The sequence below is a fragment of the Trachurus japonicus genome, chromosome 19 (assembly GCF_045865225.1).
Source record: "Trachurus japonicus isolate A0001 chromosome 19, Traja_1.0".
Lineage (NCBI taxonomy): Eukaryota > Metazoa > Chordata > Actinopteri > Carangiformes > Carangidae > Trachurus > Trachurus japonicus.
The window spans coordinates 1,713,674-1,823,048 of record NC_140925.1 but is presented as its reverse complement, the minus strand read 5'-3'; the positions used below and the strand labels follow the sequence as shown (position 1 = coordinate 1,823,048).

Genomic DNA, 109,375 nt, shown 5'->3' with positions numbered 1-109,375 from the left:
ACACACACACACACACACACACACCCTAAGGCAGTACAGAACAGGGCGGGTCTGTTTCAGGTGTCTGGTCGTTGCAGGTCAAGTGGGCGGAGCCACTGCAGCGGCTCTTTAAAGGGATAGTTCAACATTTTGTCAAACTGGCCCATTGCCATAATCCCTATAGTCATAGCAGTAGGTTCGTTACCTTTAATTGTCGGTGCAAGCTGTTTTTAGAACGGCGGAGCAGAGCCGTGAGCTGCTCAGAGCTACACTACGGAGGCTCATTATGGGATTTCTTAATTGGTTTCCCTCATCAAACTCATCAAATACACAATCCAACAACTCCACAACGCTCTGGTGGACAAGTTGTGAGCTGCACATTCACCACGCTATGAGATAATAACACAACGTTACCACACAGAGTTGTTTTAGAGGGAAATTCATGCAAAACCACTGATGCACGTTGCCTTCAGGGACAGTTTTTCATCAACAGTCTCTGTATTTCCCTCTAAAACAACTCTGTGTGGTAACGTTGTGTTACTATCTCATAGCGTGGTGAATGTGCAGCTCACAACTTGTCCACCAGAGCGTTGTGGAGTTGTTGGATTGTGTATTTGATGAGTTTGATGAGGGAAACCAACAAAGAAATCCCATAATGAGCCTCCGTAGCGTAGCTCTGAGCAGCTCACGGCTCTGCTCTGCCGTTCTAAAAACAGCTTGCACCGACAATTAAAGGTAACGAACCTACTGCTATGACTATAGGGATTATGGCAATGGGCTAATGTGCCAAAATGTTGAACTATCCCTATTAACAGCGTTCAATTCATTATTTACAGAAATTTAAAAACAGCCAATGAGACGCCTCCGTTTCCCAGAACTCGCCATCTCAAAAGAAGAAGAAGCTGAACTAAAAAGCAGCTGAGTCCCGGCGGTTTGTTTGTCCCTCCAGGCCACCGTAGCATCATGAGCTCCGACTCCTGAACAACTTGTGATGTGAGAACAGAACAGAACATCATGAGAGGAGAGCGTTGTTAATAATAACCATCATCTGCTCGTCCTGGAGGACACACACACACACACACACACACACACACAGATACACACACACACACACAGAGACAGAAACAAGCTTATTCAACAGTTTCCCATCATGCACTGCTTTTTAAAAAAAAAGGGGAACATAATAAACTAATCAAGTGTTTCCCATAGAAGACGCTGAGTCACCACTTCCCCTTCTGCTGAGTCACAGTCACAGGCTGAGAGACACCACAACAGTGTATTTGATGAGTTTGATGAGGGAAACCAAGAAATCCCATAATGAGCCTCTGTAGCTCACGGCTCTGCTCCTCCGTTCTAAAAATAGCTTGCACCGACAATTAAAGGTAACAAACCTACTGCTATGGCTATAGGGATTATGGCAATGGGCCAATTTGCCAAAAATGTTGAACTATCCCTTTAAATAACAATAAAAACTACAAAAAGTAGAAATATGAATATATTTAAAAAGATGTTTTAAAAAAGTATTTCTCAATAGGTGAATGGAAGATGAGGAATAAAAACGTATGTGATAGTATACATTATGGATATGGATATTTATGTAGTAGATAAATATATATATAAAAACCATGATGAATATAAAGAGGTGGGATTTTTAAAAAGTGCATACTTCTTCCTACTCCTTTTTTGAACCTGTGGATATTATGATTTGATTATACTTATATATATTTTTTTAATTTTAGACACGTTCTTTAAAAACAGAATTCATTCATCTTATACCAGTCAAAATCCAGTCACGATGCTGCAGCCACGTTTTCTAACTGTGTTATTTCTTTAGTAACAGTAATCAAAAAAGTTACTTGTCCCCCGTTATAACTCTGTTACCATTACGGACAATAAAAAGCTCCATTATTTAACTCAAGAAGTCCCGTCACTTACATTAATAATAATACACCTGTTAAAGTGGAGTTTGTTATCAACACATTTGACTCAGTCCATCAACTGGTCAGAAACAAGCCGTAGAGCCGTGTAGAGTCCAAGTAATTGACATATTTGAGCATTTTGTAACGCAATAGTTACTTTTCCTGCTAATTAGTTACTTTTATAATGTAGTAGGCTAATTCAGTTACTTTCTGGGGAAGGTAACTAGTAACTATAACTAATTGTTTTTTAACAGTAACGTGCCCAAACACTGCTGCTGTGACACCGTGGACACGGGAGGATTCAACACTGATGAACCCACTCTGACTCGGTTTTCTCCCCCTGAAGTCAACAACAACAACTACACACACACACACACACACACACACAGACAGACACACACACACACACACACACTCACACACACTCAGCTGCAGCAGCTGTGTCTCTAACATCTGGATTTCACACGTTCAGTTCCTCGCTCTGATTTCACGCTGCTGTTTTCCTCTGAACACGAGGTGAAAGGTTGCGTTCAGGGGAAACTGGGAAAACGTAGCGTCTGGTTCCTATTGAACATGTAGGTTGGAGTCAACAACGCACAACAGTTACATCACACCTGCACTTCAACTCACTACTACACACACACACACAGACACACACACACACACTGAACACTTTCAGTCGGTAGATAAAACATCTCATGACGTCGACCGTTCGATTCCAGACGTTTAAAGACTCAATAATCTAATCAGACTTTACTGCTATTGGCTGAGGCACAACTGCATCATCATCATCATCATCATCATCATCATCATGTCAGGTGTGTGTGTGTGTGTGTGTGTGTGTGTGTTTCAGATAAGAGAAACACACTCTGATGAGTCAGCTGACCCTGGACGACCACGTGTCACTTCCTGTTTCACCACAAAGCGTTTGGCTGCGAGTCAGAGAATCCATTTAAATGTTCATGAGCAGAGAAAAGGAAACGACCTTCATTTGTTTAATGGATGTTAAACTGCTTGAGGAAGAGGGTGTGTGTGTGTGTGTGTGTGTGTGTGTGTGTGTGTGTGTGTTTGATATATACGACGGAGTATTAGGGCCACATTGACGAATAAAAACATCACAAACTTCGAGAATAAAGTCGTAAATTCACAACTTTATTCTTGTGATGTTATGACTTTTTTCTCCTAGGAAATGTACGACTTTATTCTCGGAAATGTACGACTATTCTCGAAGTCTGTGTTTTGTTTTGTTATTTCTTATTTCTTTCTATTTCTTAATGTGACCCTAATACTCCATCGTAATTAGGGCCACATTGACAAATAAAAAAATAGAAGAGAATAAAGTCGTAAATTTACGACTTTATTCTTGTAATGTTATGACTTTTTTCTCGTAGGAAATGTACGACTTAGATGTAAATGTAAATGTAAATGTAAATGTACGACTATTGGTAATTTTACGAGAATAAAGTCATAAATTTACAACTTTACGAATTTATGAATTTATTTTCGAAGTTTTTTCTCAATGTGGCCCAGATATAAACGTAAAAAACTGAAAAACGTTAAAGATCTTTGCAGAAAACCAAAGATCCTCTGTGCAGGGACAGAGGTCTCACTCTGTAACATCCCTGTACAACCAAGTCTGTTGATTTTTCTTTTCCTCGACTTCCTTCTTCTCCATTTGACCTCCATCTTCCTCCTCCTCCTCCTCCTCCTCCTCCTCTCTTCATTAGCCCACTTTCATCCCTCTCTCTCCCTCTTCCTCCCCCCTCCCCCTCCCCCCTCTGTGCTGTACATCTCTCAGTCTGACTCGGCCTCGTCGATGTGCTCATGCTCCAGTTCTCTGATCACTGAGCTGAGAGGAATCGGGATCTGGCGGCGGCAGCTACAAACACACAGAAGGTCAAACACACACGTCGCCACGACTCAGTCTTTACATTTCATCTTAATCTGTTCATCTGTCGTTTCAACAAAAACAACAAAAAACATCAAATATATTTAAATCACAACGACACAGGAGGAGCGAGCAGCTGATTCTCATGGTGTTTGACGATTGATTCATTGTTGAATTGGTTTCATCACTGTTTCAGGTCAAGAGGATGACCACACAGATGAGACCATGATGCTTTGCTGCAGTATAGTCCTTCTTCTCTGTGTGATGATGACGTGACAGCGAGCGACAGACGCTGCAGCCTCCATGTTGGAGCTCAGGTGAGTGTGAGGTCAGAGACTCCAGAACTGCAGAACAACAGATGGACCGAGAGCCGGAGAGGAAAACTGGACACCAGCAGCCGGTCTCTGGTGTCTCTCACACACACACACACACACACTCTCTCTGAAGTGTGTGTGTGTGTGTTAATGGTGTAAGACGATCTGTGTGCAGCTGAGGATAAAATCGCTCACAGGCCAAAGTTCTGCTGCAGCAGGATCATCTTCCATTATGGCTCAATGATGAACGGATCAATAGAAACATGATCAGCTGATCACGTGATCAGGCGACCGGCCGCTCGCGCTGACTCTCACAGACACAAACCAGAGGAGACGAAAAAACTAAAAACCCCTCAAACATGTCGGTCTAATAAACCACACGTTGATATAACTGATATTTCTCATAGAGGATGAATGGGAGGAGGGCGAAAAACAAACAAATCATTGGACTTTCCGTACTGCCTACTGCTGTCCACTGCTCAGGCATACTTTAACCTGGAGACTCCATTTAAACTTTAAACAGTAGACACAAGTCTTATGTATTAATGTTTTAATCCACGTTTTGATATGTATTATAGTTTTGGATCAGTCCCTGATCAATGACCATGATCATTTTTGGAGAAATTATGAGATTATAATGGTTGTGTATTCCGACATCATCGGTCAGAGTGGGAGAGAGCCCAAAAAAAATCCAGATTTTTTCTCTTTCCACACTCCTCCCGGACACAATTTACACTCTACACACATGATTTTTTCCAAATTTGTAGACAAACTTGTTCTGTCTCTCACAATGTGCTCAAAATATCAGAGAGACTTACAGAATTTGAATTGTCAGCCTCTAAGTGCGGCCACGTCTGTCTCTGCTCCTCATTGACTCCAATACAGATTTTCTGAGAGAAGCAGAACGGACCCCTATTTTAAAATCGCAAGTGTCTCCAAAATATTTACTGTAGAAACACCAGAATCACACCAAATCGTTCAGGAAGTCCTTACAGCAATGATGGTCTGTGTTTTGTTCTGATAGGAGTTACCGTTTTGTCAGAATAAGCCCAAATGTGAGACCAGTGCAGAGGCAGAAAATCGCTCTTTTTCTCCACGTTTCTGTCTGCCTCAGCCTGGGGGACCCCTATCGTCATTGGCAACCACCTCAAGTTGCCGTGGTAACCTCTGAGCCTCAGGCCAGAGCTCGTTAACTTCATAAACAATCCACCTGGAGCTCGTTAACATGTTTATAAACAATCCACAGCTTCAGCCTGGAGCTCAGATTGTGCCAGATCAGGTCAGACTTTATTCCTCCTGTTGCTCCTTGTTGTACTTAATTGACTTCTCTCTCAAAGCTCTGTGCTTATTATGGGCAGCTTTTTTAACCTGTATAACATTGCTTCAGGCGCCTTCATCAGGTTTAGTTCAAGTCTCTGTCAAACACAGGGGCGCCGAGTGGCGCAGTGGGTTAAGCAGGCGCCCCATATATTGAGGCTATAGTCCTCATGCAGACCACCCCGGTTCGAATCCTGCATCGGACGGCCCTTTCCTGCGTGTCATTCCCCCTTTCTCTGCCTCCCCATTTTCCTGTCCCTCTCAACTGTACTGTCAAATAAAGGCACGAAAAAGCCAAAAAAATATACTTAAAAAAAAAACGTTTCTGTCAAACACAACCACACACACCAACACACAGGTAACCTAATGTGGTCACAGCTCCTCAATATCAGTGCTCAGTGAAAGATGATCATGTGTCTGATCAGCTCTGTCTTGACCTTAAGATCGTGGGTTTGATTCCCAAACCCGGCCGTAGCTCCCGTGGCCCTATCAAAAATTTCCCCAGAGGAGATTTTCTAGTTCTTGTACTCTTATGACTCAAAGTCTATGTAAAATGTTTTTTCTGTGGTCCTAATGCTCCGTCGTAGTTTCCTCGTCAATAAACAGATAAACATGAACTCAGCTCCACTTCCTGTATCTCTCTCTCTCTCTCCTCAGTCTGACTCTTATGTTACGTAACATGTGACCTGTTCGTTTCCCCCGGCAACGACACGTGAACCACACGTCGTTCCAGAACGGGTGAAGTCTGAGAGGTCAAAGGTCAGACCAGCTGATGTAACACATGACGTGGAGATAAAGTCGACCGGCGCTGAACTCTGTTTCTTTTTTATTATTCATAGACAGGAGGAGGACTGGGACTGGGACTGGACTGCAAAGGATTGTGGGTAGAGAGAAGTGACAGAGGAGGTGACGGCGGTGATGCCTTCAGGTGCTGTCGTCCATCCTCCTCCTCCTCCTCCATCACTGTGTCCTTGTTGAGTCACTGAGGACAGATATTCTTAGCAGACAGAAACACGAGCCCGTCATCACCAACCAGAGCAAACACAGCTGCATCGTTACAGTCCTTCATCTACAGTCGGATTTCCTCCTGATTATAATAAAAACATTCAACTCATTTTGACCTTTTGACATTTTAATTTTCCTCTGTTTGGTTTGTTTTAACTCCAGTCCAACAGTTTCTGTTCTGTAAAAAATGACACATTGACGTTTCTGCTTGCTGTTCCTGACCAGGAACATGAATATCGGCTGATTCATGACTTTTACCATGCAACTACTGTAAACTTCAAATAATAAAAGCCTCAAAGCCTCAATAGTCTACTTGCCAGCCCATAGGGCCCCATTGTGAACCCGGAAATGTTGAGTACCCCAAAGTTTTATGTTAGAAATATATAGTATGGGTCCCCAGTATTCAGAAACTGCCGGATGCTAATTTATATATATTGGGCAATTAGCACAATTGCCATAATTAGCATAAATTAGCATAATTTCCTATATGGGCAATATTTCAACAAAATTGACTTGGCTGATCTGGGCAATATTGGAGTGGTTTTAGGGGTTATTGATGATGCTGAATCCATTTCTGACATTTTCAAAATTCAAAATGGCTGTCTAAACCGGTAGTGACCAGATTTAAACCGCCAGTGGGCCGATTTTGATGGATTTCATCTGGTCCCTTCCGGTTTAGACAGCCATTTTGAATTTTGAAAATGTCAGAAATGGATTCAGCATCATCAATAACCCCTAAAACCACTCCAATATTGTCCAGATCAGCCAAGTAAATTTTGCTGAAATATTGCCCATATAGGCAACTATGCTAATTTATGCTAATTATGTCAATTGTGCTAATTGCCCAATATATATAAGTTAGCATCCGGCAGTTTCTGAATACTGGAGACCCATATTATATATTTCTAACATAAAACTTTGGGGTACTCAACATTTCCGGGTACTCATTGTTGGCAAGTAGACTACAACCAGACTCTCTCTCCTGTTCTGGACCGGGTCTGGATCCAGGTTAGGCTTGGGCGGTATCCAAATTTTGATACCGTCAAACTTCCTCCACATTTTACCACGGTATACGGTATTACCGTGACTAATTAAAAATGATGACGTAAGTGGCATTACCAAACATTGGCTTGTGTCTTCACCATTCAGAAAACCGACTAGGGCTAAACATTAGCAGACCAAAATCTCATTGGTCGATTGGTCGCAGGAAAAAAACAAAAAACATTTGGAGCCCTGTCTTGTCAAAATTAAGTCAAAATCAATATGACCGAACTGTATGTGAGGGTATAGGGCTTTTATTTTGAAGGGCCAGATACAGGAAGTCATGACACGCACTCGCTGTCAGTTTTGTTTTGTTTTTTTACAAGACACGGCAGGTCCGGTCCCTATTTTTTTTTTTTTTTTTTCTTGTCAAGCGACTTTTTCCGATGTTGTTCCAGACATTTCTGGTTTGGAGACGTATCACTGCGGGCAGGCAGGTAAAAGTAGGCTAAAACATATTAAACTAACTGAAAATTCAACCACACATAAGTGCTACTGGACATATAATCAATTTTAGACATTAAATTACTTTTATTTAATATTTAATCCTTATCTCCTATATAAATGCATTGCATTTTTTCATGACGGTATTGAAATTGATACCGTTGCTATTTTTAAACACCTGCAGTATAAGGTATTACCGTAATACCGCCCAAGCCTAATCCAGGTCTCGGTGCCTTCATGTGCTATGGTAATTATGGTAAATACCAAAAGGTGACGTGAAAAGTGCACACGAACACCCTCTCATGTGGTATTTTCCACTGGGCAACTCGTAGAATTTTTTGATGCCCGAGCTGCCAAGATGAGAATAACCTTTGACCTTTTCAACATGGCAGCGAGCAACACAAGATTTGTGAATGGTAATGTAGGCTACACTACTAAACGTGTTTTGCTACTGTTAGTGGATAGTTTTTGTAGCCTATAAAGTGTTGTTCCATTGACAATTGTAATATGATGCGTTAACACTCGGTGTCAGTTTTTAAAATACCGTTATGGTTTGGTTTTGTGTCCACGATCTTTATTTTCTCTGTACAGCAACAAAAGCACATGAACACAACGCGCTGGTAAATACCAGGTCACAAGTGGAAAATACCACCTGTACCAGAGCACATGAAGGCACCATCGGTAAATAAATAAAAGCCTCCAGGTCTCAGTTAGAAGTCGGGTCTGTTTCTATTTTCTACAAGTTCTTGTATAATGAACAAAACCTCTCAAAGCCCACGATCGCCTGTTTGAGCCCTTTCTAAGCTGCTTCATCCCTGCTACAGTTCTCAACGGGCCTGAACATTAAAACCCGACCTGGTCCGACCTGATGCAGCCGGACTCAACAGGGTTAATCTCTGGGGAAGGAAAGGGGCGGAGCCTATAAACAGTCTGTGGGCGGAGCTACATTTATTAATCAGAAGTTGAATGTGAGCTGATTAAACTAGTAAATGATGCTGCTCTGGATCGACTCTTTCCTTCTGACTCTGTTCAACAGGAACAACAGAACCAGAGGAGAGGAGCTTCATCTTTGGGAGCTGATTAAACTACGTAGTAAATTAATGTTTTTTTCTTTTTTGAGAAAAAAAAAAAATCATTTTTAATTTTTTTTTTTAGAAAATGTACCATTTTTATTTAGAATTTTATTTTTGGAGAATTTTTTTTCTTTTTTTAAGAAATTTATCACTTTTATATAGATTTTTTTTTTTTGTTTTTTTGAGAATATTTTTATTTTACAACTTTTATCCAGAATTTTCTTTCTTTTGCGAAATTTATCACTTTTATCTAGGATTTTTTTTTTTTTTGAGAATTTTTACCACTTTTTTCCGATAAATGCTTAAGCGTTTTTGGAGAAATTGTACCACTATTTCCAGATAATTCTTTACAATATTTCCAAAATTTCACGCCATTGGCCCTAATGTGAACATTTAAAAAAATAACGTTCTTCAGTCTCAGAACAAATGTGTGTATTTCTAGTGTATCCCGATGTAAAAGAGTTTGAGAACCACTGGTTTAAACAGGAACAACTGAACCAGTGGAGAGGAGTTTCATCTTTGTTGTAAATTAAATAAAAGTCTGTCCCATGTAGACGCCTGTCTCTGATAGAAGGCGGCTCAGTTCAGCAGCTGAAGCCTGTTTACTCCTGTGCTGCTGTAGTTATGTATTCTATCTTTATCTGTTCATCTTTTCTATATTTACAGTCATTATATTTATATTTTATCAAATTCTACCTGGCCTGGATTTTAAATTTCATCTGCTTTAAAGCAGAAGTAAGGTGAATGTTTGTGTTAATCTAAGTCTTAAATAGTTGTATCTTCCGACAGCAATCACTTGTATAGAGTGTTTGGTCTGAAACACGGGTCTGTCAGTCACTCTGCTCTGCTCTGAGCCCAGGAGAAAACTTTCCTTGTATCCTACAACCTTTATCCAATGAGGAGAGAGAACGGCATAAAGGGGCAGTCCTCTCTGTGTGTGCAGCCAAGGGATGCGCCTGAATGTGGTGACGTAGGGACGAGGGCGGGGACTGCTAACTCCATCCGCTGACAGGAAGTTAACCACAACCACCGGATCGCTTACTTCTGTTTTAATAATAATAACATCACTATTCTACTATAATTCACACATCAGGAGGACAGAAAAAGAAACGACTTCTCAGAGACGAAGCCGAGTCAGAACAAGAAGCTGTGACCTGGTTCTCACAGGAAACAGACTCAACTTCATCAACTTCACTCAGTTACTGGGTTTCATTTAATATTTCATCATGTGAAACTTCTCATCCAGCTGTTTCTACATATTTAATATTCTGCCTCAGGTTTTTTGATCAAACAGGTTTTTAATTCTCTGCTGTGACCCTTCTTTCTTTCTTTCTTTCTTTCTTTCTTTCTTTCTTTCTTTCTTTCTTTCTTTCTTTCTTTCTTTCTTTCTTTCTTTCTTTCTATTTGTTCCAGCCAAGGTCATTTCAAAACCTTTAACAAGAAACAAATAGCAAATGACACAACACTTTCTTATTCCCTGGTTGGAAAGGAGCAGGGAGAAGATACAATTTACTGTATATCTATTTGTGTTGAAATTTACAAATAACAGAGAAATGAATCATGAATAATGTTGTTTGAATTATTCAATCACTAATATAAAGTTAGTTTTAGTCATAATAATATAAAACACAAACTATAGATAACTATAGAGAGATATATGTATTAATATTTATGTATTTACATGTTTATATGTTTATATTATTTCACTAGTTTTACGTTGATTCTGTTTCTGTTGTTTCGTCTCTGACTCCACAGCTTCTGTCAAGATTAATAAAGTTTTGCTTTTTATCTTATCGCCTCCGTCAAAACACAACAGGAAGTGTCAAAGTACAACAGCACACACACACACACACACACACACACACACACAGAGGTGTTGATCTGCAGCCGTTACAAAACATCTTGTCCTCATGAGCTCAGTTAATAAGTCTGGATTCAGAGCTGCAGCAGCAACACACACACACACACACACACGCTTCAGGCCAGATATGACACACATAACATGAATGCTCTGCCTTGTTGGGCATTAAACCAACACACACCCTCCTCTCACACACACACACACACACACACACACACTCAGCTCTCTCTCTCTCTCTGCTTGTGTTTCTTCTCTCCATGAATCAGTCTTTGGTTTGGATCGATACATAAAGATGTCGCTGCTGCTGCTGCACGTCTTTTAACGCGCACACGTAAACACGACCACATTTCCCCCGTTTTAGTCTCATTCTAGGATTCATTTTAAAATTCTTTTATTTGCTGTTGCAGCTCCAAAACTATGGAACAATCTCCCTCCAAACACTAGACCGGCCTCTTCTCTGCTGGTTTTTAAATCTCAACCCACCGCTTCTATTTGGCCTTTGTTCCCTAGTAAGACTTTGGCTTGATTTGATTAGATTTTTATCTTATTTTATTGCACGGCTATTATTTTAACCATGTTATATGCCTTTTAGATGATTTAATCTGTTTTTATAATGTAATTTTATGTCTTATGTCTTTATTTCTGATATATTTTATTTATTACCCTGTAGCTACAGCACTTTGGTCGTCTCTCTGACTGTGGATGTGAAGTGCTCAACATATAAAGTTGGATTGGATTGATCGATCGATCGATCGATCGGCAGATTAACGGTCGGTTCATTAATCTGTAAACTCAAAGTCACATGATGTTGGATTCATGTCAATTCATCTTCACCCCTACACCCCCTCCCCCCTCCTCCTCCTCCTCTGGGTGTCATAGCAACCTGGCAGGAACAACCTCCCCGTTGTGCAGCAGCTCCACCATCATTAATCTGCCACAAAGCAGCTCTTTCTCCTCCTCTTTCTCCTCCTCTTTCTCCTCCTCTTTCTCTTTCTCCTCCTCCTCCTTCTCTTTCTCTTTCTCCTCCTCCTCCTCCTCTTTCTCCTCCTCCTCCTCTTTCTCCTCTTTCTCCTCCTCCTCTTCCTCCTCCTCCCAGACCTGGACTCTGCTCCTGGTCCTGGTCTTGGCAGTCCGACCCGTTGACCTGCTGACGTGGCCTCAATCCTCAGTGTGAACACACACACACACACACACTCACTCACGGCTGCAGCTCAGGATCAATAAACAATAATCTACTGATTTTCAACAGGAAGTGAACTTTAAGACTTTATGAACCAGAGAGAGAAACACTCAACACTTTAAAGTGGATCTCAACCCCAGTTAGTCACAGGATGTAACGAGCTCTCTGATTGGTCCGTGAGAACAACCAGTCATTATTATAATTATTGATGGATTAATCGTTTGTGTAATTAGCCTAATTTTCATTCATTAATTCTTTATAACTCCCTCGTCCTCCTGATGTGAACCTTTATTTTATATACTTTATTAAAGCAGAAGTATTTGGCTAATGCTGCGTTCCAGGCAGGCTTTTGAAACCGTAAGTTACAGCTTCAAGTCACGACTTACGACTTTGTAGCGTTCCAGACAACCCACTCGTGTTTCTCCGACCTGTTTTACCTGTGAAAGTCACTATAACGGCCACTCGTAACTTCTGACCCGTGAACTCGTACCAGATCGAACTGGTACCACTTCACAGGTCGGAAAAACACCAGTTACGAGTTGCCTTGAACGCACCATAACAGTCCTCGTCCCTACGTCACCACATTCAGGCGCATCCCTTGGCTGCACACACAGAGAGGACTGCCCCTTTATGCCGTTCTCTCTCCTCATTGGATAAAGGTTGTAGGATACAAGGAAAGTTTTCTCCTGGGCTCAGAGCAGAGCAGAGTGACTGACAGACCCGTGTTTCAGACCAAACACTCTATAGAAGTGATTGCTGTCGGAAGATACAACTATTTAAGACTTAGATTAACACAAATATATCACTTACTTCTGCTTTAAATCAGTTTTGCTGCTTTTTACCATCATCGTCATCATCATCATCATTATTATTAGTATTATTATTATTATAAAGACAGTTAAAACAGCAGCTGAACTGTGTGTTTCTTGGTTAAAGGTCGTTCCCAGTGTTTACAGAGCGATGTGATGAGAGGAAACTGACTCCGCCCTCAGAGACCAGATGGAGAGATGGACACACGTTTCCTGTCAGAGGAGAGGAGGGGGGGGGGGGACTTCCTGTTTGTTTGTTTTGGATTTTGTTTTTGTTTCATTAACTGGATCAAATGAGAAATGATCCTTTTTCTTTTTTTTCCCCTCATCACAGTTTGACCTCATTAACATCAACGAGTCTCATAACGACCGCTGGTTATCCACCTTTTTCCGAACGTCAATGAAAATGTGTAAAGCGCATGGATCATCACAGCAGCTTTTAACAGTGGATATCACACAGACTGACATCCGTGTTAAAAACCAGCGTTAATAGATCCGTGCGTTTACCGCAACTATGACAACGACTGAAAACCATGGAAACATAAAGGTACAATTCCACCAAACCGGCAAAACCAGCTTCCGGTTTTGACCATAGATGACGTTCAGAAACTTGTGGATAGAAGCAAAAACCATCAATAAAATAAAAATGTTGATCACAGACAGTTTAGTTTTATGTAGTTGAACCAGAGCTAAGCAGGTCACTGACTGATTGATTAACTGATTAACTGATTAATCGATTGATTGCAGACTCGTCTCATCAGGTTCCTCACGTCTCCCAATGGGATTTTCAAAATAAAATCAAGTCTGAGTTTGTGCAGAGTTCACACACACACACACACAACATAACTTAACATAACAACACACTGTCGTTCAATTCTGAGTTTCGACAACAACAAATAACTGAAATTCCACATTTAACTAGAGAGAGAGAGGTAGAGCCTCTGTCTCGTCTTAAAGGTGCAATATGTAAGAATGTGGCCAAAAACAGTTACTGCAGTCAAATTCAAAACACAGTGATCTGGTTTTTCCTCCCAGTCGTAGCGGCAGCTCAGTGGAAGCGACCGGAGGCTGAAATGCCACTGACGCCGCCGTGACTGGTAGAGAGGGCTAGGTGGCAACATGGAAACACGTAAATTCAAAACAAAAACATGATTTATGAAAGATTTTTAATGCAAATACTCTGGCTGTACTATTGTTGTTGGTGAGTTCATCATGTTATATGAACATTATTCCTGAGTCTCTGTGACATATTAGGAGGATTTTACGGCCAGTTGCTTTAGATTTCTTACATACTGTACCTTTAACAGGACTGATTAATTGATTAATTGATTAATTGATTATTGATCTTTAGCTCAGTGTCATTAAACTGAGCTCGTTAAGTCGGAGCTCAGAGCTTCTCAACAATTAACCACAGACCTGACGGAGCCGAGGTCACGGTTTAAAACACAAAGGAAACAACAGGAAAGATGAAGATGCATCATCATCATCATCATCATCCTCTTCCTCCTCCTCTTCCTCCTCTTCCTCTTCCTCCTCCTCCTCTTCGTCATCTATTATTCATCGTTCAGTTTTCCTCTCTGACTCTGGAAACATTAAAGTTTGATCAGCTGAGTCCGACTCTGCACCGTCACCGTGCGTCTGCAGGAAGTAGCTGAGCCGCCGGGGGCAGGCTACGTCCTGGAGGCAACAACACAACACACACAACACACACACAGACACACACAACCCACAGAGACACACACACAGAGACACACACACACACACTGCTGCTGGCTCACACTCAGCTGTTCTCAGTGAAATGAGTCTCAACAACGAGGGAGGAGGAGGGGGGGGGTTGGACAGATGGAGAGGGACTGGACCCCCAACACACACGAGCACACACACACACACACACACACACACACACACACACACACACACACACACACACACACACACACACACACACACACACACACACACACACACACACACACACACACACACACACACACACACACACACACTCTCTGGACTGACTCCAGATGAGCAGCAGCTTCATCTGCTCCACTGTGAATGGAAACACTGCACTGCAACAACTACACAACAACAACTACACAACAACTACACAACAGTAACTACCAACCAAAACACACAATTTGAAACAATATTAAAAGGGATAGTTCAACATTTTTGGCAAATTGTTCCCATCACCATAACCCCTATAGTCATAGCAGTAGGTTCGTTACCTTTAATTGTCGGTGCAAGCTATTTTTTTTAGAACGGCGGAGCAGAGCCGTGAGCTGCTCAGAGCTACGCTACGTATGGAGGCTCATTATGGGATTTCTTAATTGGTTTCCCTCATCAAACTCATCAAATACACAATCCAACAACTCCACAAACTACACAACAACAGGACCAGAACACCTGAGGAACTGAAGAGTGGAAACTACGAGGTCAAAGACACACAACTGTACAACTTCTGTGTCAAACTAATCACTGATCAATACTCAATATACCAAAGATAAACGAAAACAGAAGCATTGTGTTGCACCTGCTGCACAATCTGTCTATAAATATTGATCAGAAAGCAACAACTCAGGTTGATTCATCTGCTCTGTTGACCTACAAACCTTAGAAACCATTCATTGATTATTGATTAGGAAACTTGTTGGAGATAAGTTCACTAGGCTACCAGTCTATTAGGAGATTAATCAATGAGTTGTTGTTACAGCTCAGATATTATTGGAAACATTAGAACCTGATCAGAAGGTGATGATATTATTGATCACACTTCATCATGATGGTGTTTCCTCTGGATCGATTGTGTTGTTGTTTAAACCAGGTTTGTGTTGAACTACACACACACACACACACACACACACACACACACACACACACACACACACACACACACACACACACACACACACACACACACACACACACACACACACACACACACAGTCCTGCAGCAGCAGTTCGCCCTTCATCCAGTCATCCAGCAGTCAGGAGGTGTGTGTGTGTGTGTGTACAGTGTCCTCCTGTTACATAAGTGGAGGTGAATGTGTGTGATGATGATGATCCGTGTGTGTGTAGATTAACCAGTGTGTGTGTGTGTGTGTGTGTGTGTGTGTGTGTGTGTGTGTGTGTGTGTGTGTGTGTGTGTGTGTGTGCGTGTCTCTCACCTGCCGGGGACTCCGAGCATCAGATCGGGCGTCAGTCAAACAGAAAAAATGCGGAAATGTCGCCTCGCAGCAGCTGTTTGAATGGAGCAGCGGCGTGACGTCAGCGGGGCTCAGTTCAGGTTCAATCCGACTCAGGAGCCTCGGACGGCGGCCACCGCGCAGCCCGAGTCCCGGTCATCGACGCTACAATCCACCAGGGGGGGTCTGAGCGTCTCTCTGCGGCGCTGCGCTGCTCCTCTCCGGCCTGTTCAACCAGCTCACCGCCTCCCCCTCTACCGACCGACAGACCGACACTACGGGGTCTCCGCTCGGTGCTTTAACACCTGAACGGGTTTACCTTCAAAAAAATAATTTAAACAAAAAAAATCGCGAACACTGTCAAAATAAAAGCCGTGTGTGTGTGTGTGTGTCCGCCACATCCGCCGGAGCTGCAACATGTGCAGAGGACGAGACAGAGTGACTGGCTGCTGCTGAATCATCCACACACACACACACACACACACACACACAGCTGACACTGACGTCACCACCTCACTGTAAACATAACCCTTTCGTGACCAGACTGATGGTGAATCTAAAATGTAGCTACAAAATTTAACATGAAGAAAAGAAAATAAAGACAAATAAATACAACTAAAAATAAATCTGTTTTTTTTTTCATTTGTAAAAATATTGACAGAAAAAAAATCAATATATAGGCAAGTAGGCCTATAATAAAACGTAGAAATAATATAGGCTAACATATGGAAAGCAGACTACATAGGCTACTGTAGGTGTATAATCACTGTGTACAGATTAAATTACTGTAAAATTGACTTTTTTTACCCACCTAAAAAAATATATTTATATATAAACATGAATGATATTTTCAGATAAAGAGAAAAAAAGTAAAGGATCTTAGAATCAACAACTGACTGAAGTTAGGCTAAATTGTATCAATTATGTAGCCATGTTCAAAAGGTAAATTTAAATTTAAACAAACTTTAAAAGTTGAAAAAACACAGAAACATCATGTATCAACTTTTTTTTTTTTTTTTTACCTTCTGGAGGTGTATATTTATCTATTTATCTTTCACTGTTTGTGAGTTCTCTGTCCTCATGTCGATACAGCTGTTTTTGTATGCTTGTATTGTTTAAGTGGATGTATGTGTTTTTTACTGGTGGCAAAGCAGTTTCCCCTTGGGGATCAATAAAGTTTTCTATCTATCTATCTATTTTCACTTGAAATAAGTAGAAAAATCTGCCAGTGAAAGCAAGTGCTTGTAATAAGAATGAAAATCTTGCTCCACTATCAGATTTTTCTACTTATTCCAAGTGAAAATCTGCTTGAAATAAGTAAAACGTGTCTTTAAAAAAAAACAAGCTACTTTTCAGTGTAATGAGTCTTATTTTAAGTAGGCTATAATTAAAATAATGTAATTAAAATAGTAAAAAAACTAATTTCCCAGCTTGGGATTAATAAAGTCTATCTATCTATCTATCTATCTATCTATCTATCTATCTATCTATCTATCTATCTATCTATCTATCTATCTATCTAACTTAAGTCCTCAACACACATAACAAATATGCATGATGTTTTTTTTGTCCAAAGACTATTATGATAAAATGAAGGGGGGGAAGTGTAAAAGATGAAACAGAGCAGCTTCATGTCTCTTTAAACATTTATGGAAACAACACACACACTGTTTAACTGTGTGTTGTAATGAGTCCAGTGTGTTATTGATTATCTGATGTAACCTGAGCAGCAGGTTGTGACGATCACACATGAAAATATAAAATAAAAAACTGTCACAATCCAGTCTGTAAGTGTATGTGTTGTGTATGTGTTGTGTTGTTGTGCTGTGGGTCTTTGTCCACTAGAGGGCAGAGTTCACCTTCTGCTCTGAGGCTGTTGATGCTGCTCTGCTGTCAAACATCTGTCAACTCATCAATCAATACAGATCCAATATTGGCTCAATAATCAAACCTGTTGGACATCCATTTCTCCTACGGTTTTGAATGCAACACAGAGCGTAACAATAACATAACCTCATCATATGGTGAGAAAACAATTAAAGGATCTAATGAGAAAGGTGAAAATCCTCAGGTTTCGTTACGTTGTGTGGATTTTATTGATTATTGATTTCTCCCGTTTTTCATTGAACTCACTTTGTTGAATCGTTCATGATTGATTGCTCTGCAAAAACTCAAAATCTTTCCAAGAATATTTGTCTCATTTCTTATCAAAATGTCTCATTTCTAGTCAAAACTAATCTCTTTCCACTTAAAATAAGACTCATCACCTAGAAATTAACTTGTTTTTAGATCATTTTCATTTGTTTCAAACTAATTTTCACTTGAAATAAGTAGAAAAATCTGCCAGTGAAAGCAAGTTTTTCGTGCTTGTAATAAGAATGAAAATCTTGCTCCTCCTAAGAGTTCGGGCTGTAAAGTTCCCTTCAAGTTCCCTTCTTTAATCAGTTAATCAATCAATCACACTCCAAAAACTCATTTGTCTTTTTTCTACTCAAAATGTCATTTCTCTTCAAATCAAATCTAATTAGATAGATAGATAGATAGATAGATAGATAGATAGATAGATAGATAGATAGATAGATAGATAGATAGATAGATAGATAGATAGATAGATAGATAGATAGACTTTATTGATCCCAAGCTGGGAAATTACTTTTTTACTATTTTAATTAAATTATTTTAATTATCAGGTGAAAATCCTCACGTCTCTGATTGTGTGGATTTTATTGATTAGGCTATTGATCTCTCCTGTTTTTCATCAAATTCATTAAACCACAAAAAAATTAAACTGAAGTTTTTCCTGAGTTTGTAAAAATTTGATATTTTGTATTCGTCAGACTTTTTTCTTTTTCTTTCTGTTTGTTGAATCGTTCACACTCACTGATTGCTCTGCAAAAACTCAAAATCTTTCCAAGAATATTAGTCTCATTTCTAGTCAAAACTAATATCTTTCCACTTAAAATAAGACTCATCACCTAAAAATTAATTTGTTTTTAGATCATTTTCACTTGTTTCAAACAAATTTTCACTTAAATCTGCCAGTGAAAGCATGTTTTTCGTGCGTGTAATAAGAATGAAAATCCTCCAAATTATTTTAATTATAGCCTACTTAAAATAAGACTCATTGCACTGAAAAGTAGCTTGTTTTTGTTTGTTTTGTTTTTGAAGACACGTTTTATTTATTTCAAGCAGATTTTCACTTGAAATAAGTAGGAAAATCTCTATGTCGCGGTGTGATGTGGTGGTGTGGTGAGTGTGACGGTGCCGCCTCTCTCTCTCAGTCCGGCGGCTGAAGCTGGTCTGAGGATGGGACAGGACAGACGTGACTGCGTCCGGACGCAGAGCTCCATGGAGACCGTTCACAACGAGACCTGGACCCTGCAGCAGCATCAGGACCGGGACCAGGACCACCAGGACCGCTGGGACCGGATCCAGGACCGGGTCCAGGTCGGTACCGGTGGAGGAGGAGGAGGAGGAATCAGCCTGCGCGCGCTCACCGGCTGCGTCCTGTGCGCGCTCATCGTGTCCACGCTGCTGGGCAACACGCTGGTGTGCGCCGCCGTGGTCAAGTTCCGCCACCTGCGCTCCAAAGTCACCAACTCGTTCGTGATCTCGCTGGCCGTGTCCGACCTGTTCGTGGCCGTGCTCGTGATGCCGTGGAGAGCCATCACCGAGGTAACGGGCACGTGGCTGTTCGGACGCTTCTTCTGCGACACCTGGGTCGCCTTCGACATCATGTGCTCCACCGCCTCCATCCTCAACCTGTGCATCATCAGCATGGACCGCTACTGGGCCATCTCCAGCCCCTTCAGGTGGGTCACCGCTCTCTAGATACACGGTGAAGAACAAACATGCAGTCCATGCTGCATTGTCCATGCAGCACAACAGGAGGGTTAAATAGCCAATTTGGATTTAATTTTATTCATATATTAAGCCCAGTGTTTGCCCATTATTGACCACTTTTTTTTTTTTTTACGTAATCATCCACATTAAACCAAAATTATGTAATTTTATACCATTTTAAATGATGATGATAATTTCAGTTTATATGTTTGCAGTTTTATTTTATTTTTTTCAGTTTTAATTTCCTTTGTATCTTAAAAAAAACAAAAAAAAACACTTGGACAATGTAAAAATATTTAGGGCCACAGGCCATCGCACCGGGCACTGGTCCTTGCAGCTATTTGGGACCAGTGCCCGGGCAAAGCTTCAAATCTTCTGCTTCTTTCAGCCTCTATAGCTTCAGCATACTTTCCGCTACAGACTTCATTCAACTTTTAAGCTGTTCACAAACCTTTAAACTATTCAGCTATATCTTAGTTTATTGATATCTTCAACGGTTTCAGATATTTGGCAGTTTTAAAATCATTAAAATTTCTGACAAAATTCAAGTTTAACATGGGAGTCAATGGCACGGAATGTTCAGGGTTAGAGTGGGTGACATCATCAGCTAGAGTGACAGAGGGTCTAAAAATCCTCTCACACTTTTCTCTCTAACCTGTCAGCACGGCCACAAATTACACTCTGCACACATAATTTTCGCCATGTTTTGTAGACAAGCTCATCCTCGCTCTCACAATGTGCTCAAAAAACCAGAGAGACTAACAGAATTTAAATTCGGAGCCTCTGAGTGCGGCCAGTTCCCTCCCTTCCTCTCATTCAAAAGTAGGCGCTGATTTTTTGAGAAAAGCAGAAATGACCTCCTTATCTAACTTGCGACTGTGAGAAAAGTTTTTGCCCTACAAACATTTAATGCACATCACCACGCTCAAGATGGGATTTTGAACCAGTCAATCTCTACTACATTCTGATAAGAGGTACGGTTCTCTTTTTATGGGCTGTTGTTCTGGAGCTGCTCCGAGCTCAAATCTCACTGCTCCTGCTCTGTGTGTTGCTTATCTATTTTACTTTCTAAGTCCAATGCACATGTACACACACACAGAGACACACACACACACACACACACACACACACACATAGGTTTTCAGCTCACATTCATCAGCCTCTCAATGATTTTATACTTTTGATGTAACAATTCAAAGACATCTCCAACAATGTTTCTTTTTCTCATGAATTTCAGTTTGTTCTCCTAATGGAGATGTCAGGATTTGGAGCTTCTTCATAACCTGACATTTAGCCTTTCCACCTCTATAAATAGTACAGGTGGAGCCTAGGACATAGGACGCAGCTTTTAACATGTGTCAAGTCTATCTATCTATCTATCTATCTATCTATCTATCTATCTATCTATCTATCTATCTATCTATCTATCTATCTATCTATCTATCTATCTATCTATCTATCTTTTTGTTGTGTCATTGGTGTTACTTTGATTTGGAAAAACAGTTTAATGAGTATAATTTGTAGATTTTAAAGGGACAACAGGGAGTTTTGGAAAAGCGAAGTGTTTTCACACTACATTTATGAGCCTCCGCGCGCACCGTGAAATTCTTTGACCGGCGCAAGACAGACTCATGTTTGGGCCCATTAACAAGTGGTAACGTAGATTCATCCACATTAACGTGAGACTTTTTTATTGTCGCGGAATTTTTCGTTCTGCCGACGGAGAAACTCCTCGTTGTCCCTTTAAGATGCTGACTCATGCTGGCATTGAGCTAGCTTGGATACCATTTTGTGTAATTAGCCTCTTATAGAAAAATAAGGCAAAATTCTAGTTGTCCATTATAGTTGGTAACATGGTCAACATGCTAATAAATACTTCCCATTAAAGGGACAACGAGGAGTTTCTATTTGGTTCTCACATTAATGTGGATGAATCTATGTTACCACTTGTTAATGGTCCATTTTAGATAAATCTATGGTTTTGTCTCTATGGTTATTTTGTTATTATTAGTGGTGGTGGAAATGCTGGGCGAGCCGACCAGCGTTTCTTTACTTTCGGTTTCGTGGCGAGTCATGAGAATAACGCCGCCGAATCTCCGTTTATGGTGGGAACTACGACGGTATGTGATCGTCTTCAAACCTCTGACTTTAATTCTTGATGAATGAAAACATGAGTCTGTCTTGCACCGGTCGAAGAATTTCACGGTGCGCGGAGGCTCATAAATGTAGTGTGGAAACACTTCGCTTTTCCAAAACTCCTCGTTGTCCCTTTAAATTAAATTAAATTTGTGAAAACTGAATTAAAATTTTTTACTTTTTTGACTCTGAAAACCACCATATTTTGATAATGACCCACGCAGGTACGAGCGCAAGATGACGCGCCGGTTTGCCTTCCTGATGATCGGCGTGGCGTGGACGCTCTCCATCCTCATCTCCTTCATCCCCGTGCAGCTCAACTGGCACCGCGCCGACGCCGACAACCTGACCGCCGCTGCTGCCGCCGCCGCCACCGCGCACAACCCGGACGACTGCAACGCCAGCCTGAACCGGACCTACGCCATCTCCTCGTCGCTCATCAGCTTCTACATCCCCGTGCTCATCATGGTCGGCACGTACACGCGCATCTTCCGCATCGCGCAGACCCAGATCCGCCGCATCTCGTCCCTGGAGCGCGCGGCGGCGGCGAAGGGCGGCAGGCAGGCAGAGGTGGGTAGTAACGCGCTACATTTACTCCGTTACATTTACTTGAGTAACTTTTTGGATAAATTGTACTTCTAAGAGTAGTTTCAATGCAGCATACTTGTTACATTTACTCAGGGCCGGTCCCTGGCATAAACACTCTATGCGGTTGTTAAGGGCCATAGCCGTTAGGTGGGGGGCCACATGATCAGAAAGGTACCGGGGTTCATCAAGTCATTTAAACATCCTGAGGTCTGCACGTGCAGCTATGAGCTTTATATGTAATGTGAAGTCAATATTCAGCTTCTTTTATCTCACATTTGAGACATTTGGTGAAAATAGAACGGCAGAATGACAACATTTGTGCTCAAAAAGCTATTTTACAAAATGTCATTTTAGACTTGTTTTCTACACTTATCTATTACTGTATTCATATCCTATTTCAAGCACCAAAACAGTTCATTCTCATGACTGAAGGAGTGTTTTCACAAGGGATTTGACATTTTTCAAAAAGCAGACCTCAAATTTCCAGCATTTGTCCTAAATTATTTCTTTCTACAGTGTTCTAGGACAAACTGGCCTCAGTGTGCTTACAGCGGAGGTTCTAATATTTAGACATAAAACACTTGAGTATTGTTACATCTGCAAGTATCTTAAAAAGATACATTTAAGAAAATATGTAAAAGTTGAGAAAATGGCTTCAAACCTCAGAGGGCATAAACACGTCTGTATTCAGTTTTAACCAGTGATTTGGTGTTTGCGCTTAGAGTGCAGGGCCACAAACAAAAACCTTGTTTAGGGGGCCACCAACATCCTAGGGCCGGCCCTGCTTTTACTTGAGTATATTTCTTCAGAAGAAGCGGTACTTTTACTGCGTTACGTTGAGCTTCATTCCGGTCGCTACTCGCTACTTTTTCTTATAGATCTAATGTGAAAATTGTTTTGTTTTAATGAGATACTGCCAAGCCTCTGTCACATGACTGCGTTTCACCAATCAGGTGTAGCCACTCGCGACGTTTGCCTCCGTTTAACCAATCAGACAGAGCCAGGGAGTCACATGACCGCACACAAAATCTCCGCGGTAAACAGGACGGCCACTCCGCCTCAAATTTGAGAAACTGCGGCTAGTAAATGATTAGGATGACGTCAGCCCTGGTATGTCGTGGATAATGTCTGTCAAGGCAAAGATATTAAATATAAACCATCTTTGGTGAAGGTTCTCAGTCATACAGGTTATCTTATTCTTCTTCCTCCCCAGGAAGTTTAAACCCCATACACACCTGGAGACACATGACCACCCCTCCAGTTTCGGGGTGTGGTCATGTGACTTTGGTTTCACTAGAAACCAATCATAGGACCACCCACTCTGGGTTTAAATACCTGGTTCTGGCATTAGTCTCAGACAGTTCATATATCATAGATAGGCCTATGTAAGTTATTGTGGCTGAATTTGTCTTAATTTATGTTACTTTGTACAAAAAAAAGTCATTTAGGCTATTGTCTTCTTAGTTGTTAAATGTTGTTCTTTGGCAATATTTGAATTTTTTCATTGCTATTATATTTCTGTGTATTTGATTAGGCCTACATTTACGTGCTGATCATTAAGCGAACAAATCAGAGGTTACTGAGCAGTTACTAAGTACTTGAGTAGCTTTTTCACCAAGTACTTTCTACTCTTACTCAAGTAAATATTTGAATGGCTACTTTTTACTTTTACTTGAGTGATATTATTCTAAAGTAACTATACTCTTACTTGAGTACAATTTTTGGCTACTCTACCCACCACTGCGGGCAGGGGCACCGTGCGCAGAAAAACCACCGCCGCCACCGCACGTCGTCGTCGACAACGGCGCACGACGAAAGCTCGCTCAAGACGTCTTTCAAGCGGGAGACCAAAGTGCTGAAGACGCTGTCCATCATCATGGGCGTGTTCGTGTTCTGCTGGCTGCCCTTCTTCGTCCTCAACTGCGTGGTGCCGTTCTGCCAGCTGGACCGCGCCGGCGAGCCGCCGTGCGTCAGCGACACCACCTTCAGCATCTTCGTGTGGTTCGGCTGGGCCAACTCCTCGCTCAACCCCGTCATCTACGCCTTCAACGCCGACTTCCGCAAGGCCTTCTCCACCATCCTGGGCTGCAACAAGTACTGCTCCAGCTCCGCCGTGGAGACCGTGGACTTCAGCAACGAGCTCGTCTCCTACCACCACGACACCACGCTGCAGAAGGAGGCGTGTCCCGGCCCGGGCGTCGGCGCCCAGCGGACCGCCGCCGGCATGGTGGTGGCGATGATGCCCCCCCACACCGGGGCAGGAGGAGGAGCAGGAGGAGGAGGAGACATGGAGCAAGTGTCTGGTAGGGCTGGTGATGATGTGCTTTTCTCCCGATTAGATTCTTCTACGATTTTTTGGATGCCGATTCGATTTAAATTGCAATTCTACGATATTGCAGATAGTTCAACATTTTGGCAAATTGTCCCATTGCCATAATCCCTATAGTCATAGCAGTAGGTTCGTTAACCTTTAATTGTCGGTGCAAGCTATTTTTAGAACGGTGGAGCAGAGCCGTGAGCTGCTCAGAGCTACGCTACGGAGGCTCATTATGGGATTTCTTAATTGGTTTCCCTCATCAAACTCATGAAATACACAATCCAACAACTCCACAACGCTCTGGTGGACAAGTTGTGAGCTGCACATTCACCACGCTATGAGATAATAACACAACGTTACCACACAGAGTTGTTTTAGAGGGAAATTCATGCAAAACCGCTGATGCGCGTTGCCTTCAGGGACAGTTTTTCATCAAATAGTCTCTGTATTTCCCTCTAAAACAACTCTGTGTGGTAACGTTGTGTTATTATCTCATAGCGTGGTGAATGTGCAGCTCACAACTTGTCCACCAGAGCGTTGTGGAGTTGTTGGATTGCGTATTTGATGAGTTTGATGAGGGAAACCAAGAAATCCCATGAGCCTTCCATAGCGTAGCTCTGAGCAGCTCACGGCTCTGCTCCGCCGTTCTAAAAACAGCTTGCACCGACAATTAAAGGTAACGAACCTACTGCTATGACTATAGGGATTATGGCAATGGGCCAATTTGCCAAAATGTTGAACTATCCCTTTAACACCAGTGAAACAGTTGAATGATTATGATTGTCTACAGACTATTCCAGGAACCATATTTCCCCCAAAAACACACATCACATGTAAGTCAGTTTTTAAGATTTATTCAGCAGCAGTATATATGTTTACTCTCTTTTCAAAAGCCTGGACTGCATAAAAGAGGCAAAAATAAAAGAGTATAGAAAAAACAGGCTTCTGAAACCTTTCTGACAAAATGAGGTATATAGACTGAGGTAAACTGCTACATTTTAACATTTATCTGCACACAAACACTGTAGGAGCCTATAAATTACTCCAAACATACTCCATTATAAAGTGAACTTAAACCCTTTTCGAAACCTGGACCTTCTGTATGTAAAAAAGCCAACAAATGCACATTGCACAAAAAAAAAAAAAAAGATTTAAAAATCGAATATGTAAGAGAACTCCAAGAGCCATTTAAGACAATACATTGTGAGTGTCTCTTTCATGAGTAAAAGTAAGATATTTTCAATTAAAATGTCATTTTTCAACGTGGTTCTTTTTGTTGTGTCATTGGTGTTACTTTGATTTTTGAAAAAAAACAGTTTAACGAGTAAAATTTATAGATTAGATATAGATAAGCTATAGCTTGGACACCATTTTGTGTCATTAGCCTCTTATAGAAAAAAAAGACAAAATTCTAGTTGTCCATTATAGTTGGTAACATGGTCAACATGCTAATAAATAGTTCCCATTAAATTAAATTTGTGAAAACTGAATCAAAATTTTTTAACTTTTTTGACTCTGAAAATCACTGTTTTTATTTTTATTTTTTTATTTTTTTGAAAAAGAAAAAAAAGATTTAAAAATCGTCAAAAAAATATTGCGATACTTATGTGAATCGATCTTTTCTCCCGCCCCTAGTGTCGGGGGTGTCGGGGGAGTCGCGGAGCCACCGGAACCTGCTGCTGCCGGCGCTGCTGCAGTACCAGTGTGAGGCCGACATCTCTCTGGACCTGATGCCCTTCAGCTCGTCTGGACCCGCGGATCACTGCTACGTCATCCCGGGTCAGATCCAAGACCTGTGAGGAGGAGAGGGAGGGGCCGTGACCTTTGACCCTCTGTTTGACCTGAACCCCGAGCTTACTGAACTTTTTTACAGGAGTTTAAATTAAAAAAACAAAACAAGACAAAACAAAAAACACTTTGATTGTTCAATGTAAAGGATTTTCAGAAAAACCGATCTGGGTAAAAATGTTTTGTAATTTATTTCTCTTCCTCCTCTTCGTCCTTTTCCTTCTCTCCTGCCCCCTTCTCTTCCTTCTCCTCCCTCTCCTTCCTCCTCCTTCTTCTCTCCCTCCTCTTCCTCCTCATCCTCTTCTTCCTCCTTCTCTCCCTCCTCTTCCTCCTCATCCTCTTCTTCCTCCTTCTCTCCCTCCTCCTCTTCCTCCTTATCCTCTTCCTCCACTTTCTCTCCTCTTCCTCCTTATCCTCTTCCTCCTCTTTCTCTCCTCTTCCTCCTTATCCTCTTCCTCCTCTTTCTCTCCTCTTCCTCCTTATCCTCTTCCTCCTCTTCTTCTTCCTCCTTCCTCCTCCTTAATTATCTCCTCCTCTTCGTCCTTCTCCTCTTTCTCCTTCTTCTCTTCCTCCTCTTTCTCTTCTCTTCCACCTGCTCTTCCTTATCCTCTTCCTTCTTCTCCTCCTTCTCCTCCTTCTCTACCTTCTCCTTTTCCTCCTTATCCTCTTCACCCTGCTCCTCTCTGTTTGACTGTGGAGTGTTTTGGTTGTAATGTTCAACTGATGAACTGTGGATTTAACTGTTAATCACAACAGATGTGAACAAACCAGATGTTACATTTAGACTGAAACAGTCTGAGTGGATTTCAATTGCTAAAACACTAAACCCTGTTGTTTGAACCAAATTCTCAGTTGCCTGAACCCACTGATTGAATCAGTCACTCTTTAAACCATCAGCACTTTTCACCTGTTTAGACACAACTCACCACCACATTTTCATTGTGATGCACCTGTGTTGCATAATGCTGAGCACAGGTGGCAAAAGTCAAACACAAGTAAAGCACAAGTTTCACCGGTTGAACACAACAACTCAAAATTGATCACACTTGTGTCCAATGATGTGAGGGCACATATACTGTAGCTAGTTCAGGATGAAGTCCTGTGGCCTGATCCAGTACAGAGAAATGATGCTGTGGCTGAGTTGTGCACTTCTCATTTCTATATTTTTGTACTTTATTTTTATGTAGGCTTACTGTATACAAGTGCTAAATGCACAAGATTTCTGGTTTTTGTGCTTTTTTTTTTTTTTTTTACAGTACTATGTACAAGTGCAAAATGCACAGGTGTTTTGTTTTGCAAGAGGAGAAGATGAGAGACGACAGGGTGAAGGAAGAGAGGATGAGGGAGGGAGGGATGAACTGGGAAGAAAAAAGAAGAAGGAAGGAAAAGGGGATGAAATGGATGTGGAGAGGGAGGGAGGAGGGTGAAAGAAAGGGAAGGAGAGAAGTGCTACAGTGTAAATGCACAGGTTTTTAGTTTTGCAACATGCATTTAGCTACAGTGAACGATAAACATTTATTTCTACAGCTTCATTGTGTTTTCTATTTTTCTATGTAGTGTTTAGTGACTGGCTCAGTAGTGTTTTTAATTTTGATTTGACAACATAGTTCAGTTTTGGGCACAGATTGAACTGTTTTGAGGTGAAAGTTTGGTTTTGCAAGAAGAATCTGAGGTTTTGTGAATGTAGCTTGAAAATTGGGGTTTGTGTTCACAGTTTAGAGAAAATGAGAGCAGCTTTCGAGAAATGTGTCTTAGCAATCGAGAAAAACTGTAATAAACTGTAAACAGTGTCAGTTAAATAAAACAACCTGTGATTGACCTATTGAAGACGAGATTATTGATCTGATTGAGGACAGCTTCACCAGATCAATGTGACGTTGTCCTGTCAGACAGAAACAACTTCATCCTCCTGTATCAAAGACAAACAGAATAAACATGGGAGTAGAAGCACAGCCCGTGCTTTTCCTTTGATTAGACACATTTCTTATGGTTTTATATATTCCTCTTTATATTTCCACGCTTGTAATAAAACTGATGGAGACAATTCATTCCGCACGTGTTTCGAATAAAGTCTGATTCTCCCCACCGGACGAAGCTCTTTCCTCTCTTTGTTTGCATTTATTTACATTTTTTGGCACAATGAAGAGGAGCTGAGACAGTTAAAACATCAGAGCATCACCGAGACACTGAGGGAAACCAACAACAAGAAGGTACTGATGGAGTTCTGTATCGAAGAGGAGCCACAGGGGAGATGTCTGGTCAAAGGTGAGATGTTTGGTCACAGGTGAGACTTTAAAGGGATAGTTCACCCAAAATTGAAATTTCACTCATTATCTACTCACCCTCATGTTGACTAAGGGCTGGGAGAAGTTTCAGAGTCCTCCGTGGCTTCTCTGAGTTACAGGGGGTCTCGGCGTAGCAGTTCGTCCAAATTTGACGAACCGGGAAGAGGAGCTTCGAGGAGCTTCCGCTACAAACAAGCTTAAAAAATAGACTTATTTAATTTTTTTCGGGACAATTTTGCATTTTGGGGTTTCAATACAAGACGGACATTACATATGAGCAGCATGGAGTTGTTTGTCTTTTTGTTATGAAGACAGTTGGTATCCATTTGCAACCGTCATATGGACATGCACTGCTACGCCGAGACCCCCTGTAACTCAGAGAAGCCACGGAGGACTCTGAAACTTCTCCCAGCCCTTAGTCCACATGAGGGGAGGAGATAATGAGTGACATTTCAATTTTGGGTGAACTATCCCTTTAAGTCAAAGGTGAGAAGTCTGGTCACAGGTGAGACGTTTGGTCAAAAGTGAGAGCTGCACAGTTTGTAGTTTGTAGCAGCAGTGACATTTTGATGCGCAGCCTTTTGATGTGTTCAGGTTCACTCGGTCATTGTGCTGCAGCCTCACACTCCAGCTGCCTTTGATATGTTAAAGACGACCAATCGGACGAGGATGGTAATTAATAACAATTACATCATTAGTTCCAGTGTCTAATTGGCCCTTCAGCTAATTGCGGGCTGCTTCTATCCGAGTGGCTCGGAGCCAGATTAACCATGAAAACAGACCCGGTGCCGCTCCGCGTTTTTTGAGTCCGGTCGTGTAGTGAAGGTCCAGAGGTGACATCGTTACTCTGTGGTCCGGTTCTCTCCTGGATTCTTCAGCAGCATTGGTTTCCTTCTGCTACGATCAACGACCGACACCGAACCGGACCGGCGGTTACGCCTCCATCTCTTGTTGCTAGGAGACTGTAGAGGACAGGCAGGCGGCCATGTTGGAAGTCATGAGAACAAAAGCAAACATTAAAATGATCAGAGCTGAGAGCATGTGAGTGCTCAGAGACAGAACATCTCAACAACAATGACCGGGCCGACAGATCCAGATGTTGATCCAGATGTTCATGTTCTCCAGAGGAGGAATGACTGAGTGTGGGACAAAGTAATCAATTAAGATCAAACAGTGAGTGCTTAACTAATCTTCATTTTAACATATTCTGATACTTTTCAAAGCAAAAACATTGAACCATGATCATATGTAACTACAGCTCTGGAAAAAATGAGAGACCACTTTCACAAATGTTTCTTTAAAAGCATCATGTACAGCACTTATTCCATTCCCGTTTTTTCTTAAAAAAATAAAAAATACCAACACAAACACAACTCATTCTACCCAATGAGACACTGGTGAGGTCATCACCTGAATCACATAGGAAGATTATAAAAACCACTGCTGGGATTAAACATTGACATTGTTCCACAAAAACCTTATTTCTAGATTCTTCTTAAGTAAAAATGTGTGTTGTGTTGTTTAGGAATTAATATAAACATGTTTTATTTGCATTATTATTATTCAAGGTCTGAAGACTTGAAATTTATTGATATTTTGAGAAGTTGCCATTTTCTGCCAGTGAATGCTGTAAATTATAATATTTTTATTTTTATTTTGGGAGAAATGTTGTCAGTAGTTTACAAAATAAAACAAACATGTTAATTTTACTCAAACACATAGCTATAAATAGTAAAACCTGAGAAACTCATCATTTTGAAGTGGTCTCTACTTTTTTTCCGTGGCTGTATATACTATGTAACTTTATATCCAATGCTGAAGGGGAGTTGGTCCAGATGTGGAAGTACAGCATCTGTCCACTCTGCTGTCCAGTGTAAACTGATCCAGCAGGTGAAACACACAACATGTGGCTTGGTGTATTTACCTCAACACGTCTCTCCGTGTCAGTGCAGTGAGTTTCTGCTGAGGAGAGGAGCAGGAGAACGCCAGAGGAGGAGAGGACAAACAATCGTCTCTCTGCTGCCTGCAGCACAATCGGCCTTTACTTCTTCTCCCTGACATCAAAGTGTGAGAGTGTCAGACACAGCTCTCCTGTTTGTTGTCTGTTCTGCTCTCTGACGTTTGACCTCGCTGCAGCAGCCACGCTCCCACACGTGGAACAAAAGCTTCAAACGCTGTGAAGCTGCGAGTCGACGGGAGAAAAAACACCACACATGTGATTTAATGCAGATTTCATGTGACGCACAAGTGGACAACTGTTACACCCCCCCCCCCCTTCAGAGGATCAGTCAGTGCTGAGATACAGGATCTAATGACACGACTACAAGTGCCATGGGAAGGTCAGGTCTAAGTGTTGTATAGCTCCAGTCTCTTATATATGTTTAGAGATGCTTGTTTTAAACATCAGCTTCATCACACTCCACTAACATTACCTATTTTACACTTTAAATGCTGTCAGACCAAAGAGCAGGAAAAGGAATTTTATATTTAGTTTAATATAGTATCAACATTGACAGGTTGTATTAACAATGGATTCAATCCAATGGTAAACACAGACCAGTGATTTTAAAATCATATCAATTTAGCAAGTATCTTAAAAGAATATGTATTTGAAGGATTTTTATTTTTTAACAACAAAACAAAGACTTTTCCAACTTCGACAACACTTTAGACGTACCTGTCCTAAGATAAAGACTTTAACATAAGGGAGGAGGGGGTTCTGAATGAAGATAACATCAGGTTCCCTTCTCATTTTGCTATAAAAAAACTTGGTCCTTTCTACACTGTGGACAAATACAAACACACATGTAAACATAAAGACGGACAATATTTGTGCATTGCAGATATGTAGAAGTAAAAAATAAATACTAATAGAGGCAAGTTAAAACATGAATTGGGTGAATCAGGTTAGAAAGAAATATCGATGCCGAACATGAACGCACCCTCATGCTCCGCCAACAGACTGGGCCTGATTGGGCCCCAGGTGCTGCTAATGAGTGTAATTAGAGCAGAGGCCACGAGAAGCAGCAGTATAAAACCAAAGAAGCTCCACTCAGCAAACAGACCAGACTGTCAGTCTCCACTATTCACTGGCTGCTGAAGACAAACTGCTGAAACTCCACTGCAATGTCAGAGTCAAACATGGCACCTGGACTGGCTTTGAGGTAAGAGGAACTGTTTTTGTGTTTTCAGTTCAGTTCCAGCTCAATTTTACATTTAGGAGCAAAAATAAACATCTCTCACTATTTCAGGGTTTCTTGGATCTGTCTGCTGTTGAGCTGTGCTGCTGCTTTTCCTGCAACAAAAGGAGGTATACTAATTTCTTCACTTTAAAAATTGTTGTGCTTTTAGGACTTTAAACAATGCAAATGCATAAGTAACTTGAATTTCATAGTCAATACATCTTCAGATGTATTTTGGTAAATTTCTGCAGCTCCTAAATCACTTAACATGCCACCAACTCTAGAGTTGCAAACTGAGAAACAATCAAAATGCTGTTGGATGATGTTTTGATGCTCTCCATGACAACCGAAGCTTATTCTTGACTCTCCCATCCTGTCCAGACTATAAATATCCCTACATGGGTACCTGGAGCAACAGTGGCAGTTCTGGCTCATCACACTCTCCTTCTGGAGGTTCTCATCCTCTCATGATGCCCCTGTCCCAGGCCCCTGTCCAGGCCCCTGTCCAGGCCCCAGCCCAGGCCCCAGCCCAGGCCCCAGCCCAGGCCCCAGCCCAGGCCCCAGCCCAGGCCCCAGCCCAGGCCCCAGCCCAGGCCCCAGCCCAGAAGGCTCCCAGCTTCCCTCCTGTGCAGCCTCAGCCTGTTGGTGCTTGGGCTTCAACCTCCAGGTTTGCACCTTCTCATGGCAATGCTCCAGTCCTCCATATGGGTGATGGCCCCATGCCTTACAGAGGTGGCTCCAGTGCAGGCTACCCAGCTGTCCATATGGGTGATGGTCCCATGCCTTACAGAGGTGGATCCAGTGCAGGCTCCCCAGCCCTCCATATGGGTGATGGTCCCATGCCTTACAGAGGTGGCTCCAGTGCAGGCTCCCCAGTCCTCCATATGGGTGATGGTCCCATGCTTTACAGAGGTGGCTCCAGTGCAGGCTACCCAGCCCCCAGGAATGTCGATGGTCCCATGCCTTATGGCGGTCCTACACCAGATGCATCTTTGAGGCCTGCACAGCCTGCAGGAGAAGCCTACGTCTCAGCCCCTGGCTTTTTACCCCTTCCACCTCGTCCTTTCCCTGAATTCAGGTGGGAAGCAGTACCTGAGACCCCAAGTGAGACCCTAAGTGAGACCCCGAGTGAGACTTCTCCTCTGGTGCTGCCCTCAACCTACATCATTCAGACCAGAAATGGCTTCCAGCGTGCACGAGACTTCTACTCCCACATGCAGTATTCTCCAGAGTACCTTCCTCCACCCATTGACCCACCCACTGTGAACAATGCTCCAAGCAAGATGCCAAGCAACACTCCAAGCAACACTCCAAGCAAGCTTCCACTATCTGGGGCCAAAGGGACAAAGTTTTACAGAGGTAATGTCAAATTCAAGTCTGAGCTGCTTTTCTTTTTTCTCAACAGTGAATCTTGAGCACGATTAACATTATCCCTTCTCATTGTCTTGCAGGGTAAATCTGGGACTGATCTTCAGTCTGGTCAAACTAGTTCCACATGTGATGTGTAAAAGTGTTCAATAAAAACTAAAAATCAATATTTGTTGGCTCTTTGAACTTTGTTTGACTGCACTTCAACTTTTCAGCACACTTGTGCTCTGGTTCCAACTGCCTCAGTGTTCACAGGGCTGTACCTTCTGTCAAATGTCTAGAAACTTGAGATGAAGTCAAAGACCGTGATCTGCAGTGCTAATTCTGGGTCTCAAAACACTTTTCAGTGTTCAATTTCTCTCTTGACAAAATTTTTAGCTCATCATTCCCGGGACTTTCCTCAGTCAATGTGAGGGTAAGGGCAGAGGAAACCAATGGGCTATACAACTGAAACTGCCTTGAGCTTGTTAACAAATGCATACCGCTGCCCTGAGTGTGGCTGAGCCAAAGAAATCTGATGGTGTTAGTAATTCATAACAGACTGCAGTGGCTCCAATTTACCACTATGGCTTTTAGTGTTAAATGACACTGGAATAAGCATGAGTTCATTTGCCCTCCATGTTTTTTTTGTTTTTACAGCCATTACTGTGAAAATTCTGATCATTCACGACCACAGACACCTTCGTACAGTCACTTCACTTTAAAAACACAACCTCTGCAGGGTGGATGATCAGAAACCTCATCAGGTGACACGATGAGACAGGCCAAAGAGAGTCTCTGTTCTTCCTCTGTGAGACGCTGGACAACCTCCAGTTAAATTTACCTATGACATCATGGGTTCCCTTCTCATTTTGCCATACAGACCATAATCCATTTTACACTGTGGCCAAATACCGTAAGCCTGGGCTTTTATGTGCTTTCACTGCCAAACTGATATACTATATTGTAAAAATTATATTTGAGACAGGCGTCTATATGGGACTGGCTTTTATTTAATTTTCAACAAATCTTATGCTCAGATAAGATGGGGAAATACTGTCAAATCATTCTTCTTACTGTTTAAAAAAGAAATACTCGGATTCAGAGCAGCATTCATTTAGAAATGAAACCTCTACATAAATGCGTGCTCTGGCCAAACAGTATAGGCTCTTTCCTCGGGTCAGTCGGCGTCCTCAACTGACTAGACCGGCCCGAACAACACGATGGGACGCGCCGGGTTAGGGTCGAAAACATGTAGCCCACTCAAGTCAGGTCGGACCATGGGGTTCCTTTTTTTTTGGTTACGCTTGAGCCAAGAATTAGTGATCGTGAGTACGGCCACATTAGGTCCGGGGTTTAGCACCTGCGGATCGGACCGGGTCAAGGTCTGAGGTCTCAGGTCTGTTGAGAACTCTTGCATGAATGAAGCAGCTTAGAAACTGCTCAAACTGGCAGTTGTGGGTTCTGAGAGGTTTAGTTCATTCATAAGAACTTGCAGAAATTATAAATTCCAATTGAGACCAGCTTTTATTTGCTCAAACTTGTAGCCAGACCCAGCCACTATAAGAGGCCAGCGTCTATTTGAGACGTGGCTTCTATTTGAGAATTTTCGGTACAAACACACATGTTAACACTCATAAATATTAGACAGACAATATTTGTGCAATACAGATATGTAGAAATAAAAATAAATACTAATAGATGCAGTAAGCCGGTGCATATTCTCATTTTTCCAGGTCATAGTATTTCAAATAGAGATGGGATTTATGGCTCTTTGAGGGGAGCCGGATCTTGGTGAGCCGTTCCTTTCAAAGAGCCGTTCAAAAAACTGGCTCATTTGACTGATTTTTAAAAATATTTATTAAGTTTTAAGAAGCCAGCCTGGGGGTAACTCATTTTATCTTGGAAATAATGGGGTGAGATTTTAAGACAAAATTAGATATCCCACTAATATCTGAGTTTGCACGCCACTTACGTAGCCAATGGAGCAGCTTCAATTAACTGTTATGAACACACCGAGATGTAAAAAAAAAAGAAAGAAAAAAAGAACGGTTCCCAGCTGTGACTCGGTTCCCATCGTTCATGTTAACGAGCCGTTCAATAGAATCGGTTCGTTCGTGAACGTCACAACACTAATTTCAAAGGAATAATAGTATTTCCTTTGAAATAATAGATGCAGGTTAAAACATACATTTAGTGAATCAGGTTTAAAAATATAGGTGTTGAACCTGAACGCACCCTTACACTCCCCCTCCCTCTCTGGACAAAGAATGGGCCCCATCAGGGCCTGATTGGGCCCCAGGTGCTGCTAATGAGTGTAATTAGAGCAGAGGCCACGAGGAGCAGCAGTATAAAACCAAATAAGCTCCACTCAGCAAACAGACCAGACTGTCAGTCTCCACTATTCACTGGCTGCTGAAGACAAACTGCTGAAACTCCACTGTGATGTCAGAGTTAAACATGGCACCTGGACTGGCTTTGAGGTAAGAGGAACTGTTTTTGTGTTTTTAAATTTCTCCTTAAAGTCACTCAGTTCCAGCTAAATTTTACATTTAGGAGCAAAAATGAACATCTCTCACTGTTTCAGTGTTTCTTGGATCTGTCTGCTGTTGAGCTGTGCTGCTGCTTTTCCTGCAACAAAAGGAGGTAAAGTAATTTCTTCACTTGACAAACTGGTCAGCTTTTAGGACTCTAAACAAAGCAAATGCATAAGTAACTTGCGTTTCATAGTCGATACATCTTCAAATGTATTTTGGTAATCTTCTGCAGCTCCCAAATCACTTAATTTGCCACCAACCTTTCAAAATGCTGTTGGATGACATCTGGATGCTCTCCATGACAATTTGTGCACAAACTGAAGCTTATTGTTGACTCTTCCATCCTGTCCAGACTATAAATATCCCTACATGGGTACCTGGAGCAACAGTGGCAGTCCTGGCTCATCACACTCTCCTTCTGGAGGTTCTCATCCTCTCATGATGCCCCTGTCACAGCCCCAGGCCCCAGCCCAGGCCCCAGTGAAGAAGGCTCCCAGCTTCCCTGTGCAGCAGGCCCCAGCGAAGAAGGCTCCCAGCTTCCCTGTGCAGCAGGCCCCAGCGAAGAAGGCTCCCAGCTTCCCTGTGCAGCTTCAGCCTGTTGGTGCTTGGGCTTCAACCTCCAGGTTTGCACCTTCTCTTGGCAATGCTCCAGCCCTCCATATGGGTGATGGCCCCATGCCTTACAGAGGTGGCTCCAGTGCAGGCTCCCCAGTCCTCCATATGGGTGATGGTCCCATGCCTTACAGAGGTGGCTCCAGTGCAGGCTCCCCAGTCCTCCATATGGGTGATGGTCCCATGCCTTACAGAGGTGGCTCCAGTGCAGGCTACCCAGCCGTCCATATGGGTGATGGTCCCATGCCTTACAGAGGTGGCTCCAGTGCAGGCTACCCAGCCCCCAGGAATGTCGATGGTCCCATGCCTTATGGCGGTCCTACACCAGATGCATCTTTAAGGCCTGCACAGCCTGCAGGAGAAGCCTACGTCTCAGCCCCTGGCTTTTTACCCCTTCCACCTCGTCCTTTCCCTGAATTCAGGTGGGAAGCAGTACCTGAGACCCCAAGTGAGACCCCGAGTGAGACTTCTCCTCTGGTGCTGCCCTCAACCGACATCTTTCAGACCAGAAATGGCTTCCAGCGTGCACGAGACTTCTACTCCCACATGCAGTATTCTCCAGAGTACCTTCTTCCACCCATCGACCCACCCACTGTGAACAATGCTCCAAGCAAGATGCCAAGCCACACTCCAAGCAACACTCCAAGCAAGCTTCCACCATCTGGGGCCAAAGGGACAAAGTTTTACAGAGGTACAAATTCAAGTCTGAGCTGCTTTTCTTTTTTCTCAACAGTGACTCTTGAGCATGATTAACATTATCCCTTCTCATTGTCTTGCAGGGTAAATCTGGGAGGGACTGATCTTCAGTCTGGTCAAACTAGTTCCACATGTGGAGTGTAAAAGTGTTCAATAAAAACTAAAAATCAATGTTTGTTGGCTCTTTGAACTTTGTTTGACTGCACTTCAACTTTTCAGCACACTTGTGCTCTGGTTCCAACTGCCTCAGTGTTTACAGGGCTGTACCTTCTGTCAGATGTTTAGAATTGAGATGATGCCTAAGACTGATCTGGAGTGCTAATTGTGGGTCTCAAACACTTTTCAGTGTTCAATTTCTCTATGGGAGTATGTGAGGGTAAGGGCAGATGATGCTGTGTAAAACAATGGGCTATACAACTGAAACTGCCTTTGAGCTTGTTAGCAAATGCATACCACTGTCGGAGTGTGGCTCCCTTGTAACTATCTTGGGTACTGTCCTTTTGGATGGAAATTTTAAACATGTTGACCAAGACTGCAGTGGCTCCAATTTACACACTGGAAGAAGTGAGTTCATTTGCCCTCCATTGTTTACAACCATCACTGTGAAAATTCTGATCATTCATGACCTTTATACAGTCACTTCACTTTAAAAACACAACCTCTGCAGGGTGGATGATCAGAAACCTCACAATCAGGTGACATGGTGAGACAGGCCAAAGAGAGTCTCTGTTCTTCCTCTGTCAGATGCTAAACAACCTCCAGTTAAATTTATCTATGTGTGGCAAGGTGAAGAGTGTCCGGGCGGGGATTGAACCCACACCTCCCGGGTAATAGTCATGCGCGCTTGCCAGTCACCCAAAGGGACATCCCCTTGGCCAAGTAGCCAGGGCACATGATCAATTGGAGGCATAGTAACAGGAACCTCAACTGTCACATATGACATCATGGGTTCCCTTCTCATTTTGCCGTACAGACCTTAGTCCATTCTACACTGTCGCTAAATACCGTAAGACTGGGCTTTTATGTGCTTCCACTGCCCAACTGATATACTATATATTGTAAAAATTATATTTGAGACAGGCGTCTATATGGGACTGGCTTTTATTTAATTTTCAACAAATCTCATGCTCAGCTAAGATGGGGAAATACTGTTAAATCATTCTTCTTACTGTTTAAAAAAGATTCGGATTCAGAGCAGCATTCATTTAGAAATGTAACCTCTACTGTACATAAATGCGTGCTCCGGCCAAACAGTATAGGCTCTTTCCTCGGGTCAGTCGGCGTCCTCAACTGACTAGACCGGCCCGAACAACATGATGGGACGCACCGGGTTAGGGTCGAAAACATGTAGCCCACTCAAGTCAGGTCGGACCATGGGCTTCCTTTTTCTTTGGTCACGCTCGAGCCAAGAATTAGTGCTCGTGAGTACGGCCACATTAGGTCCGGGGTTTAGCACCTGCGGATCGGACTGGGTCAAGGTCTGAGGTCTCAGGTCTGTTGAGAACTCTTGCATGAATGAAGCAGCTTAGAAACTGCTCAAACTGGCAGTTGTGGGTTCTGAGAGGTTTTGTTCATTAATAAGAACTTGCAGAAATTATAAATTCCAATTGAGACCGGCTTTTATTTGCTCAAACTTGTAGCCAGACCCAGCCTCTATAAGAGGCCAGCGTCTATTTGAGACTTGGCTTCTATTTGAGAATTTTCAGTACAAACACACATGTTAACACTCATAAATATTAGACAGACAATATTTGTGCAATACAGATATGTAGAAATGAAAATAAATACTAATAGAGGCAGGTTAAAACGTATACATTTAGTGAATCAGGTTTAAAAATATAGGTGTTGAACCTGAACGCACCCTTACACTCCCCCTCCCTCTCTGGACACAGACTGGGCCCCATCAGGGCCTGATTGGGCCCCAGGTGCTGCTAATGAGTGTAATTAGAGCAGAGGCCATGAGGAGCAGCAGTATAAAACCAAAGAAGCTCCACTCAGCAAACAGACCAGACTGTCAGTCTCCACTATTCACTGGCTGCTGAAGACAAACTGCTGAAACTCCACTGCGATGTCAGAGTTAAACATGGCACCTGGACTGGCTTTGAGGTAAGAGGAACTGTTTTTGTGTTTTTAAACTTCTCCTTAAAGTCACTCAGTTCCAGCTAAATTTTACATTTAGGAGCAAAAATGAACATCTCTCACTGTTTCAGGGTTTCTTGGATCTGTCTGCTGTTGAGCTGTGCTGCTGCTTTTCCTGCAACAAAAGGAGGTAAAGTAATTTCTTCACTTGACAAACTGGTCAGCTTTTAGGACTCTAAACAAAGCAAATGCATAAGTACCTTGCGTTTCATAGTCGATACATCTTCAAATGTATTCTGCAGCTCCCAAATAACTTTGTCACCAACCTTTCAAAATGCTGTTGGATGACATCTGGATGCTCTCCATGACAAGTATGTGCACAAACTGAAGCTTATTCTTGACTCTCCCATCCTGTCCAGACTATAAATACCCCTACATGGGTACCTGGAGCAACAGTGGCAGTTCTGGCTCATCACACTCTCCTTCTGGAGGTTCTCATCCCCTCATGATGCCCCTGTCACAGCCCCAGGCCCCAGCCCAGGCCCCAGCCCAGCAGGCTCCCAGCTTCCCTGTGCAGCAGGCCCCAGCGAAGCAGGCTCCCAGCTTCCCTGTGCAGCAGGCCCCAGCGAAGCAGGCTCCCAGCTTCCCTGTGCAGCAGGCCCCAGCGAAGCAGGCTCCCAGCTTCCCTGTGCAGCAGGCCCCAGCGAAGCAGGCTCCCAGCTTCCCTGTGCAGCAGGCCCCAGCGAAGCAGGCTCCCAGCTTCCCTGTGCAGCAGGCCCCAGCGAAGAAGGCTCCCAGCTTCCCTCCTGTGCAGCCTCAGCCTGTCGGTGCTTGGGCTTCAACCTCCAGGTTTGCACCTTCTCTTGGCAATGCTCCAGCCCTCCATATGGGTGATGGTCCCATGCCTTACAGAGGTGGCTCCAGTGCAGGCTCCCCAGCCCTCCATATGGGTGATGGTCCCATGCCTTACAGAGGTGGCTCCAGTGCAGGCTCCCCAGCCCTCCACATGGGTGATGGCCCCATGCCTTACAGAGGTGGCTCCAGTGCAGGCTCCCCAGCCCTCCACATGGGTGATGGTCCCATGCCTTACAGAGGTGGCTCCAGTGCAGGCTCCCCAGCCCTCCACATGGGTGATGGCCCCATGCCTTACAGAGGTGGCTCCAGTGCAGGCTCCCCAGCCCTCCACATGGGTGATGGCCCCATGCCTTACAGAGGTGGCTACAGTGCAGGCTCCCCAGCCCTCCACATGGGTGATGGTCCCATGCCTTACAGAGGTGGCTCCAGTGCAGGTTCCCCAGCCCTCCACATGGGTGATGGTCCCATGCCTTATGGCGGTCCTACACCAGATGCATCTTTGAGGCCTGCACAGCCTGCAGGAGAAGCCTACGTCTCAGCCCCTGGCTTTTTACCCCTTCCACCTCGTCCTTTCCCTGACTTCAGGTGGGAAGCAGTAGCAGTACCTGAGACCCCAAGTGAGACCCCGAGTGAGACTTCTCCTCTGGTGCTGCCCTCAACCTACATCATTCAGACCAGAGATGGCTTCCAGCGTGCACGAGACTTCTACTCCCACATGCAGTATTCTCCAGAGTACCTTCCTCCACCCATCAACCCACCCACTGTGAACGATGCTCCAAGCAAGATGCCAAGCAACACTCCAAGCAAGCTTCCACCATCTGGGGCCAAAGGGGTAAAAAGAGGTAATGTCAAATTTAAGTCTGAGCTGCTTTTCTCAACAGTGAATCTTGAGCATATTAACATTATCCCTTCTCATTGTCTTTCAGGGTAAAACTGGGATTGATCTTCAGTCTGGTCAAACTAGTTCAACATTTGGAGTGTAAAATTGTTAAATAAAAACTAAAAATCAATATTTGTTGGCTCCTTGAACTTTGTTGACTGCACTTCAACTTCTCAGCACACTTATGCTCCGTTTTGTTCACGGGGCTGTACCTTCTGTCAGATCTAGAAACCGAGCTGAAGTCAAAGACAGTGGTCTGCAGTGCCAATTCTGGGTCTCTTCAGTGTTCAATTAAAATTTTTAGCTCAATCATTCCTGGGAGTATTTCCTCAGTCAATGTGAGGGACTAAGGGCAGTTATGTGTGTGAAGCTGTTGGTGAGTGTGGGTTAATTCCAAATTGGCGCCAAATAACTCTGATAGGGCTTTAACCAGTGTTCAAACTAGTCCCATGTAATTTATCTTGGGGTCTTTAGACTGTCATTTTGGATGGAAATGCTAACATTGTTACTGTTAATTTGAAAATTTAACATGGTGACCAAGACTGAGGTGGCTCTAATTCATCACTATGGCTTTAATGTGTTAAAATCATAGACTGTAAAAAGAATGGACATAGTGATGTCACCCATTGATTTTGGGGAGTCGTTTTTGTGACTCCAATATGGCGGCCTGAATGGCATCTTGTTGGATTGGCTAGCCGAGAACCCGCCCACTGGCCTCGAAGCAGCTGTCCACGGAGCTGCTCGGACCTGTCACTCAACGTTTCCGCACCCTAATTGGCCAGAGTTTTAACCTAATAAGTCAAACGGTAGAGTTAAACCCCTCAGAGTGTGTGTGTGTGGGGGTAGAAACTATCGATTGAGACAAAAAACGTTCTGACACCAGCCTTTTAACATGTTTATTGAGGATGTAAAATCGGCGATTTTAACATGGGGGTCTATGGAGAATGGTCCCTTCTGACACCAGCCCCCAGAGGAAGCCGAGGGGATTGCAGTTTTTTGAACGCGGAAGTGAGCTTCACTTCTCAGACCGACAACTGCCCCCTTGGTTAAAATGTGACACTGGAGGAAGCATGAACCAGCAGAGTTTGACGGAAAAGGCATTAGGCTCTGAAAACATGCAGGTTTTCAAACACAAATTTCATCTAATGAGAATCACTTATTTCACCATCTTCTTACTTGCACTGCAGTTTCCTGCTCTTTTCTCATGCCTTTGTTTTATATTTTTGCAGGAAACGTTGTGAATAATTGATTCTCTATTCCAACAGAAATCCTGAGCAGATTTCTGCTGACGCACGGTGTCTGTGGATGAAAGACCCAGACGTCCCGAAGCAGAAACGGCGTTCAGCTGCTCATCAACACACAGATCGGACAGGAGTGTAATTGGTTTTCTGATTGGAAAAAATCCTGCGTTCAGCTTGTTTGTAGCAGAAGCTCCCAGTGTCTCAGTTCATTGCTTTGCCGCTGCTTTGACACTGGGAGCTTCCACTACAAACAAGTTTAAAATATAGACTTATTTAATTTTCTCCAGAACAATTTCTCATGTTGGGGCTTCAATACAAGAGGGGCTCCACAGACGAGCACTATGGAGGTATTTGGATGATTTTTGGTGTGTCTTTTTGGATGAAGAAAAGTGAGCTCCGTTCTCAACCGTCATATGGACATGCAGTGCTGCACGGAGCCCCGCTGTAACTCAGAGAAACCACGGAGGACTCCGAAACTTCTCCCAGCCCTTAGTCCACATGAGAGTGAATAGATAATGAGTGGAATTTCAATTTTGAGTGAACTATCCCTTTAAGACGTAATAAACATCATTGAACAGTTTGTTTGTTATCTTTTCTAGTTCTCGCTGTCACTGACGTGTTGGAACGACTCGTTGTCTCTGCAGGAACTGGACCCTGAAAACCACTGGACCGAACAGAGTGAGAAACGGACGAAATCAAAAACAGTCACATCACGTCACATCATGAGACGAGCCATTGTTCATAAAGTGCATAAAAAAAACAAACAGGCATCTGATAAAAACCTACATGTTTTTTATACATTGTATAAATAAAGTTTTTTTGTTTTTTTTCATTGTGCATGCAGATAATGAGATGATCTCCACGTTCTCCACCTTCATCCGTCTGCAGGAGAGTCCGGCTTCATGATCTGGTAGGTGATGAGGTACTCGGGGTAGGCCTGTGGGCAGCAGAGAGGCGTTCACCGACACTCCGTAATACACCGTGGTGAAACTATGACATTGGAATTTAGACAATCAATCAATAAAATACATTCTCTATAACATTAAAGTAAAACGGAGGGGAGCCTGTGACGATAGAACAAGATCTTCATTTATCCAATTGCAACCAGTTGATCAACTGATCCAGTTAATAAAGCTTTTCCAGATTGCTAGATTTCATCTGTATTAAAATAAACCAGTAATAAATCAATAAACTCACTGATGGGAATGCATGTGGTTCTTCATTTGTTGATCTTGAGTTAATCTCTGCTCTGAAATATTCATCTGAAGACATCCTACACTTAAATTATATATTTAGATAAGACAGATAAATAGATTTTTATTTGTCATTCAGAAAAACATACACTGCAGTGGATGTATGAACGAAATTTCGTTTCTGTGGCTATGACACTGATAAAAAGAGAGAATATTAAATTAGAATAGAGCTATATAAAAAAAGATATACACATAAATACATAAAAGTAATTCATGCTCTTATGTTCTGTTTTTATTATTATTTTATCTGGCTATTTTTCATTGAGCTTCTCTTATCAAAGAAATGCTAATTCTGATTGTTTGTAAAATAAAAAATTAAAATAAAATAAAGAAAAAAGGCAATAAACAACACAGAACATGATTGCTGCATAAGTCGAAAGGAGAGGTTTTTTTTCCTCCCAGAATGCACTGCTTCTTGTTTGAGGGGGGAAGCGGATCAGATCTAATGTGAGAGAAGGGACAAACATAAAGGATGTGATAATATGACAGCAACTACTCTTCCTCCTCCTCATCATCATCATCACCATCATGGCTGCTCTTCAGCCTCGTCTCCGTCCTCTAACAGCAGCTCTGATTGTCTGAGTGGACGTCTGTTCGTGGCCGATGCTCAAGAGCCTCTTGTGAAGAGCCGGGGACATTACACGTCCAATCGGCCGCCACCGCCACTTCAACCACAACTCTGCTCCTTCACGCCACCGCCCATCAACATAAATTACACCAGCGGCTCGGCTCCACATTTAAGGTGGAATTAGGAGATGTGTTTTTAATCTCTAGAGACCTTTGCGTTGAAAAATCAAAACTCACGCTGTCCAGCTGCTTTTTTTTCTACCTGACTGCTCCTCAGGGATGGGTTAAATGCAGAGAAAGAATTTCACTGTACTAGCTGTATATGTGACCAATAAAGTACCTTTACCTTTACCACACTTTCTGTGGATTTTTTCACATTAAAAGCCCTGACATCTTAAAGGGATACGTCAAAAAAAAAAAATTCCGTGTCTTGCCTCACTCCCCAGTCCATGACAAGCAGATAGACACCATCCTTTCCACTGTGCGTGCAGTAACAAGGGAGATAGAGCCGTATCGCCCGTAATTAGCTTAGCTCAAACACTGGAAGTGTATGGGTAGTGTTAGCCTGCCTCCTACCCGAGCTGAAATCAACAGTCAGAAGCTGATTTCATTTTAGCTCTAAACTCTGTAAATATATCACTTTATCCACAGTTCAAACATGTTTAGGTGAGAAAGTAGCCGTTTAGATCAGCAGTGTGTCGTTAATTTGTCTAAATACCAGCTGTTTACAATTTTGTTCGGACGAATTCGGCGCTACTCAAGCTTGCCGTTGTGACCAACGCACTTCCGGTTACTTTCACAAAATAAAACACCCGTTGCCCTTTACATACAGAACACCATGACGATAGAATTTGTGCTTTTACTTTGAAATAGGAAGCTAACCTACCCTCGATGTAGCTAGGTTGAACCCTCCGTTTTGCCCGATCTCGTCCCGTTACCGGCATTTGACCGCTCAAGATGCCTTACCGGAGAGTTTTGTCAGCTCTGAGACGAAGATCGGCCCGCCGGTTTCCGTTTAGAGTTGCTAAGCTAATTAGCGACTTTAGGTGGATACACTTCCAGAGTTTGAGCTAAGCTAATTAGCGACTTTAGGTGGAGGCAGGCTAACACTACCCATACACTTCCAGTGTTTGAGCTAAGCTAATTAGCGACTTTAGGTGGAGGCAGGCTAACACTACCCATACACTTCCAGTGTTTGAGCTAAGCTAATTACGGGCGATACGGCTCTATCTCCCTTGTTACTGCACGTACAGTCGAAAGGATGGTGTCTATCTGCTGGTCATGGACTCGGGAATGAGGCAAGACACATACAAAAAAAAGTTGGCGTATCCCTTTAAACACCTGTGCACTGACTACACGTTGAGTCATGTTGTGTCTCTGCAGGTGCCATGTGTCTGTTGTTGCATCACGGCGCCGACGCAAACGCCAGAGACAACTGGAACTACACGCCGCTGCACGAGGCCGCCATCAAGGGCAAGATCGACGTGTTTATAGGCAGAAAAACACACCTGCAAGAACACAAACTCAGACACACACCTTGATATGTAGATATGATTGTGTGTGTCTGTTTGTGTGTGTGTGTGTGTGTGTAGTGTTGCTGCAGCACGGAGCCGAGCCGACCATCAGGAACACAGACGGTCGAACTGCTCTGGATCTGGCAGAACTCTCCGCCAAAGCTGTACTGACAGGTGAGATACACCTGTACTGATGTCATCAGCATCACATGTTAAAGCTCCTTCAAAATAAAGGTAGATGTTTGTATTAAAGCTCCTTCAAAATAAAGGTAGATGTTTGTATTAAAGCTCCTTCAAAATAAAGGTAGATGTTTGTATTAAAGCTCCATGCAGTATAAAGGTAGATGTTTGTGTTAAAGCTCCATGCAGTATAAAGGTAGATGTTTGTATTAAAGCTCCATGCAGTATAAAGGTAGATGTTTGTATTAAAGCTCCTTCAAAATAAAGGTAGATGTTTGTATTAAAGCTACTTCAAAATAAAGGTAGATGTTTGTATTAAAGCTCCATGCAGTATAAAGGTAGATGTTTGTATTAAAGCTCCTTCAAAATAAAGGTAGATGTTTGTATTAAAGCTCCATACAGTATAAAGGTAGATGTTTGTGTTAAAGCTCCATACAGTATAAAGGTAGATGTTTGTATTAAAGCTCCTTCAAAATAAAGGTAGATGTTTGTGTTAAAGCTCCATACAGTATAAAGGTAGATGTTTGTGTTAAAGCTCCATACAGTATAAAGGTAGATGTTTGTATTAAAGCTACTTCAAAATAAAGGTAGATGTTTGTGTTAAAGCTCCTTCAAAATAAAAGTAGACGTTTGTATTAAAGCTCCTTCAAAATAAAGGTAGACGTTTGTGTTAAAGCTCCTTCAAAATAAAGGTAGATGTTTGTATTAAACTTCTGGGTGCATGTTTGAGTCTCCATCTGACGCTGTCTGTGGCTTTGAGGGATGGAAACAGCCTAAGCAGCAGAACTTCAATCCGCTCCCATTCATTGCTGCCGTGGCGACGCGGGGACAGACACAACTACCGCAAAACAGGAGACATTAAACTGGAAACCTTCAGATTCCTTCTTTTAGACCTAAAATGTTAGGAACATACAACCCCCAGTTGAATTTGCCCGGAATTGTCCTTTAAATGTCCAAGAGAAGCAGCTTCAGCATCACAACATGTTTGGGGAGGAGACTTTAGATCTGTGTGTGTGTGTGTGTGTAGATCACTCTGGACGTGCTGGTGGAGACGGGTCACGGCGAGCTGAAGGAGATCGGCATCAACGCCTACGGACACAGACACAAGATCATCAAAGGAGTGGAGAGGCTCATCAGCGGGCCGCAGAGTGAACACACACACACACACACACACACACACACACACACACACACTCCTACTTATTAATCATGTCTTCCTGCCGCTATTTCACTTTTCTTTTTTTTTTTTGTGAAATGACATGGTGCGTAATGATTGTGTGTGTGTGTGTGTGTGTGTCAGGTCTGAACAACACATTCCTGACCTCCTCAGTATCTACACCGCGCTTGTCCTCTTCCCGTATCCAAATTGAAAACTGTCGAGGACGCACGCACATTCAGTGTCCGTAGGACAGCGTGGGAAATTCAGACCACGGGGACAGTTTTTCATCAAGCAGTCTCTCTCAGTCTGTCCTTACTAAATGAAGTTAGTGAAGTGGCTGCGTGGAGCGGAGCTGCTGTGAGATACAGTGACGGTGACAGTCGTTCTCGTAGTGAGGACGGGACAAAGCCTCTTGGACACATTTGTGTACATTTGTTTTTCCTCTCTTGATTTCTTATCGGCTCGGTTCAGTTTTTGCCGGTAGGAAAACGTGAAATCTGGTGTTTATCTTGTGCGCTCTCTTTTTTCACATTCCCTCGCTTGCCCTCGTATCGATCCGCATAGAAATGAATGTTACTGTAGTGGCTATATGAAAACAAGAACTAGTGAGGGGGAAAAACAGACGGACACCACAAAAATGAAACACTGTAACGCCTGTGACAGTGACTACAGCTGGCCACAGCTGGCCACGGTAGTCCAGGTCAATAGTCCAGGTCAGCCCCACGTGTCAATCACAGGCTACAGAGGTTCAGCGAGACGCGTGAGCACGTGAATTAATATGATCATTGATGACGTATGACACGCGTTGCCAGGAAAGATCCGATCAGTCTGTTTAGACTGCAGACGCATTGGCAGATATCCGATTTGTATGTGATTTATTTCCACATATAACGGGGGCCTGAATCTGATCTGACAACATCCGATTCAATGCGCATTTGTCCCGTTTACACGTTCATGTTACAGATCCGATCTGAGCCACTTGAGAGGAAAAAATCTGAATTGGGCCACTTGAACCGTGCAGTGTAAAGACAGCCAGAGATGGAGACAGACGGGGGGACAACGTGCGTCTCACCTGCAGCAAAGTGCAGCGGCGTGGACTTCCTCCCCGCCGTGTCCCGACTGTTCACGTTCTCGGCCGTCACCAGTTTCCGGACTCTCTCCAGGTCTCCGCTGCGACAGGCCTAACCCTCAAACAGCTCGCTGCTCACCTCGCCGAGTGTTTGGTCTGAAACAAGGGTCTGTCAGTCACTCTGCTCTGCTGTAAGCCGAGGAGAAAACTTTCCTTGTATCCTACAACCTTTATCCAATGAGGAGAGAGAACGGCATAAAGGGGCAGTCCTCTCTGTGTGTGCAGCCAAGGGATGCGCGTGAAAGTGGTGACATAGGGACGAGGGCGGGGACTGCTAACTCCATCGGCTGACAGGAAGTTAGACAAAACCACCGGATCGCTGACTTCTGCTTTAATGTTTCAATCTACATTTTGTAATAAACAAATTATAAGTGTAATTTGATATGACCAAGACACCTAAAAACAAAAACACGGCCGTTTTCATCAATTTACAAGCGAGTGGGCAACGCACATTGGAGTGAATGGGTTTTCTGGGCGCTTTTGCAATACCCATATCCTGCCACTAGGGGCGCAAAACCCTTACCACGGGAGTCAATGGTGGTGTCCTTACTCTCTTTTCCAGTGCTCTACCTGAAACGAGCATCAAGGTTGGCTTCATTTGTCAACCTAACACCGCCTGAGCGGGTGGAGCTAACAGTCTGGTATCATTTTTGCACATAGATAATCTTTATTACGGACTCAGGTCCATTATAAATCCAAGGAGACAATACAAAGACGCATACAATATGCACAATATATAAGTCTATATTCATGAATAATGCATTACTATCTGGTGTTATTTTACTTTTGTTTTGCTCTGTTTTGTTTTCCTTTATGAATCCACTAATGTTTTGTTTTTTGCACTTTTATAGCCTATTGCATTTAATTTTACAAACAAATCATGAATAAAAATATAAAGCTATGACTCTTATGTTCAGTTTCCTGTTGGATCATTGATATAAAATATGATGCATAGTACTGGAAATCCATCCTTTGATGACTTTGAAATCCTTTATATTACTACAACAAGGCGTGTTATTATTAGGCTACTGGGTGGGGGCACAACTGTAGCGTTTTATCAATGAATCCTTTCTTTACTGTTCAGCAGACATCCATAAATAACACAGAAACAGCCACTGTGATTAAACACACACACTTTGGGGTTTAAGCTCCTCTTGTCGGGCACTGTGGATACATAAATCAAGCGCCTCCCGGCCTCTGCCAACCCTCTGCAGATACTGAACTGTGCAGCAGGGGGCGCTGTGCTGTGTGTGCAGCAGGGGACTGATGCTCCAGCTCGTATTTCTCAGTTCTTCTTCCTATTTCTCAGTATTAGCTACTCTGTTTTTTTTATTATTTCCTGTTTACTGTGGGTGAAGCTTCTTTACTGTCGTGACCTCTTCCCCTCAGTTCATCCTCTCTTTTTTCTTTTTCTACTTCTTGGTAAATGTGTTCACTCATATCTATGTGTGCTGCACTTTGCTTTGTCCTTGTGGTGGAATGAAGAGGTTATGTGAAAATAATGAGAATTTACCTTAAGGGACAATAAAAGTCCAAAGTCTTATTTTATGTTGTTTACTTTTTCATTGAACAAAGACAATGTACAGAACACACACCGTGACTTAAATTACATGGGTAAAACAGGCAAATATATCATATACTGTATATATTTCAGGCATTTTTGAATGACAAAGGACAAGGACACGTAAATAGTACTAACAGATTCTCTCTCTAGGTGAGGCAAAGCAGCTTTATTTATACAGCAGATTTCTTACCAAGGGAGTGTGCTTTATATAAAAACAAAACATTTAACAGTAAGAGTTGGGAACGAAAGGAGGAGAAAAAAAAACGAGCAAACATAAAAACATACAATTTTTTAAAATTTAAATTAAACCCAAAATAGTAAAAAAAAATAAATAACTGACCCATGTTACAGCCATCGGTCTCCCCTAATAAACGAATAGATATTAGTGGATGTTGTCGTCCTTTTTCTTCTCTCTGGGTCGACCATGCTCTGAGCTTTGGGACTACAGTTCCCATGATGCTTAGAGAGATTTACTGTAAGTGAGTGCCATGTTGCCTCTGAGTCGGTGTGTTAGCCACAGTGAACCTGGATTATAAAACCCTGCACACAGAGTTACACATGCCCCCCCCCCCGCATTAAAGCAGTTGAAACTGATCTTATCGTTTAAGGGGCCACAATATTGCAACATCAACTAATAAGAAGGAAAAAACATTTCCGTGGAAAGTCCTTTCAGCAGCAGGTGTTATCAGGTCGGTCTCAGTGACAGAAACCACAGAGATCTGACGTCAGTCGCTCAGCAACAGGCAGCAGCTCAACCTCTGAGAGGGGGGGGGGGGGGGGGGGGCATGTATGTGTTTTATTACTGCTGTTTTAATGTTGCTATTATTCATGTAGAGTTAAAATAAAAGTATTTGAGGATCAAACCTGAGGTCAGGGCTGGTGTTTAACCAACATGGACCCTTAGCGTCTGGGCATCGTAACAACACACACCTGCTGTTTTAGTCGATCGGGTGAAAGTGGTTTCTCCACCTGCAGAGACCAGCGATCAGCCCCAGACTTTGGCTCAGCAACAGGTAGATCCATGTGTCCCTGTGGTCCACCAGGACCATGTCTTCTTCTTGGCTGACTTGTCCGACCAGAGAAGGGACAAAGAAACTCCAACAGCACCAGCTCCATGTTTCCTCTCCCAACAAACCAGCAGCAGGTTGTGTGGCAGTCTCTCCGGGGTTTTAAGTAGATGAAAACAGACTTAAGTCCATTTACATCTGGATTTCTTTGAGTTAAAATCCTCATACAAAGGTCAGATCTGTGACTCTATGCAGCAGGTGAACTATATATACATTGAGTTGAGATGGTGTCATGATAAAGCAGCAGATGTGTTTCTGTGAAACTGTCATTCAGGAAATAACAAGTCATGCAATGTTAAATAGGATGTACACACCACACGTAGATGAAGAGATAAAACCTGAGGTTAACAGAGGAGCAGAGGACGAGTCCAGCAGTCAGAGAGGAGACAGAGACGAAGACAGACGTCTACATGGACATGGATCACCTGCTGCTGCTGCTGCTGTGGAGCTCAGGTAGGACTGAGGGACATACTTTATCAGTGGCGGACTGGGACAATAATTCAGGCCGGGAATTTGATGCCATTCCAGGCCACCCTTCTCATGCAGACCACCATACCTCTAGTTGTGTATTCTAACCCTATTTGATAGTTAAAATAAATTTAGGAGTGACCAATAAGTTATCTATTTGAATATATGATTTTCATTGAAAACCCTGTTTTCAAATGTTATATAGCAATGGGTGAATCCTCAAAAACTCATGAGGACAGCAGCCATATGATACACATTGATTGATTTTATATTATTAATGATTGCACACACAACCCGGAAAGACAGGTGTCTGTGAATACAGCCTATAAAGTTTATAGTGGTACTATATAGAGCTTGTTTAGGCTATATTATAATGAGATAGTCAAACTATCATTTATGGTGCAGAATTACAATAAAGAAAACTGCCACAAAGCTGCAGCGTAAACAAAAAAGCTAGCTGTATTTAATTATGATTTATTATTTCAGCATGTATAAACTATCCTGTAGTGGCTCAAACATTATGCAACAAATTCATATTTTTCATTCATCTCTAGGTGTTCTGGATTGATTGTCGGGCCGTGTGCCTGTGTGTGTGTGTGTGTGTGTGTGTGTGCCTGTGTGTGTGTGTGTGTGGAGGGGGCTGGGGCGGCGCATGTGACTTCCACTAACTCTCCGTGAGATACAAAGTCTGCGGTAGTGACGGTGATTGAGAGCTATAGCGTTTTTGACTGACCTTCCCTCCTGGTGAACATGTCTCTTAGTCTATATTGCAACATTTCGCTGCATCTGTGGCAAGGGCTTTGCGTTTTCTGTCCCCCTCTCTCTCTGCTCCACCTTTCCTTTTCTTCTGTCCCTCCACTTCTCTGGACTGCTACAGTTAAGTGTGTGTGTGTACATGAACCTGCAAATGTTTATTCAGACTGCGTGTGTAAGTAAAAGTGAATGTTTTAGCAGTAACTTATTGTCAGAGATATTATTGCTGAGCTTTGTTAGGGTTAGGGTAGGTGCTAATACACAGAGCATCAAACAGTGAGCTGAATGTCTGGGCAGGTAACGTTACTGTTTACATGAAGCAGCGTGGAGCCGATGGTACTCAGCTGTCAGGCTGAACAAATCTACAACCAACCAGACCGGACGCCGGTTGGTCGGGCCGGTCAGTCTGTTGAGAACTCACATCTAAGACCAGGCAGACAACACTGAAGTACAGGGAGGATAACAGCCAGGCAGCCCCCTCCTTTAGAGCAGAGGGAGGATAACAGCCAGGCAGCCCCCTCCTTTAGAGCAGAGGGAGGATAACAGCCAGGCAGCCTCCTCCTTTAGAGCAGAGGGAGGATAACAGCCAGGCAGCCCCCTCCTTTAGAGCAGAGGGAGGATAACAGCCAGGCAGCCTCCTCCTTTAGAGCAGAGGGAGGATAACAGCCAGGCAGCCCCCTCCTTTAGAGCAGAGGGAGGATAACAGCCAGGCAGCCCCCTCCTTTAGAGCAGAGGGAGGATAACAGCCAGGCAGCCCCCTCCTTTAGAGCAGAGGGAGGATAACAGACAGGCAGCCCCCTCCTTTAGAGCAGAGGGAGGATAACAGACAGACAGGAAAAGACAGCACAGCATCAGGTGTCTGTGTCATTTCATTTCATTTATTTGTTTTTTTGTAACGGGACTCTGCATATTCATGAACATACAATATGTAAATATGCCAGATTTAGCTCTAAAGCTAAAGTGTCTGTGTAACCCTGATAAAGCTCAGCAATAACACTTCAACTGAGTTAATACTAAAACATGAACTTTTACTTACAGCAAATAATCGAGATCCGCCTTGTCAATTCAATTCAATTCAATTTATTTGAGGTGGGACAGTGCATGTTCATGAACGAAACATAAAATCGTAAACAAGCCAGATTGTAGCCCAGCAATGTTACGGGTGCTAGGCTGCAGCCTGAGCCTGAGCCTGTGAGACTGAGCTCAGGGCAAAGGAACGGTTACACACAAATCTTTATTACAGATCGCTGCACGCATTTGTGGATCTGCCACAGCAGAAGTGTGCATAAGTGCATAACTGATGACAGACACTTACAGATTTATCTTTATACATGTCTTTACACCTTTTACATTTACATACACATTTACGGATTTGTGCACTTACAGATCTGTGGATGCATTCACAGATCTTTGCACACAGTTGCAGATTGGTCTTCACTTGCAAATCTAGATATGGATACCACAACACCTCCATAGACATGAGACAGGTTCAGACCCATAGAGGAAAAACACTGAGGTACAACATTTCACTTTACTATCATAACATTATATTTTCGCATTAAAAAACTGATCATGTTCTACAAACAGAACATTTATAGTGTTCTAACATGTTACATGTGAAATCTTGAACCTCCTGTTTGAACGAGGAAACAGAGGGTGGAGAATAAACTGGACATGAGAGTAAACTGAGGAACCTGGCTCATTTACATTTGATTTGATCCAGTTTTACTTCATATTTGGGTTGAGATGAGCAGATTCTCCTTTAGTGACACAGCGATGCCTCGTCACTACTGCAGTAACGTCTGCAATGGGCTACAAGCTGGTTTTCATCCAAACCAGCTGGAGAAGATGGACTGATAAAAGCAACTGAACAGAAACAGACAGAAACACTCCCATCACCCGGAGCATCATGGGAGATAAAGAGCAGATATATGGAGCTCAGTGTGGAGGATGGATGTGTTGGGGATTAATTTCATTGTTCCTGACCTGTATGATGGTGCGACTGTTTCTGCTTCTTAGTGACGTGGCTGTCTTCACTGATCTCACTGATGTTTCCTTTCTGGTTTTCTCCTCAGGACTCTGGGCTGAAGGAAGCCACAGCTCCACAGGTAAACAGAGAGGATGAGGACACATGAAGGTGCTGGTGGATGGATGAGGGTGGTGCCTATGTCTCAACACTGAAATGAGCATGACTACATGATTTCACAACACATTCTCACCCCCAGTGCGTCAACAGCCTGACGAACGGTCACTGTCCCTCATCGTCACATGCCTGACTCATTAGGTGCCCGTTTTTCGTCAGGTTTTGACGCGCTCGGCTTTCAGTTGATTCCAATGCAGTCCCCTTTGCGGCGATATGTGACGCTCAGAGCAAGTGATCCAGCCGACCCGGCTGCGGCACGGAAAGACGCTGTGAGCAGAGGAAAACTTTTTTTTTTTTTTTTTTTTTAACTTTTCCTTAAAGCTTTATTGAACCTGATGCTGCTGTGTCTGACGTAGTTTACAGCAAGGACGTCCTTTCGGTTATCTATTTATTTATTTATTTATTTATTTAGTGATCATGGTGTTTGGTGCAGAATAATCAATAAATAAATAAATAAATTAGGTCGGAAGCTACGTCAGACCAGGGGGGAGGGGGGGGTTGTGGAAGACCACTTCCGCGTTCAAAAAGCTGCTCTGTTTAATCAATATTCTGAAGAAAGATCTGATTATTAGCCATAACGCTGTAACCATCCAAGGAAGACTGTGTAACAATATTATGTGCTTCTGCTGAGTCCAAAAGCCCTGTGTAATATCAACTTTATTTTAAGAAAACACGTTTTGTTTCCAATGTCATATCACGGAGAAGCACTACATTACCCATAATCCTCATATTTATCAGCGACGTGTCTAATTGGTTGAGCTTGCTGTTACCAGCAAATGAAAAAATAAAACAAATTGAGCTTATATTATTTTCTTAGTAACTAAAAGGTCTTAACATCTTTTTTGTTTTCAACATTGAATAAAAAAACGGTGCTATATTGTTAAAATTCAACAATAAAGTGCATACAAGTTGGCTTGACTTCTTTCTTTTTTTCTTTTTTTTCATAATTTTCACCAGCATCTTTCTGGTCCACATCACATTTAATGTAATTTTTAATTCAATGAGTGAAATTTTATTTTTTATCTGAAAAACATTATTATGAATTCAAGGGTCAGAGGTAACTGATTAGTGTTAAATTTAACCTTTTTGACCCTGTTTCCTTGAATAAATCACTAAGACTTTGATGCGGGAAGCTGAGATTTTGATTTGATTTTGTTCAGAGCACTAGGGACAAAGTTTCTGTAGAATTTCAGACCTGTCGGACGTCCAGAAGGGTCACAGCTGACCGTCCAGGCTCGTTTCTCGGCCTTCAAAGCCTAGATTTAGAAGCCTTTTGTCTAATAACGTCTACATCCTTGGGGTTATAAGGCTGAAAGTTTAATACATTTGTCCGGGGGCCTAAGGCCATCCACCGTGTGCAATTTCAAACCCGTGCGACCTTCACAAGTGTCAAAGGTCGCTGATTTGTGACCTTTTTGACCCCGTTTCCTTGAATAAAACACCAAGACTTTGATGCGGGAAGCTGAGATTTTAAAATGTGGTCCAGAATGTCTAGTAGATTGTGTGTGCAAAGATTCAGAGCTCTGTGACATTCAGAAGGGTCACAAATAGCCAAAAAGCAATGCTCCTTTCTCTGACCTCTTATCAAAGGAGAAATGTTTAAACAGCAATTCTTTAATAGCTTCCAGATGCTTTGGCCTATCAGGCTGAATTTTTAGCTAAAGGAGCTGGTGTACGATCAGGAAGTAGGGGAGCTGTGCATAAAGCCAATTGGTAAGTGTCAAAGGTCACAGGGGTCAAACATCAAAGTGAATCCAGCCATTCCTGCTTTTTCTCAACAAAACATACACGCTTTATGTTATCATCATGAAATATAAATATGTTGTATATCAGAGAGTCCTCTATCAGAATATTTTGGTCCCGTTGCTCTAGGGGCCCCTTTTTTTTATATCAGTATCATTCTTGATGCTACCACAAGATGGAGCCAAAGTAATTAATCTTCACCTGCTCAGGTACAAGTGGAGCTACAGTTTGGATTTGCTTCATTTCTGTTTGAATCAAACTCACTTCTTTTACTCTTCACTCTCTTCTCTGTGTTCAGAGTCTGTCAGGTTGGTGGGAGGAGCCAGTCGCTGTGCAGGTGAACTGCAGGTGAACCTTGGAGAGTGGAGACCAGTGGCCAACTTAATCTACGACTGGAACCTGAAGGCATCATCTGTAGTCTGTAGAGAGCTGGACTGTGGCTCTGCTGTTTCAACAAGAATAAGATATGAGTCCTCAAAGAGGTCTGTGTGGTTGATCAACACTGACTGTGTTCGGTCTGGATCTACCCTGAGGGAGTGTTCATCATTAGATTCCTCTCCCTTCACCGTGGAGATCACCTGTTCAGGTAAGTCCATCAGTGACATCATCAGTGACAGTCAGGTTTAGTTTCTTCCTTCCTTTGTTGCAGAAGCAGAAATGTTCAGTAACATGTTATTTTTGTATTTAAGTGAGTGAAGGTCTGAAAACAAGACATTTAATATCTAAACATCTTACATCATGTAACATCTCTCTCTCTCTCACTCACACACACACACACACACACACACACACACACACACACACACACACACACCATGGTCTTCCTGCATGTACAGGTGTAGGTAGCTCCCTGATCACATGTATGTTAAAGCAGATATCAGGGGCACGGCCGTTTCGGCTAATGCTGTGTTCAAGGCAGGCTTTTGAAACCGTAAGTTACAGCTTCAAGTCACAACTACGACTTGGTAGCGTTCCAGGTAACCCGTAGCTCGTGTTTTTACCGTCCTGTTGTCTGTGAAAGTTCCCTATAACGGCCACTCGTAACTTCCGACCCGTGAACTCGTACCAGATCGAACTGGTATGACTTCACAGGAAGGAAAAACACAAAGTACGAGTTTCCTTGAACGCACCATGAGTTAGCAGCCCCCGCCCTTGTCAGGCATCAATTGGTCCTCGTGCTACGTCACCACATTCACGCGCATCCCTTGGCTGCACACACAGCCCTTCATGCCGTTCTCTCCCCTCATTGGATAACACTTGTATCCCACAAGGAAAATTTTCTCCTCGGGTTACAGCAGAGCAGAGTGACGGAGAGACTCGTGTTTAGGCTGAAATACTTCATGTAAGTGATTGCTGACGGAAAATAGGACTATTTAGGACTTATATTAACAAAAACATTCCACTGATATCTGCTTTAAATAATGAAGACAGCTCTATGTCCTATAGGAAGCCTTCACTGTAGTGAGTCATCTTACTCTCTCACTGTCGTTCCTCCATCATTATTTTCTTTAACATCAACAGTTTTAACTCTTCAGTCTCTTTGAGCTCATCGTCTCTGACAGATCTCATTCTTTAGAGTTTGACAGATTTCTCTCTGGTTTATTTCTGCTGTAAAGACGTCAGAGACTTCTCATGAATTTATTTCATCTGTGGCAGCAAATCACATCACATGACTCTTTAGATACTCCTGTCGATTAAAGGAGCATTAACGCAAATCCAAATTCTTAATTCGGCCACTAGATGGAGCCAGTGGGGGAGCATATCAGATATAAACAAGTGGGCGTCTCTCCTCCATACATGTTATGCTTTATGGTATTTAAAAATCAGCTGTCAGAGAGAGAGCAGCCTCGTTTGGTGATGAGAAGAACAAGTTCTCTAGTGTAGGACATGAGGAGAAAAAACATGCAGGTTTTCTGTAACAAGATGGCGCACCCCCGTAGTAACACACACACACACACACACACACACACACACACACACGTCTGGAGAGAAGCAGCCTCTCTGTTTTCCAAAACTACGGAGTGGCCCGCATTAATGTGCCGTTAAAATCATTTTGTGCTAACGCCAGGGTTTCTGCCTTAACAACAAAATGGCCACCGCCTAAACAAACGTCTTCAAAAAAAAAAAAAAAAAAAATCTATATACTAGCAATATTCACCACAAATTGATTCCCCCTGTCATGTGTATGTCATTCTCTGGGCTGTGAGAGCAAAACACAGTAATTACACCAATTATATATATAAAAGTTGATTATATGCTTCATTATTAAACTGAACTGAACATTATAGCAATATATGATTTTGGGGTAAATATCACAACACTACACTGTTGGCTATTTTCTTTGTAAATTTAGTTATGGCTTGTAACGCCGCATTATGTAATAATGACGCATTATGTAATAATGTAATAAATCTTCACGTCATTATGTAATAACGCCGCATTTTGTAATAATCTGCCGCATTTTGTAATAAAAATCTTGAACGCAATATGTAATAAACTTTGCCGCATTTTGTAATAAGTTGTTACATTTTACATCACTTATTACATATTGCGGGTGTTACACTTTTTTATGAAAAAAATGTAATAATTTTGTGCATTATGTAATAAACCACCAAAATGGATGTCTTAATTAGAAAAAAAAGACATTAGGACCATCAGAATAACACTGACTTTAAGCATACCAGCATGCATGAATCATAAATATGAATTAATTTCTAAAACCAGTAGGACGGTCAAATCTAACTATCTATCTATCTATCTATCTATCTATCTATCTATCTATCTATCTATCTATCTATCTATCTATCTATCTATCTATCTATCTATCTATCTATCTATCTATCTATCTATCTATCTATCTATCTATCTATCTATCTATCTATCTATCTATCTATCTATCTATCTATCTATCCCACTGACTCCCCTGAGGGAACTGCCCACTGGTTCGACCTCCCGTTACTCCGACAAAATCAACCACAAGTCGGACCAATAGGAGGTCGAACCAGTGGGAGGTCCCGTTAGTTCGAACTGTCATCGCTACTTTGTGACAAGCTCTTCCATTGATAGGAGCATGCAGCTTTCTCTCTCTCTCTCTCTCTCTCTCTCTACGCACATCACACACATACACGCGCGGCCCAGAATATCACCATATTCAGTCAGAGAGCCAGATCATGTCAGATCGCACACAACCATCATAAATGCTGATCAAGATGTGTAAACTGATAATCAAAGAAATACACTTTTTTTTCTCTCCCCCCCTCCGCTCGAGCACGGCTGAACCTGGCCGGCTTGAGCTCACTTCACGGGCGCGAGCCTGCTGCAGCCGCCGCTGCTGCTGACAGCAGAGAGAGGGAGGGAAAAAAGTAAATTTCGCTTTGGTTAGGTTCAGGCAATGAAGAAAGGAGTTGGTTAAGTTTAGTAAAAACACCAGGTAGAGGCTAGACAGGCTGGAAGCATAATGAGCGTTATATGTTATTAATATGGAGTGCTTGTTTTGCACATGATCCGTTTGATCCCAGAAAGGAAAAAAGGATCAATGCGCAGCCTCTGTTTCCTTTCTGATTGCGTCCGTCTGTCTGTTCTGAGTGGGAGAGAGAGACAGAGAACCCAATCCACCTGTCTGTAATGTAAGTTTGATTTGATATGAGTGTCAAGGTTTAATTACGGACACTAATGAGCGCGCAGCAGTGCGTAAAAGTCGTGCGTAATGACAGCTCCTCGTTGGTGAAACATAATAAACTGCACCTCTTCTTCCACGTGTGTCACCTTGACGGGGACAGCTCTCCATTCCGACACCCCTCATTGACAGGTGGAGCCCATATGAATAATAATATAAATGCATAGTGAACGGTAAAAATGTAGAGTTTGACTAATAACTAGTCCCCCCCCCCCCCCCCAGCTTGCCCCAGCTGCGGCTCCGGGGGCGGTGATCCCAGCCGCCCCTGCCGCTGCTGGAGCAGAGCTGGACCCGGCCTGGAGCTCCAGTCGGACCGTGGTCCATGTCATCCCTCCACAGACGAACATGACCCGGGCGTATTATTGTCGGTGGGCAAGGGGGGAGGGAGAGACGCGGAGCGGTTACCATCCGCGTGGGACCCGCTGTCGGAGGAGACCGCTCTGCTCAGCGGGGAGGAGGAGCAGCGTGTATTATTGTTAATGTTTTTTCTAATTAAGACATCCATTTTGGTGGTTTATTACATAATGCACAAAATTATTACATTTTTTTCATAAAAAAGTGTAACACCCGCAATATGTAATAAGTGATGTAAAATGTAACAACTTATTACAAAATGCGGCAAAGTTTATTACATATTGCGTTCAAGATTTTTATTACAAAATGCGGCAGATTATTACAAAATGCGGCGTTATTACATAATGACGTGAAGATTTATTACATTATTACATAATGCGTCATTGCATAGGGTGAAGTCAGGTAAAATGGGCCACTTTTTGGTAAACGATTAATAAGACCATCAAAAACGCTATGCATGAAATCCATTGATATTTTTAAAAATCGACATAGGTCTCTTAAATGTTTCTGTGTGAAAAAAAAATTAAAAAGTATAATTATTTTGGAATTATGAGAGTTAAAGTATCGGGATGTTCCCTCTCAAGGTACGATGAATGTTCAGGTAAAATGGGCCAGCCGTTCAGTTAAATTGGGCCAAGAGAGAACAACACAGTAATTTTAGCAGAAATCATTAAAATTTTAATAATTAATTGACACTACTACTAAACTACAACACTAAACTTAACATTAACAGTGTTACGACTGCCGTCGTTTGGCCTGGGTGATTATAAGGGTGCATATGTATTTCTGCCGTCGCTGGCTTGGTGTGTATTGGTGTGTACTGGGTATGTGTGTAGGTGTGCCTGCGTGTGTGTTTATGTCTTTGCAGCTCCTTAGTCGGGTGGCCAGACTCCTCCCCCTCTGGTCCCGATTGGTGCTTCTGAGCTGGCTGGGGATTGGTGCGGCGCTTCTGAGCTGGCGGGTGATTGGTGCGGCGTCTGAGAGCGGGCCTGGGTCCTGGCATAAAAACCCCGAGTGGCAGCCAATAGCTGGGCCAGAGCGAGGCAGACCACGCGGTCCTCCCCCTCACCCAACCAGCCACCTTTAGTTTTTGTTGTGTTCTCCCGTAGGGGTGGACCGCCATTTGAGTTATCCAGTTTTCTCCTGTTTTTGGTTAAGTCAGGGAGGTCAGCCTGTGTTCTGTTGTTTTTGGTTTCCTTTGCAGGTTAGTTTGTCCCTCTGAGTTAGATCCTCTTTTGTTTGTTATTTTGGCCTAGGTCCACCCCGAAGTTACTGAATACTGTCATTATTTAATTATCATTTAATCTGTACCAATAAATATTGGTTTATTTACTTCTGGCTCTGCGGCTGCTTGAGTTTTGGGGAGAGAATGTCACACTTTCATGTTGCTCCTCAGACACCCCTAGCTGGGGTGTAACAAACAGTGAATACATAAGAGGTTGAAGACATTTTCTAATCTTAAAATGCATTTTAAAATTACTACATGATCATGTTGTTGCTATGCTCTTTGTTAACTGACTATGTTATAGGCTATTTTACTGTGTGTGTGTGTATGTGTGTGTGTGTGTGTGGCATTATAGATGCCATTTTTTCCCCCACAGTGCTAATGGCACCATGAGTGGCACTGACCAACCTTGGATATATATCTAACTTTGAACATGTTTTGCACCCTCAATCTCTGTGTAACTTCAGTGTAAGACTGTGTTTTGTATGTGGCCCATTTTAGCTCGTTGACTCAGCTAAAATGGGCCGGTACCTAAAATGGCATTTTTCACAAAAATCAATGTTTATTTTTAAATTTAAATTTTTTTTATTTGAAAGACCCTGTCAATACATTGTTCATAAGCATTTTTCTTTGTTGGTAAGATCACTTATATTTGCCTCATCACCCTTATTAATTATGAATGAAATTCACTATGCCATGCTAACTTTCTGCTCAATCGCCCAGACACATTGCATGTAAAGCTCTGTCCCGCCCAAATTCACAACATCAGACCAATCAAAACAATTGTTACATGTCAAGAAGTGTTGTAGCAACAATGCAAGATCAGTTATTGTGATTGGCTGTTCGATTTTAAAGAGCTATGATGCTCCAACCTTATCTGGCCCATTTTACCTGACTTCACCCTATTTCAGCTTATTTTATGCTATTACTGCTGTATTTGCGTTAATGCTCCTTTAAAGTGGACTAACAAGGTTGCTTGACTGATGATGTTAAAGGGCATTTCCAGTCGTAATCAATGTTTACCTCAGATATGATCAGTTCATTTCATACCATCCATGCTCCCAACTGCAGCGTGTGGACGTTTATATTCGTTTTTGTTCAAGGATCATTTTTTCAATGTTCATTAATGGGCTCTGGACTAATTTTAAAATTGTTCTGTGGTCACAAGTAACGTCATTTTGACCATCATTTCAATTAAAAAATTAGCTTTACAATTAAATTTAATCAAAATTCGGACTTACCGCAGCTTCCGCATTGTTCCTTTCTGGGTCAGTGGACAAACACCTCAGAGTCCCTCTACTGTTGTGTTCTCTGACCCAGAACGGAACAATGCCGAAGCCCAAAAAAAAAGGAGGTTACTTGCGACCACAGAACAAGTTTAAAATTTCTCCGGAGTCCATTAATGAACATTGAAAAAACGTCCACACGCTGCAGTTGGGAGCATGGATGGTATAAAATGAACTGATCATAGGTGACCTGATATCTGAGATAGACATTGATTACGACTGGAAATGCCCTTTAAAGTTGTTTCTGTGAAAATGTTGAATGACCTGACCGAAATAAACAAATTTTCATTCATTCATTCATTCATGTTGAAGTCCAGACCGTTGGTTGACTTGAGTCTTTGACTCAAGAGCTGGACTGTGAGTTTCTTTAATGGTTGTGTTGGGGACAGAGAAGGAACTCATTTCTGGACACATGCTGATGACTTTAAAGTTGATATGACAGTAAATAAAGGTCAGGATCAAAGTTTAAATGTTGTGTCTCTCTCTGCAGACTCTGTCAGGCTGGTGAATGGGACCAGTGTGTGTTCAGGCAGACTGGAGGTCAAGTCCAACCAGTCTGACCAGTGGTGGTCCTCAGTGTGTGAAGATGACTTTGACCAGCAGGATGCAGAGGTGGTCTGTAGGGAGCTTGGCTGTGGGGCTCCTTCAGTCCTCCAGGGGGCGCTCTATGGAGCAGTGGAGGCTCCAATGTGGACCAAAGAGTTCCAGTGTGGAGGCCATGAGTCAGCTCTCCTGGACTGTAGAAGCTCAGGCTCAACTAGAACCAGCTGCTCACCTGGCAAAGCTGTTGGACTCACCTGCTCAGGTACAAGTGGAGCTACAGTTTGGATTTGCTTCATTTCTGTTTGAATCAAACTCACTTCTTTTACTCTTCACTCTCTTCTCTGTGTTCAGAGCCTGTCAGGTTGGTGGGAGGAGCCAGTCGCTGTGCAGGTGAACTGCAGGTGAACCTTGGAGAGTGGAGACCAGTGGACTACGACTGGAACCTGAAGGCATCATCAGTAGCCTGTAGAGATCTGGACTGTGGCTCTGTTATTTCAACAAGAAGAAATGAGTCCTCAGGGAGGTCTGTGTGGAGGATCAACCCTGGCTGTGTTTGGTCTGGATTTACTCTGAGGGAGTGTTCTTTATCATATTTCTCTTCCTCCACCGTGGAGATCACCTGTTCAGGTAAGTCCATCAGTGACATCATCAGTGACAGTCAGGTTTAGTGTCTTCCTTCCTTTGTTGCAGACGCAGAAATGTTCAGTAACATGTTCTTTTTGTATTTAAGTGAGTGAAGGTCTGAAAACAAGACATTTAATATCTCAACATGTTACATCATCGTCTGTATTGGAGAACCCCCCACCCAATCATGGGCTCCTTGCAGGTACAGGTGAAGCTAACCCCTGAGCAGGGGAGGATCAGAATACATGTAAGATCACTGATGAGGTGAGCACTATGTCCTGGAGGATGTCTTCACTCCTCTGTGAGTGCTCCCACTGTTCACCACAGTGACGCTGGTAAAAAAAACACTCACAGTGAGTGGGTTGAACTGCAGTGTCTTCTTCCTTCCACAGCATCTGACCATGTGACAGTGTTGGGCTGCTCAGCCACACTTTTTTGTATTTGTATTTTTATTTAGCACATAAAAGATGTATAAAACAGCATATTAAAAAAGTGGAACGACAACGACAAGAGACATGCAAAGTATACAGTAGATAAAGCAAATGTGCTGGAGAAACCAAAAAAACCCCTAAGGGCTTGTCAAGTGGTCCTCCAAAAGACAAACATTCAACATAAATTTAATTTACAGAATGAAAAAACAACATAAAACAATTAAAAAAGAGAAAATCAATATTGTGTGAAAATTCAGGATAAACATTTGACATACATTTGTTAAGATAAGCATTCAACATAAATTTATAAAGATAAACATTCAGCATAATTTCAGTTTACCGTCATGTGAAAAACAAAACAATTAGAAAAAGAGAGAGAGAAAAACAAAAGTGATGTAAAAAGTATGTGGAATTATGCATTGCTCAATTGGGCCAATAGAAAGTGAATTATTTGTTTCTTAAATGAATTTATGCTTGTGCAGTTTCTAAGGTGGATTGGTAATGCATTCCAAAAATGCGGACCTCTAAATCTAATTGAGAACTGAGAGAAAGTAGACTTAAAAAAAGGTGGGATGAAGATCATTTGCTGATCTAGTGTTGAAATTATGAATCTGGGAATTGAACTGAAATACAGTTTGGAAACAAATTGGAAGTAACTTGTGAATAGATTGATAAACAAAAATACATATTTGAAAAGTATTTACAGCAAAAACAGGAAGAATACTCAGGGATTGAAACAGAGGTGTGGATCTAGTAAATCTGATAGAAAATGTTATCATTTTGATGAATCGCTTTTGTAAAATGAGAATACAGTTGAGAGAGCTCTTGAAAGTGCTTGCCCAAATAATATTACAATATGAAATGAAAGGATAGATCATCGTATAATATAAATTAATCAAGATTTTACCAGGCAGGAGATGACGTATTCTTCTGATAACTCCAATATTCTTAGCAATCTTGTTTGAAATAGACAGAATATGACTCTTCCAAGTAAGATTTTCATCAATTAAGATACCTAAGAATTTTGTTACCGTGACCCTTTCCAGGATGTTGTTGTCAATATAGACATTAGGAAGAGAGTTTGTTGAGTGTAGACTTCTCGGAGTAAATAACATATACAAGCTTTTCTTTATATTAAGTGACAATTTGTTTTCCTTAAACCATAAGTCAACTTTACACAATTCTGTGTTCATTTCTGATATTAACTTAGGTCCATTCCTACCAGATAAAAAAATATTGGAGTCATCTGCAAACAGAATAAAATATGCTTTAGTTGATGACATGTGTAGGTCATTTACATAAATAAGAAACAGTAAAGGGCCCAAGATTGATCCTTGGGGCAAACCACATGAAAGCAACTTTAAGTCAGATTGAGAATTATTCCAGGAAACAAATTGCCTTCTATCAGACAAATAACTTTTGAACCTTAACAGATTTGAGCTGCATAAACCATAAAGAGAAAGTTTCTGTAATAAAATATCATGATTGACCGTATCGAAGGCTTTCGATAGATCAAGAAATACTCCAAGTGTTAATTCTTTATTATCGGTAGCCTTGGTAATATTATCTACAAGTCGGGTGAGGGCCATAGAGGTGAAATGATTCTCTCCGAACCCATACTGATGGTCATATAAAATTTTATTGTCATTAAGGTATTTAAACAAACGATTATAAACTAATTTTTCTAATACTTTAGAAAAACATGGTAGAATAGATATCGGTCTATAATTAGAAAATATTGAGGGATCATCAGCTTTGAAGAGAGGAATGACTTTAGCCCATTTAAACTGAGCAGGAAATATACCGGTTTCGAGGGAGAGATTAAAAATATGAAGAAGAGGTTTAATGACATATGGAAGACTTGTTTTGAGTATTGAGGATTTCAATTCATCATGACCTGGTGCAGATAGTTTCATTTTGTTTACAATGTCAATGAGCTCAATCTCAGTGATGGGGCAAAATGCAAAAGAAGAAGAGGGGCACTTAATCCCTGAAGTGGATAGTGGGGTCTGTGGAATCTTGACTGCGAGTGACGGACCAATAGAAACAAAGAAATTATTGAATTCATTAGCTATCTCAAGGGGATCTGAGAAAGCTTTATTAATTCCTTTGAACTCCCTTTGTACAATCCTGTCATTTTTTTTATGAATAAGTTCATTGATAGTCCTCCATGTGTTTTTCATGTTATTCTGAGATTCGGTAAATTTAAATTCATAAAACTGACGTTTTGCTAATCTCAGCAGGTGATTCAATTTATTTCTGAAAATTTTATACCGATTCAGAAATAATGGCGTGGGATTGGTGAGATAGTCACGGTAGAGTTTGTGCTTCTTTGCAATAGACCGTTTCAGCCCGTTGGTTAATTTATTTTTAGTTCTTTGAAGTGGAAAAGCATCATCAAACATCTTAAAATATATAGCATGGAAGATGTCATAAGCCATTTGAGTTTCATTTTCATTTACAACTTCAGACCAACTAACAATGGATAATTTATCAATGAACCTACTCATATTGCTATTATTAAATTTATGGAGGAAAATGTCACCAAGTCTAGTAGATGAATTTGATTTCCCATTTATGGGCTCGAGATAAAACACAGGAAGGTGGTCAGATAAGTCACAGAACAAAATGCCAGGTATCCCCGCAGCACAATAGGAATTAGTAAGTATATTGTCAATCAGTGTTTCATTTGAGGCAGTGATTCTGGTAGCCTTTGTTATGAGGGAGAAGAAAGATGCAGCATTGAGATGATTAATAAATTGAGATGACTGATTATTTAGGAGATTAATATTAAAATCACCCATAATATAGCAAGTTTTTTTTTCAGTTGTGTTGTTCACCGTGACAGCTCACTGTCACTGTGGTCACTGGTCAGCTGACTGACTTAGTGTAGTGAGTCCTCTCTGTATTAGGACTAGGGATGGGTATCGTTTCCATTTTCATCAATTCCAATTCCTATTTCGATTCCTCATTCCGATTCTTTTTGATTACCGATTCCGATACCAATATTAATTAGAAAGGCTGCCTCCAAATAGTCGACCAAGCAAAAATCACTGACTGACCAAAATTTAATTGGTCGATTGGTCGCAGGAAAACAACAACAACATTTGGAGCCGTGTCTTGTCAAAATTAAGTCAAAATCAATATGACTGAACAGTATATGAAAGGCTATAGGGCTTTTAATTTGAAGGGCCAGATACAGGAAGTAGTGACACTCACTCGCTGTCAGTTTTTTGTTGTTGTTGTTGTGGTTACACGGCATGACAGGTCTCTCTCTTTTTCTTTTTTTTTCAAAAGCGACTTTTTCCGACGTAGTCACAGACGTTTCTGGTTTGGAGACTCCGGCGTGAAAGCACGTGTCACTGCTGTTTTCGGGTTATTAGCGATTAGCGGGTGATGCCGTTCCCCGGTCTCGCCCCAAAGGGCTCACCGGCGGCCAGTCTCACAGTGTCACGGAGCAGAGCCATGATACAGTAGTCCCCGCTGTAGTCAGAGACCCGCACCGCTGCACGCCGCAGACCCCCCTACCCCACCCGTCTTCCTTCCGTGATTAGCGGGAGAAATTACCGACTGGGGGATGACCCCCACCCTCCCGTCCTGTGCTCGCGCCCCCGCCCCCCCAGTCACTACCTTCCTCATCTACTGTGTTTATTGGGTGAGAGACAATGAGCATGTTGTGGTGTGTAAAGAGTAATGTGCAATAATGAGTGTGTTGCTGTGAGAGGAAAGAGTAATGTGCAATAATGAGTGTGTTGCTGTATGTATAGAGGAATATGCAATAATGAGTGTGTTGCTGTATGCAAAGAGGAAAGGGTAATGTGCAATATTGAGTGTGCTGCTGTAGGTATAGAGTAATGTATACTCTATACCTACAGCTGGATAGTAGGATGGAAGAAGCGGAGTCCAGGATTGCGGCGAAGGAGGATCAGGAAATCATGTTGTCGAAGGTACTGATTCATACTCTATGTGTTCAGAAAGATTTGATGGAAAGATGTGAAGATTCTGAGGGCCGATCGCGAAGAAAGAATCTGAGAATCTATGCAGTACCTGAAAAGTTAGAGGGAAGCGACATGATTGGGTTTGTGGAAAAAGTGTTACGCCACACGCTGAAAATTGAGGGGGAAATACCCATTGAAAGAGCGCACCGCTCTGGACAGCTGATTCAGCGCAATAACAACAAACCCAGGTCCATTCTAGTGCGCTTTCAAAGCTACAATATGAGGCAGAGGGCGCTCAGTGCCGCCTGGGCAAAGAAAGAGATTAAACTGGAAGATAACACCCGCATCTACTTTGACGAAAATTTCACTAACAAAAAACGAAGAGGAGTCGAAGAGGAGACCACCAAAAAGTGACTCTATATGAAAAAGGTATGGACAGATAGACAAAACAAAGACAAGGAGAGTAGACTGGGGATTCCCTGTGTAAAAACAGTCACCATGAAATTTTGTTGTTTATTGTTTGTTTTGTTGCTGTATTTAGTTCTCTTGTCTTAAATGACAGAGTTCCTAGAGAATCGAACATTTACGGGATCTGACTGCAAAGTGTATGATTTTGAATATCAGGTAGACCCGGAGAGTCACGTGTTTAATAATATTATTGACACTTGTAAATATTATTCTGATGATGAGCTCAATGCCAAAATTGTAATGGACAATACATTTTCGTTAATTCATTTTAATTCAAGAAGCATGTATGCAAACTTGACTAAAATTAAAGAGTATCTGAATGAATTAAAAGGAAAATTTAAGGTGATTGCATTATCAGAGACATGGATAAAGAAAGAGAGAGGCACTGAGTTTCATCTTTTTTTTTTTTTTTTTTTTTTTTTTAAAACTTTATTTATCATTTTTCAATATAGAAAACATTCAGGTAATTGTTTAAGTATTTTGTACAAAAGTTGTGAACCCGCCCCCACCCCCCACCCCATCCAGGTGGCATCCCCTCAAACACACATACATAACACTCACATATTTAACAGGTACACAACAGCCTAAGAAGAAGGAAACAAACATACACCAGTACAAAAAAAAAAAATAATAATAATAATAATTTAAAAAAATAAATAAAATAAAATAAAACACTCAGACAGAAAAGACTCAGACTAATCTATGTTAATCGTTATAGTAAGAACACCAAAAAAAACAAACAGGTACCAACAGTCAGAGTATGAACATTAACCCGAGAGAGAAAGGAAGACAAATGAATTACTGAATAAGCAATAAGCAAGTCAGGCAAAAGGCAGGCTCTTGATGTGTGTTATAAATTGTGACCAGGTTCTGTCATACTTGTCCTCTAACCCACGTATTGCATACCTGGTTTTTTCCAGGGCCAACCCCAACATTACCTCTCTAATCCAGTGAACATACCCTTACGAAAGAAAAATATATTTACCAATATATTACTTGCAATATATTGTAATATATTATTCTTCCATTACATTTTCCAATATATTATATATTGTAAATATATGGAAAAATATATTGATGACACATATATTATACAACATATTATATATTGATGTAATATATTGTAATATATTGCAATATATTGCAAAATATACAAAAAACTGCCCCTTTCAATATATTGAAATATATTAAACCTGAATATATATGGGTTTATATATCCCAAAATATATGCAATTTTATATTTATAAATATCCACCATAATGTATTCAGATTTATATGATAAAATGTATTGATAATATATGAAAAGATATAGTGTCACATGTATGTTCAATATATGGTAGAATATATTTTAAATATATGTAAAATTATACATGAAATATATGTATGGCTATGTGTTCAATATATTGTGGAATATATTTAATATATGGAAAATTATATGGAAACAAAAACATGACATATGTGTTCAATATATTGTGGATGAATACTTAAATATGCAAACTGCAATATGTGCACAAACCTTTATACCACATATTAACACAGACTGGGTAATTTATCAAAAGCAACCTTTATTTTCTTTTAATCAGGCACAGATACTGAACCCAGTTTGAGGTAGGGAGCTATACAGGCCTATTAAAACCCCAACCAGGGTTCCTACAGCTTAAGCCAAGTTAAATTTAAGACTTTTTTTAAAACCACTTGAAATTTAAGACCAACTTCATAATAAACACAAATGCAGAAAAAAAAGAAACACCTCACATCAATTACATAGGGTTAGGGACAATTTTACCCACTTTCCTATGTGATCCAAGGTAAAGTGACTGCTACATGAACATTGGATTGTGTCTCTTTCCAGCTGTCCTTTCAAAATAAATGCATAAAAAGTCTGAAAAAAAAAAAAAAAAACCACCACTGACTCGGAATCTGGTGGCTGTGAGAAATTTAGCGTTGACGGCCACCATAAAATACCACTTACCAAGTGTTAACATTTTTAAGACTTTTGAAAAATTGATTGAAGACATTTTAATGCCAATTAAGGCCTTGTTTTTAGATTAATGAATTCAATGCCTTTTAAGACTTTTTAAGGATCCGTAAGAACCCTGCCAACAGGCCTGGCATATGGTCAGACAAAGGAAATGTGACTGACTCTACATTTCTGAACAGTGCAACATTTTTAAAGAATGCCATTGAACAGACAATACATATACTTTTGGAACTGTGGACAAGAAATAAATAGCCAAAAGAAAATTGATGTAGCAGATAAAGCAGATGTATGTATGTAGCAGATGAAGAGATGTCCACCCTCCAATTGGTAGTAATCAGCTGGCTCCTTGGTGCATCTAGGGAAAAAGAGAGAGAGAAAAAGAGATTTTTTAAATATTATTTAAATTATCTGTATAAAATGCTCTGACGTCCTTTGCTTCATTCTAATGTTCAACCTAACATCAAACATCAGATCATTCACAGGGGGTTTGGAGGGGGTGTCAAAGAGTCAATCGATTAGTACTCCGCGATTATCAAATACTTTCGCTTGAAATGCCTATCCCTACTGGAGTCCAGACTCCACACCAGTAAAAACAAGATAATAGACCACTAGTTTAATGTTAGTATTCAGTCGGTATTCAGCTGTATAGTCAATGATTTCCCTCAACTCTATCACTCAGTCAGCCAGCATCTAGTCTGGGGCCGTTGACCCGCTGTTTTGGTAGGAAACGGATCCAGGGCGAGAGAGACAGACCTTTCCTTCAAAATAAAAGCACCAAGCTAATAAAATGCGGTAAAACTCTTTAATTTAAGGAATATAATTTACAAGAAAGTCCCCGAGCCATTAAATTGACATTTTGCTTTTATTGTATTACAAGTTAATGTTTATTCATGGTACCCCCAGAATTTTGCAACTCAAATTTAAGACTTTTTAAGACCTTTTTAAGACCACATCTAATGAAATTTAAGACCAACCTCGCAACAGTCATTTTACGTTTGCCAACGCAGCATTCCATGATTTTTTGCAAGTAGATACAGTTATGTTGTTGCGATGTATCATGCAGATAGATAAAAAATAAGACCTTTGTAGGGGTGTAACGATACACATAAATCACGGTTCGGTACGCACCTCGGTTTTGAGGTCTCGGTTCGGTTCATTTTCGGTAAGAGAACAAAATGCAAAACATAAATTTGCTTGTTGTTTATTAGGAATTTTTCTAAACCAAATTTACATGTTTTAGTCAAATGTAATTATTTTACTCACCTACTAATGCTATGTTGTGGGTACATTCTGTCCCTGATACAAATAAACTTATTAAACTAAACCAAGCCATTATACAAAATATGAAAAAAAATATAAAAGGCTACTGTTGTAAAGTGCTGCCTAATAAGTTCAATAAATTATTCTCAAAATAACAAAACATACAGCCTTACAATGATTTTTTTTTTTTTTTTTTTTTTACATGTAAAGTGCAGCACTAACAGTTCGAGCCAGTGACGGACTGACCATAGGGCAATGTGGGCAAATGCCACAACGGCTGCCTGACGATGCAACCGTTCGGCCGCAAATAAATAAATAAATGAATGAATAACGCGGGTCATCACGAGGCACAGTGCGTAGTGTCAACACAGCAGCGACGTGCGCCTGCTCTGGGCGCATCTGCAGCAGATCCACATGTACTGGAGCTTGTGCGCAACACAGACACAGAGAGAGAGACAGACAGACAGACAGACGGACAGGCAGACAGACAGAGAGGAGATAGGAGCCACAGCCCCCCCACCTCCACCTCCACCTCCATTCCTCCCAAAAGCAGGAGGGTCTTCAAGCCTCTGTTTTCTCGCTAGCGGTAGCATTAGCAGTAGCATTAGCGATAGCCACGACGTAAACGGGCTGCACGTGTAGCTGCAGGCGGACCGTAAACACACACAACTTCTGTACCGAAACTCACTCGTTCACAGCGCTGTGCCGAACCGAACGCCCCGTACCGAATCGGTTCAATACAAATACATGTACCGTTACACCCCTAGACCTTTGAGAATGAAATTTAAGACTTGTAAACTAAATTTAAGACCTTTTCAAGGCCTTAATTTATAGTTATCAAATTTAAGACTTTTTCAAGTTTTTAAGACCCCGCGGGTACCCTGTTATTTTATAAGTTTTATGTTGGTGAATACTTTTATTTTGGTGAATTTTGGTGATTTCGGTATCAGCTACAGACAGGAACCAGAATGCAGACTAATTGGGAGGTAACTGACACCAGGCTCTTCGCTTGTCTGAAGAGCCTGGTGATGCGAGGCTAGCCAGCATCAGTCCTGTGGAAATTTCAATTACTTCTGTATGGGATGGTGCTATACATTTAAAGCGATAGTTCACCCAAGATTGAAATTTCACTCATTATCTACTCACCCTCATGTGGACTAAGGGCTGGGAGAAGTTTCAGAGTCCTCCGTGGCTTCTCTGAGTTGGGGTCTCGGCGTAGCAGTGCATGTCAATATAACGGTTGCAAATGGATACCAACTGTCTTGGTAACAAAAAGACACACCAAAAAACACCCAAATACCTCCATGCTGCTCGTATGTAATGTCCGTCTTGTATTGAAGCCCCGAAATGCGAAATTGTCCCGGAAAAAATTGAATAAGTCAATTTTTCAAGCTTGTTTTGTAGCGGAAGCTTCTCAAAGCTCCTCTTCCCGGTTCGTCATATTTGGACGAACTGGGAAGAGAACAGACCCTGGTTCGTCCAAATATGACGAACCAGGAAGAAGAGCTTCGAGAAGCTCGAAAAATTGACTTATTTCATTGTTTTTGGGACAATTTCGCATTTCGGGGCTTCAATACAAGACGAACATTACATACGAGCAGCATGGAGGTATTTGGATGTTTTTTGGTGTGTCTTTTTGTTATGAAGACAGTTGGTATCCATTTGCAACCGTTATATGGACATGCACTGCTACGTCGAGACCCCCTGTAAGAGAGAAGCCACTGAGGACTCTGAAACTCCTCCCAGCCCTTAGTCGACATGAGGGTGAGTAGATAATGAGTGCAATTTCAATTTTGGGTGAACTATCACTTTAAAAACTTGAACTGAAATTAATCTGAACTAGGTTTTAATGAAAAAATTTAAGAAGCAAAATGCATTTGCCATAATTCTTGGTCTGTTTGCCTACCTGTTTGCATGTTGAAGTCTGTACCCCATCATCTTTTGCTCTATTGTCACTTCGGGTTCTCCAGCACGATGATCTCATGGGTAGAACACTGCTGTGGGTCCTTGGCTGTGTAAAATACAGATTGACATAACAAAGAGTATTCAGTCAATTAGAAACAGAGTAAAACATTAATTAATCAAGGACAAAAATATCTTTAGCTGTGTCACAGTATTAAGGATAGAATGATTTTTTTTTTTTTTTTTTTTTGCGGCTGATCCTGATTATTATTACTCAAATAACACTATATTTAGAACTAATATCCTAATGAAAATTACTGCCACATATCTTTGACTTTAAAGTTTCTATTATTTTGTCCAACCTATGAAGGGTGAATTGAACTTATTACACCTGTGTGTATAAACTGGATTCACTAATGAGGGCTTATTTGCAGGCTATATCATTTTCAGCTGGATGACTAATACTTCATCAACCGAGTATACACTAATATCAGTGATACTTTACTTTTATTAACAGGAGTGAGTATTAGTAACCATGCTAAGAGGCCACAGTCAGTGTAGTGTCTCATCTCCAGTAGTTTCTGTTACTAGCAGAGTTCATGTTGTTTTCTTCTGCAGCAGAGTGCGTTTTCTAAAGCAGTGGTTCTCAAGCCTTGGTTATACTTTCGCCTGGCTCCGTTGGCAGTTGGCGCGCGCACCTCGGCAGAGCGCACAGGCGTTTATACTTGCCGCATTCACCGTTGCAATATTCGTAGCAAAGACAGGGGGCGGTAGATAAAAAAATACAATAGGAAGTAGCAGAAGCAACTAAAAACAGAGAAGAAGTAAGCAGGATTTCTCCTGTAGCTCTACTATTTACCTTAATTAAAAAGCTCCGGTGTAATTGTGATAGTTAACTACATGATTTGAAAACCAACCGTCCTTGCAACATCAGTGTAGTAGTTATATAACGTTATCGATCGCTCCATGTATTGATTTTTCGCCGGCTTGTTGTAAACAGATGCACATGGAGGAGAGGAGGGACCGGATTTGCATAGTTCCTCGAGTTCTGGGTCATTTGATGGTCTTTATAACTTAATTACGAGTTGTACAAATGCTAGAGCGTACCAGCTCAGCCAGTCTTCCCTCAAATTCATCCATTTTGAACCGAGCGACACTCGCGCGGCGCGCGCCAAGTTTCAAAATCCTGGAGGTGCGCGACAGCGCGACGCGCCAGCGCGCGACGCCGTCGCGAGGTGCGCGTTTACGTCATTTGTGGCGCGCGAGCCTCGCGCACTCGCGACTGCGTCGAGCATAAAGCCTAGGTTATACTTTCGCCTGGCTCCGTTGGCAGTTGGCGCGCGCACCTCGGCAGAGCGCACAGGCGTTTATACTTGCCGCATTCACCGTTGCAATATTCGTAGCAAAGACAGGGGGCGGTAGATAAAAAAAATACAATAGGAAGTAGCAGAAGCAACTAAAAACAGAGAAGAAGTAAGCAGGATTTCTCCTATAGCTCTACTATTTACCTTAATTAAAAAGCTCCGGTGTAATTGTGATAGTTAACTACATGATTTGAAAACCAACCGTCCTTGCAACATCAGTGTAGTAGTTATATAACGTTATCGATCGCTCCATGTATTGATTTTTCGCCGGCTTGTTGTAAACAGATGCACATGGAGGAGAGGAGGGACCGGATTTGCATAGTTCCTCGAGTTCTGGGTCATTTGATGGTGTTTATAACTTAATTACGAGTTGTACAAATGCTAGAGCGTACCAGCTCAGCCAGTCTTCCCTCAAATTCATCCATTTTGAACCGAGCGACACTCGCGCGGCGCGCGCCAAGTTTCAAAATCCTGGAGGTGCGCGACAGCGCGACGCGCCAGCGCGCGACGCCGTCGCGAGGTGCGCGTTTACGTCATTTGTGGCGCGCGAGCCTCGCGCACTCGCGACTGCGTCGAGCATAAACCAGGCTTAAACCAGGCTTCACACACACACACGCGCGCGCCGCGAGTAGCCGCGAAGCAGCGAGAAGCGGAGCCCTTTGATGTTAACGACTGTGTCACACCGGAGCCACGTCGCTCCGGTTCACAGCAGCAGCGGCGCGGCGCGCGAGCCGCGAGCTATGGCCACGAGCGAGCCTGTCAAGCCGGGCAGGAAGTCGCACAAAGACACAGCGGAAGAATCCGGTTAATTTTCAAAATAAAACACATTCCGAAGCCGGTTTACCGCCCCCCCCCCCCCCCCGTTTGGGAACCACTGTTCTAAAGGAACTTTCACTTATGTTTACACAGTGTTCAAAACAGTGTCTTAAATAACTCAATAAACAGCCCATGAAAAAAATATTTTTTCCAGCAGATATCTTTGTTACAACATGACTGAGCTAATTGGAGTAGTTTCATGTTGTGTCCGACAACGGGAGGGTTTTAACAGCTGACGTCCTGGTGTTAGCTTAGCTGCTGCTGTTAGCTGTCAGCAACAGCTAAGCTAACGGCTACGATAGCCATGACTAGTTGCAGAGGCGTGCACACAGAAGTGGTGGTGTTTGTTCGGTAATTCGTTTTGTAGATTTAACAAACATCAGATTAGTCAGGGCGGTTTTGGCAGCCCGGAGCCTCCACATTTGGTGCCTACACCGGTGGCTAATGCTACCAGTTAGCCGCTAACGCTACCAGTTAGCCGCTCGCTAGAATGCTACTACGGGGTTGAAAGCCGGATAGCTCATGTGCTAATGGCGATTAGCTTTTCTCTCTTTTCTTTCTAACCCTTTTCTCTGTAACACGTTAATGAAGCCATGTACCGGCTGAAACATCCTCCTCACCGTTGGTTAGAACAAGGAGAATAAGAAAAAAAACCCTCCATGGTGACATGTCGAGACATGTCCAGGACTTCACATCCGTTAACGTTACACAGCCCCCCTCCCTCTCACCAGAGCCTGCCTGTTTGAATCCCTGACACCAACAACGCCACAATAATAACAGAGAAATATCTTACCTGGTATTTTTTGCAGGATTTAAATTCACTCAAGCTCTCGCTAGGACCAGGTTCCAGCCGACTGTTTGTCCATTTATCCGTATCGTAAAAATAATCCACATGACTGGTCATTCTTGAACGACTGAAGTGCGTCGCGGCGGTTCCCGTTTCACAGCAGCAGTAACGGTTATTTTCAAATTTGGCGCCGGAAAGGCGCGCACAGCTGTCATTGGCCAAGAGCCATTATGTCAGTCAGATCAACCAATCATGTTCAAATGTTCACGATGAGACAGCCAATGGATTTTGTTTCATTGTGGTAACATTTTATTTTTTATTTTTATATCTAATAAAAAAAATAATTCCTGACCTGCAATCGGTTCACAGACCATTGCTAAGTAAAACACACTGTTGCTAGGGTCACCGCTCTGATCAGAGGACACAGAGGAGGAGAACTATGCAGGATATTTACTTTAATTGAATTTTTACCTTCAGCTTCGGACTAATTGTGATGTTAGATAAATTACTTAACTTGTTACAGGGGGGGGGGGGGGGGGTTATAAATATACACATATACTATACTATATACTATATTTTTTTAATGTTTTACACACACATATATATATATATATATATATATATATATATATATATATATATATATATATATATGTGTGTATATGTGTGTGTGTGTGTGTGTGTGTGTATGTTGTATAAAATATAAACATTTAAAAAATATAGTGCCTTTTTGGCCTTGATCTCAATATATTTTTCAATATATACACATATATGATCCATGCATATATATGAAAATATATAAAACATTAAAAAAATATAGTGCCTTTTTGGCCTTGATTTCAATATATTTTTCAATATATACACATATATGATCCATGCATATATATATAAATATATAAAATATTTAAAAATATAGTGCCTTTTTGGTCTTTATTTCAATATATTTCTCAATATATACACATATATGATCCATGCATATATTGCAATATATTGGAAAATATAAAAATTAAATCCCATATATGGGAATATATTGCCTAATATATCACATGATATTTTCTAATATATTGCAATATATTTTTCTTTCGTAAGGGTAAGCAGGAGGGTTCTTCCCCTTCCAGTTCAGTAGTATCAAACGGCGGGCATGTAATGATGCGAAGGCAATTGCATTTTTGTGGAGGTGAGACAACTTTAGCTCATCCCTAACTACTCCGAAGATAGCTATTAAAGGGTCAGGCTGCAGTGTTTTTCCAGGTATAGCTGAGAGCGATTGGAAGATTGAGGACCAGAAGCCATACAAAGATGGACATGACCAAAACATATGTCCCAAAGAAACAGGAGAGTATTGACATCTAGGACAGTTTGGTTCAATGTTAGGGTATAATTTCGCCAGTCTGTCATTAGAATAATGCAACCTATGAACAACCTTGAATTGAATCAGGCCATGTCTAATACAGAGAGAAGATGTGTGTATACGCTGTATAGTATTCTTCCAAGTGTCCTCCGGTATTATTTCTCCAACTTCTCCTTCCCATGCCGCCTTGATTTTGTCCCACGTATGAGGGCAGCTATCCAGAATTAATGTATATATTTTTGATATTGCTCTTTTGTTATGTGGATTTACATTAAGGACTAAGTACAGTAAGTCTTTGGGGGGCGGAGATGGATACCCTGAGAAAGATTTAGAGGCAAAACTCCGGGCTTGAAGATATCGGAAGTGATGAGACTTTGGTAAACTATGGTCATCACATAAAAATTTAAATGAAGCAAAGCCATCGTCTGTGAAGAGGTCTTGAAAGTAAACCAGGCCGCTTCTGTGCCAGATTGCAAATGCCTGATCTATTTGAGATGGAGCAAAAAGATGATTAAACATTATTGGAGAGAAACTACATATATTTGTCAAATTAAAATGTTTTCTGAACTGACCCCAGATCTTAATTGAGTTCTGGACCACCACATTTGAGTTCAGTTCAGATGCTTTGATTTTTAGTGGGAGAGGGGCAGTTAAGACTGAGATTGGGGAGATCGGGAGTGTAGCTTTCAGCTCCATATCAGCCCAGATTGGACCTTCCTTATCCGCGAACGTGGTGATCCAATATGTCAGCTTGACAATATTAGCCGCCCAGTAGTAAAATAAAAAATTAGGTAAACCCAAACCACCATCAGGCTTAGCTCTCTCCAGACTTGCCTTTTTAATACGTGCAGGTTTTTTATTCCATATGAACAAAGAAATCAGGCGATCCAGCTGGGCAAAATAGGATTTGGGCAGAAAAACAGGAATCATTTGAAATAAATAAAGAAACCTGGGCATTACAGTCATCTTCACTGCATTTATCCGTCCTGCCAGTGAGAATGGTAGTTTAGACCACCTATCCAAGTCAGTCTTGGTACGGTCTAAAATTGACCTGTAGTTGTACTGGAAAATAGCCTTAATTGAGCCTGCTATTTCTATTCCTAGGTAAGTGAATTTATCATTTTGAATTTTGAAAGGGAAATTTTCATACGTTATCTGTTTTGCCAGATCATTTAATGGAAATAATAGAGATTTTGACAAATTAACTTTATACCCTGATATACTGAATTTTTGCAACCAATGGAGAAGGTGGGGTATGCTCTCAATTGGGTCTGATATTTGCAAAAGCAGATCATCAGCATAAAGCAAGGTTTTATGATTTATTTCTCCTCTGGATATACTCTTAATCCTGTCATCTGATCTAATAGCAATTGCCAGTGGTTCGATTGCGATGTCAAACAGGAAGGGCGACAGGCAGCAACCCTGCCTTGTACCTCTGTGGAGCGAAAAATATTCTGAGATCAGGCCATTTGTCCTGACAGCAGCCATAGGTGTTGAGTATAAGACTTTGATCCACTTACAAAAACTAGGCCCCATTCCAAACTTTTCTAAGGTCGCAAAAAGATAGGTCCATTCAATTCTATCAAACGCCTTTTCAGCGTCAAGGCTTAGAATAACTTCGGGTTGTACAGTTGAATGGGGGGAAAATAACACATTAAATAATCTTCTCAAATTAAAAAATGATTGCCGTCCAGGGATAAAACCTGTTTGATCCTCATTAATAATTGTGGGGATTATTGGGTCTAAACGTTGTGCGAGAGTTTTTGTTAAAATTTTGTAGTCGCAGCACAGGAGGCTTATTGGCCTGTATGAGCTACACTGTACAGGATCCTTATCTTTTTTTAGCAAAACTGAAATGGTGGCCTGAGTAAGTGTTTGTGGTAATTTCCCATTGGCCAGAGACTCATCATAGACTGATTTAAGAATGGGTGCAAGTTTGGAAGAAAATTCCTTGTAAAACTCGACGGGAAATCCGTCCGGACCTGGCGCCTTTCCTGCTTGACATGTCCTAATAGCATTCACTATTTCCTCAAGCGACAGTGGCTGCTCTAGAAGTGATTTCGCATCTGGAGAAATTTTTGGGATATCGAGCGAGTCAAGAAACGAGTAAATCTCCGATGGGCTACCATCTACCTCCGATTGATATAGAGTAGAATAATATTGTTTAAACTGGTCATTGATAGTTCGGGGGCTCCGAGATACAGAGTCAGCACCTGTGCTAATTTCAGGGATCATTTGATCAGATGACTGTTGTTTAAGTTGGAGTGCTAGGAGCCTCCCCGCTCTATCTCCATGTTCATAATATACCTGTCTGGATTTAAAAATATTTCTTTCAGCTTTCCATGTCATAAGCGCATCAAATTCAGATTGCAACAGTAGTTTCTCCTTATAAAGGTCTGGCGTAGGTGAAAGAGCGTAGCGCCTGTCAATATCTGCAATTTTGTCGGCCAGCTCTTTAAGTTTTTTGGAACGCTCTTTATTCCTATGTGCCACATAAGAGATAACTTGGCCTCTAATATAAGCTTTCATAGACTCCCACAAAACTCCCCTTGACACATCCTGAGTGTCATTAACTTCCAAAAAGAAGTCAATCTGATTGTTGAGAAATGTTCTAAAATGTTCACATAAAAGTAATTGCGGATCTAGCCGCCAAGTTCGTTGGGGAGCTACATTGGCTGGAAAAATTAGATCCATCTGTACTGGGCTATGATCTGAAAGCACTATACTGTGGTAATTGCTGCTAGAAATTAGAGGGAGGAGCTGGTTATCGACAATAAAGTAATCAATCCTGGAGTAACTATGATGCACGGGAGAAAAGAAGGAGAAATGCTTCGTATTTGGATTTTTTGTCCGCCAGGGGTCTGATAGGCCATAAGAACGAAGAAAGGAGTTAATAGCCACTGCAGCTGACGAGAGAGCATTGGACCTTACACTTGATCTGTCTAGCTGGGCATTAAGGACGCAGTTGAAGTCCCCTCCTAGAATTAGTTTATATGAATTAAGATCCGGAAGAGTTGAAAAAAAATTAATAAAGAATTGTGCATTGTCCCAATTTGGTCCATAAATATTAGCTATTATTATAGGTGTATTAAAAAGTTTGCCCACTACAACAATATATCTGCCATTAGCATCTGATATTACTTCAGAGTGTTCAAACGGAATCCCTTTTCTAATTAAAACTGCTGTTCCCCTTGCTTTATAATTAAAACGTGAATGATATATTTGTCCAATCCATTTACAACTTAGTCTTTTTTGGGAACTAATGTTTAAATGTGTCTCCTGCAGCAATATTACATCAGGTTTTAACGATTTCAGATGGCTAAATACCTTGCTCCGTTTAACCAAATTATTTAATCCTTTGACGTTCCAGCTAATGAACGAAACTGCTCCTTGTTGATTGTTTACATTACCCAAAACCATATTGCAACAATTTGAAATGATACGGTCCTACATGTTGGCTATGACTAAGTATTTCAGTACATGTCTGAGTCAAACCATAAACCACAAATAAGCCCAAAGGAAAACTGATATAGACAAACAGATAGACATAGATAAACCCCTTACCATCCTGGACTCCTGGGCTGGTCTTGCTTAAACCTAAGACTGCCCTGACAACTCCCCCCTCCCTCCTATGCATATAACACGTCTACTAGTCTAACCTGAACTCCTACACGAACTCTGCAAAGGGCAGAACAAAATACAGTAGGGCTTCCCTCTTAATATTATCATTGCTGCATGTGTGCTGGCTTTTCTTATTTGGTAACAAGGTGATACGATTCTTAAGGCTTACAGTTGGAAGATATCCCCATAAGGAAAATAAAAAAATAAAAAGAATAAAAATAAAATAAACAACAATCAAACAAGATTATTGCTAATAGTAGTGATAGGGGGATTCATTAAGCAAAGAGGGGAGGGGGGGGGCATTAGAAAATAAATATCAGAAGCTAAACATAAGGGTTATGGTGACCGATTGAGACTTAACATTAAATGCTTGCATTCACGTGGTAGAAAAAAAAAAAAAAAAGAAAAACAGGGAAGAATGAAACATTAAGATATTTTCCGGCAAGTGGTGTCTACATAAACCCTTAATGTAGTATATGCATATTCATCATGTGTCATCAGTCCATATTCTTTTTTCCCCCTCCTTCATTTATATTCCTTAGATAACTGTAAAATGTCACTTAGCCTTGTCCATAGTTCAAACATAAAGTGCATCCAACCGTAGTGTGGTGATGTTCCTCAGTCAAAATATAAGTCAGCATGTACATGTCAGCATATATGATACCTGTTGGGCCCGTGAATTAACTGTCACTCTCCCTCCGTCTCTCGTGGGTGCAGCTTGGTCTCGATGTAGTGTTTTGCCTCCGCCGGGTCTTCGAAAGATACCTGCTCGCCAGCTGGGGCCGTGATCTTCAGTGTCGCTGGATACAGGAGACCGTATTTCACGCCCGTGCACCGGCGAAGCATTCTTCTCACCTCGGTGAAAGCTGCTCTCTTTTTTCTGACGGCGGCCGAGTAGTCTGGGTAGATGCTGAAACGCTTGCCTTTGTGGGTGATGGGACCTGCACTCGCAGCCTTTCTCAGAACATCTACTTTCTCCTGAAAGTAGTGGAACTTGACGATTAATGGCCGCGGGGCATCCCCATCCTTTGGTCTCGGCTGCAGGCTCCTGTGTGCGCGATCGAGCGTCGGCGTATAGTCGAGGGCGAGCGCTTCCTTTAGCAATTCGGCCACGGCTTTCTCTGGTCGTATGTTCCCAAATCCCTCTTCAACTCCAACTAGTCTGCAGTTATCTCGTCGCTGTCGGGACTCCAGATCTTCGGTCTTGTCTGCCAGCCGAGTGACTTGTGCAGTCAGCGAACTGACTTTAGTTTCAAGTGCTACAACGCGGTTAGCCTGGTCATTAGCTTCCTCCTCGAGATCCTCGATGCGGGTTGAGAATGTGGCGTTTTGTGTCTGTACTTCTCCAATTACCTTTGTGAAATCTGCGCGCACATTCAGGATTTCTCTTCTTAAGTCACTCGCCAAGGTGTCTATTTTCTTGTGCAGTTCACCTGCAGCAGCCACCACAGACGACTCGATCCTGGATAGCACGCTTCGCTCCGTTTGTTTTATGGCAGCCATGATTGCGTCGAGATCCGACCCTGACCCCTCTTCCGCGGGCGGATCTATGTCGGGCGAGTCTGAGGCTTCCGGCCCTTGCGTCGGTTTGTGAGATTTGGGCATCACGAGCAGCTTTTAAAACAAATTTCTTTTTAAAAACACACCTAATTCGAGGAGGGTGGGTCTTTAGAGACACGTTCGCACCGGGAAAGACGGGAGGGAGAGGATGGATATTAAGTTAATGTTCAATCTAGGCAGAGCTCACAAAAATACGTCCTCACATGTCGCTGCTCAGCTGCGCCCCCTCCATGGCACTGAGTTTCATCTTGATGGCTATGAGTTACACTACATAAATAGAGAAAATAAGATCGGAGGGGGAGTGGCTTTTTTTGTTGACAGAGACTTGAGTTGCAGAGTAATTCAAAATATGACAATTGTTAAAGAAAATCTAATGGAATGTATAACTGTGGAAATTGAGTTAGAAAAGAGCAGAAACATTGTGGTTACTTGTGTATACAGAACCCCAGGGTCAAATGTAGAAACGTTTGTAGATAGTCTAGAAGAGATAATAAGTAGAGTGAATGAAAACAAGACATATATGATCTGTGGAGATGTGAACATTGATCTACTCTGTGCAGCAAAACATAAAGCAACATCAGATTTTTTGGACACTCTATTCAGTAGAGGTTTCCACCCCCTAATCACAAAGCCTAGTAGAATTACATCATCTAGTGCTACTCTGATTGACAATATATTTTTGAATGTCACAGAGAATAATATCACTTGTGGGTTAGTAATAAATGACATCAGTGATCATTTACCAGTGTTTGTAATATATGATTGTCACATAAAGAGTAAGGTAAAGGAAAACTGTTATAGATATGCAAGGGTAAGATCAGAGGAAGCAATACTTAAGTTTAGAAATGATTTGTTAAATGAGGAATAGAATGAGGTTTATACAGAGGGAGTAAACGATGCATATGATTCTTTTTTAAAATGTTTCAGAACACATTACGATAAACATTGTCCAATAATTCAACTTAAGCACAAAGGTAGTAACAACAAAAAACCTTGGATTACCAAGGGCTTACAAAATGCTTGTAAAAAGAAAAACACACTGTATAGAGACTTTATTAAATTTAGAACAAACAATGCTGAAAATAAGTATAAGAGGTATAAAAATAAGTTAACAACAATAATGAGGCAGGCCAAAAGGGAGTATTATAATAAAATACTAAAAGAAAATAAAGATAATTTGAAAGGAACATGGAGGATCCTGAATGAGGTAATGAGGAACAAAACAGCTCCAACAGCTATGCCAAATTATTGTATTAATGAGAATCGAGAAATTAAAGACATGAATCAAGTTGCCAATGAATTTAACTCTTTTTTTGTAAATATTGGGCCAAATTTAGCTAACACAATCTCAACACAAAATCAACAATCCGAGAGAAAAGAAAAAATGGGAAGCAAGGTGCTACAGTCAATGTGCCTAGGTGGGGTGAGTGAGAATGAAATAATATCGATCATAACCAAAACAAAGAGTAAGACATCAACAGACAGTGATGGGATAGACATGTGTATAGTGAAAAAAACTATTGATTGTATAATTAAACCTTTAAGTTACATATTTAATCTTTCTTTAAGTACAGGTGTTTTTCCAGAGAGGATGAAAACGGCAAAGGTTATTCCTTTATTTAAGTCAGACGACAAACATGAATTTAATAACTATAGACCAGTGTCAATGCTCTCACAATTTTCAAAAGTGCTTGAAAAACTGTTTGTACAGAAGTTAGACATATTTCTTGAAAAGAATCACTTGCTGAGTGAGAGTCAGTATGGGTTTCAAACCAACCGATCTACAGCAATGGCACTAATGAAAATAACGGAAGAAATAACAACGGCAGTAGATAACAAAAAATATACAGTTGGGGTTTTTATTGATTTAAAAAAGGCGTTTGATATAATAAATCATGAAATTTTAATTTCTAAATTACATAATTATGGTGTGAGAGGAATTGCCTTGGACTGGTTAAGTAGTTATTTACAAAATAGAAAACTATATGTTCAGCTAGAGGGTTACAAATCAGAATGCATGAGGACTGTATGTGGAGTCCCACAAGGATCCGTTTTGGGACCTAAACTTTTTATTTTATATATTAATGATATTTGTGATGTTTCAAAGATTCTACAGTTTGTTTTGTTTGCTGATGATACTAATTTTTTTTGTTCTGGGCATGATTTGGGGATTATTGCAGAAAACATCACTAATGAAATGGTTAAACTTAAGAGATGGTTTGATGAAAACAAGCTTTTGTTAAATTTGAAAAAAACTAAATTTATGGTTTTTACAAATCGAAAAAAGGATGAAATTGAACTTTCATTTGCAGGAGAGATTATTGAAAGAGTGTCTGTATTTAGGTTTCTGGGCGTAATCCTGGAGGACAAGTTGTCATGGAAAAACCACATAGCATATGTAAAAGCCAAGGTGGCAAAGAGTATCTATATTCTGAATAAGGTTAAGTTTGTATTGGACACTAACACACTAAGAATTCTGTATTGCATTTGTTTTGCCATATTTTAATTATTGCGTGGAGGTGTGGGGCAACACTTATGTAAGTAACATCGCTCCTCTGATTCTGCTACAAAAAAGAGCAGTAAGAGTAATCCACAAGGCAGGTAATAGAGATCCCTCAAATAGATTTTTTATTTCTGCAGGTTTGTTGAAAATGGCTGATATAATAGAATTACAGACCCTAAAAATAATGTTTAAAGCAAAGAACAGATCATTACCTGAACATTTACAAAGCTTGTTTAAATTGGAGGAAAGGGACAACAGACTGAAGTTTGATTTTAAACATACATTTGCAAGGTTAAGCTTAAAACAAATGTGTATTTCTATTGCAGGTGTAAAAGTATGGCATTCACAAAGCAAGGGATTGAAAAGCTGTACAAGTATGTCTCAGTTTAAGAAAATGTTTAAAAAAGAAAAGATAAGTATTTACAAAAAAGAAGGAGAAAGAGAAAAAGAAGGGGAAAAAAGAATAAGATAGATAGATGAGTGGTGTTTGTCATTACTATGTTTCATTATCTTTAATATTTTGAAACAGAGAATAATATTGGTGTTGAAGTAAGCCAATGAAATTTGTAACAACAGAGAGGGGCAGGAATTATACGTTTTTTCTTCATCCTGCTCCTTTTCACTCATGATGAAAATGTGTACACAATGGATATGTGCAACTATGTGAGAACCATGAATGAAATAAATCAAAATGAAATGAAATGAAATGTGCAATAATGAGTGCGCTGCTGAATGTAAAGAGGAATGTGCAATAATGTTGCTGTAGCAAGGGGTCAGATGGGCATCATGTTATTATTATTATTGTCTTTTTATTTTTATATGTATAGGTGATTTCAGGACATTGTGGGGGGACGCGCAAGGAGCTGGGGGATATGATGTTGTGTTTGTTTATGGTCTCGATGTACTGTTTTGTTTATGTGTTCATGGCGCCTGGAGTCTCTGGTCTGTCCATGACGAATTTCTCCCAAGGGAGACAATAAAGACAAACTAACTAACTAACTAACTATTGGTGATAAACGGGCGTACTGCCTGTAATAAGAGTAAAACCAGACCGGCGTGTTGGATCTCGGACCCAACACGGCCGGACCCACGAGCATTTCTCAACACGACCGCGGACAAAAAAAAGGAAAAAGAAATCCAGCGGCAAGACTGGTTTTGAGACAGTTAACTGATAACATTAACCGACTGATAACATTAACCAAGCTGTGTGATGTGTGTGTGTGAGTGACTGCCAGGAACCGAAATAAAGAATCGAAATGCGCATTTTTAAACGGTTGTCGAATCTTGGGATTTCGGTTCCGGTTCCAAAATTGGAACTGGTTCTCGGTACCCATCCCTAATTAGGACTGGGCGATATGAGAAAAAATCCTGTCACAATAATTTTTTTCATGTCAGTCGATATCGATACAAAAAGAAAGGAAAAAAAAAAAAAGGAAGTCCACATGGACCGTCATTAGTATCCTGTTCTCTGCCCGAACCCAGACCGACGTCTGCTCAGGGACTGTAGTTGAGATTTACTAAGCATATTAAGTTGTTTATATTCAGTTTTTTACTAGATGACAAAAAAGTCAACAGGACAGGGGGCGTATTAACCCGCTGAAATGACGCACAGCGCTGCCTGAGGGGGAGGACACCATCAGTTATTAGATTTTCTCTGTTGCATGTAAACTGGGACAAGGACAGAAGTCCTACAAGACGCTCAAATCGAGCTGAGAGCAGAGCTCGATTAAGCTGTGACTGTAAATGTACTGAGTGTCTCGGGTCAGGTGTGTGTGTGGCTGGGGAGGGGGGAGGGGGCTTTAGGCAAGGCAATTTTATTTGTAATTTTTACCAACAGTTTGTCTCAAACGGCTTTCCATGGCATCATAATTTAGCAGTTGCTTGCTTATGAATTTATTTAATGTGTGGCAGCAAATCACATGACTCTTTAGAAACTCCTGTAGGTTAAAGTGGACTAACAAGGTCACTTGATTAATGATATTAAAGTTGTTTCTGTGAAGATGTTGAAGTCCAGACCGTTGGTTGACTTGAGTCTGTGACTCAACAGCTGGACTGTGAGTTTCTTTAATGGTTGTGTTGGGGACAGAGAAGGAACTCATTTCTGGACACATGCTGATGACTTTAAAGTTGATATGACAGTAAATAAAGGTCAGGATCAAAGTTTAAATGTTGTGTCTCTCTCTGCAGACTCTGTCAGGCTGGTGAATGGGACCAGTCTGTGTTCAGGCAGACTGGAGGTCAAGTCCAACCAGTCTAACCAGTGGTGGTCCTCAGTGTGTGAAGATGACTTTGACCAGCAGGATGCAGAGGTGGTCTGTAGGGAGCTTGGCTGTGGGGCTCCTTCAGTCCTCCAGGGGGCGCTCTATGGAGCAGTGGAGGCTCCAATGTGGACCAAAGAGTTCCAGTGTGGAGGCCATGAGTCAGCTCTCCTGGACTGTAGAAGCTCAGGCTCAACTAGAACCAGCTGCTCACCTGGCAAAGCTGTTGGACTCACCTGCTCAGGTACAAGTAGAGCTACAGTTTGGATTTGCTTCACTTCTGTTTGAATCAAACTCACTTCTTTTACTCTTCACTCTTTTCTCTGTGTTCAGAGCCTGTCAGGTTGGTGGGAGGAGCCAGTCGCTGTGCAGGTGAACTGCAGGTGAAACAAGGAGAGTGGAGACCAGTGAACAGCAGGAACTGGAACCTAAAGGCATCATCTGTAATCTGTAGAGATCTGGACTGTGGCTCTGTTGTTTCAACAACAACAAGAGTGGAGTCCTCAAAGAGGTCTGTGTGGATGATCTACCCTGACTGTGTTTGGTCTGGATTTACCCTGAGGGACTGTTCATCATCAGATTCCTCTTCCTCCACCTTGGAGGTCACCTGTTCAGGTAAGTCCATCAGTGAGTAATATTTCCGTTCATCTACAGTGACAGTCAGTCGCCCCCCCCCACCCCCCCCCCCCCCCCCCCCCCCCCCCCCCCCCGCACTGCACCCCCCTTGTAAGAGAAGTGACCACATCACACCGGTTACCTGTGAGTTTTAGAATTGATTTTAAGATTTTACTGATCGTTTTTAAAGCCTTAAAGACCCCTTCCTCTGTGTTTTTTGTGCTTTTCACATGTTCCTGTGGCATTTTTCTGATGTTAGAGGACGTATCAGCAGAAAAGGAAGTGCAAAATTGCATGTCTGAGTTTTTCTGCCTTCTAATTGCTGTGAACCAACGGCAGACGCAAACTGGCAGTTTCAGGGAGATTGGGGTTGACAGCGTCACAACCCCAGGGCAGGGCATCGTTAAAGGTGTACAGAAATGGCCGTTTGTCCTGTTTGTCGCGCCGAGTTGTCACGATCTGCAACACGAGTTTACCCGAGTAAGGAAAACGAATTTGATTGGTCGTTATCGAGCGGGCGGGATATTCAAAGCTTGGGGCGAGCCCGAGCTCCGTGTGTGTGTGTGCGTGTCTCAGACGTTTGAATGACGGATTACGGATCCAATATCAGTGGCTGGTGAATCGTGTACAGGCTGACGTATAATCCGTGCACCTGCATTATCCAATGCGAAAAAAAAAATACACACTTTCATCCCGGATTTACTCAAAAATAGATTTTTGCACAAAGTTTGGCCTACATCGTCTGAAAGATGAGTTATCACATTAATTTTATGATCCAGAGTGGGCTCAAATTCAGTTTTCTTTTCTGTACACCTTTAAGTGTAACTTAGTGGTAAGTTATTGTTGACAGCTGGTGTGAACAATAATCACACCAGCCAGTAGAGCGTACTGAAGTTAACTGCCCCATGCTCGAGCTGAACAGTACACATTGCATCTAGTAAACCCTATTCCTGTGCAATCATGTCAACACATTACATAAATTAATTAGTTATCCATTAGTTATCCAGGCGGCACGGTGGTGCAGTGGTTAGCACTGTCGCCTCACAGCAAGAGGGTTCTGGGTTCGAACCCGCCAGCCGGCTGGGACCCTTCTGTGTGGAGTTTGCATGTTCTCCCCGTGCATGCATGGGTTCTCTCTGGGTACTCCGGCTTCCTCCCACAGTCCAAAGACATGCAGGTTAGGTTAATTGGTGACTCTAAATTGCCCATAGGTGTGAATGAGAGCATGAATGGTTGTCTGTCTATATGTGTCAGCCCTGCGATAGACTGGCGACCTGTCCAGGGTGTACCCCGCCTCTCGCCCAAAGTCAGCTGAGATAGGCTCCAGCTCACCCGTGACCCTAGTGCAGGATAAGCGGTATAGAAAAAAATGAATTAGTTATCCAAGAAAACGGTCTGTTATGAGATAATGAAATAAATTAATTCGTTATCACCAGATGGTGCACCTCTCTGCATCTTCAACTTTTCTTATACAAAGTGCAGCCAAACACCAGGCTGAAGAGAGAGGAACTGCAGAGCTCCTCTGGCCGCTCGGCTCAGCTGCAGGTGAGACAGCTGGAGAGCGCAGGGTTTTTAAAAAAAATTTTTTTAGCTAATGTCAGGTACGCAAAAGAGCGTGGTGACACACGTGTTGGTCCGCATTCCCCCATTTTTGTCACGCATGCGTACCTGTGTACCAGTTGTGTGCACTCCTGATAATAAAGAATAATTGAGATCAATCTTGTCTTGTTGTCTCTCCAGTGAACATCCAGATCAGAGTCCTTGTAGAAACTCATAGATATATATACTGACTACATGCCGCGTTCTGCTTCTCAGCGTATGTCAATAGCACCGCCATCTGGTTTCTGACCATAGACATAATATACGTCTGACCAGCAGTCAGACCCGGTCAGACGCTTGTAGACACACATTTCACATTTCACACATTTCAGTGTATTTATGCATGTGGGTGTGTGTCTGAGTATCTAAGTGTATGTTTAATGCATTAAAAAAAAATTGTAAAAAAAATTTCAAATTTTTTTTTGTTGTTGTATCATAAATATATCTGACATTTATAATGAACCAAACGGCTTGAAAATCGGTTGAATATTCGGTGAGTTATGGCGATTTTAATGGTTGATAGACGTCTGCCTCTGTTGACTAGTGCAGTAAGTAGATACGGCTTCCCCCTGACCAAGATGGCCGCCGCGTTAACGTATTCCACTCAATAGAGTTGCCTAGGAACGCGGCATCTAGTCAGTATATATATCTATGGTAGAAACTGACAATCAGCCAATCATCTCTCTGTTTACAGACCTACTGGTCCAGCCAATCATCTCTGTGTCCTCTATGGACGGGGTCTCCCAGGCCCAGCAGCAGGGTTATTCAGGAGTGTTGATGGGCTCCAACTTCACCATCAGCTGCTCCATCCAGCCACAGTACCCAGGAGGCTCCTTCCAGCTCACCTTCACCTCCTCCAACACAACGGACAACTACACCCAGCCAGCTGTCAATCACTCCGCCTCCTTCCTGTTTCCTGCTGCAGAGCCCGCCCACCAAGGAAACTACAGCTGTGTTTATCACCTCTACGTTTTCTCTCATAACTTCTCCTCTGAGAGCCGTCGACTGTCCCTCACCGTCTCAGGTGAGTTGAAGCACATTTCACCTGTCTGTGCTCAGGGGCCCATTGTCTCTTCATCCGTCCATGTTGCTGTAGTGAAAAGTCCACGACAGGAGAGGATCCAGTGAAGGTACATGAGCACCATGATGGTAAGAAACTGGGTTTTACATGATGAGTCAGACGTCAGCAGGATGATTCAGCTTCACCAGGATCATGTTTGGTAAACTGCCTGTAAAGACGGTGATTAACACTCACCTGAGACATTTCAACCAGACACAGGCTGGAAGGAGACAAGAAGCTTCAGTTCATCCTTTCAGACTAACTCTGTCCACCTGTTGTGTCTGTCCAACATCGTCAGTGTACAGAGACGATCAGACGACCTTATTCTCTAAGAACCGACTCAAACATGTTGAGGTTTGTTTAATGAAGCTGTTGTACTCATGTCATGTGATCTAACATGATGACTGAATGTGTCTCATCAGATCCAACAGGTCGTATCATCAGACTGTTCGTCCTGCCACTCGGTCTGCTGCTGCTGCTGATCGCTGTCATCTGTCTCAGCCTTAAAGGAGCTGGATGTAAGAAATGTATGGTAAGTAATCATAAAATCACCCAATATGTCACCAGAGACTAAGGAATCATGTTAATTTGAAATACTGATCTGACAACAATAGTATAGCAGGAATATTCACATTTAAAAACACAAATCATGTTCATGTTTTGATTTTGTGTTTTGGCTCCCACTGAGCTGCAGCTACGGCTGGGAGATTAAACAATCTCAGCTAAAGCTTAAGGGAAGAATTATAAAGTAGAAGTTGGAAAAGAGGGAGGAAACGAGTGGAAGTGGAAGCGGCCCGGTCAGTTCTTCTGCCTCGGGTCGTCATCGTGTTTGAAGCCTTGTGACGGAGACCTAGTGAAATATTTCCATTAGTGTCGGAGGCGGAGGGTTGAGTGTCCAGTAGAGCAGCAGGTCAGTGTAGAGCAGACAGAGGAGGCTCCAGCAGCATCTTCATGTCTGCTGCTGTGAGGAGCAGTGTGGAGTCAGAGTGACCTGATGATACGACGCTCAGAAAGTGGAGGAGAAAACTCTGACTGTGAAAACACTGAGCTGCTCCTGTTGTTAGTTCTGCGGTAAGACGTCTCATATGTTGGCTCATCTACGGCGTGAAGAACATGCACTAAGGCTCCTGTAGATGCAGAGTAACGGGGTGTTCCCACCAAACGCGATGAACGCGATTGAATCGCGCGTCAAGTGAAATCGCGTCGCGCTAGACGCTCCAGTTTTGACGCTGGTCCAATATGCAAAAAACGCCTCGTCGCGGCATCGCGTCGCGCGACGAGCCCGCCCAAACAACAACATTTCTCCCACTATTTAATTCTCTGGCTGAGATAACCGCCATCGCTGCACTGTTCCTGTCCCTGTAGATGGGACAGGAACAGCGGTGTGGGTCTCTGGCCGCAGTGGAGACAGCTCCGTGACACTACTGTGTGACTGACCGCCTGTTGAGTGCTTTGGGACGGGGCGGCCGGCTCACAGCGCCTGCTGGTTGAAAACAGCAGCGATAACGGGCTTTCAGGTCCGAATCTCCAAACCAGAAACGTTTGTAACAGCACCGGAAAAGCAACACTGAAGAGCTGTGGCTTTGCTGCCGCTAATGGGGATCTGAATAATAAACTAAACTAAACCAGAAAACTTCTAATATTGTCAATAGACTCGCTCTGACTAAACTGCCAAGGGAACACCAGTACGTCCGTACGTCAGCACGTCGGTGACGATCTCAAAGCTGATAGGCTGTCGCGGCGCGTCTTCACGCGAATTCGCCGCAAAAGTTCAATTATTTCAACTCGAGCGATGAAGCGTCATCGCGCCGGGCGACGCGATAGAAGCGATTTTTCGCGGCCAACGCATCTATCGCGCCGCGCTATCGCATCCATCGCATCGCCCGGCGCGATGACGCGTCTAATCGCGTGTTTGCATTGACTTTACATGTAATCTCGACGCGCGATGAAGCGTCATCGCGTTTGGTGGGAACACCCCGTAACAGTGTGTTGAGTTGACGTGAACTCTGCTCGTAGTTACTGTGAGTCAGCAATAAAACAGAGTAAAAAGCTAGATATGTTTTCATCTTCATGCCTTGGCGCTCTTCTTTCCTGTTTTGTAAGTTTGTTTTGTCTACTTTTAAAAAACTATAGTCATATCATCATATCATTTTTATCCTGTCGTATTTCAACGATTTTAATATTGTTATCTCTTCACCTGTTCTTACCTGGCCAGGGACTACAGGTGGAAATGAGCAAATGTTGCTATAACCTGGCTCAGGACATCTTTTCTTGTCTCACAAGATTAATGTTTTTTGTGCACTGTCCCTGTTTTAAATAAATAAATTCCGATCCTGTCCTATGATAACAGATGTAGATGTGCTGCTGCTTCATCATCTCACTGCAGGTAGTAACTAATGCAGTCTAACATATTAGCTATAGAGAGGCATGATCATCTTTACTGTAGAGACTGTCTGAGTGAGTCTCGGGGTACCATAGCCACAAAGCTGGAGCAGGGCAGAGGTTAGTGTGTGGATATCTGGAAACAACGCGTTGCAGCAACAGTTTTGGCCACAGTCATACAGCTCCTTTAAGGTACCAGACTCTCCTTTGTTGCCCTGAGCTCTGTCTGACATGAAGCTCTCAGCTCCCGTATGTTGAACTGAAGTCTCATGTCTGTGTGCTGCCACATCTCTCCAGGCCACCAGGGGGCAGAGTCCAGTCCAACAGGAGGCCATAGAGCTGCAGTCTTTCAACCTGGGTGTTTCCACAGCTGAAGAAGAAGAAGTCCAGGCTGCAGAGGAGGAACTTGTCTAACATCCAGACTCGTCGGCTGCCACACACCTGTCCATCAGCTCAGTCAACGATCCAGCATCGTCCCTCAGATGTTCCCTTTAGAGTTTCACTGAGATCCAGCAGTAGGAAATCCTCTGTGGTTTCATCTCTCCTCTCAGTCTCATGTGATCAACAGGTTTTTGCAGCACAGTATCTCTTGGAGAAACAACACTGACTTATTGGTTTAGAGACTGAAAGTACAGTGATGATGCTTTCAAAGGCAAAGTTATGAATTGTTTTTTCTTCATCAATTAATCTCAGCCAAAGATGAGTGAAGAGCAAACACCTGGATTTTGGACCATCATCTTCAGGACTGTTGGGACTTTGTGAATCTGAGGCAGAGCGGAAGAGAGAGGAAATCTGTGTGAACCGTCTGTCACACACAAGTTCACCTGACGATTCCTGACTATATGTAAATAGTTGTATTTAGCCATTACTAACAGCTGCCCAGTTGCTTCATGCTTCACTATCTAAAAATATACATATATAAGAATATAAACATATAAGAGAATAATGAATGTGGAAGTCGACCGCCCACCTCTCCAGTACATTTCCTATGATGCCCTCCGAAGTCTCTCCTCTAAAGCTTGTTTGTGTGGCTCTTTTGTGTCCTCTGCTCTCCATATCAACTCATGTGCTGTTTATCATGTCTTCATAGTATGATAAGAATTCCCTCATAATAAAAGTCTGAATTGTAAACAGCAGATCTAATTATAAATGTATAAATATCCTATTGGATCTTAGTAAATGGGTGATTAATCGTTATTTGATGTATAAGAGAGCAGGGAGAGTGGATTGAGGTTTTACACCACTCATTTATGGAGAAAAAACATTTACAATATCATGTTTAATTTTTACCTAAGACGTGAAAACATAACAGCAATATTGTCTTTAATATATGACCACAACAACCATTAAACATTGTCCAGACTGATAAAGATCATTAATATTAATCAGTTTACTGTATCTGTGTCACGAAGGTAACAACAACTAACATTCACTAACGCCCGCACTCGCAAATTTGCTAAATATGACTGATAGCTGCGTACATATCATTTAATGAAGCATAAGAAAATATAATAGCTCACTTACCTCTACTGACAACTCTTATCCATCCACACACGTTCACAACGCGAGGTAGAGGTACGGTCGACGGCGCTCACTCAGGAGACAGGAAGTGAAGCTGTACCGTTTCATACCATTGGTGCAGCTTGTAAAGAACCATCTTGTCATAGTTTCCCTAAAAACTATGACAAGGTTTCCTTAAAACCACCGTCTCAACAATAGATCTGAAATCCATTTCAACAGATACAGGTCGTATATGTGTAAGAGAGTTGATTTGATTTGTGCTTGTTAAATTATGGCAAAACAAGTGCAACGCCGCCATCTATTGGCACAGTGGGTGGCGTGGGAACTGAACAGAGGATCTCAATGTGGTGAGATGTACTGCATGGTCTGGGATAATTATTGATTTTTCTGAATGAGGGTTCTCATTGTGATTTACTCTAACTGGGTTGAGCACTTACCGCCATTTGTCGTCCGCAAATTAATGTTGAGGGACTTGTTAACGAAGATAACCTTCCTAAAATGTTTATTCTCGTTTCATGTGTTGTGACCTTCCCATGTCTGCTGTGTTGTCTGCTGTGTAGCAGGTTTATTGTACATTTTTATAATATTTGTCATGGCGTTTTGATTGCATATTTTGCCTCTGTGATCTGATTTCTTTTTATCTGTTCAGTGCATTGACTGACATTAGTTTATCCACCCCTGAATTTAGTGTAAATGCTGTCAGTTAGCCACATGTAAACTATTATTATAGGCTACTTACCTCATGGTAAATGTTGAATGTGTTCTTAAAAGCAATTTCATGTCCTATAATGGATTATGTGGGCGGGGGTTTATGTTTTGTAAAATAACAATATTCACTATACGATCACACTCGGATTAAATTTTTGTTTCTATTTTATATGAACAGATTTGGGTGTTTTATTGTTTATTGAGCTACACAGAGAAAAGATGATCTCACTGTGATCGTCCTCAGATGGATGCTAACTTTTCCATTGCCATTGCTGTGTTTTATGCTGTCTTGCAAGTAATATGTTGTGCATTTTTTATATTACTTTTCTTGATGTTTTTATTGCATATTTTACCTGGGTGAGATGATTTCTTTTTACCTGTTCAGTTAAATGGCTCATATTAGTTTATCTATCCCTGGATTTAATGTCAATGCTGTCAATTAGCCACATGTGAACTATTTTTACACTTACCTCATGGTAAATATGTGTTCTTAAAAGCAATTTCATGTCATATGATGGAGTGTGTGTGTGGGAGGGGAGGGGCGGGGGCGTTTATGTCTTGTAGAATAACCATACTAAGGGAGTGATTTTCTTTCTATTTTATATGAACAGATTAAGGTGTTTTATTGTTTATTGAGCTACACAGAGAAAAGAGGATCTCACTGTGATCGTCCTCAGACTGATGCTAACTTTTCCATTGCTATTGCTGTGTTTTATGTTGTGTTGCAGGTAATATGTTGTACATTTTTATGTTACTTTTCATTACGTTTTTATTACATAGATGATTTCTTTTCCTCTGTTCAGTTGAATGGCTCACATTAGTTTATCTATCCCAGAATTTAATGTAAATGCTGTCAATTAGCCACATGTTATCTATTTTTACACTTACCTCATGGTAAATATGTGTTCTTAAAAGCAATTTAGTCATATCATGGAGTGTGTGTGTGTGGGAGGGGAGGGGCGGGGGGTGTTACTTATGTCTCGTACAATAACAATATACGAAGGGAGTGATTTTTGTTACTATTTTATGAACAGAGACTGATGCTAACTTTTCCATTGCCATTGCTGTGTTTTATGTTGTGTAATAAAAATCCCATAATCCACCTGGCTGCGTTCTGTGGTCTGTAGAAGCAACAGTAGTGTGGAGCTACATTTCACAGATAGCTGTGATATTATATGGAAATAAAAGTATAACATTTTAAAGTATTTTCAGTTTGGTGTATTTTGGTACCCAAATATCATATTAAAAGACAGACATTTAGAATAATTCACACTGCTGCCAAACTGTCAGAATAGGTCAAATATGACCTGACCAGTAGTAAATAATATTGTATAATAGTAATAGCTTTGACAAACATGTAATCGTAACCTATTAAAAACTAGCTGACGTTAGCTAGTTCTACTGTAGCCTCCTGCTCCTTTGACTCCGTTTTTCATGTGAAACCAGGAATCACACACTGCTCATCACTGTTGTCTACGACACTGACAGTTTCACTAGTTGATGAGTTGCTGTACAGACCTGTGTCTCTTACCTTGTGGTGTCAGCTGCTGTTTTCTATAACTCCTCCTCCTGCTCCTCCTGCTCCTCCTCCTCCTCCTCCTGGGCCTCATACTGGTGTGAAGTGTGACAGATGTGCTTTGGCTCTTCCAGATGTGCAGCAGCTGTGTCTGGACTGGTCAGTGCTGTGTGTCACCAGCTCTAAAAAGAATCAAATTTTGCAATGTTTTTAGTATTAAAATGTTGTATAAATGAGGCTGTGAATGATATATCAACAATCCCCTCTGTAAAAACCTTCAGAATATAGAAAGGGATCAAACTGGAAGGTTTGGTGTCTGTAAGTGCTGATGAAGTGGAGATTTCTAGCTCAGAGTCTAAGGAAAAACTCTTTCTGAGAAACAGCCTTTAAAGATTTGTATTGTAAAATTCCATAGATTGTTATTGTCAATGGTACTTTTATGATTTGTTGCTGATACAGAGGAAATGACGATTTCTTTTTGTCACAGTAGTTTGAACTTTTAGTGAATTTAGGAGAAATCTACAGATGAAAGAGGCCAAAATAAAGTAAAATAACCACCTTAATGTGGATCTTCTACCATTTCTCTCACTTTTCTAAAAGAAGACACACCAAGAGGCAAAATAGCTCAAAATCCCCAAATTGATCAGTGCATGAAAAAACAATGTTTTGCCTGTTAGTGTATGGTATTTTAGAAATCCCAGTTCTTCCTACAGGAGTGGTGGTCCCTTATAACACCAACAGATTTCTACATGGTGGATGTTCTGTCTCATATAAATCTGACGTCTGAAAACAATATTCATGGTGTAATTGTAGAATATTTATTAAAAGCTATATTTTTTCAAAAATAATACATCCATGGGGCCTTTAGAGGGGTACAGAATGAAAGTATTGCTTTTCCATAAAAAATTTTTTTTTAGTCTGAATTATTATTTTTAATTTTTTTGACGGGCTCGACAATGACTTTCTGTCAACGTTGTGTTTACATTCGTACCTGCCTGTAGCCGACATGTGGCTCAGTTCTCCGCTGTTTTCCTGCCTCCTCCCGGTCGGATGCGTTTGTTTCCAACCAAGCCTTTTTAATAATCAATCGGTGGATCAATGGATTATCATATACTTGTTAGGATGGGTGTATTTGTGTAGTCTTATCTTATCTGTCATAAACACGTTTATCGTCGCGGACTTTCGGTGCCACGGAGCTCCTTTTTTTTTTTTTCCAACTTGACGAGAGCAGTGACAGCGGAGGCTCTGAGGGTGAGCAGCAGCGGTGTGAAGGCAGAGAGCCTCCACTGTCCCTGTAACAAGCTACAAGTCATTTATTATGCTGTTAATGACGGTAAAAATGAAACATAAGGTAAATATCCTGCTTAAGGGGCGTTCACACCGGACGAGATAGACGCGAATGGAGCGGCAACTCTACATTGAAAATCAATGTAAATGGCGCGATGACACGCGATTCAGGCGGAGGCGGCGCGAATGGAGCGTCTGGAGCGATGAGACGCGGCGCGAATGAAGCGGCGCGTCTGAAGCGGCGAGAATAAAGTTGAAAATATTGAACTTTTCAGGCGGCATCGCGCCGTGACATCCAATCAGCGACGAGTTCAAGCCGACGACGTCACTTCTCTGTACGGTTGTTTACACTCAGAACAACATGAAGGAGAAGCTAATTGTATTTGAGCTGTGTGTGGCACCGCTGCCGTCTTCTACACAGAGTGGACAAAAAAACAACAACAACACACACACACACACACACACACACACACACACACACACACACACACACACACAGTGAACCCAGACAGGACGGCGGGTGGTTTTCCGGTGTTTCTGAGACTTGTACAGCAGTAGTACAGTGCAGCAACGGTGGTGATATCAGCCACGATTGACGTGGAAAGAGAGCAGGTTGAGATCACCGGTTTTCAAATGAACGGGCGGAGCGTCTAGCGCGAATGACGCGATGGACGCGAATGATCCAAAATGACCAAGCAGCGCGATGGAAGCGTCTGGCGCGATTATATTCGCGTCTATCGCGTCCGGTGTGAACGCCGCTTTAGTCCTCCTCCTCTGCTGTCCTCTGTTCAGAGCGGAGACCCTAGCAAGGGCCCGTTTTACCTAGCAACGGTCTGGCAATCGACTGCTGGAATTATTTTTCTGTTGTTGTTCTGGTAATTAAAGGTTGACTATAGGGGCGTTCACACCGGACGAGATAGACGCGAATGGAGCGGCAACTCTACATTGAAAATCAATGTAAATGGCGCGATGACACGCGATTCAGGCGGAGGCGGCGCAAATGGAGCGTCTGGAGCGATGAGACGCGGCGCGAATGAAGCGGCGCGTCTGAAGCGGCGAGAATAAAGTTGAAAATATTGAACTTTTCAGGCGGCATCGCGCCGTGACATCCAATCAGCGACGAGTTCAAGCCGACGACGTCACTTCTCTGTACGGTTGTTTACACTCAGAACAACATGAAGGAGAAGCTAATTGTATATGAGCTGTGTGTGGCACCGCTGCCTCTTCTACACAGAGTGGACACACACACACACACACACACACACACAGTGAACCCAGACACGACGGTGGGTGGTTTTCCGGTGTTTCTGAGACTTGTACAGCAGTAGTACAGTGCAGCAACGGTGGTGATATCAGCCACGATTGACGTGGAAAGAGAGCAGGTTGAGATCACCGGTTTTCAAATGAACGGGCGGAGCGTCTAGCGCGAATGACGCGATGGACGCGAATGATCCAAAATGACCAAGCAGCGCGATGGAAGCGTCTGGCGCGATTATATTCGCGTCTATCGCGTCCGGTGTGAACGCCGCTTAACCGTGCGTTCACACCAAACGCGATGGAAGCGATGCCATCGCCCGTAACGCGAGCATCGCGCCGCTTGACATATTTGTCACATTTTTCACCATCGCTTCATCGCTTCATCGCGCTATGATGCAACCCACCTCCCGCTATTTTCTTTCTCTCCTCAACCATGGCTGAGAAATAATAATAAATATAAATACATATGAAATATTCACAAGGAGGAAGCTGTAGGTCCTCTGACCCTCTGCAGGCTTTATCTTTTTTTATTACGACCGCGGTAAAAGTACGACGTCGTGTCATAAAGCTCCGGGAAACGGCCATGGATGTATATTATTGATCTGAGGAAAACACACACAGCCCCGGGGTTGTTTTTTTTTTTTTTACACAGCCACAGGTTCTCTGGAGGAGGGTCTGGTGAGCGAGTACAGCCTAGAACGTCTCTGGTACAGCCACAGTGATCTCCTTCTTCTCCACCATGTTTTGAAATGTGTGTCTGCAGCTGTGCCGGTGACGTGGTTGAATATCAACACTGATTGGATGTCGCGGCACAGCGTCACGCGATGTCGCTTGAAAAGTTCAAATTTTTCAACTTCAAGCGATGGACGCGATGATGCGATGGCCGCGATGGACGCGTCATCGCTTCATCGCGTCGCTCGTATCGCCCGAAACGCGCCGCCCGACGCGCCATCGCGTGTCATCGCGCCATTTACATTGACTTTTAATGGAAAGTTGTGGCGTTCATCGCGTCCATCGCGTTTGGTGTGAACGCACGGTAAGTTGTAGATGTAGCTAGCTAGCTTACCTCCCGGCCGCTGTTTCTTTGTGTGTCAACAGTTCTTCCCGCCATTACTGATGCGTCCAAAACGTCCCAAAGCGCAGTCCCGGCGTTGCCTGGCAACCATGACCGCACGTCACTGATTTAAAAAAAGAAGAAAAAAAAACTAGTGATTTTAACGTTACAGGAGCTGTTTTCACAAAGAGGTCGGTACGTACAGTCAGCTGGTGAAGTAGCGGGAGAGAGACAGGTAGACTGACAGACTGGACCCAGTTCCCTCGTCAAGACTCTGAGCCAGAGAACAGGAACAACGCTGAGGGTATGTGTGATACATTTGTTTTGTTTTTTGAAACCATGCTGTAGGATGTCCACCAATTCAATAGAAAAAAGATTTAAAAGAGCTGACTGTTTATATCAAATACTACATGTCCTCAACATCAAGACAAGACAAACAGTTGTGAAAACATACACAACCAATTAAAGCTTTATGCAAGATATTTATTTAGATATTTTTTTAATTGTAATTAACATTCAGACACCCTGCCCTTCGGTTGCTGCTGTTTGTGACTGTAGAATTGTGATTATGCTGTATACACAATGCAGTTTTATTATCATGACATTGGGTCAGTGACAAATAAGGTTGGCAAGGTAAGAATATATCTTTAAAAAATGTTTTAAAAGCATGCATCAAATTTATTAAAATGTAAATTTAGTATTCATGTTGGTTTTATGTCATTTGAAATGACATTTGCACTTTTTTTTATTTTACAAAAGTCAGACTGAATGCCCTGAAATGTCAAATGGTGTAACCACAAAATAGTAATTATTTTTTCCACCTACAGTTGATATAAGTTTACTGTTAAAAATGTTTATTTTCTTCTGAAAACATTCAATTGAAATAGATCTTTTGCCGTGTTTCTATATTTAAATTTTAATCCATTTTGACAATACTGAGCAGGACAAAACATCGCTTTTCTTCAAAATAATATGTCAGATTATGTAAAAAAAATCGTCAAAAAACATAGTGTTGCATTGCTAAAATGAATTATGTTTATTCCAGATTTATTTTCCTGTATATAGTCAGAATGAAAAAACAAACAAACTTGTTGCACCACTTGAAACTGGGTTGCATTAAGTTATTGACCCATATGCACTGAGTTGTTTCAATAAAGGAGATTAAAATAAACACAGAGGCAGACACACACAATATACAATATTCTTGATGGAAGTGATTTTTCTATACTGCTCATTTGAATTGTTTCCTGGTTCAGAGAAGTAATCCTGAAACCTGTTCAGACAGGTGGAGGTGACCAGACAGACCGGAGCAAGATGGAGGACAGAGACTTTCAGCTCAGGAGAACGAGATTTACTACTGACATGAAAAGGTGTGTTTTCTGTTTGGTCCATATTTTTACACAGACACAGTCAGACACATTTCCACTCTATGTCCATGTTTCCAGACACCAGAGAAAGAGATCACAGTTCAGCTGGTGTAGTTCCTGATTTATCCACTAGATGGTGCACATCCTCCATCGCCGTCTAATGAGCAGAGGAGCGACTGACTGACTGCTGGTTGTTGGGTTGGTTTTCTGTGTCTCTCTGACTCGCTGCAGCTTCATTCAACCTGTAACACTCAGCTCAGACCTTTCTGACTCTATTACCTCTACTATTACTCTACTGATGCTCTGGGATCAATCCCAGCATATAACAAGAGTGTGTGTGTGTGTGATAACTTCTTCAACGTGAAGAATTTAGACTAGGGATGTTAAACGCCACAATTAATTGATCGTAAAGATTCCTAAATACCGTCACTTTCCGAAAAAGATTATGTTGGAACATGTTGGCAGATGTGCACCAAAGTAAAGGTAACTTAAATGCACAGACACTGGTCCATTTATCTAAAGTAACGCTGAATTGGTAGGAATTTAAATGTTTGCGTTTTTAAATGTTTGTATTTTTAAAAAAAAAGATTAAAATAAACTTAAAAATTTGGTATAGATTACAAATAATGACTTAAATATTTCAAACACTTCCCCCGGCGGATTAATAACTGGTCCTGTATTAAGAGATTAGATGTAATTATATTTTGACTATATTTGATTTTACACATTCATAGTGTTTTGAAATGTATTGATGCATAATAATCGTGATGATCGTAATTCCATGATTATTTCTCTGACAATATTTGTACCAAGAAAATCTGTAAGATTCGTGACATCCCTAATTTAGACAAATTTAGCAGCAGCTCCAGCAGAGTTGAATCAATAAATACATTTAATTTACACGCACATGTGTATTTTTAATTTAAAGCAGAAGTAAGCGATCTGGTGGTTTTGTCTAACTTCCTGTCAGCAGATGGAGTTAGCAGTCCCCGCCCTCGTCATGGATCTATTGGTCCTCGTCCCTACGTCACCACATTCACGCGCATCCCTTGGCTGCACACACAGAGAGGACTGCCCCTTTATGCCGTTCTCTCTCCTCATTGGATAAAGGTTGTAGGATACAAGGAAAGTTTTCTCCTGGGCTTACAGCAGAGCAGAGTGACTGACAGACCCGTGTTTCAGACCAAACACTCTATAGAAGTGATTGCTGTCGGAAGATACAACTATTTAAGACTTATATTAACACAAATATTCCGCTTACTTCTGCTTTAAGGATATTTACAGCAAATTATCATAATTTAAAAAGTATGTAATTGTGGTATCAAAAAACGAGACAAGAAAAACCATGAAAACAGTTGTGACAGTGTAAAACAGGAGGAAGAGTCGATCACATGGCTTCGCTCCCTCTGCTGGCCCTCATGGATTTCAGCTCCTGTTGGGAGGTGGACTGAGTTCCTGACGAGGACTCTGAGTCCGTGTCTCTCTGGCCACAGCGAAGCGCTCGGGGCAGCGATCCGCACAGCGCCTTCCTGAACATGGAGCTGGAGAAGACGTAGACCACGGGGTCCAGCGCCGAGTTCAGGAAGTTCAGCCCGAAGGACACGATGGTGAGCTGGGTGAAGGCGTAGAAGGCGGCGCAGTCCCACGGGCGGAACGAGCGGATCGCCCACAGCCCGACGGTGGTCGCCGTGGTGGGCAGGAAGCACACCATGAACACGGCGACGATGGCGACGCACACTCGCATGGCCTTGCGCACCTTGTCCGGGTTGCCCATCATCTGCCGGCCCTTCAGGAAGCCGGAGATGCGGACGGAGCAGAACAGCAGCATGGCCAGCGGCAGCACGAACTCCAGCACCGTCAGGACCCGGTGCATGCCGACCAGGACCACGATGCCGCGCGACGCCTCCTTGTACGAGGTGAAGAAGAAGCACTGGGTGGCGGCGCCGCGGCCCTTGATGTGGCTGTAGGCCAGCATGGGGACCCGGGGACCGATCACCAGCAGCCAGACGAACGCCGACACGTAGGCGGCCTGACGCTTCGTCATACGGTTGAACCGGTGGTGAGGGTGGACCACCTGCAACCAGAGACGAGTTGAGTCATTCAATCATGTTGGTGTCTCCTGGGAGACCAAGAGCTGGGCCATGAACTCATTTAAAGGAGAATTCCAGTCATTTTTGACCCCTAAATCATTGTCCTGATGGTCACCCAGTGTTGGGGGGGAGCAAAAAACGCGACTAAATTTGATGCAGGCAAACTGGAGTTACCATGGCTACCCGCCGCTAGGGATAGCGACAATGCTGCATCAATTTTTGTTGCGTTTTTTGCTCCCCCCCAACACTGGGTGACCATCAGGACAATGATTTAAGGACCAAAAATGACCGGAATTCTCCATTAAAACTAATTTATGGCCACTCATTGGCAGCGTCGGATGTGATGTAAATGACCACTGTTTTCTTTTCTTATGAACAGTTTTAGTATTTAGTTTTAGTAGCCTAACTGTTTATCAGTTACTCTGCTGTTTCATCCATTAGTTCCAGCAAACTAGGTGTAATCAGCTTCTTGGAGTTGGTGGCTTAGTTTAGTAAAGATCAGCATCACATCAGTTTTTAATCACTGCCTGTAAACCTAATTCAGATATTCAATCAATAAGCATTGATTATGGGTTTGATATTACACTGGTACTTTATCATGGATGCTCTGCTGAAGAGTTAACAAGCTAAACTTTTTCAAACTTCCAAGCTTCAGTCTGAACAAAACCAAAACCAAAGAGTCAAACATGAATTCTCGCCGTCCCTCACCTTAAAGTAGCGGTAAATGGCCACCACCGTCATGAGCGCGATGCTGGCAGAGCGGTTGGAAAACATCAGGAAGAGGTTGAGGCGACACAGGCCGTCTCCGAACACCCAGTGGCCTCGCAGCAAGGCGTCGATCCTCAGCGGCAGACTGACCAGGGCCAGGAAGTCGGCGATGACCAGGTTGAAGAGGAACAGGGTGTTGGGGTTCCAGTTCTTCAGCTTGAAGCAGAAGATCCACAGAGCCACGGCGTTCCCCAGCAGCCCCAGTACGACGTCCACGGTGAGGACCGGGGGCAGGATCAGCCCCTCCAGCTGGATGCCCACCGGGGGGCAGCCCCCCCCGCCACCCGCAGGGACCGGGGGGGTGAGGTTAGACATGGTGGTGGTGGCGGTGAAGTTTCCACTCTGCATTGCAACGGGATCGATATCTAACGGACCGATCAGGGGAACAGTTTGGAGGATTTCTTTATTTCTGAGAATCAAGAAACGATTTATTATTTTATATGTGCTGCGATAAAACCAGTTGAGGTTTTGATGGTGGTTCAGATGAGGAAGGGGGGGTGGGGGGTGGGGGAGCTGAATGACCACACCAAGGAAAGTTTCAAGGGTCAGGAAGTTCGCTGCTTCCTCTTTTCACCTTCCTTCTTTTTCTTCTCTGCAGCTTGAATCTGTAGATGAAACACAGAACACGTTACGTTGGACACAAACCACTTCCTCTGCTCTGAGGTCAGATAATGAGGAGTTTTATAGACGCCATGTGTCAGCGGTGTGACAACATCGTGACACAACAAAGTGACCCAGATCTAATAATACTTAGATAAAAACATTTCATCTAGAAACTAAAAGCTCCACCTGGTAGATTCAGCTTTAATAAAAGTTATATTTTCAATTAATAACATCAAACGTCCAAATAAAAAAAAACAGTGACTACTTGTTAATATATTATCATAAATACAGTAAATCCTACACAGCAACTCCTCACCAATCCAATTAAACTCATATTAATATTTTACACTATAAAACTAGTTGACTACACAAACTAAACTAACACCACAACAACAAATGTTTTAAATTTTACCATTAAAATGATCAAAAATTCCCCAGTAGAAAAAATAATCAATCATGTGTTTTTATGATGTGACAATATAAAGATAAACATACAGTAATATAAAGATAATCGGTCATTATCATGTCTGATGTTTAGATAAGAGTAATAACTCACCGGTCAGATTGGGTTCAGGAGGAACGAATGGGGGGATGTTTGTCCTCGTTCCTGTATTTATGCCTCGTATAGGAGGGTGTTTCTGTGGTGTTGCCACATCCTCACAGTGCTCTAAAAATATAGATAAAAAAAAAAAGAAGAACACATACAGTATAGTGACGTGTGAGGTCACAGAAGCTGCGTAACGCTGGTTTCTCAAGGCGTTTCATAGGCTGGTGTGGGGTTGGATCATTTTTAGATGCAGATGGTGAAGGAGAAGAACATGAGGTCATCTGATGATATAAAATAACATCCACATTTAAAACAGTAAAGCAGCAAAGGAAAATGACTGTAAGAACATTTCAGGTGTGGAGAAGCAGGAAAGTTTCTCTCTGTTTGCTTCAGTGTCCAAATGATACTAACAGAAGGTGAACTTAGCCCATGAAGACTATCATGAAGTCAGCAGTCACCATATAGGGTGGCCACTTCCACAACAGCAAAAAGGAGGACACTTTGCAGCATTTAGCAAGAATAATTGCAACATGTACTGTGTATGTGTACTTCCCATTACATTACAATTTAGTCCATGATAACAATGGTATTTCCTACTCTATTCATTGCAGGACGAGTTCTCTGATATGGGCTTTGTGTCACATCATTGTATTTGTTGGTGTCTGTTTCATAAACTGACAACTACGTCTTGCAACATGCACAATGCTACAAAGCAGATCATTCATGGTCTTTAAAAGTGCAAATTAAGTTTACATAAAAACGTCCACATCACAATGCTCTTCTGTTCTTTTGACCATTCCTGATTGAATGAGATCTGTCTTTTCAGCTTGTTCGCCTTCTGTTAACGTGATGATATGACGTAGCTAGCACATGGAGGCTTGTTTATGTTTTCAACCAATGATATATCAGATCGTTCATCAATCAATCAATCATCATTTTCATCTTTTTTTTTCTTTGTTCTGGCAATCTATTGTTACACCAGAATGATATGTTGCGTTAACGTTCAAGTGCAACTCCAAGAAGGAGGACAAATAAGCATTTGGCCCAAAGCGGGACTAATGGTCACCATAGTCACCAACCAAACATTAAACGTTGAAATGTGAAATGTGAACAAAGTTAGCAGCTAACTTTAGCCCCCATGGAAGCTAATGCCTTCTTGATGATGTTTTTTTCAGTGGGATGAGATGAGCTGCACTGAGGCGGCAGCAGACACACGTCAGTACAACACAAAGCCTCAACCATGGTGAGTAAGAACCAGAATAGAATAGAATAGAATAGAATATCCTTTATTGTCATGATACAATGCACGATGAATTGTATTGTGATCGGTAATTTATTGTAATTTATTATGCCATGTGTCCTATAGATTTTGCTTTGTGTGCTCCTCCTGTTGCAATATTAATCACTAGGGCTGGGCCAAAAAATCGATTTTTATATTAATCGCGATTTTTTTTCGATTCTTTATTGTACAATCATGTATTCTGTGCCATTACACTCGACAAAGTCAAACCGGCCTGTTGTGTTCGTTTGTTCACAGATATCTATGTGAACAAACGAACACAACAGACAAACTGATGTGATGTGTGTATTGTTTTTTATGACTTATGATGTATTGTCAATTGTTTGGTTCAACCTGCTCTTGTTTAAGGAAAGATAATCACAATAATTGAAATATAAAATGGCAATACTTGGTAAAATCGAATCGCAATACTTGTTTAATCAGAATCGCAATTTAAATCGAATCGGGACCCAAAAATCGTTAGAGAATCAAATCGGCACAAAAGCATATCGGCCCAGCCCTATTAATCACCCACTTGGGGACAAATAAAGACATTGATTGATGATTGAAATTTGCTGCAACCCATGGACGGCGCATAAATAAAAACAAGAAAGCTGCGAAAATGTACACTATTTAAATAACAACTAGAAAACACAAAAAACATCAGAAGATTAGAGTGCCATTAAAGCAGCCCAAAATTAGCTCCACATGAGCCCTATGTGTGTTGAAGTGGAGAGTTTCTGGGTCAAAGGTCACACTTCCTGTCGCCGTCTGCCATCGAGGTACAGGACGAACTGTGAGCGGCAGCAGGAGGTTGTGAAACGTCCTGTCTGGGGCCAAACGTGCAAATGATGGGGGGAAGTTTGGAAACCACAGGATTAACGTAACGCTGCTGTTGTTGTGTGTGACTGTCATTTTCCACCAGTTCTGTTAAATCTAATGTTTAACACAGACTCACAGATGTTTGGCTTCATGGTGCACACATAGTGAAAACTCCATACTCACACAATACTGAATGTAATTCTGGGACAGATTCTAAATAAAAGGCCGTTTCACATGACGAACAAAAGACACAAAATTGCAAAATATTTGGCGGTGAATATTTCTCATCAAAACCATTCACACCTGTGGAGACGCGAAAATGCTACAAATAAGACGATTATAAAAGAAAGTTTTGCTTTGCGGCAGGTGGTTCTTCACCTCCACGTTGTGCCCTAACACATCTTCAACACCTGCTGTAACACTATCTGATCACTGTCCTTCATTTATATATAAGGGATATAAGGGGTGGGAGTAAATAAGTTTTGTTTCTTCCCACTCCTTTTCGGATATGAAATAAACAAATAAACAAACAAAACAAAACAAAAAATCAAATTACCTTTATTTTCAATTATTTTCTTTTATTTTTTTATTATATATATATATTTTTTTTTTTTCTTTTTTTTTTTTGTTCATATGTTGTTTTTGCAAAGTTTTTATTTGTTATGTCTGTCCATTTCTGTATTATGTTTTATTTCTTTTAACATGTCCGAAATAAACTTAAACTAACTAACTAACATTTTGTTGTCTTTGTAAAGTGTGTGTCCCTTGTCAAACCAGACCAGGTTGGTGAACATACAGTAGACTGTAGATAAAAGAGATGGTGTGAGAGACACAGGTTGTTTACATTGTTGTCATGGTGATACTTCCTCTGTACGCTACACGATTGGTTGATGCTGTTATTTTCCAGGTGAAAGCTCAGAAAAATCGACCTCACTCTGAAAAACAAATATTTTGCCATTTTTGCCGCGTAACATTCACACTCAGGACTCGTGATGAAAACCGAGGTTGGAA

General features: G+C 41.9%; 6 protein-coding genes and 1 long non-coding RNA gene across 14 annotated transcripts; 6 read left to right on the top strand and 1 right to left on the bottom strand.

Annotated features, from left to right (window-relative positions):
• The first annotated feature begins 19,501 nt into the window (after positions 1-19,501).
• Positions 19,502-26,752, top strand: LOC146967112 (D(5)-like dopamine receptor). Of its 2 annotated transcripts, XM_085760872.1 has the most exons (5): positions 19,502-19,827; positions 22,219-22,537; positions 24,333-24,880; positions 26,471-26,481; positions 26,535-26,752. In XM_085760872.1, exons 1-5 carry the CDS (start codon positions 19,667-19,669, stop codon positions 26,696-26,698), a joined length of 1,203 nt encoding a protein of 400 aa, XP_085616998.1. In that variant the 5' UTR covers positions 19,502-19,666; the 3' UTR covers positions 26,699-26,752. The 2 variants fall into 2 exon arrangements, with proteins under 2 accessions (XP_085616998.1, XP_085616997.1); XM_085760871.1 differs by lacking the exon at positions 26,471-26,481 and having other exon boundaries at positions 24,333-24,894.
• Positions 26,753-31,996: 5,244 nt separating this feature from the next.
• Positions 31,997-33,687, top strand: LOC146967111 (uncharacterized). Of its 6 annotated transcripts, none has more exons than XM_085761663.1 (5): positions 31,997-32,136; positions 32,224-32,282; positions 32,536-32,886; positions 33,067-33,513; positions 33,606-33,687. In XM_085761663.1, the coding sequence occupies exons 1-5, from the start codon at positions 32,099-32,101 to the stop codon at positions 33,608-33,610; spliced, it is 900 nt and encodes a 299-aa protein (XP_085617789.1). In that variant the 5' UTR covers positions 31,997-32,098; the 3' UTR covers positions 33,611-33,687. The 6 variants fall into 6 exon arrangements, with proteins under 6 accessions (XP_085617789.1, XP_085617788.1, XP_085617786.1 ...); XM_085761662.1 differs by having other exon boundaries at positions 33,007-33,513; XM_085761660.1 differs by having other exon boundaries at positions 32,947-33,513.
• A 2,186-nt stretch (positions 33,688-35,873) lies between these two features.
• On the top strand, positions 35,874-37,449 carry LOC146967110 (uncharacterized). Of its 2 annotated transcripts, XM_085761666.1 has the most exons (5): positions 35,874-35,984; positions 36,089-36,147; positions 36,391-36,726; positions 36,907-37,341; positions 37,430-37,449. In XM_085761666.1, the coding sequence occupies exons 1-5, from the start codon at positions 35,947-35,949 to the stop codon at positions 37,432-37,434; spliced, it is 873 nt and encodes a 290-aa protein (XP_085617792.1). In that variant the 5' UTR covers positions 35,874-35,946; the 3' UTR covers positions 37,435-37,449. The 2 variants fall into 2 exon arrangements, with proteins under 2 accessions (XP_085617792.1, XP_085617791.1); XM_085761665.1 differs by having other exon boundaries at positions 36,391-37,341.
• Positions 37,450-39,312: 1,863 nt separating this feature from the next.
• On the top strand, positions 39,313-39,974 carry LOC146967109 (uncharacterized). Its single transcript, XR_015034372.1, has 3 exons — positions 39,313-39,452; positions 39,557-39,615; positions 39,845-39,974. It is a non-coding gene; the product is annotated as an uncharacterized LOC146967109 (long non-coding RNA).
• A 231-nt stretch (positions 39,975-40,205) lies between these two features.
• On the top strand, positions 40,206-48,259 carry LOC146967108 (uncharacterized). Its single transcript, XM_085762173.1, has 5 exons — positions 40,206-41,122; positions 45,605-45,694; positions 45,814-45,899; positions 46,943-47,063; positions 48,153-48,259. Exons 1-5 carry the CDS (start codon positions 40,312-40,314, stop codon positions 48,257-48,259), a joined length of 1,215 nt encoding a protein of 404 aa, XP_085618299.1. The 5' UTR covers positions 40,206-40,311.
• Positions 48,260-51,183: 2,924 nt separating this feature from the next.
• On the top strand, positions 51,184-91,291 carry LOC146967107 (CD5 antigen-like). Its single transcript, XM_085761157.1, has 6 exons — positions 51,184-51,287; positions 54,131-54,163; positions 56,240-56,527; positions 87,819-88,133; positions 88,223-88,504; positions 90,798-91,291. The coding sequence occupies exons 1-6, from the start codon at positions 51,245-51,247 to the stop codon at positions 91,229-91,231; spliced, it is 1,395 nt and encodes a 464-aa protein (XP_085617283.1). The 5' UTR covers positions 51,184-51,244; the 3' UTR covers positions 91,232-91,291.
• Positions 91,292-103,558: 12,267 nt separating this feature from the next.
• Positions 103,559-105,465, bottom strand: hcar1-3 (hydroxycarboxylic acid receptor 1-3). Its single transcript, XM_085761031.1, has 2 exons — positions 105,054-105,465; positions 103,559-104,329 (listed from the first exon to the last, which is right to left on the bottom strand). The coding sequence occupies exons 1-2, from the start codon at positions 105,459-105,461 to the stop codon at positions 103,643-103,645; spliced, it is 1,095 nt and encodes a 364-aa protein (XP_085617157.1). The 5' UTR covers positions 105,462-105,465; the 3' UTR covers positions 103,559-103,642.
• Between the last annotated feature and the right edge of the window lie 3,910 nt (positions 105,466-109,375).

What these genes read in the sequence shown, in the direction of transcription:
- LOC146967112 (XM_085760871.1), top strand. Translation starts at nt 19,667, where the DNA reads ATGCCGTGGAGAGCCATCACCGAGGTAACGGGCACGTGGCTGTTCGGA. An exon ending in CGTCCCTGGAGCGCGCGGCG is followed by an intron (nt 22,538 to 24,332) that starts GCGGCGAAGGGC and finishes CACTGCGGGCAG; the next exon opens with GGGCACCGTGCGCAGAAAAA. An exon ending in GCAAGTGTCTGGTAGGGCTG is followed by an intron (nt 24,895 to 26,534) that starts GTGATGATGTGC and finishes TCCCGCCCCTAG; the next exon opens with TGTCGGGGGTGTCGGGGGAG.
- LOC146967110 (XM_085761665.1), top strand. Translation starts at nt 35,947, where the DNA reads ATGTCAGAGTTAAACATGGCACCTGGACTGGCTTTGAG. An exon ending in GCACCTGGACTGGCTTTGAG is followed by an intron (nt 35,985 to 36,088) that starts GTAAGAGGAACT and finishes TCACTGTTTCAG; the next exon opens with TGTTTCTTGGATCTGTCTGC. An exon ending in TTTTCCTGCAACAAAAGGAG is followed by an intron (nt 36,148 to 36,390) that starts GTAAAGTAATTT and finishes CATCCTGTCCAG; the next exon opens with ACTATAAATATCCCTACATG.
- LOC146967108 (XM_085762173.1), top strand. Translation starts at nt 40,312, where the DNA reads ATGGGTGATGGTCCCATGCCTTACAGAGGTGGCTCCAGTGCAGGCTCC. An exon ending in CAGAACTCTCCGCCAAAGCT is followed by an intron (nt 45,900 to 46,942) that starts GTACTGACAGGT and finishes GTGTGTGTGTAG; the next exon opens with ATCACTCTGGACGTGCTGGT. An exon ending in GCTCATCAGCGGGCCGCAGA is followed by an intron (nt 47,064 to 48,152) that starts GTGAACACACAC and finishes TCTCACCTGCAG; the next exon opens with CAAAGTGCAGCGGCGTGGAC.
- LOC146967107 (XM_085761157.1), top strand. Translation starts at nt 51,245, where the DNA reads ATGGACATGGATCACCTGCTGCTGCTGCTGCTGTGGAGCTCAG. An exon ending in GCTGCTGCTGTGGAGCTCAG is followed by an intron (nt 51,288 to 54,130) that starts GTAGGACTGAGG and finishes TTTTCTCCTCAG; the next exon opens with GACTCTGGGCTGAAGGAAGC. An exon ending in CGTGGAGATCACCTGTTCAG is followed by an intron (nt 56,528 to 87,818) that starts GTAAGTCCATCA and finishes CTCTCTCTGCAG; the next exon opens with ACTCTGTCAGGCTGGTGAAT.
- LOC146967111 (XM_085761658.1), top strand. Translation starts at nt 32,099, where the DNA reads ATGTCAGAGTCAAACATGGCACCTGGACTGGCTTTGAG. An exon ending in GCACCTGGACTGGCTTTGAG is followed by an intron (nt 32,137 to 32,223) that starts GTAAGAGGAACT and finishes TCACTATTTCAG; the next exon opens with GGTTTCTTGGATCTGTCTGC. An exon ending in TTTTCCTGCAACAAAAGGAG is followed by an intron (nt 32,283 to 32,535) that starts GTATACTAATTT and finishes CATCCTGTCCAG; the next exon opens with ACTATAAATATCCCTACATG.
- hcar1-3 (XM_085761031.1), bottom strand. Translation starts at nt 105,461, where the DNA reads ATGCAGAGTGGAAACTTCACCGCCACCACCACCATGTCTAACCTCACC. An exon ending in CCATTTACCGCTACTTTAAG is followed by an intron (nt 104,330 to 105,053) that starts GTGAGGGACGGC and finishes CTCTGGTTGCAG; the next exon opens with GTGGTCCACCCTCACCACCG.